This window comes from Pecten maximus, chromosome 15 (genome assembly GCF_902652985.1).
Source record: "Pecten maximus chromosome 15, xPecMax1.1, whole genome shotgun sequence".
Classification (NCBI taxonomy): domain Eukaryota; kingdom Metazoa; phylum Mollusca; class Bivalvia; order Pectinida; family Pectinidae; genus Pecten; species Pecten maximus.
In genome coordinates, this window is record NC_047029.1 from 4,299,544 (window position 1) to 4,426,455 (window position 126,912).

A 126,912-nucleotide genomic window follows, 5' to 3' on the forward strand; every position below is an offset into this window, starting at 1 on the left:
TCTCGCGCTCATGACGTTATCAACTCGTGCTCAAGACATAATCATCTCGCGCTCATGACGTTATCAACTCGTGCTCAAGACATAATCATCTCGCGCTCATGACGTTATCAACTCGTGCTCAAGACATAATCATCTCGCACTCATGACGTTATCAACTCGTTCTCAAGACATAATCATCTCGCATTCATGACGTTATCAACTCGTGCTCAACACATAATCATCTCGCACTCATGGCGTTATCAGCTCGTGCTCAAGGCATAATCATCTCGCACTCATGACGTAATCAACTCGTGCTCAAGACATAATCATCTCGCGCTCATGACGTTATCAACTCGAGCTTAAGACATAATCATCTCGCGCTCATGACGTAATCAACTCGTGCTCAAGACATAATCATCTCGCGCTCATGACGTAATCAACTCGAGCTTAAGACATAATCATCTCGCACTCATGACGTTATCAACTCGTGCTCAAGACATAATCATCTCGCGCTCATGATGTAATCAACTCGTGCTCAAGACATAATCATCTCGCACTCATGACGTTATCAACTCGTGCTCAAGACATAATCATCTCGCACTCATGACGTTATCAACTCGTGCTCAAGACATAATCATCTCGCACTCATGACGTTATCAACTCGGGCTCAAGACAAAATCATCTCGCGCTCAGACACACATATATGTCGGGCTCTAACAAGAAAATGACATACGACATAATAAACTTACGTACACAGAAAAAGTTCTTAAAAAGAAGGCGTACAGTACTTATGACATAATTATTTTTATGAGCTGGTTTATGCATGTCGTTGCATGTAAAATGTTTTTTTGCTCGTTAGGTCGAAAGGACATGAGGTATATGATGCTGATTCAATTGCATGTATAGCCTTATAAATGCAAATCTTCTCCCCTGTAGGTGGGGCATAAGAATTGTGCCTGCAGCCAAATGGCATGATCGTAAAAGGCGACTAAATTTGTAATCGTATCTGTTCTATACTGCCTCATGTTTGGCATTTAGTTGAGCGTCGCCCTGTCAGGGATGCTTTGGGTTCTGTCCCCTGGCAGGGTGCTGCTTAAAGCTCAGCGTTTTACGAGAGGAACGACTGGTTAGCCCGTTTTCAGTATAATGTGACCGGGTGGACAGGGACGACTGGTTCGCCCGTTGTCAGACCGGGTGGACAGGGACGACTGGTTAGCCCGTTTCAGTATATTGTGACCGGGTGGAGTGGGATGACTATCTCACCCGTTGTCAGTATAATGTGACCTGGCGAGGTGTCCTTCTTGACGTCTTCGGCGCGGCCTCCCAAAGCACACACATGCACGTACATGTATCTCGCACACAGAAGAGGTCGTCCTTAAGTGTCCACAGCTGATGATAACACGTCAGCAATGTTAAACCAAACCAGCAAATATACAACAATGTACTGAGATAGCTTTGTGAACAATCGGTTCCCAGATGAAAATGTTGCGTTGTCTCGTGAGCATATTTCTCAGCAGCGAATATCGTGTTACCTTATTTTCTGATAATCACAGTTATCTCCCTTTATCGTATATATCTGGGTAGTGTACAAAATATTTACATGCCATGTGATTATAATACAATTTAATCCATGGTAATATCGATTAAATACAAAATAACTTTCTGGATATTATGCAATTTATTGAATTTTATAAAAAAAAAATATATAATATGTGATATAATCCATGTATATACATCCCATATATCAATGTAAGCAATTTGTCCGTCTCACTATATAATAAAACACACATGTTGCATTAAGATAAAGTATGAATTTACAGTTTACATTTCAGTGTTAATAAGAACACATGTTAAAATCTAAATATTGACAATAAAATACAAAGAACAATCTTTACGATATACATATATATTGTATATAAAAGAATTAGAAATTCTCACTTTTTCATTAAATTGTAGCTCTAATCACTGAACGGAAATGGTATTAACGTAGCCTCTTCTATGCTGTGTCCGAATGTACGAGTTAGTTTCAAACTTATAACGGTCCGTCGTCTACTGATTCTGATTTAATTACCATGTTTATTTATTTATAACATTTCATTATTGAAAAATACAGTTTTTATGCATACATGCAGTGAAATAAATTGTCCCTTCATTAGAATTGAAATGTCACATTTCAAGCTTTATGGAATTAATTGGAAAATCTTAAGCTTGACAGTTATATATGAATAAAGACTTCACAAGAAGTTAAACTATGTAGAACCATCAGCCATGCATCATCACATGGATGAAAGGCGTTGGCATCATCACGTGACCTCGAGTGAGCGAAGGGCAGTAACTCTGGCGGAACAATAACTTGGTCGTGGTCTCCAGTGAATTGTTAAATTTTCTATGACCTTTGTTGGGCACAGATGAGTTGATGGTCACGCTGGACTGGTTTCGAATGACCTACAGATCTATTGACCTTGGAGTGGTCAATGACTACGTTATCTATAAGAGAGAGTAAACGGTCAATGCCCGAAGCGAAGTCTGGTCAAGCGTTAGATGTAAGCTTCTTTTGTCAATTTTTTCGTTGTGCCACAGTTGAACTTTTTACGCCTCCGATACTCCCGTCACGGACCAATTATCATTTGTCAATCACGGGGTCAAGTCCTCAGTACTCTTTGTACAGGAGCCCTGTGAAGAGAAGAACAAAATTAACAGAGACGCACGTGTACATTGTGTATAACATACATGTAATATGACGTCATTTTGGCACCACATCGGCATTACGCGTTGCCTGTCTACCGACATATATTTTGTTGTCTTTATTTGGATCTTCTGTCAACCAAGATTGCACTCATATTGGCTGTTAACACCACTTGAAAACCCATTTAAATGTAGTGTTTCCGACAAGTTAATGTATGTTTCTTAATTGATTTGAATTTAAATCGAAACATGTTTTTTTTATTGTTTTATTGATTCTCTGAGTGATGGTGTGGGTAATTTAACCCACACCAAACTTCATAGGTACATTCAAGTTTCTGGAAGGGAACGGGAAAGATATCTCGCATGCGTCTTTATTCTGAAAACGTTACGACTCGCAGTTGGAAGCATAAGGCGCCGTCACTTTATAAATATTGTCAATTTGTTGATGGCTCGAGCGCGATAAATTATTTTTACAGTAGCATTTTAGGGTATCTTATGGTACGATTTGTGGTAGAAAGAAGGTTATCGCCCCAGTATTGACAGATAACCGAGACATCCTAACCGTCAATATAAGTTGTTGTTTTTTAAGTTAAGCGCTCAACATTAAACTATTAACATCAGTTTAGGATATACCGTCTACATCATAACAAGATAAAATACTGAATTAAATTACACTGACTACGTACAATTAACAAACGATATCGCTAAGCAAGTCTGACAGGTACCTGATTATAAAACGAATTTAAAACTATGGATTATTTGACAAGTTCACGAAAAACTAAATCATTCACCAAATCATATGGACTACCTTCTAATAATTATTACAGTTGGAACACTTCTTATCAGATATCAACGTCCACAGAATCATGTAAATGTTTAGTTACTCGATTATTGTAGACTGAGGAAATTAGGGCAGTTTGAAAACGTAAAACACACCTGTAGACTTATAATTATGAGGGGCCCCGGGGTACAGACTTGTGTACGTAACGACACACCCGGACTGTTGTATAACACACACCAGTAATTATCTTATCCTGTAATCTAATTCAACATTTGTTACATCATCGAATGGACAATTTTATCTTTAAATGAACATCAGCAATAACACACAGGTCTAATTTGATAATATTTGTGTTCAATGACCAACGTGGGGCGAGGTCAAGTGTCAGTGGCCGAAAATGACCATACGCTAGGTGTGAAAACCGTCTGGAGGTATCGAAACCGCAAATGACCCTACCCAGACATCTATTTAGACAAGGCATTGATGTCTTTATATATACACAGACACGTTAGGTTGTCTATTATACAGGCAGATTAAGGTCGTATTTAATTGTATATACTTTAAGGTGAAATAGTCAAGAACCAAATTCAATTTGTTTCCCCCTCGAATTACAATGTAAATTGGAAGGTCACGAGGTCAAATAAATACGGCACATCTTTACTTATATCACGTGTGTTATCGGTATTATTAAATCAGAATTGTGTATTACTGAAGTCATGCCATTGTTCTTGTCTGTTTTGTTTTATCAATACCTTTCTTTATATATTGTACTATTTTGTCAAATACAATAAATTTGAAATCGAAATTGTGCTGTTTATCATCGAAGTTTAGAGAGATAAATTATGAAAGTGTAGAGAGATAAATTATGAAAGTGTAGAGAGATAAATTATGAAATTGTAGAGAGATAAATTATGAAATTGTACAGAGATAAATTATGAAATTGTAGAGAGATAATTGGTGTGCCTGTTTGAATGCTGAGAGATGAACAATACTATTTCCAGCGGCCTAACGGGCGACATTCTATTTATCTGTCACCCAAATTATATTCATATCAACTGTATACTGGTAGCATCTGGTAACAATTCAATGCTTATATTTACATGCAAAAAGGTAATGTTTTGTATTTGACTGAAGCTAAAAATGCGTTCGAATTCCCCGCTTATCATTTATATGGCGCCTGTATCCCATTACAAAATAATAAAGTTCCTCGCGTCATCGTAAACGGCACGCTTATAAAGTGATTTTAATACAAAATTATCTTTATTATATAAATCGTTATTAATGCAAATTTTTTTATTGTTCCAATATTAATTTTTTTTTTGGCATATTGATATACCATTATCATTATTTTAGAATTGATATTGTGTTTAACGGGTATTGCACCATCTTCGCTAGCCAAGGCTTCTGATTACGTTACACTCCACGAACCCTTGGCGGATATAGTCGTCAGTTCTGGCCCTATAGCGGAGATTCGAAATTACCACCCTTTATTCATGAAATTTTCGACCAATCAAAATGAGCGTTACCAATGTACTTCATCGGTGATGTTTACAGACACACATGAAAGCTTGAGTCAATTTCGATGAGATGTGTGATCAATGACTTATATAAACTGATCAAACACTGTGAATGTTTCCCCAATGATTGTACGTATCTGTATATAGGTAAAATGCGATGACATAGTCGACGATGTAGCTCTGTACTGGGTGCTGCAGTTTTTGTTTAATGCGAAACCAAGCCTGAATGTAAAATGCGATTTGATTGGTTGCCCTGGGATTCCAGGGCGCGACGGTTTGAACACGACTATATCCGCCAAGGGTTCGTGGAGTGTAACGTAATCAGAAGCCTTGGCTAGCGAAGATGGTATTGCACCGGATAGATTCGATTGTTTCCGTTTCACCCCTATATTTCTACAGACTGGATTTCAGAAGAATATCAACTCTAGAAGTATAAATGAAAGTCATCCGAATAGTGGTTGACAACGACACCAGGAATAATTCGGTTACAATAGATTCCATGCCTAATCGGCCAGATCAGTGTCGCAAGCTGAATACACATCCGAATCCAAAACCATGTCGATACCCCTAGTTGGAGTTTGGGTTAGGGTTAGGAGGACAGTAACCAATGTTTTCGTACACATACCGGCGATACAGGCGGTGAGAAAGCAAGCCACTGTCCCGGAGATCATGGCGCGGACTACCATTCGGGCCAGGTCTCTTCGCCGCGATGGAGCCAGCGCACCCATAGCTCCTAGGAGGATACCAATCGAACCAAAGTTGGAAAAGCCACACAAGGCGTATGTTGCTATAACTTCAGACTTGTGCTGTGAAATTAGAAAAAAAAACTCAAATTATTCTCAAAATGTTCCATCAAAACAGCATCAAAAATTATTTCTGAGAGATACCAAGATTTTCATTTTTAACAAATTCATATATCGAATCTAAGGCTATGAAGTGTACATAAACTCCAAATTATAAACAATATGATAAAATGAAATACACATATTTTTTGTGCTCTGAAATTTCTACGCTTTATTCAATTTTAACCGATTAGTAAAATGTTGACATGGCCAATCATTGTCCTCTATTACTTACTGTACATATGTACGTACCGAAATGATCCCTCCTTATTATAAAATATCTAATCAGTAACTGAATTGTACCGTACTAGTATCTGATACGTAACGAGATGACCCATTCCCCATATACATATGTGATGATACCTGCCGAGATGACCCCTTCCCACTACATATATATATGTGATGATACCTACCGAGATGACCCCTTCCCACTACATATATATATGTGATGATACCTACTGAGATGGCCCCTTCCCCATATACATATGTAATGATACCTACCGAAATGACCTATTCCCACTACAGATACAATACCTACCGAGATGACCCCTTCCCACTACAGATACAATACCTACCGAGATGACCCCTTCCCACTACAGATACATTACCTACCGAGATTACCACTGCCCACTACATATATATATGTGATGATACCTACCGAGATGGCCCCTTCCCCATAACCATATGTAATGATACCTACCGAGATGACCCCTTCCCACTACAGATACAATACCTACCGAGATGACCCCTTCCCACTACATATATATATGTGATGATACCTACCGAGATGACCCCTTCCCACTACAGATACAATACCTACCGAGATGACCCCTTCCCACTACAGATACAATACCTACCGAGATGACCCCTTCCCCATATACATATATATGTGATGATACCTACCGAGATGACCCCTCCGAGCAACTCCTGGCTGGTGTTGTTAAGGATGACGTTGCCATTGTCCCAGTACCAGTGTGCCGTGTCGTTGTAGAATGAAGTATAATTAGCGAGAGCGTCGCCATTGCTGATGATGGTAGCCAATTTCTGATAGGCGATGAACTCATTGGTAAAGGTTTTAATGCCTATCAGTTCCGCTAACTTACGACAGTCTGAAACATCTGTCCCCATGAAAAAGGCGACCGGGAAAAACAAGTACGAACAGATGAACTGAAACAAAGAAACAGCGGCCATTTTTGAACAATAAAATATTTAAAAAATATATAGATTACAATTGGGTAACCGCCAGAATAAGAACAAGAGTCAAGCTTCAGTACAAAGTCATTCCCTGAAGAAGGGTGCCTGTTTTTAGTATGAAGTAATTTCTATAAGAGTGCCCTTTTCAGTTTGAAGTCAATTTCATTCAGCAAAACCGTCTTAGTTTTAGTTGGGAAAATCCCCTAAGACAGATGCTGCACTACCGCTACCAACTCCACTACCCAGCCAATGCATCGTCAGTCCCAATCTCCGTTTTGCACTATTATTGAAACCAAAAGCTATTTTACAGAATTGTAAGGACCAGAAACCCTCTGATGCATCGACAAGTTATTTAATACACATTCGCACCATTTCCTCTTCCTAAATACTTAAAATGAGAAGTCATATATCCCTTCAAAGAACTATTTTATCTGCTCTAACATTACCATATATCACGCGCAATTCCTGAAACGTCCAGCATTGCGTTATTTTCTCTTACAAAGATATTTCTCACCTCGAGCGTGAAACCCTTCAATCCTGCTCTTTCCCCACACCAAACTAGAGTTGCGTTGACGAAGTTGAGAAGGGACAGAAAGGCGATGATGTTGACGGCGATGGCTGCCACCAGTTTTGTTGACGCTGTCGCCCCGGCAGTGGCTGCCTCTATTATGTTTCGCTCTTTACTGTGAAACGTATGATTACATAGGTCATATAATATTAACACAATAAAAACATATTTTCAAAGACAGAAGTCTGATGTCTAAAACTATAAAAACTAATTTTACAGATACTGACTGCTTCTAAATAATTAGTTAATTAATCTATATAGTTTGTATCATTAAGGCTATCATATATATGTTGGTTATTCAAAGTAAGTATATTTTGTACCTGATAATTCAATTAACAAGTTTGATGAGTACGCATCTTATTTGTAGATGAGCGTCTGTTGGATATCAGCTATTTATATCAGGTAATGCAAGTGATATATATATTGTCTTTTTAAAACAATTAAATTTAATACTGAAAATGTCTCCATTAAAGTGTACCTGGGAACCAGTACGCAAATAAGGTAATCTTAGAAAGTGGATTTTAAAACGATAGATAACATTGAGATGCTTGTAATTCTACGACCTAATATCGTTTTCTGTGGTTAACTACAATGTGATAAGTTTTGCTTACTAAGATAATAGGGCAGCGTAGTTACACCAAAACCAGAACTATTTGTTCTTCCTTCATTCTATTTTAATCGGAACAGAGACGTTGGCGGATTAAAATCATTGTAGTGATACCGTTTGTATCTATTTAATGATTTCGGATTTTTCACTGACATTTCTAACGATTTAATACCTATCGTCACTTTGTATAATTAAAACAACATTCCTTAAATACGACAACTGAGTGCAGCATATTAAAACACATTTGTTGCTGCAAGCAAAGTTTGAACTATTTATAAATAGAGAGGAAGTGACGTCAGCTATGCGTATTTGTGTTTGTTATTATGGAATCTACAATATTGATCTACATCCTGGAATGTTTTGTTTATCATTTTATTATTTGACTTCGTATATGCTATGGGATATTTTGTTCGCCATTGTGAGATAAATGTGCCATTTCATCGTGCAGGCGATTTGACGCACGATCGGCGATCAGAACGAAGTGTGTGCGATAGCTACATGTATAATGGTTAATATAAATTGAGGAATTGAATACAAATAATGTTTAAACGTTCGGAACGGTTTTGATAAAAAAGATAATAAATACACAATTTTTTTGTTATTCCTCATGGAATAACGTTTGCCAGTTTATATATATATATAACATACCAACACAAATGACGAAGGAGACAACTTTTTGACTCGTGCCCTGACCGGGCCTCGAACTCACGATCTACGGCACCCAATCGCCTAGCCAGAAATACCCGCAGCTTATACCGCTGCGCCACATCGGCGTTCTTAAAAAAGAACGTTTCAATGGCGCAGTGATGGTCGGCCCGAGACCCTGACATGATCATTGTGGAAGTCGTCTATAAGATTATATGAATACATTTAATCGCAATGTATTTACATACATGGATACGAATTGTACATATATTATATATCCTGTCATTCTATCGACTAGACGTCAGCGGCTTGTGATGAACCAAGGCTCCGTTCCGTGACCTTGCTTTTATATTATCATTCGCCATCGAGGGATGAAGCGTTGGGTGTCACGTAGAAGAGATACGCTTCTAGTGCTAACGTAATCTGTGTAAGAACACACGAAAACAGCAATATAATTGATAATAATGAACATTACATTAGACCTACCGATGTTGACTATATACCTTATGAAAACGTAGATTCATCAATAAATATTCATGAAATTATATCTATGTAGGTCTATGCAGATAATCAATGCTGTGGGTTTTTTTTCGTTTTTTTTTTCGTTTTTTTTTCATGTGGACTAAGCTTAAATACACAATTAAAACTGCAATTATAATATACATGTACATACTTCCTTGATACGACTAGAGACGTATGTATCACATATACGTCTCCGATACGACTAATTCCGTATTTCCGTCGTTGCACAATATTGATCGACTGATCTTACGAAACCGCAAACATTCTCATCACTTCACACGCATTTTTATCGTAACACACGCATCAACATCTCTACACACCCATCCACATCGCTACACACGCATCAACATCTCTACACACGCATCAACATCTATACACACGCATCCACATCGCTACACACACATCCAAATCTTTACACACCCATCCACATCTCTACACACGCATCCACATCGCTACACACGCATCCACATCTCAACACACGTATCCACATCGCTACACACACATCCACATCTCAACACACGCATCCACATCTCTACACACGCATCCACATCTCTACACACGCATCCACATCGCTACACACGCATCCACATCTCAACACACGTATCCACATCGCTACACACACATCCACATCGCTACACACACATCCACATCTCAACACACGCATCCACATCTCTACACAGGCATCCACATCTCTACACACGCATCCACATCGCTACACACGTATCCACATCTCTACACAGGCATCCACATCTCAACACACGTATCCACATCTCTACACAGGCATCCACATCTCTACACACGAAACCACATCTCAACACACGCATCCACATCGCTACACACGCATCCACATCTCTACACACCTATCCCCATCTCAACACACGCATCCACATCTCTACACAGGCATCCACATCTCAACACACGCATTCACATCGCTACACACGCATCCATATCTCTACACATGCATCCACATCTCTACACACGCATCCATATCTCTACACATGCATCCACATCTCTACACACGCATCCATATCTCTACACATGCATCCATATCTCTACACATGCATCCACATCTCTACACACGCATCCATATCTCTACACATGCATCCACATCTCTACACATGCATCCACATCTCTACACACGCATCCATATCTCTACACATGCATCCACATCTCAACACACGTATCCACATCTCAACACACGCATCCACATCGCTACACACGCATCCACATCTCTACACACCTATCCCCATCTCAACACACGCATCCACATCTCTACACACGCATCCACATCTCAACACACGTATCCACATCGCTACAAACGCATCCACATCGCTACACACGCATCCACATCTCAACACACGTATCCACATCTCTACATACGCATCCACATCTCTACACACGCATCCACATCTCTACATACGCATCCACATCTCTACACACGCATCCACATCTCTACATACGCATCCACATCTCTACACACGCATCCACATCTCTACACACGCATCCACATCTCTACACACGCATCCACATCTCTACACACGCATTCACATCTCTAACAACACGCATCCACATCTCTACACACGCATCCACATCTCTACACACGCATCCACATTTCTTCATATGCATCCACATCTCTACACACCCATCCACATCTCTACACACGCATCCACATTGCTACACACCCATCCACATCTCAACACACGTATCCATATCGCTACACACACATCCACATCGCTACACACACATCCACATCTTAACACACGCATCCACATCTCTACACACACATCCACATCTCAACACACGTATCCACATCTCTACACACGCATCCACATCGCTACACACGCATCCACATCTCAACACACGTATCCACATCGCTACACACACATCCACATCGCTAAACACACATCCACATCTCAACACACGCATCCACATCTCTACACACACATCCACATCTCAACACACGTATCCACATCTCTACACAGGCATCCACATCTCTACACACGAAACCACATCTCAACACACGCATCCACATCGCTACACACGCATCCACATCTCTACACACCTATCCCCATCTCAACACACGCATCCACATCGCTACACACGCATCCACATCGCTACACACACATCCAAATCTCTACACACCCATCCACATCGCTACAAACGCATCCACATCGCTACACACGCATCCACATCTCAACACACATATCCACATCTCTACATACGCATCCACATCTCTACACACGCATCCACATCTCTACTCACGCATCCACATCTCTACACACACATCCACATCGCTACACACACATCCAAATCTCTACACACCCATCAACATCTCTACATACGCATCCACATCTCTACACACGCATCCACATCTCTACATACGCATCCACATCTCTACACACGCATCCACATCGCTACACACGCATCCACATCTCTACACACGCATCCACATCGCTACACACGCATCCACATCGCTACACACACATCCACATCTCTACACACACATCCACATCTCTACATACGCATCCACATCTCTACACACGCATCCACATCGCTACACACGCATCCACATCTCTACATACGCATCCACATCTCTACACACACATCCGCATCTCTTCATATGCATCCACATCTCTACATACGCATTATCATGATTACCGAACTATGTCCTTTCGCATCATTACTCACGAATTCTCATCGCTGCGTCCGCCTTTCCCACATTACTCACGCTTTCTCCATCTTGTTGAAATCCCTGCTTGTGGACTTGCTCACCTCCGTCTCGGGATAGGCCAGTTTGGAGATGGCCAGAGCGGCGGGAGCCGACATGACAGATGCAGAAATAAGGTGGTTAGCTGGGACCTGTAATATTAAATAGAGGAACGCCTATCGTCAGGTAATAAGATGGTTAGCTGGGAGAGGAACGCCTATCGTCAGGTAATAAGGTGGTTAGCTGGGAGAGGAACGCCTATCGTCAGGTAATAAGATGGTTAGCTGGGAGAGGAACGCCTATCGTCAGGTAATAAGGTGGTTAGCTGGGAGAGGAACGCCTATCGTCAGGTAATAAGAAGAACTCACTACATTTGAGTTTCTTACCTGGTTAAAATGGCGTTGTTTGGTAATTAATTATCAATAAATTATCCTATTTATCTTTATTTATTTATTTATTTACATATTTATTTACATATATATATATTCATGCATTCATTTTTATTGCATTATGAGGACAAAATACAAAAATAAAACAGCACGACAATGATGAAAATAACACCAAATATTATATCAGAGATGTATATACTATTTTCTGATTATACATATATCAGGAAAACAGAGTATAAAGAAAACATACACCAAAGCTGACATACGCTCCAAGAACACTTCCGGCTATAGTTGCGAACCCTCCTGTCATGACAGCGTGTAGTTCTGATGACGTCATATCCTTAAGGAACGGACTAATCATCAGAGGCGCTTCTGTCTACATCAGCAAAGGATGGTCAAACATGTACGCAATACAATGATTCATGCTTAAAGAAACAATGCATATGTAATTATTCAATACATAATACATGCCCATAATTTTTTTCCACGAGTTAATATCCTTTTCCATAATCTATTGTTCAAAAGACACACAATCTTTCCAAACCAAGTTAAGAAAAACAGTGGCGTAGACTCAAACACGATCAAACTGCTTTATTACCCTGTTTTGTTCTCCTAGGAATCCTCAGTGATGCCTAAGGGCCTAAATTGTTGATATCGAGGGGTTGACAAAGAAAGTCGCAATACAAGTCGAGAAAATGTCAAAATCTGGATATGGAATCTCGATAACCCGACAATTTATGATCACCACGAACCACTGTTTCTCTAACCGCTTTTTACTCAGTAATTGTGGGTGACTTGGTGGTGAAGGGTATCTTACCATGCCAACAAAGATGTTTCCTGCAGCGTTGAGAGATTCAGCAGGCGTTGTACCCATACTAAAGGCAAGCATGCGCCCTAATACTCGAACAATGAACTGCATGACCCCAAGGTAGTAGAGGATACTGATGATTGTGTAGAAAAATATGACGATGGGTAACACCTGTAGGTAAAGGATAAACACGTGGTAAGTATAAAAGGTCTTTGTCTGAAACTCGTCTCTCGCGCGCTCAAACAGATCCTCTTTACTCGGAAAACCATCTATATAAACATCAGACAATGACTTTAGATTATATGTGTAGCATTCCAGTGATAACAGGTGCTTTTATGAAAATTGTCCTGTATTTTCGACATTCTCTATGATTTGACTGATGCATATGATTGTCTTAATGCCGCTGGTCTACAATGTAAAGACCAAATAGGAGAGGCGTCTCGCTGTTAAGGTAAACATACATTACCGTAAGTAGCAGCAGAGACCTATATAGATTGTTATCACGTTCTCTGGTTGTATTTTTTACTTCTATAAATTCGATATATCTTACTCAAATAGAGTAGTTCCTACTGTAAATTCAATCCTCGTTGTAATACAAATGTTGTTTAAAAACAATATTTTTTATAATTGCGCACTGGACGTTAAAGTTTAAGACAAAGTCACGATTCTTTTCAAAACACTTCGAAAAATAATGGCAATCAATGAAAATCAATCTACATGTATAATGTATATGAAATACATGAAACATGAATTAAAAATAGTTGAGAGCTCTATGCACAACTATATTTTTTCGGTATTAATTCTCAGATTCTAATTTCGTTCAAGGATTTTATGACAGCATTTTTTTTTACAAAGAATGATAAGGGACACATGTCATTACTTCTCATGTTTTTATCTGATTTTTTCTGCGGTCAGAATATTTCTTTTAATATCTTAATATCTTGTACATTTTATGCACAAGAGTCACCCATTATATTTTTTATTTTGAGTCTACTTACAGTAAAAGCAAATATATGTGCGCTGATTAATGGGTCCGAAAACATGAAGATTGCTCCGGCGTCCGAGTGTTGAAGGAACTCTCCGACGCGGTCTCCAATGTACTTGAAGATCTGGAAGCCCCATTCCTGGCGCAGGATGATCAGGGCAAGGATGTACTGTAGAGCAAACCCCCAAAATACGGTGTGCCATTTCACCTGTATAACGACACGTGACGTCAGCAGAGGAATAAATATACTGTATATACAGGTATATATGTTTTAGGAAATTTAATATAACGATTACTACACGACATATCAGTGATAAAAGTTTTGTAGGTAATTAAAGAAACTTAAGACAAAGTCTATATCAACAGGACTCCTACATCAAAGCTCCCTTGTCATATTTCTCTGGAACCGTTTCGAAAATTAGATTTTCTATACAAAGTCTATATCAACAGGACTCCTTCATCAAAGCTCCCTTGTCATATTCCATTGAACTCTACAACCAAGTAAACTTTCTAAAATTCAAATATGTTTTACTAAAGAAGGTTTGAGTTCGGCCCGGTGTTTCTTTATTTAATCATCTGCTGGTTAAGACCGATTACGGTAGAATGAGTCTCACCTTGCCTGGACTTATCGAGAAAATGAAGAAAATGACAATGTAGATGGCCTGCCCAGCAACCGCAATGAGATTTTCCGGGTGGTCGATGGCCACATCAACGATGATATATATAGCAATAACAGCAAAGACGACCAGCTTCAGCAATCTGTAAAAGGCAACGCGGCGTCCCGTATTTATTCAATGACACGTGTTGCTAACAAAGACATGTACAAGTTATAAATTAGTTTGATAGGACGTGACACGACGTAATTTGGATGGCAGATGTCTATACTTAGGCCACAAGGCTGCTGTCAGTGTATCACTAACGTATTGATAGAACCTGCCGGGTCCTGCTATATAACATACCACTATATACAGGGTCGGCTATATAACATACCACTATATACAGGGTCGGCTATATAACATACCACTATATACAAGATCGGCTATAAACATACCACTATATACAGGGTCGGCTATATAACATACCACTATATACAGGGTCGGCTATACAACATACCACTATATACAGGGTCGGCTATATAACATACCACTATATACAGGGTCGGCTATATAACATACCACTATATACATGATCGGCTATATAACATACCGCTATATACATGATCGGCAATATAACATACCACTATATACATGATCGGCAATATAACATACCACTATATACAGGGTCGGCAATATAACATACCACTATATACAGTGTCGGCTATATAACATAACACTATATACATGATCGGCTATATAACATACCACTATATATAGGGTCGGCTATATAACATACCACTATATACAGGGTCGGCTATATAACATACCACTATATACAGGGTCGGCTATAGAACATACCACTATATACAGGGTCGGTTATATAACATAACACTATATACAGGGTCGGCTATATAACATACCACTATATACAGGGTCGGCTATATAACATACCACTATATACAGGGTCGGCTATATAACATACCACTATATACAGGGTCGGTTATATAACATACCACTATATACAGGGTCGGCTATATAACATACCACATTATACAGGGTCGGCTATATAACATAACACTATATACAGGGTCGGCTATATAACATACCACTATATACAGGGTCGGCTATATAACATACCACTATATACAGGGTCGGTTATATAACATACCACTACATACAGGGTCGGTTATATAACATATCACTATATACAGGGTCGGCAATATAACATACCACTATATACAGGGTCGACTATATAACATACCACTATATACAGGGTCGGCTATATAACATACCACTATATACAGGGTCGGCTATATAACATACCACTATATACAGGGTCGGCTATATAACATACCACTATATACAGGGTCGGCTATATAACATACCACAATATACAGGGTCGGCTATATAACATACCACTATATACAGGGTCGGCAATATAACATACCACTATATACAGGGTCGGCAATATAACATACCACAATATACAGGGTCGGCTATATAGCATAACACTATATACAGGGTCAGTTATATAACATACCACTATATACAGGGTCGGCTATATAACATACCACTATATGCAGGGTCGGCTATATAACATAACACTATATACAGGGTCGGCTATATAACATACCACTATATACAGGGTCGGCTATATAACATACCACTATATACAGGGTCGGCTATATAACATACCACTATATAAAGGGTCGGTTATATAACATACCACTATATACAGGGTCGGCTATATAACATACCACTATATACAGTGTCGGCTATATAACATACCACTATATACAGTGTCGGCTATATAACATACCACTATATACAGGGTCGGCTATATAACATACCACTATATACAGGGTCGGCTATATAACATACCACTATATAAAGGGTCGGTTATATAACATACCACTATATACAGGGTCGGCTATATAACATACCACTATATACAGTGTCGGCTATATAACATACCACTATATACAGGGTCGGCAATATAACATACCACTATATACAGGGTCGGCTATATAACATACCACTATATACAGGGTCGGCTATATAACATACCACTATATACAGGGTCGGCTATATAACATACCACTATATACAGGGTCGGCTATATAACATACAACTATATAAAGGATCGGCTATATAACATACCGCTATATACAGGGTCGGCTATATAACATACCACTATATACAGGGTCGGCAATATAACATACCACTATATACAGGGTCGGCTATATAACATACCGCTATATACAGGGTCGGCTATATAACATACCACTACATACAGGGTCGGCTACATAACATAACACTATATACAGGGTCGGCTATATAACATACCACTATATACAGTGTCGGCTATATAACATACCACTATATACAGTGTCGGCTATATAACATACCACTATATACAGGGTCGGCTATATAACATACCACTATATACAGGGTCGGCTATATAACATACCACTATATAAAGGGTCGGTTATATAACATACCACTATATACAGGGTCGGCTATATAACATACCACTATATACAGGGTCGGCTATATAACATACCACTATATACAGTGTCGGCTATATAACATACCACTATATACAGGGTCGGCAATATAACATACCACTATATACAGGGTCGGCTATATAACATACCGCTATATACAGGGTCGGCTATATAACATACCACTACATACAGGGTCGGCTACATAACATAACACTATATACAGGGTCGGCTATATAACGTAACACTATATACAGAATCGGCTATATAACTTACCACTATATACAGGGTCGGCTATATAACATACCACTATATAAAGGGTCGGTTATATAACACACCACTATATACAGGGTCGGCTATATAACATACCACTATATACAGGGTCGGCTATATAACATACCACTATATACAGTGTCGGCTATATAACATACCAATATATACAGGGTCGGCTATATAACATACCACTATATACAGGGTCGGCAATATAACATACCACTATATACAGGGTCGGCTATATAACATACCACATTATACAGGGTCGGCTATATAACATAACACTATATACAGGGTCGGCTATATAACATACCACTATATACAGGGTCGGCTATATAACATACCACTATATACAGGGTCGGTTATATAACATACCACTACATACAGGGTCGGTTATATAACATATCACTATATACAGGGTCGGTTATATAACATACCACTATATACAGGGTCGGCAATATAACATACCACTATATACAGGGTCGACTATATAACATACCACTATATACAGGGTCGGCTATATAACATACCACTATATACAGAATCGGCAATATAACATACCACTACATACAGGGTCGATTATATAACATACCACTACATACAGGGTCGGCTATATAACATACAACTACATACAGGGTTGGCTATATAACATACCACTATATACAGGGTCGGCTATATAACATACCACTATATACATGATCGGCTATATAACATACCACTATATACAGGGTCGGCTATATAACATACCACTATATACAGGGTCGGCTATATAACATAAAACTATATACAGGGTCGGCTATATAACATAAAACTATATACAGGGTCGGCTATATAACATAAAACTATATACAGGGTCGGCTATATAACATACCACTATATACAGGGTCGGCTATATAATATAACACTATATACAGGGTCGGCTATATAACATACCACTATATACAAGATCGGCTATAAACATACCACTATATACAGGGTCGGCTATATAACATACCACTATATACAGGGTCGGCTATATAACATACCACTATATACAGGGTCGGCTATATAACATACCACTATATACAGGGTCGGCTATATAACATACCACAATATACAGGGTCGGCTATATAACATACCACTATATACAGGGTCGGCAATATAACATACCACAATATACAGGGTCGGCTATATAACATACCAATATATACAGGGTCGGCTATATAACATACCACTATATACAGGGTCGGCTATATAACATACCACTATATACAGGGTCGGCTATATAACATAACACTATATACAGGGTCGGCTATATAACATACCACTATATACAGGGTCGGTTATATAACATACCACTATATACAGGGTCGGCTATATAACATACCACTATATACAGGGTCGGCTATATAACATACCACTACATACAGGGTCGGCTATATAACATACCACAATATACAGGGTCGGCTATATAACATACCACTATAAACAGGGTCGGCAATATAACATACCACAATATACAGGGTCGGCTATATAGCATAACACTATATACAGGGTCAGTTATATAACATACCACTATATACAGGGTCGGCTATATAACATACCACTATATACAGGGTCGGCTATATAACATAACACTATATACAGGGTCGGCTATATAACATACCACTATATACAGGGTCGGCTATATAACATACCACTATATACAGGGTCGGCTATATAACATACCACTATATAAAGGGTCGGTTATATAATATACCACTATATACAGGGTCGGCTATATAACATACCACTATATACAGGGTTGGCTATATAACATACCACTATATACAGTGTCGGCTATATAACATACCACTATATACAGGGTCGGCTATATAACATACCACTATATACAGAATCGGCAATATAACAAACCACTATATACAGAATGGGTTATATAACATACCACAATATACATGATTGGCTATATAACATACCACTATATACAGGGTCGGCTATATAACATACCACTATATACAGGGTCGGCTATATAACATACTACTGTATACAGGGTCGGCTATATAACATAACACTATATACAGGGTCGGTTATATAACATACCACTATATACAGAGTCGGCTATATAACACCACTATATACAGGGTCGGCTATATAACATACCACTCTATACAGGGTCGGCTATATAACATACCACTATATACAGGGTCGTCTATATAACATACCACTATATACAGGGTCGGCTATATAACATACCAATATATACAGGGTCGGCTATATAACATACCAATATATACAGGGTCGTCTATATAACATACCACTATATACAGGGTCGGCTATATAACATACCACTATATACAGAATGGGTTATATAACATACCACTATATACAGGGTCGGCTATATAACATACCACTATATACAGGGTCGGCTATATAACATACCACTACATACAGGGTCGGTTATATAACATTCCACTATATACAGGGTCGGCAATATAACATACCACTACATACAGGGTCAGTTATATAACATACCACTATATACAGGGTCGGTTATATAACATACCACTACATATAGGGTCGGTTATATAACTTACCACTATATACAGGGTCGGCAATATAACATACCACTATATACAGGGTCGGCTATATAACATACCACTATATACAGGTTCGGTTATATAGCATACCACTATATACAGGGTCGGTTATATAACATACCACTATATACAGGGTCGGCTATATAACATACCACTATATACAGGGTCGGCTATATAACATACCACTATATACAGGGTCGGCAATATAACATAAAACTCTATACAGCTACGGCTTTAAAACCCTCAGTTTCTACAGGTAAATCGGCAAGGAGAATCAAATGCAATATACTTCCTTCATACATGTGCATGCTTATGCATTTATAAAATGATGTGGAAATTTCAGACAAAACCCAAAGACACTCAGAAAAGCAGCTTGTGAAGTCTAAATATTTATAAAAAAAAAGTAGGCATCATGTTTATAAAGTGCCCACCACATATAGATGCTTATCACGTAAGGCCTACGACATCATGGATCAATTATTATAATTCAACGAAGAGACTGTTACTGGATAAATGATATATCCTTACTGAATGCCCGAAACCATACCTAACACACGTGATCAAGTCTGCATTGTCACCAGTTTACTATTACATCTTGTGTATATAAATTGACTACCAAACGTGTTTTTTTTATTTTGACAGGCATCGGCGAGTACCATAAAATACAAACAAGCAAAAACTAGCCATAATTATAGCTCTTTGTTACGACCACCGTCCTCTAACTATCCATTGTCCTCTTACTTTACACCACCCTCTAAATGTTCAACTTCCTCTAACTATTCACCCTCCTCAAACTTTTACCACCCTCTAACTTTTCACCACCCTCTAACAATTCACCACCCTCTAACAATTCACCACCCTCTAACAATTCATCACTCTCTAACCATTCACCACCCTCTAACCATTCACCCTCCTCTAACTATTCACCCTCCTCTAACTATTCACCACCCTCTTACTATTCACCTTCCTCTTACTATTCACCATACTCTTACTATTCACCCTCCTCTAACTATTCATCACCCTCTAACTATTCACCCTCCTCTAACTATTCATCACCCTCTAACTATTCACCAACCTCTAACTATTCACCACCCTCTAACTATTCATCGTCCTCTAACTATTCATCACCCTCTAACTATTCACCCTCCTCTAACTATTCACCACCCTCTTACTATTCACCTTCCTCTAACTATTCACCAACCTCTAACTATTCACCCTCCTCTAACTATTCACCATCCTCTAACTATTCATCACTCTCTAACCATTCACCACCCTCTAACAATTCACCACCCTCTAACTATTCACCACCCTCTAACAATTCATCACTCTCTAACCATTCACCACCCTCTAACAATTCACCACCCTCTAACTATTCACCACCCTCTAACTATTCATCGTCCTCTAACTATTCATCACCCTCTAACTATTCACCCTCCTCTAACTATTCACCACCCTCTTACTATTCACCTTCCTCTAACTATTCACCAACCTCTAACTATTCACCCTCCTCTAACCATTCACCATCCTCTATCTATTCACCACCCTCTAACAATTCATCACTCTCTAACCATTCACCCCCCTCTAACTATTCATCACCCTCTAACTATTCACCATCCTCTATCTATTCACCACCCTCTAACTATTCACCACCCTCTAACAATTCACCACCCTCTAACAATTCATCACTCTCTAACCATTCACCACCCTCTAACCATTCACCACCCTCTAACTATTCACCACCCTCTAACTATTCATCACTCTCTAACCATTCACCACCCTCTAACTATTCATCGTCCTCTAACTATTCACCACCCTCTAACTATTCACCACCCTCTTACCATTCACCACCCTCTAACTATTCACCATCCTCTATCTATTCACCACCCTCTAACTATTCACCACCCTCTAACAATTCACCACCCTCTAACAATTCATCACTCTCTAACCATTCACCACCCTCTAACTATTCACCACCCTCTAACTATTCACCCTCCTCTAACCATTTACCACCCTCTAACTTTTCACCACCCTCTAACAATTCATCACTCTCTAACCATTCACCACCCTCTAACTATTCACCACCCTCTAACTATTCACCCTCCTCTAACAATTCACCACCCTCTAACTTTTCACCACCCTCTAACAATTCATCACTCTCTAACCATTCACCACCCTCTAACCATTCACCACCCTATAACTATTCACCACCCTCTAACAATTCATCACTCTCTAACCATTCACCACCCTCTAACTATTCATCGTCCTCTAACTATTCACCACCCTCTAACTATTCACCAACCTCTAACTATTCACCAACCTCTAACTATTCACCAACCTCTAACTATTCACCACCCTCTAACTATTCATCGTCCTCTAACTATTCACCACCCTCTAACTATTCACCACCCTCTAACTATTCACCACCCTCTAACTATTCACCACCCTCTAACTATTCACCACCCTCTAACTATTCATCGTCCTCTAACTATTCACCACCCTCTAACTATTCACCACCCTCTAACTATTCACCACCCTCTTACTATTCACCTTCCTCTTACTATTCACCATCCTCTAACTATTCATCACCCTCTAACTATTCACCAACCTCTAACTATTCACCACCCTCTAACTATTCATCGTCCTCTAACTATTCACCATCCTCTAACTATTCACCACCCTCTAACCATTCACCATCCTCTAACTATTCATCACTCTCTAACCATTCACCACCCTCTTACAATTCATCACCCTCTAACAATTCATCACTCTCTAACCATTCACCACCCTCTAACCATTCACCACCCTCTAACTATTCACCACCCTCTAACTATTCACCACCCTCTTACTATTCACCTTCCTCTTACTATTCACCATACTCTTACTATCCACCCTCCTCTAACTATTCATCACCCTCTAACTATTCACCATCCTCTATCTATTCACCACCCTCTAACTATTCACCACCCTCTAACCATTCACCATCCTCTAACTATTCATCACTCTCTAACCATTCACCACCCTCTAACAATTCATCACTCTCTAACCATTCATCATTCTCTAACCATTCACCACCCTCTAACTTTTCACCTTCCTCTAACTATTCATTACCCTCTAACTATTAACCCTCCTCTTACTATTCACCTTCCTCTTACTATTCACCACCCTCTAACTCTTCACCACCCTCTAACTATTCACACTCATCTAACTATTCACCACCCTCTAACTATTCGCCACCCTCTAACTATTCACCATCCTCTTACTATTCACCATCCTCTTACTATTAACCCTCCTCTTACTATTCACCCTCCTCTAACTATTCATTACCCTCTAATTATTCACCATCCTCTAACTATTCACCATCATCTTACTATTCACCATCCTCTTACTATTAACCCTCCTCTTACTATTCACCCTCCTCTAACTATTCATTACCCTCTTACTATTCACCATCCTCTAACTATTCACCATCCGCTTACCATTAACCAACCTCTAAATATTCACCATCCTCTTACTATTCACCATCCTCTTACTATTAACCCTCCTCTTACTATTCATTACCCTCTAACTATTAACCCTCCTCTTACTATTCACCACCCTCTAACTATTCACCATCCTCTTACTATTAACCCTCCTCTTACTATTCACCCTCCTCTAACTATTCATTACCCTCTAACTATTCACCATCCTCTTACTATTCACCCTCCTCTAACTATTCATTACCCTCTAACTATTAACCCTCCTCTTACTATTCACCCTCCTCTAACTATTCATTACCCTCTTACTATTCACCATCCTCTTACTATTCACCCTCCTCTAACTATTCATTACCCTCTAACTATTCACCATCCTCTAACTATTCACCATCCTCTAACTATTCACCATCCGCTTACCATTCACCAACCTCTAAATATTCACCACCCTCTAACTATTCATCGTCCTCTAACTATTCACCACCCTCTAACTATTCACCACCCTCTAACTATTCACCACCCTCTAACTATTCACCATCCTCTAACCATTTTCCACCCTCTAACTATTCACCACCCTCTAACTATTCACCACCCTCTAACTATTCACCATCCTCTAACATTCACCTTCCTCTAACTATTCACCACCCTCTAACTATTCACCACCCTCTAACTATTCACCTTCCTCTAACTATCCACTACTAGTCATCAGGGGCTCTAAATACGACTAGCCTTAAAGCTACCCCCTCCCCACTATTGGCTAGAGCGGATGTTTATTACAAAAATCCCGCTCGCTTACTATCGACTATTGGCTACAAGGTACGTTTACCCACAACTTGTTAGAAAGGATGTTTATTAAAACAATTCACCACACTATCTTTCCACTATTGGTTAGAAGGGATGTTCATTACAACAATTCCCCACACAATCTCTCCACTATTGGCTACAAGGGACATTTACTACATCTATCGCCCAAGCTTACCACCCACTATTGGCTGGCAACGGACGTTTAATACAGCTATCTCCTACGTTAACCACCCACTAATGGGACGTCTAACTAAAAAGGAAATCAAAGTACGACCCTTTCATCAAGCCATTCAGGCCAACAGACAGAGCTCCCTTAGCCAAAACATTGATCTACCTTCTAGCTTTAAGAAACAATATACGTCTATAATATAAGATATATTTTAAGTCATACATGTACCAAATTATTTGAACCTGAATGACTTACACTGATATGATCGCCATAGCACGTTTGCCAGCCTTTGATGTAACGCATGGTTTAAAGAGCCTTTGCCATAAGCTTCTTCTCTGCTTTTTTGTCCATCCTATTACCAACAGAGAGAAGGCGAGTAAAACGCCGAACACAGTACACACCAGCAGCCGAATCGAGCCCTCGTCCCCGAAACGGTAGTACATACAGTATCCAAAGTAGGCGAAATAGAGGCAAAGAATTACGAGTAGCACAGCTCGTTTGATAATGACCCATTGTGACGTCAGACATCCAACGATTCTCTTCTGTACGTTATACACACACAAGGAGCAGTGATCCTTTGGTGGATCGTCATCATAGCCTGGGTCATCATCCACATCTCCGGGGCTGCCATTTTGGATCCTAACTGCTACATCACTTGGACGTCCGCTCTTAAATAGAAAACAGGTTTGTACTCTACACTGGTATTTAACTGATGTTTCATTAAGACATTGCATTATGAAGAATGAACTATTCTTATATGTAGTATTACAAAAACTCTTCTCCGATGATAATTTGATCAATCGTTCGATAGGAATATTTCCATATAATCTAATTCAGGGTTTGTGTGTGTTTCAGATTCATTCATTGACACATTTTAGTTTCGCCTTATGCAAAAACCTCTCGGTGATGTCATTATCGAGTCCACTATTTAGAGTATAGTATCAGTTGTACTCACCTCGCCTTAGTCGTCAGAAGTATAGTATCAGTTGTACTCACCTCGCCTTGGTCGTCCGGAGTATAGTATCAGTTGTACTCACCTCGCCTTAGTCGTCAGAAGTATAGTATCAGTTGTACTCACCTCGCCTTGGTCGTCCGGAGTATAGTATCAGTTGTACTCACCTCACCTTGGTCGTCCGGAGTATAGTATCAGTTGTACTCACCTCACCTTGGTCGTCAGGAGTATAGTATCAGTTGTACTCACCTCACCTTGGTCGTCAGGAGTACAGTATCAGTTGTACTCACCTCGCCTTGGTCGTCAGGAGTATAGTATCAGCTGTACTCACCTCACCTTGGTCGTCAGGAGTACAGTATCATTTGTACTCACTTCGCTTTGGTCGTCCGGAGTATAATATCAGTTGTACTCACCTCGCCTTGGACGTCAGGAGTATAGTATCAGTTGTACTCACTTCGCCTTGGTCGTCAGGAGTATAGTATCAGTTGTACTCACCTCGCCTTGGTCGTCAGGAGTATAGTATCAGCTGTACTCACCTCGCCTTGGTCGTCAGGAGTATAGTATCAGTTGTACTCACTTCGCCTTGGACGTCAGGAGTATAGTATCAGTTGTACTCACCTCGCCTTGGTCGTCAGGAGTATAGTATCAGTTGTACTCACCTCGCCTTGGACGTCAGGAGTATAGTATCAGTTGTACTCACCTCGCCTTGGACGTCAGGAGTATAGTATCAGCTGTACTCACCTCGCCTTGGACGTCAGGAGTATAGTATCAGTTGTACTCACCTCGCCTTGGACGTCAGGAGTATAGTATCAGTTGTACTCACCTCGCCTTGGACGTCAGGAGTATAACCTTTGTTGATATGATCGCCCTTGCTCACTTGGTATGCTTTCAGTTCTACTGGCATGCTGTAACGCGGAAAACAAAACAAAAAACAAAACAAAACAAAAACCAAGCACAAAAAAACAAAACACAAAATCCAAAACACATAAATAAAAAAAACCTGGTATTTAGATATTTTGTTATATAGTCCGCATGTTTACCTGGTTAGCTCCTTAGGTTTATATGATTTTCATCAGCGTAATACTATAGAAGACGATAGGCAAAACTGTGAGAAACGTATGGTAATCAGCATACAAAGAATCCAATAGTATATAGCAAATAGTTTCACTTTATTATTACCATTTCCTTCTGACAAAACGGCTATTGATCACTTGACTCTTACATCTCCTATTTGTAAAGTTAACAAAACTTGCTTTATAACACAGGCAATCATACCTGCAATACTGTTTATCATCAATTATAAAGACAACATACTAAACTACTAGTGATTTTCCATTAACATCAAGGGTTGGTTTCTTTGATGTCTTCTGGACACTGAGTACGACCATAGCAAGGTCTATGTTTCACACTTCAAGGTTCACTCTCTTTGAACAAATGTGTTTCTTCTACATCTACCATAATGTGACATTGAAAATGCCAAACTTCATCGTTTGTCCCATCGCAATGCTTGTTAAAAACTAATTTACTAATTAACCCGATATTTGTTTTTATTTTTGACAACCTTTCCTGATACTGTAAATGATAAAGACACTGACCTACGTTAAATCTGAAGTACAATTTCGGGGAGTTAACCATCTTCGCTCTGATTGTGTTACACACTATTCCACCATGTTTGCTATGCAACGCCAGTTTTGATTGGTTTAAAACCATGTATTATTTTCCAATAACCTACGCTCGTGCCAATAAAACACGGTCGCGAGTCACGGCTGTTACAATTTTATACATGTATATCTAATATTCACCTGTGTTATAAAAGGTTACTCTAGCCGAGTGGGCTAATGGGTTAGTCTAGATCTTTCAGCAATTTTTCATCACGACGCGAGTTCGAATCCTACGGAGGCCCCCCTTTTTTTCTTTTTCTTTTCTTTTTTTTTATCCCTTTTTTAAATTTTCAAAATCAATGCCATATGATAGATGCTCTTGATCGTAGTACTGTATTGCCTGTATATTTCATCAACAAATAATGCAATACTCAAGAAATAAATTACAAGGTTTTCTCGGGGTTTCCTTGCTGTTTTTCTATTAGAAAGAGGTCGATCTCAGAACTAAACCGTACATGGTAGAATAGAAATAATCAACTTTGACTCATGTATTGTTGCAGGATATACAACTCGGACTCGGATATTTTGCAATTTTAATTAATAACTCAGGCCTGCGGCCTTCGTTATTAATTCAATTGCAAAATATCCGAGTCCGAGTTGTATATCCTGCAACAATACACCAATCATCGTTAATTATTTCTTAACTAACCAATGGCAGCTATAGTTTGTGTATTAACCGTCGCGCCTTAGAATCCCAGGGCACCCAATCAAACGCGTTTTACATTCAGGCTTGATTTCTCATTCAGTTAAGAATTGCGGTGCCCAGTACAGAGCTACACTGTCGACTATGTCATGGCATTTTACCTTAAAACGTACAATATATGGGGAAACATTTAGAGCGCTTGATCAATTGACAGAAGTTATTGATCACACATCTCATCAAAATAAAACAAGCCTCCATGTTTGTTTGTATACATGTACATCTTCGATGAAGTACATCTGTAACGTTCGTAGTGATTGGCCGAAACTTTCACGAATAAAGGGCGATAATTTCGAATCTCCGATAGAGATGTCGACTTTATCTGCCAAGGGTTCGTAACCCAATCAGAAGTTTTGGCAAGCGGAGATGGGGAGTTCACACGCTATATGCGAGTTTAAAGCAAGGTTGACTAACTTTCAAGGTCACTAGATTCCTAAATTCTATAAGTGGAAAATGAAAAAAAAAAACAAAAAAAAAACGCCCAGATTGGTCGTATGGCTTACAGTTCATTTATCACACGAGGTATTTTTTCCTGATACACAGTTGAGTACAGGGTACTTAAATGTCTACTAACTCTCTTGACATACTTACATTGTACATGTTTTAGAATATTCGCCGACCTATGCACACTCGATTCCATATGCAATGACCCACAATGTAAGCAGACGCTTCAGGCCATCTTTACCCTATAATGGGTAGTGCCTATTTTACGTCGTCTATCACAAATATACATATATATACCGGTAAGGAATTATCGTTTCAGATGTACAAAACAAAGGATACCTTCGCCTTAGAGTATAAAGTTTGCTAAGTTGCAAATTGTGAACGAGTTTTCAGATATTCATGATTCTCTTTAGGAGTCATCGAGAAACTAAAGGCCTTAAGTACTATGTCAACATTTCTACAATCTGGTTTCATGAAGACTTTAATACCATAACAGTGATATTAGACGGACTCGTAAAAAAGATAAAAACAAAGGTAATATTAGGGCTGATCCGTTACAATTTATTCTAATATCAATTCAATTGACGTGTGATTGGCTAAACATTGCATCAAATATGTTGTGATGAATACATTAAATAAAAATTGGATTAAAACATTATCATATATTTTTTACTGATGTGTAAAATGGCAAATAACAATGCATGACCAACAATTAAAAAACATGTATAAAGATGTCACGTAAGGTGTATATTTCACCACAACTACTAACTTAACTGAGGATTGGCCAACGACGTTAAGAAAGCAATATCGTACACATATACACGCAGATGAATCCAGTCTCAGCATAGGAATTCATCATTCACCGAATAGGAATTCATCACTCTCCCATAGGAATTCATCATTCACCGAATAGAAATTCATCACTCTCCCATAGGAATTCATCATTTACCGAATAGGAATTCATCGGTCTCCCATAGGAATTCATCATTTACCGAATAGAAATTCATCAGTCTCCCATTGGAATTCATCACTCTCCCATAGGAATTCATCCCTCTCCGCAGAGGAATTCATCAGTCTCAGCATATGAATTTATTAATCAATTAAAACAATGGACAATGTTGCTCATTGTAAAACTTCCGTTCAATGCTTATATTTACATTGCCGTCCAATCATCGTAAATTTTGAAAACTTAAAAAATCACCGCATTTTTTAAATGTCACATGACCCGCTTAGTGTTATAACCTGAGGTACTGGTCGTGATAGGCGTATGGTTTTCTCTTGGAATTGTATTAATACGGAAATGCGGAACAAATGTAAATGTTTCGTCATGAGAAATACCATACCAAAGTATGTCATTTTCCTTGTTACTCTCATGCACTTAACATGCAAAGGAGACTTTCCATCGCCTTCTATATTTAACAATGTAATAAGCTGTAAATATTTTACACCGACTTTTGTCACATTGCTTGATTTAAAACGACAAATTTACCTGCTCAGCATTGATAGCTTGATACCTCAATTTGGCAAAGTTTAAATCTCCAATATTTTTAACAATTAATGAAAACCAAAAGAATACATGTACGGGTATATTCCTTTAATAGCAGGTCCTTCTAATCAAGATGTTTACCTAGAAAGTGACATATCCGTCTTCTATATTGGAAATAATACACCTGAGTATTTGACACTAGACTGGTAGTATGACCGACCTAGATCTAGAGCCATCGTAACAACCGTATGGGGCAGGTGTGGGGAGTAGGTCAGCTTGTGACATCACACTGTATATCATACCATTTCACTCCAGTAGACACAGAAAACAGATTCGCCTAATTTAATATTTTTGTTATGTAGAACCCTACCAGCCACAAGTCAATGACACGAGACCACGCCCCCACGAACTAGATTTGTGCACATCCGTGGATGCAGCGAGCCATTTTATAGTTTTGATTAAAATATTACGAAAACCGTTTCTCATTGAAAAATACATATAATACTTATAGATATCCTACTGCGAGTAGACGATCACCGCTTACATTTGTATAAAAAAATCATTAAGTAGAAATAAATGCATGCGGACGAAATGAATGATCAACAGATTAAGTTTGCACAAGACAGTGTCAACACACTAGAGGAATAAACTTCACGAGGCAGTCATGTTCCAAACAATAAACGAAATATATTTCCATTAACCTGATGAGGACACCATACACCACAGGGTCAACACACAGGGACAACATATACCACAGGGTCAACACATAGGGACATTATATACCACAGGGTCAACACACAGTGACAATACATACCACAGGGTCAACACACAGGGACATTATATACCACAGGGTCAACACACAGGGACAATACATACCACAGGGTCAACACATAGGGACATTATATACCACAGGGTCAACAGACAGGGACATTATATACCACAGGGTCAACACACAGGGACATTATATACTACAGGGTCAACACACATGGTCAATATATACCACAGGGTCAACACACAGGGACATTATATACCACAGGGTCAACACACAGGGACATTATATACCACAGGGTCAACACACAGGGACATTATATACCACAGGGTCAACAGACAGGGACAATATATACCACAGGGTCAACACACAGGGACATTATATACCACAGGGTCAACACACAGGGACAATATATACCACAGGGTCAACACACAGGAACAATATATACCACAGGGTCAACACACAGGAACAATATATACCACAGCGTCAACACACAGGGACAATATATATCACAGGGTCAACACACAGGGACAATATATACCACAGTGTCAACAGACAGGGACATTATATACTACAGGGTCAACACACAGGGACAATATATACCACAGGGTCAACACACAGGGACAATATATACCACAGGGTCAACACACATGGACAATATATACCGCAGGGTCAACACACAGGGACAATATATACCACATGGTCAACACACATGGTCAATATATACCACAGGGTCAATACACAGGGACATTATATACCACAGGGTCAACACACAGGGTCAATATATACCACAGGGTCAATACACAGGGACATTATATACCACAGGGTCAACACACAGGGTCAATATATACCACAAGGTCAACACACATGGTCAATATATACCACAGGGTCAACACACAGGGACAATATCAATCTCAGGGTCAACACACAGGGGCAACACATACCACAGGGTCAACAAACAGGGACATTATATACCACAGGGTCAACACACATGGTCAATATATACCACAGGGTCAACACACATGGACAATATATACCACAGGGTCAACACATATGGTCAATATATACCACAGGGTCAACACACAGGGACATTATACCACAGGGTCAACACATAGGGACATTATACCACAGGGTCAACACACATGGACAATATATACCACAGGGTCAACACACATGGACAATATATACCACAGGGTCAACACACAGGGACATTATATACCACAGGGTCAACACACATGGGCAATATATACCACAGGGTCAACACACAGGGACAATATATACCACAGGGTCAACACACAGGGACATTATATACCACAGGGTCAACACACAGGGTCAATATATACCACAGGGTCAACACACAGGGACAAAATATACCACAGGGTCAACACACGGGGACAATATATTACACAGGGTCAACACACGGGGACATTATATACCACAGGGTCAACACACAGGGTCAATATATACCACAGGGTCAATACACAGGGACATTATATACCACAGGGTCAACACACAGGGTCAATATATACCACTGGGTTAACACACAGGGACATTATATACCACAGGGTCAACACACAGGGTCAATATATACCACAGGGTCAATATATACCACAGGGTCAACACACAGGGTCAATATATACCACATGGTCAACACACAGGGACAATATATACCACAGGGTCAACACATAGGGACAGCAATAACCATAGTAACAACACACTTGAACAACATTTATCGAGTCGTCAAGACACAGGAACAGCATTCATTATAGTGGTGACACAATAGGGCAACATATATCACAGCTCTAACTCAAAATGACTATATATACACCACAGCGTCAGTTTATCGCAACATCAAAAACACCGAAAAATAGACAACATGTCGTTATGTATTGATGGCGACCACCTCTCATCGCGAGATTAAAAATCTCTTATCACCAAAGATCGTATTGAATTTAATTTTCACAGACTTGTACATGCTCCTACCAATACATCATACCTGTTTATAAATAAATCCTATTGTGCAAGCTGAAGCTCCAAGGACGAAATATTCCGTCCCTTTTCATCTAAAATGTATTAAGTGTCAGGTAACTGTAGACCTGCTTTTTCAACAAATATTGTACAAACAAGACGAAATACTCAAAATCAGCTTAACAAGGACGAATGTGAACTATAGAAAAAAACGCACAGGAAAGGGACTGTTTTCTCGACCGAGTTTATCAGTGCAGATATTTAAGCGTACCGGGGCTGGTGTTGTATTTCAATACAAAAAGGCAAGTTTAATGGCTATGCCATTGGTGAGGCTTTAAGGGCGTTAAGGAACACACAAGGAAGAAAAATGGAAAGAAAGAGAGAGCATACCACAGAAAAAAAGACCATTCAGATATTAATTGGTGTATTGGAGGCCAGAAACAGAAGATGAAGCAGAAGATGTTATGTCTTATAGAAGACATTAGAACCGACTCCAAGCTTGAAAACAACAATAATTGATGTATATTTAGTTAGGTCTAGCATTGAGTATAACCCGTATCACGACAGTGATCCACTAAACAATTAACAACATATGGTGTTATAATTCTAGAAAGAAACATTAAGCAATTCTTTATTAATCATTCTATAAACTGATTAAGGTATGGGCTTTAAGCACCTCTCTTTCTATATTTCAAAATTTGCTTTCAATAATTTTAGTCCCTAACGCCACTGACGAGTACTAGAAGTTTATTTCTTTATCTTTTTTAATGCATTTATGAGCAAATAAGGACTTAAAGAGAGGAGAATAGATCCATGAAATAAAAAATAATTGTATACAAAGTAAAATTGAAATTACTAAACATACCAATCATAAATTCGATTAAAAAACATTAATGGCAACACAACGCACCTACTTTTCGGTTCCCTCTGTCCAAGTATGATGCGAGTGAATGGGTCCACTGACAATACATTTATATGCCCGTATATAGCAATATATTAAACTAAATCTATCCTAAGTAAATAACTGCAGTATATCATTATACGACCTAGTAGTGTCTTGTGTTATTTGAACTTCCAATCGTAAAAAAATAAATACGACAATACACCCAGTGTAAATATGGATTATTTACAATCTTTGAATATGCATGTGACAGGACACGAGTTTCATACGTAACAGCAGTCGTGATCGGCATTCAAACTCATTAATACCAGTAGGTAGCAGGTCTCGAAACATGTCTGTAGGTAAGACAGTGCATGTATGGCCATAAGCGTTTTTTGTTTTTGTTTTTTTGTTTTTTTTTTGTTTTTGTTTTGTCATATTCTATATAGATAAGACTTCCATTAATCTGATGTACAATTTTCTTCTGGGTATATATTTTCGCAATATCCTGTCATACCAAGTCATTTATTATGCAGAGAACGTTAGATAAAAGAAAGAAAATGTATGGAATAAATAAAGATGCCCAGAGTAATGTGATCGTCTACCTGCTAAAATCAGAATTCAATCAGAAGTCACGTGCTGGTTGCATCAAAGGTAAAACAAAGGATTAACACAGCCTATTTCTCTTCAACGGGCCTGATTAAGTATTTTACAGTGGACTGATTGTTCGAATGTTGGCACACAGTGCGTGAAACACAAAAACTATTTTAAGTATACTTAATCATGGTGGATGATGGGAACCGGTCTGACGACTTTAAAGAGGTCGAGTATCGGTAAAATCAAGTCAAAGTTTTGCGTTGGAACCCCGCCATGTGTAGCAAGCACGTCTCTTCGGTTCTTCCAATGTTAAATTCGTTCCATACGACAAAAGATGTGGGAAATGCATCCCGACATACAATGCTGAAATTCTGACATTAATCGTGAATGGTTTAATCCTAAAGGAAAACATGTCTGATTGGATATGGCCTCTAGCAGTAAAACTTCACACCATTATTGTACATGTATATATACACCTGTGCCAATACGTACACATATTGCATATATTTATTTGGTCAGCGAGCGTGACAATGATACAAACGATGCCTCGGGACAGAGCTCCCATCAGTTAGAGATACTTACCTGTAGTAGAAGATAGGCGAACTCTTTCCCGATGATCAATTTCTCGTTGATCCGATACCATATGTCAATCACAGGTAAAGATTTGCAGACGGTAGCTGGGAAAATGTCTAAGTATAGGTGTCCGATGTACAGGTAATATGGACACCAGAGTCAGTCGCTTCTAAAAATGAAGGTAAACTCTTTACTCAGTTATATACTGTGTAGTAAAGTGACAAAGTCCATTATCATTCTTCACGACACTGTTAAGGCGAGACTACATCTGTCGGTGACTCGTATATAGTAAAACCGCATTCACGTCACGGACGGCTGACTTGAGGATAGCTAGAAACGGCTGAATCATTTTTAATGAATTAGTATATCGGATATATATGAATGTTCGATCAAACTAACACCGTTTACATACTTGTAAGGCTTTCTGTTTAAGGTAAATACTTGTCCAAACTTAGTGACCGACATCGGACAGATTTTATGAGTTGATGAATATTGTTTGAACAACGATATATGCTGAACATATATTTTGAATTAAAAGGACATCAAGCAGATTCTTATAATAACCTTGCTATTTAACCCACTAGCTAATTTTCTTTTCTGTAGAACGTTACATCAACTACATGTATCGATAGCAATACAAACACAGTCAAGAGTTTTAAACTTGCACTTAAGATCAAATATATAATTGGGTTAAATACATACCATAATACGGTGATCGGTTTCTGAGCCGCCTATCACTTCGACCCAGAGAAATTGTAACAGAGTAGCTCCCTTCTAATACTACAAAGCGTCATAATGATTGGTTAATAATAAAGTTTATACACAAACCTTGACACTGTTACTGAATACGTTTACTCTTTGTGACAGTGGATGAAATATCCGTTATAAATTGGTAGAATCCAATATTTAAAGTTGTTATGAAAGATCCCAGTCAGTCAAACACAAATAAAAGCATATAAGCAGCGTTAAGCTTTTGACCTTAAACCCCTTTTTTTGGTTACCAAAATTTGAGAAAAGAATTTAGCAAAACTCGTTATAATACCGGTAGTTAAACAACATGTCATATTAAAGACTGTCAGTTACTATCTATATTAATAGAGAGTAATTTTCTAATGTAAAATATTCACACAACAAGCATAATTTTAAAGTCAAGTTAATAATCAAACATGTAAATATTTAAGAAAAAGTTGGCACTTACCTGAATGCATCACAATTTGCATCCAAAGCCAGATTTTCATCGCCCACTGTAATAATATAAACGTAATAAGCACAAGTTTTTGTATCATATTAAAATTCAAAGAATGTGAAGAAGTCATTGTTTCATAACGGTAACGCAAATGGATACAATTTGAGTTTGAGACGTGAGACTTGGATACGATTTGCCCAGTTCTGATAATGTTTTAGAGACCTGAATTCCTGTTTTTGTCTGATAATTGAATAAGGATTGTTCATAAGATTTATGTCACCACGTAGGTAATAGTAATAAGTACTAGTAGGGTATGTTAGGGATACAGCTGCTTTAAAAGATGTGACAGACATGGATCAGATGGGAGTCTAGAGTATTACATATGTACTTTTATTGCCTGAAGTCTGATGGCTATCCATTTTGTTTATTAAACTGCAGTTTCCGTCCCCTTCTTTTATCCGGAAGTTATTCAAATCCAGTTTTAGTATATAATGATTAAATTGATTTATATCACAAGACGCTATACCAGTAATTTTGCTAGCTGCTTTACGTTGCAACCTCTCTAACGCTTCAAGATTAACGAACATACATATCCATCACAAACCCCACATACATAATCTACATTTAATGATATTTTTCTTATAACTATCGTAAATCTTTTTGTAATGCATCCCGCTTATATTTGGGTTTTTAGATGTTACATTTTTCATCACCGAGTTATTGATTCCATTTGCAATATCTAACCATTTTGCATCTGAATTGAATACAACTCCAAGTTGCCATGCATACTGCATGCAGTTCAAGATCTTCAGCCATATCATCTGAATTTGATATGAAATAATTTCCCTATTTTGATTGAAAGTGTCTAAAGCTTCTATATCCCTATCGATAGTCACAGTGTAAACCATGCTTGATATAAAAATCCAAAAAATGGCTACAAAGGTATGCATGAAGATAAAAGAAAAACACCTTCACTCTAAAATGTATTACTTACTGGGCGACAATTACAAACGAAATGTAGAGACGGAGTAGGATAAACAAGAAATATCTTTAAAAAGATAAACGGCATAGTTTTAATGTTGGTGGTTATAATATAAAACTGCTGGTGAAATAAATGAACGAACTAATGTGTTTCAGCACAGATAACAAAATTATATCAGTTTGAATAATAATGTTTGGTGATAACAGGACTACATTTGAATCAGGAATATAATTTTATTAATGTGTCATTTGAAAAGATACATCCACTTATTTAGCTTGCATTCAATCTTAACTTTGTTTCGTTTTTAACTACATATCTGCAATTTGCATTGACCGCTACATTGACCAATCACATACTTCATCTTGACCAGTAACGCCATCTGTCGCGGCATATCCGGGGCCAAAAGAATATTATACGGCTATGCCAAAAAACAGCATGCAATCAAATATATATTCACTTTTTTATTTGGAAAATAAAATGAGAATTTTGATATTTCATGAATATATGCAACATTCTATTTGCAGAGATATAGCACATTCCAAACCAAAATCTCTGCAAATGAAAATATTCGCGTTGTGTAAGTCACCAATGTTGTAATGTGGTCGTACTACGTATGCTAATCAGTACATTTCCGCCCTACCCTATCGTGTCCGCACGACATCCGTATTACATTACAGCATAACTGAAATGATATTGCGTAAAGCTTGATGTAGGTAACTAGGTCAACTATTCACTGTCCCCATGTATTGTGTCTTTGTCGTTGACGGTGTCGATAGTGAAGAGAGTTCACATATATTTAATATATAACTTTAAACGGAAATGGCGGCTGTGAAGAGTATTATACGAGTATGCCATATAGAAAGGCATTTCAATTATTAAAAATGCTCCAATTGGTTTCCATTCAGATTTATTCATATATGTAAGAATATTTTGTTCAAGACAAGTTAATCTTTTGGGGTTTTTTGTTGCGATCTTTTTTTCAGAAATTAAATTCAGCAGTTGAACTTTTTCTCTTTTTTTTCTGAAAACAATCTTCTTGTCATGTTCATAGTTCTTTATAGTGGCTAATAAGAATTTTGTTATACATTGTATTTGAAATACCTAAGTATGTGCTGTACTTGTGTGATATTTACTATTTGCAAATAAAGGTCGAAGTAGAGTCTAATAAACACCCCTGTTGCGCATGTATATTAAGACTCTTGTGGAGCACGGAATGGTTGTATTCTGCAAGATTTGTGATCCACACGAACTGCAGAGATTCTCCAGAAACATTATTGTTTAGCGTATATTGCCAAATTGACAGATGCCTTGGCAAACAGCTTGTCGACTGCAAGGCCAGTTGTTAGCCAAGATACGTGTTAACAATAGTTCAAGTTACTGCTCTGTTAAATTGCACTAGCACCGTGATTTATAGGTATGTCAAAATGTCATTTGATATGCTTTCTAGCTCTATCTTTTAGGGTGTATGAATAACAAACGCAACACCATATTACTTACAGAATCGCTATTCAAATGCAACACATGCAACACCCAAAACTGAGGTTACATTTGTATAAAACAATCGCATGGATCATTTTGAAAACGATGGAGACTTCCCACGCTTCAAAAGCATGACCTTGGATGACCGGCTGAGATGTTAACACGTGTGCTCACGTGAGTTCCTTTCGTAGTTTGCAAAAGGAAAATATCAGTTACCTCGTTAAACTTGTTATCTGTGTCAATGATATAACACAAAACAATCATATTCCATTATGTTAAAGCATCTTTGCATTGCAGCCCTGAGAGAACCACTGACACAGATATATATATGTAACTACACCATCGCGTCGTTAATACGTCATAATCAAGTTGTGTTTGTTTGTTTTTGTTTAACGTCCTATTAACAGCCAGGGTCATTTAAGGACGTGCCAGGTTTTGGAGGTGGAGGAAAGCCGAAGTACCCGGATAAAAACCACCGGCCTACGGTCAGTACCTGGCAACTGCCCCACGTAGGTTTCGAACTCGCAACCCAGAGGTGGAGGGCTAGTGTTACAGTGTCGGGACACCTTAACCACTCGGCCATCGCGGCCCCAATCAAGTTGTGACCGGAAGCATAATGTATCATGATGTGTGACTAGAGCAGCACAAACCACAAAAATGTGATTGTAACCAAAACTTATCATCATGGTGTAACTGAAGCGAACACAAACCACAGAAATGTGATTGTAACAAATAAATGCCATCATGCTGTGACTAGAGCAACACAAACCATTAAGATGTGATTGTAACCAAAACATATCAGCATGGTGTGAACTAAAGCCAAGCAAAAACCACCAAAATATGATTGTAACCAAAACATATCGGCATGGTGTAACTGAAGCGAATACCAACCACTAAAATGTTATTGTAACCAAAACATGTCATCATTGTTTGACTAGAGCCAACACAAACCACCAAAATGTGATTGTAACTAAATCATCACATCATGATGTAACTAGAGCCAACATTAACCACTAAAATGTGATTGTAACTAAATCATAGCATCATGCTGTAACTAGAGCCAACATTAACCACTAAAATGTGGTACCTACCATGTATATTACTATGTTTACCTAATTATTGATCTAGTAGTTTATATCAACAGACTGAATTGACCGGAACCAAAATATTGCATCACGGCAACACTAAAATCAAGATGTGATTGTAACGAAAAATGAAAGCAATTCAAGTCCAAAACTGTATCATCGATATGTAATTATAGCTGTTTCATCCTTCTAAGACTCATCAGTGATGGTAGAGGAATCCAATAGGGAACCAAGTGAATCATGACAACCAGGTGGCTAAATATAGTGAAAGGGAACTATAGCCACTTGATTGAATGTCATAGACAACATGAAATCCCAATGTATTTAAGCATTAAACTGTCTTTTTATGGATTATATGGTCTATATAGATGCCAGAGCTTTGCAGACAATCTTCATAATGCGCGCTAGCGCATTATGAAATGATTGTCTGCAAAGCTCTGGCATCTATATAGACCATATAATCCATAAAAAGACAGTTTATTGCTTATATTTACGTTTTCTATATTAGTTTCTTTTCGATTTCAACTTTAATTTTCATTATAATTTGAAATCTGACTTTTACCGACGTTTCCATTGTCAGAGGTCAACAAATTGAACAGCCTATTGTGATTCACGTGCTGATTGGCAAAAAAAATAAAAAAAATAGTGCGTGGAAATAATTAAAAAAATACTGAAAACATCATCAGATATTTTAATAACAATATCAATAATATTGGTAGTCAGTATTTCAGAATATACGGATGGATTATTCAGTTTGTTAACGATTTCGGATTTTTTTTTTTAATTTACCATCCGGAACAATTATGCGGATGGAAATTTCACCCGTCACCACGCGAACGCAACGGCTGACAGCATTGACAGAGTTTAGCTATGAAAGTTGAATGTGCAGTGGGAGAAAGTGGAATTCGCCAAAAAACCAGATGTAAGCATGTTCTTTGATTGCATGGAAACCTGATTACAGTTTATAGTAGCTACAACAGCACCGGTGTCAGGGATACGACCAATGAGAGAAGTGACAATGGCCGAGGGAGTTAGACGAGCTTCAGCGACAACGTTGCTTGTGACGGGTACCATGGCTGTTTCAAGTTTAGGATGCGTTAGACACGATAATGCACCACTTGATGCTTTCTTTTGTGAAGAAGAAACTGTTCTATTGTACGACCGGAGAGAAGCCTCGTTCTTATGATTTGACATAAACATGATGTGTCGGGTTTCAAAATTTTTGTCATTCAAACACTGGATGGCGGTGGCGCGCAAACAATGTGGTGTGTAATGATTTTCCACTCTGGCCCCGGAACAAATATCTGTCAACATATGTGTTTATTAAATCTTGTTTTATTTCCATTTTCGTGATTGTTAACCATTCTTACCTTTATTTTCGTTTTACATTTTAAGATTTGTTTTCTGGTCTCGTACTCTATCCGATAGCATGATGAGCAATGATAAGATGCCATTTGTTTACATTGGTTGCAAGTAGTTCCGGGGGATCCCGTCCGTACATCCGGTCGCGTATGAATAACACCCGAATGCACGATTTGGGTGTCAGTTATGCATAGAATGGTGTCACGCTTTGGGTGTCAGTTATACTCTCATAGACTGCAAATTTGTTTAGTTTGTTTATATCATGGCTTTGCCATCCAAATGTAAATATTCTGAAATGGTGACACTTTCCATCAGAATTTATAAATGACAAGCAGAACGACAGCAATCCTCCGGATCCACAAGTCCACCAACGATTAGAATGAGGCGTTAGAAAGAACAACAATACATTATCAAGACTTGATCAGTACTTAATGATGACTTGAGTGGAGATAATGACCCAGTATTGATAGTTGAGTATGTACAACTGTGGGAGTGGTTATTTACTATATAAGCCATGATTTACATGCAGTATACATACAAATATACATACTTGATTTTAATGTCGATAGATTCATTTTGCGCGATGTCTGCGATATCCTGCTAATAATTTTCGCGATTTTTTCCGATACCCCGTCAATTATAATTTTCGCGATTTTTCAAATATCTCGTCAGTAACGTTCTTGATTTTATCCAAAAAAATTGTTTTCGAAAATATGGGCAATAATTTGTGCGATTTATCTATTATTCCGTCAATAATCTCGCGATTTCTCCAGAATATCATCAGCTAGCGGACCAAAATTTTGGTAGTTATTTTTGTTTTCTCCATCATCTCGTTCAATAATTTTTTGTGATTCCTCCGATACCTCGACAGTTATTATGGGATGGATTTGACACCTGTATAGTTATCACAACTAACTATAGAAGGCAGGTCGCAATGGTAGAAGGAGCGATAGTATTGATGAATATTCATGTTTTTCTATACTGAATAATACTGGACTTCCCTATGACGCACGAGTAATGTAAAGGAGGCGATGGTATCGGAGAGCCTCAGGGTAAGGGGCGTAACCCCTACAGTTCTCTCGGTAGATGTAAATAAAATCAAAAGCATATGTGAATCCTTGTTTATCGTGTGTAATTTATATATGTTTGTTAATATATTTGAAATCTTAATTATAATTGTCTCCTGAATGGTCATATATTGTATGTCGTATTTGGATATATATTTGTTAATCATACAACAGGAAAACAGATTTTATTTCACTCACACCAAAGTGCGATACGAGAGGTCACATGCATACACATATACATATGCAAAACAGTCTTTTATAGTGTACATTGTCTTAAAAGCAATATAGAAAAAAAAACTCAATATAGCAAATTCATGTAAATCAGTATATCACTACAAAGGTGAAGTTCATGTGTTTGCTGTTCGAAGACTATTGTTAAATTGGACAAAAATGCAAATTATATTTAGAAGACTGATATTACAGTCATTCACATCAAAGATATGCAAATACAATATTGCCTAAACTGAGAGAATATCCATTTTGAGAATCATAAATTAATACAATGTATATAACATCATTAGTGTTTTTCTCAACATACCATCTGTGGATTTATCATCATATAATCAACATTTTTGACATAACATTATCAGTATTTATGCCATCAAAACATTAGAATCATCAATATTTTATCGTCAATGCACAACATGATTATGTCTTGAGTTACCTTATCATGTCATTGTCAACTTACTGTAAATCACTTATATTTCGTGTAGGGTGTATTTATGCGTTTTCAAATCCTTCGCGCTATCGGTGACCGAAATTGGATTCTTGCAGATTCCAGGACTCTTAAAGCTTATCAGTCGCGAATTTAAAGTCATTCTAGACCAAAGTTAGCGAAATTTTGTATTAGCTAAGAGGTTTGAAGAGGTATTTACGCTAAATAATGAATTAACGAAATCTAATTGATTTACAGTAGTTCAAATTGCTTTGCACTTACCTATGTTGATCGAATTGATTCTTATGAATCTGGTTTGATAAAAGAATAATTACAAGGAGCAGTCGCCTTGGCTATGTAAATTATTTCTAAAAACATGAAACAACAACCAAATGCCCATATATTACACAATATACAATAATATTAGTTCGTTGTCAATATATTAGTTCTCATTTTGTGAATGTGACATCACCCGGATACAAAAGACATTTACGCCCCGACTAATTCACCTATTACTTTTTCAATGATTTTCTTATCTGAACTTACCATCCCTGGTTGGATACTTCATTTAATTTTGCCTACGTATGCTGCAATTCAAGTTATGTATTCGACATCGTCATCGTAATACTTTAGATTGAATCTCCGACTGCAGGTGTTGACAACACATGTACACTCCAATTCATCCTCATCTTCTGAAAATGATCTAAGATACGATTGCACTGGTCGCTAAAATTTGACTTCTTAAAATATGTGCGAAATGAAAAAGTGATAATTTAACCATGAAAATCTACAAACCTAACTTAAAGTAAAGACACATTTATCTCCCAAGCTTCATCATAAAATTACGTTATATCCTGTTCTTTAGATAAATCCCGAAAGAAACTACATGTACCTTTGTACATTTTCACGTAAATTTATGATCATGATGACAAGATTGTATCAAGCTCATAATTTATTTGTAAATTCATTTAATAGTTCCAGTTGAAAAATGTTATAATTGATTGATATTCGGCACGTGGTTCGTTTAACAATATGATCTTTTATTATAATTGTTATACTTTTTAAACGTTGTTATTCAATTTGAGTAAAATTTAAAATACCCCTTTTGCACATGTATCTTAAGACATATTCATAATCATAAAGACAAAATGTGGTTAAATAAGGTTACAATATCAATGTTGATTTCTCTGTTTATGTAAATTGGAAAATGTTAACTAAACAAATGACATAAATTAGATATACAGGTCGAGATCGTCATTGATTATATTCAGTATTTATACTGATAGACTTAATTACGGAACAACAAAATCATCTGAAGTACTCTTATATCACATGTTATGTGAAGGAGTAGTCTTTGATGAATATATAATTAGGTCGGGTAGACACGATTGATGTGTGTAACGGTATGACATTGACACCATATTGCCGTACTACAGCCTGGAGCTGTTTAAACTGCTAAATACAGGAAACCTTATCTATGTTTACTTGTAGATTACAATTTACTTTAAATCAGAAATTGATCAAATCCGCGTAACTGTTAGATTTTATTAGATAAGCCAGGTTTCCTTTAATCAGTCTGTATAATACAATGTATTGTTAAAAGCTCCAACATTTGTTATTTCGTTATCAAACGACTGGACAGTTCTGTAGTTACATCATTGGTAGGGTGGTGATTATATACTCTGAATTATCATCACCCACAGGTATCATCACCATCTCAGGGACAATATATTTACCGTCTGAAAACAGAAAATAGAAACATCTACCGTCTGAAAACATAAAATAGAAACATCTACCGTCTGGAAATAGAAAATGGAAATATATATTATCTGGAAATAGAAACATCTACCGTCTGGAAACAGAAAATAGAAACATCTACCGTCTGGAAATAGAAAATGGAAATATATATTATCTGGAAATAGAAAATAGAAACATCTATCGTCTGAGAATAAAAAATAGAAACATCTACCGTCTGGAAATAGAAAATGAAAACGTCAATCGTCTGGATACAAAATATGGACACATTTATCAGAAACAGAGAATGGAAATCCCTACCGTCAGAAAAGAGAAAATGGAAACTCCAGCCGACTGGAAAACAGAGACCTTCATTAGAGAGGGATTTTGATATGCCGTCTGATGCAGGCCCTGTATGTCTGCTTATGTTCCTAGTTGATGTTTCGTTTTCTGTTCACAATGAGGACAGTTTTATTTTATATTAAATTTGTTTTCTTTGTTGATTTTATAATAATTTATTATTAAACAGCGAGGAGAAACTTGTGAATGGAATAAAACTCTTTTTGTCTTTAAGTAATATACTGAATGAGATGATTAAACTGTAGGGTATGATATCGATTAAAACAAATATCATAAGCTTAATATCAATATAGTCATTTATTTTGTGATGGTAATTGATTGTAACCGTGAAACAACTAAGAACGTACATATTGAAACTGAAATAGTGCATACACATATCAACCACTCTATGACATTGTCGCTATATAACCTTACCAATAGAAAATGAGTTTTATCATCTCATAAAAAACATTGGAGAGCTGTTAACAAGCTCACAGCCGAGAATTTTGATGAAACTTAAATTCCTTTACTAAAGTGATTTTTTATCCAAGGTGGTAAATACAAGCATTGAACTGCTATCAGTTGGAAGTTACGGGTTGAGAAATGAGCTAGCGCGCTTCATTTAAAGTACTGTGTCCAGTCCATAGCTGCTCATCATCGTCACGGCAAGGCTTTGTTCTATGTGTCAGATTGGTTGCAAATCAATCACAGAAAGGAACTTGATTAGACGATGATATTTGTTCAAATCAACAATCATGGAAATGGGTGAAAACAAATCAATTATTGACCTTTAAATAAAACAAATGATTGACAAATCATATTTTTTTGCTGTTCAAATATTTACATGTAGTTGGCAAAACTACCGAGTATTATGTTACATTTATAAGTCTTCCGGTTTAAAAGCATGGCGATAGGCATGTAATTGTGCTGCGTTCTTCATATGTACCTTACGAATGTTGATAGACCAGACAATTCTATAATCATAGGCAATTTCGGGATGATTTAGAACTTTTGTCTGTGAGGGTTGGAAGTCAGATACCGGACGGTCAAGTTTAAGCTTTTCTCACCCTATCTACAGACCGGAAGATGGCTTTGATATATTTTTAACTGCAATGAAATATTTTTTAACCTAACCCCTTACTGGAGTAATATTTATACTATCAATCCGGTCCCTAAACAGCTTAATATACTTATTGACAAGAGTATGGAAGCTTTATTACTCTCATTAATCCGGTACATGAACAAAAATAACACCCATTAATCTGGTCCTGGAACAAGTTTGTATATATTCTGTGGGTATAAGTCGCAATCGGATATATCGTTTTAATTAATTGCACAATTTTGCTATATGTATGTTTCAGAGTTTTTTTTTAGATTTGATATCTATACCATCGGAACAGTAATTATGTTCTGAAAAGTGTCATCCGTCTTCATCTATCAGACACATATCCGGTCTGATGTTTCTTAAAATAGTAACAAAAAATTGGTCCATTAGCGCGTGCATCATCATTGGCTGATGCACTGGTGTGTGATTTTGGCAAAACGTTGTAATGATGATTAAGGAAGAATTATCGCCATACTCAGCTAAAGTAAATAAAGTAGTCCTTTAAATTCACTTGTCAAATAAGCGATTTCCATTCCAAACCTGATCTTTGAGAGTGCTAATAAAAAAGAAAATACAGATGTATAAATTATATGTTCTATCAAGTAAGCTTTAAATTGTATAAGAGCAGGAAAAATATAACGAAAACGAAGTGAATCTTGGAGGATATAATCGACATGGAGGGTTTCTCAAATCTGTCGGTGCAATCTGCATACCAAGGTGACAAGGATGAGGAAGAAGAAGAAGGGTTCGCTGCCATCCATCCAGTTATTATACGTATTAGACGTGCAAGTGAAGGTACGTATCTCTTTTCTGTTACTCGATGGAGGTATGCATCTTTTCCATACTCATTGACGATCTACGGCATGTACACAAGCTTGTATTTATTTACTGTTTTTTTCTATGCTTTCAATGAAAATGTTAGCATTTGTTATGTATTAGATGACTTGTGTATTTTGTTGTATGTCTGTCTGTGTATACAGAAAGCGTAACTTAACATGCTTTTTTTATTCTGGTATGTCAATATATTTGATTATGCATGTACATGTGGATACATTTCAAAATGATAGTACAATAGAGGCAAACAAGTTAATATCACCTTTAAATGGCTTTATTGATGAATACAGTGTAATTACAATGAATGAAAGTAACTTACTATGGAGTTTATTATCACCATTTAGCTTAAATTCGATAGTCTGAATAAATTAACGTATCAAATGATCATAAAAGAATACACTGAAACTCGTTTTGATATTCGTACGAATTAAACCGTGGATTGTAAAGTTGCAAAAGTGGCAAAACCCCAAAAACCACCAAGGCAGCTTATATTAGGCATAAATATCACATCTTCAATGGTATCCATGAAACTGTTCCTCCTTTCCTCGCCGACATTTTTTATGAAAACATGTTATATAGACCTCACAAAGTCCTTAATATCATCTATAGATATATTGAAGATGTGTTATCTGTAAATAGCAAGAACATTAATTATTCTGTCGGTCATTTATATACCATGATAACTTGAACACTACACATTTTTCAGAATGTTTACCAGCAGAAACATCTTAAACCTATTCTGTATGATTTTGCTATGTATTTTCCATTTCTCAATGGTAACATCCCTGCTTTCCCAATCCACGGCGTTTACTTGTCCCTGGTGGTCCGATTCCTGGTATTCCATGGCGTCTTCCTATAATCAAGATTTCCTTGACAAATATCAACTACTGAGGAAAAGGAAAACAAAACGAGCTGTTGAGAGATGAAGGTTGGTGAGAACCTTGGGATGGTATAATGTCGACATCGTGGAATAGTCTTTTTCCTTATGTCGTATGAAGTCAAACGTTTCTTGTACGTAGCTCTCGTGCTAAAAGTTGACTTAAATTGGATTCGATAACACAGAAGCCGCTTACAGTATAGCCTGGTCTTATTCTCTTATTGCAAGGATCTTCACGTAAATCTGGACTTGAATTATTCTATCCTTGTTTCGTTAAGTATTGAGTTTGAATTTTTTTTTTATTCGTTAAAATTTATGTTGTTATCAAAAACTACATGACATAAAAAGACCCTTTTAAAACAAATATATTGTAAACGTGTTTGCATAAATGTTGATTTGAATTTATATAAACCAAATGCAAATGAAGTTAATTAACATAAACTGATTTAAATATATTCAAAAATAGAAATTGACTTCGACAGATCTATATATGAAAAACACTAATGAACTCTTATTGTAATTTCAACTTACAAAGGGAGGTATATCAACCAAGCAAATGAATAATAAAGGAACATTAGGAACAAGAAAAGCCTTTTTACGTGAGGCATCAAGTGGAAGTCAATGAACTTAGAGATTTTAATTTAGATTGTTAAATGGTGTCAAACCGATTTGGCCGTTGGGATATCACAGTTTTAAGAAATAAGCCAAAGAATAACCCGTGGTTCCATTGGTGTACTAACTATCGTCTTTTGAATATTCATTTGCTGGCTGCATTGTCCCTTTGGGCATATTTAAATGCCACAAATCATGACATACTTTTCGATTGAATAATATACACCACTGAATGAAACTAATCTAATTATGAAAACTAATGCCGAACTTTTATCAAAGGATTTGTTGATGTATGTACTTTCCCGATTTTTGAACCTATTGCTGGACAGATATTGACCCTTTGGATATAGATATTTCGTGAAGCGATCATAGACCTCCAGTTTTATGATATCTGTGAAATCTTTTACTATTTATTTTAGGCAGAAGGTCCTAAATGTTCGCTCTATTGACTTTCAATCTGCTCTGGGTCATCTTAGTCACTTTAATAAGGTGGAAATGACGACGTAGTCGTCGGCAAAAGTTGCCATAACCTACACTAAACCCTCTTTGTTTAGAATTCCGTTGATTGGACAGTATTTTAGGCATTCACAGCAGAGCGAATTATAACGCTATATGTTATAATGTTTTAAATCTCTTAGACTTAATTTTAATGGTAAATACACTGATTTATCAAAAGAAATCAACACAGTTTCCAGCGTAAAATGTTCATGAAGCCATCGCCAATATAAATCTGTTGACGTCATGGAATAAACATTCCGCCGGCATTAACGTCACAATTGAAATCGTTCTATTGAAAACGTCATAGAGGATGAGAGCCTTGAGCCAAGAGTATTATCCTAGTGTCAAGGGCATATTCAAGTATTCAAGATTTTGTAGGTGTGTAGTTTGATAAGGTCACCGTTTAGAATTGATGACCCATCACATTACTGGCCCACAAATAAACATGTATTGTGGTGTACTCAATACACATACTCTTAGTACTTAATTATGTATCATCATTGTTTGTTTATGAATAGAAAAATTATTCAACGAGTGAGTTTGAGCGCATACATGAAGTGACAAATATATAGAAAATGAAAAATATTTGATGCAAGAATAAGAAGAAAAAACCAAGACCATCTCCGCTAAAATTGCTGAGACAAAACTGTATGTATCTGGGCTACTCGGAATTCTTCATATAGGTATATTGTAGATGTGTTATATTCAAATAAAAACACGTTTATTGACTATGTCGATATACCATGTAGAAGTTGAAATCACTACATACTTTGCCACAGATGCCGCTTACCTCGATCCTCGAGAAATGAAGATCATAAGAACCTGTTATGGTCACCATCATGATCGCAACTGGATGAAATTATTTTGTGACGTGAAATCAGATTTGCTTGATGTCTATTGTGAGAATGTTTGTGCCAAATTGCATGCCTTTTAACAATCATAGATCCATTAAATAGTTGAAATCATGGGTGGATTAAGGTCAAATGAATGGTGTTTATGTAATTAGCCTACTGAATTAATTACGAAATATTTATTTATACAATTTCAGCAATGAGTTATATTTTTCTTGTAGAATGCAATTGTATAAAATCTAGCATGTAGTCGCCAATAGTGAAAACAGATCATAAATATCTATGTATCTAAATTATGTGGTTTCATCCGGGTGAATGATTGGGTTGGTCAAATTAAAAAACAAAATCCTTCGCAGTTCATTAGATACGTTTCAAGACGTATTTTTAACTAATAACACTCCTATGTCGTAGTTTATATTAAATATTATATTAAAATACATTACAAACAGTAATAGCCATTATAAGCTGTGAAATACATTAAAAGCAAATACAATCATTACGGCGTTTTACATCATTATTAGGATTCTCATTGGTCCAATACACTTTTGTTATACTACATGTACATACAGGTAAATTAAACACTAGTTAATATAACTAATATGTATTCCAAAGGATTTATTACAAACAATACGCATGGATAATTTGATGTGTTACTAGAAACAGTATGATATCGTCTAGAAGAAACACTATATATGTTTACAATCTATGTATGGACACCTCTGACTTGCCTAAGGTATTGCCGTCACACACAGAACTACCAGCGAAGCTTCTCTTGACATTCACCAGGACAAGCATACTCACGCTTCATTAGCTACACGACACGTTCTGTCAAAATTTAAAATTGATTTTTTTTATCAAAAGGAAGTGTAAAATGAGTTTTTTTAAGTTAAAAGTTTAATGGGAATCCATCATATACTTCGTACTATAAATCATTTGAGGTTTTACAATTGTGAAAGTTAATTGGCCTAAATGGTGACTTAGTTTAAGATTAAGCTCAATACGCATGATTTATTAGGATCAGGTGATGCGGACCCGGATCTGTATACCTGACACACTGTAAATACGTATCACACCGAACCACGTGTACTCGCGTGTCCTTTGTATTATTGACCTTCATACTCGACCTCTGTCCATTGTTAGTAATAGTTTACCGCCTACATGACTCCATCTTGCGAAGTTTCATCCCATCGACTACAGCCAGTGTTCTGCTGATGTTGATTGTAAATTGCGACTTCTATAACATGCAAAAAAAAATAAATGATTGTGATATGAAAAGCATCTGCGCGTGAAACCATTTACGGAGACACCAAAGCATCAAACAAATCGGTCAGGACAAGTGTTTTAATACACTTTATCAAATGACACATGATCCAATAAGATGCTTATCTAAAATTCAAATAAACTCTGAATGACATGGACTTTAGTTGCAATACACATTTAAATTCTAAGCGATACGTAATCCATACTGTCGTATGCAGAATTACAATCATAAACATTAAATAGATGTATACATACATGTATATCTGGTAAATATAGAAATGTTCGATGAGCCACTTTCATTTATTTATATTTATTCATTTACATATAGTTATTTTTACATCTACATATATATATTATATAGTAACATTGTGTATAATTAGTAAGGACTCTAGTAACGTGGTGTAAAATAAGTAAGGTTTGTAGTAACATTATGTAAAATAAGTAAGGACTGTAGTAACATTGTGTTAAATAAGTTAGGACTGTAGTTACATTGTATAAAATTAGTAAGGACTGTAGTAACATTGTGTTAAATAAGTTAGCACTGTAGTTACATTGTATAAAATTAGTAAGGACTGTAGTAACATTGTGTTAAATAAGTTAGCACTGTAGTTACATTGTATAAAATTAGTAAGGACTGTAGTAACATTGTGTTAAATAAGTTAGCACTGTAGTAACATTGTGTAAAATAAGTTAGGACTGTAGTAACATTGTGTAAAATTAGTAAGGACTGTAGTAACATTGTGTTAAATAAGTTAGCACTGTAGTTACATTGTGTAAAATAAGTTAGGACTGTAGTAACATTGCGTAAAATAAGTTAGGACTGTAGTAACATTGTGTTAAATAAGTTAGCACTGTAGTAACATTGTGTAAAATAAGTTAGGACTGTAGTAACATTGTGTAAAATAAGTTAGGACTGTAGTAACATTGTGTTAAATAAGTTAGCACTGTAGTTACATTGTGTAAAATAAGTTAGGACTGTAGTAACATTGTGTAAAATAAGTTAGGACTGTAGTAACATTGTGTAAAATTAGTAAGGACTGTAGTTACATTGTGTAAAATTAGTAAGGACTGTAGTAACATTGTGTAAAATTAGTAAGGACTGTAGTAACATTGTGTAAAATTAGTAAGGACTGTAGTTACATTGTGTAAAATTAGTAAGGACTGTAGTTACATTGTGTAAAATTAGTAAGGACTGTAGTAACATTGTGTAAAATAAGTTAGGACTGTAGTTACATTGTGTATAATAAGTTAGGACTGTAGTAACATTGTGTATAATAAGTTAGGACTGTAGTAACATTGCGTAAAATAAGTTAGCACTGTAGTTACATTGTATAAAATTAGTAAGGACTGTAGTAACATTGTGTTAAATAAGTTAGGACTGTAGTTACATTGTATAAAATTAGTAAAGACTGTAGTAACATTGCGTAAAATTAGTAAGGACTGTAGTAACATTGCGTATAATAAGTTAGGACTGTAGTAACATTGTGTATAATAAGTTAGGACTGTAGTAACATTGCGTAAAATTAGTTAAGACTGTAGTTACATTGTATAAAATTAGTAAGGACTGTAGTAACATTGCGTAAAATAAGTAAGGACTGTAGTAACATTGCGTAAAATTAGTAAGGACTGTAGTAACATTGTGTAAAATAAGTTAGGACTGTAGTAACATTGTGTATAATAAGTTAGGACTGTAGTAACATTGTGTATAATAAGTTAGGACTGTAGTAACATTGCGTAAAATTAGTTAAGACTGTAGTTACATTGTATAAAATTAGTAAGGACTGTAGTAACATTGCGTAAAATAAGTAAGGACTGTAGTTACATTGTATAAAATAAGTTAGGACTGTAGTAACATTGTGTATAATAAGTTAGGACTGTAGTAACATTGTGTATAATAAGTTAGGACTGTAGTAACATTGTGTAAAATAAGTTAGGACTGTAGTAACATTGTGTAAAATTAGTAAGGACTGTAGTAACATTGTGTTAAATAAGTTAGCACTGTAGTTACATTGTGTAAAATAAGTTAGGACTGTAGTAACATTGCGTAAAATAAGTTAGGACTGTAGTAACATTGTGTTAAATAAGTTAGCACTGTAGTAACATTGTGTAAAATAAGTTAGGACTGTAGTAACATTGTGTAAAATAAGTTAGGACTGTAGTAACATTGTGTTAAATAAGTTAGCACTGTAGTTACATTGTGTAAAATAAGTTAGGACTGTAGTAACATTGTGTAAAATAAGTTAGGACTGTAGTAACATTGTGTAAAATTAGTAAGGACTGTAGTTACATTGTGTAAAATTAGTAAGGACTGTAGTAACATTGTGTAAAATTAGTAAGGACTGTAGTAACATTGTGTAAAATTAGTAAGGACTGTAGTTACATTGTGTAAAATTAGTAAGGACTGTAGTTACATTGTGTAAAATTAGTAAGGACTGTAGTAACATTGTGTAAAATAAGTTAGGACTGTAGTAACATTGTGTATAATAAGTTAGGACTGTAGTAACATTGTGTATAATAAGTTAGGACTGTAGTAACATTGCGTAAAATAAGTTAGCACTGTAGTTACATTGTATAAAATTAGTAAGGACTGTAGTAACATTGTGTTAAATAAGTTAGGACTGTAGTTACATTGTATAAAATTAGTAAAGACTGTAGTAACATTGCGTAAAATTAGTAAGGACTGTAGTAACATTGCGTATAATAAGTTAGGACTGTAGTAACATTGTGTATAATAAGTTAGGACTGTAGTAACATTGCGTAAAATTAGTTAAGACTGTAGTTACATTGTATAAAATTAGTAAGGACTGTAGTAACATTGCGTAAAATAAGTAAGGACTGTAGTAACATTGCGTAAAATTAGTAAGGACTGTAGTAACATTGTGTAAAATAAGTTAGGACTGTAGTAACATTGTGTATAATAAGTTAGGACTGTAGTAACATTGTGTATAATAAGTTAGGACTGTAGTAACATTGCGTAAAATTAGTTAAGACTGTAGTTACATTGTATAAAATTAGTAAGGACTGTAGTAACATTGCGTAAAATAAGTAAGGACTGTAGTTACATTGTATAAAATAAGTTAGGACTGTAGTAACATTGTGTATAATAAGTTAGGACTGTAGTAACATTGTGTATAATAAGTTAGGACTGTAGTAACATTGTGTAAAATAAGTTAGGACTGTAGTAACATTGTGTATAATTAGTAAAGACTGTAGTAACATTGCGTAAAATTAGTAAGGACTGTAGTAACATTGCGTAAAATTAGTAAGGACTGTAGTAACATTGCGTAAAATTAGTAAGGACTGTAGTAACATTGCGTAAAATTAGTAAGGACTGTAGTAACATTGTGTTAAATAAGTTAGGACTGTAGTTACATTGTATAAAATAAGTATGGTCTGTAGTTACATTGTATAAAATTAGTAAAGACTGTAGTAACATTGCGTAAAATTAGTAAGGACTGTAGTTACATTGCGTAAAATTAGTAAGGACTGTAGTAACATTGCGTAAAATTAGTAAAGACTGTAGTAACATTGCGTAAAATTAGTAAGGACTGTAGTAACATTGCGTAAAATAAGTTAGCACTGTAGTTACATTGTGTAAAATAAGTTAGGACTGTAGTAACATGGCGTAAAATAAGTTAGGACTGTAGTAACATTGTGTATAATAAGTTAGCACTGTAGTTACATTGTATAAAATTAGTAAGGACTGTAGTAACATTGTGTTAAATAAGTTAGGACTGTACTTACATTGTATAAAATTAGTAAAGACTGTAGTAACATTGCGTAAAATAAGTTAGGACTGTAGTTACATTGTATAAAATTAGTATGGTCTGTAGTTACATTGTGTAAAATTAGTAAGGACTGTAGTAACATTGCGTAAAATAAGTTAGGACTGTAGTAACATTGTGTATAATAAGTTAGCACTGTAGTTACATTGTATAAAATTAGTAAGGACTGTAGTAACATTGTGTTAAATAAGTTAGGACTGTAGTTACATTGTATAAAATTAGTAAGGACTGAAGTAACATTGCGTAAAATAAGTTAGGACTGTAGTTACATTGTGTAAAATAAGTTAGGAATGTAGTTACATTGTATAAAATTAGTAAAGACTGTAGTAACATTGCGTAAAATAAGTTAGGAATGTAGTAACATTGTGTAAAATAAGTTAGGACTGTAGTAACATTGTGTTAAATAAGTTAGGAATGTAGTAACATTGTGTAAAATAAGTTAGGGCTGTAGTTACATTGTGTAAAATAAGTTAGGACTGTAGTAACATTGTGTAAAATAAGTTAGGAATGTAGTAACATTGCGTAAAATAAGTTAGGACTGTAGTAACATTGCGTAAAATAAGTTAGCACTGTAGTTACATTGTATAAAATTAGTAAGGACTGTAGTAACATTGCGTAAAATAAGTTAGGACTGTAGTTACATTGTGTAAAATAAGTTAGGAATGTAGTTACATTGTATAAAATTAGTAAAAACTGTAGTAACATTGCGTAAAATAAGTTAGGAATGTAGTAACATTGTGTAAAATAAGTTAGGACTGTAGTAACATTGTGTTAAATAAGTTAGGAATGTAGTAACATTGTGTAAAATAAGTTAGGGCTGTAGTTACATTGTGTAAAATAAGTTAGGACTGTAGTAACATTGTGTAAAATAAGTTAGGACTGTAGTAACATTGTGTAAAATAAGTGAGGACTGTAGTTACATTGTGTTAAATAAGTTAGGACTGTAGTTACATTGTGTTAAATAAGTTAGGACTGTAGTTACATTGTGTAAAATAAGTTAGCACTGTAGTTACATTGTGTAAAATTAGTATGGTCTGTAGTTACATTGTGTTAAGTTAGTTAGGACTAAAGGAACACTGCGTAAAATTGGTGAGGGCTGTAGTTACATTGTGTAAAATTAGTGAGGAATGTAGTTACATTGTGTAAAATAAGTGAGGAATGTAGTAACATTGTGTAAAATTAGTTAGGACTGTAGTAACATTGTGTAAAATAAGTGAGGGCTGTAGTTACATTGTGTTAAATTATTCAGGACTGTAGTTACATTGTGTAAAATAAGTAAGGACTGTAGTTACATTGTGTAAAATAAGTTAGGACTGTAGTTACATTGTGTAAAATAAGTGAGGAATGTAGTAACATTGTGTAAAATAAGTTAGGGCTGTAGTTACATTGTGTAAAATAAGTGAGGAATGTAGTTACATTGTGTAAAATAAGTGAGGAATGTAGTTACATTGTGTCAAATAAGTTAGGGCTGTAGTAACATTGTGTAAAATTAGTGAGGGCTGTAGTAACATTGTGTAAAATAGGTTAGGACTGTAGTTACATTGTGTAAAATTAGTGAGGGAGATATAAACATTGTTAAATATTGCAGTAATATCTTGTATTTAGCAAAGAGAGTTGAAGTAACATTTCGTAACTAAAGAAGGGCTTATCAATATTGTGTAGTATAACTGACAAAAAACCCATGCTTGCATTACCGGCTTATACACACATTTGGGGAAAAGCCAAAACGAAGATGTAACGAATATTCAAAATGGTTCCGGTTACTGAATTGTACAATGTCATTCACCCTACATCTATAACATATTTAGTATTACCAAATTCCTTCTAAAATGTGTCGTCGTTTTAATGGCTCATCTCATCTCCTATGTAAAAATTGTCATTACCAAAGGAATACTCTTTACATTGGGATGAAGCTATTTAGTTTTTAGCTCGGAGATGACAGTAAATATCTAACGTCTAGACTGTGACTATATTTAAGTGTATGTAAAGTTTGCATACCGACGACTGACAATTCAAAATCTACAATGTAGCTGTAAAGTAAGATAGGATAAGCGAAAATACCGCTCATACAAGTAGACACTGCCTCCATGAAAAAAGCACATGGACCATACCTTTTGAATATAATCTAGAAATGACATATACGTCCTCAACTATTTTGTCTTTCTCTGAATCTTCCATCATCTCTATTGACTAGTATGGATGATAATGTACCACGAGAGTTTAATTAGTAGTAAGAACGTCAGGCGGATGAAACGGGGATCATATACATCACTAATAAAATCACACATCGAGTAAAAACTATCTGCAATAATAGGTTTACTGGCGCTGTGGTCAAATTTCATCTATTTATTTTGTTTTGTTCTGTTATTTGTTGTTGTTGTTGTTGGTTTTTTTTATTTTTTTTTTTATTTTTTTGTTTGGTTTGTTTGTTTTTTTTGTTTTTTTGTTTTTTTTGTTTTTGTTTTTTTTGTTTTTGTTAAATACGTCAAGTTTCAAATGACACTGTGGTATATTTTTTAGATTTTAGTTACGCTGTGGTACACTTTTAGTTTTGATTACCGCTGTGGTATACTTTTAGTTTCGATTATCACTGAGGTATATTTTTTGTTTTTATTGGCGTTATGGTAAACTCTAGTTTTAATAAACGCTGTGGTAAACGTTTAGTTTTTATTGCCACTGTGGTATACTTTTATATTTTTCCTGTCGTTATGGAATACTAAGGATTTACCTAAGCGTTGACGCTGTGGTAAATATTTTTGTCACTGTGTCAAGTTCTCCCTTGGTTTGTAAACTTTGCAATATTTTTGTATATTTTTTCACTTTTAAATATTTTACTCTTCATTGTTTCTTATATCTTAAATCGCAAATTAAGTTGCCACACGCAGGTATGTACATGTACATTGTATATATAAATATATCTTTAAAAATAAAGACTCAATGTCAGGCTTATAGTAAACTCTACCATTAGGCAAAATAAAGCAAAAATGTTGAGAGACAAATTAGAATGCAATTGCATACATCGTAGATATCATGCTAGAAATGTCCACCCATTCACCTAGAACTGTTTTAGATCAGTTCCTCAAGGCCACATACTCATGAATATCTTGATTTTACTGATACTTGCGCTCGTATAGATATTTACCCCGAGGAACTGAAATTATGATGATTCGGACAGCAGCCTATTTCCAGAGTGATAATCTAACTAGAGGGGATGCATATATAAGGATACCTGGGACAGGTGATCAACTCTTTTGAGTCCTGACGCCGTGTTGGCCCCTCGGATTCCCCGCCGTAGTGTGGAGCTGGGTTCAAGTCTCACACGACACTTGTGTCTTGTAATCTCATTGCCAAGTAGGATTCGAGTCGTGCCGTGCATAAGGTAGGTACTGAATGTATGTTGCAGTTTGATCTTTATTATTATTATTAATTTCTATTTACAGCAATATTCCCGTCATATTGTGTTTGACACTATTGATACTTTGATCAAGATAGGAAAAGATATTTAAGACGAAAAGGTAAAAAAAAAGTCGAAAAATAAATGTCAATCAACATAACTGGTTCTTTCTATAAATGATATACCAAATTGCAAAATATACAATAATAATTTTTGTAGAATTTATTTTGATACAATGAAACGTTCAAAAATCAGGGGAAAAGCAAAAACACACTCACAAAAAATAGGTAAAAATATTAAAACGACACAAGAAAAGAAAAATAAGGAAAAATATATGAATGAAGTAAACCAAAACAATAACATCATTTCATGTTGCAATACTTCCATAGGTATGCTCACAAACTAAAACCTTTTATCTAACGTTGAACATTGTTCCATATCGTAAACATTTTAGATACGCGATAAAAAAAGCAAAAACAACAAACAAACAAAAAGCCACGTAAAGTGCAGCATGTAACATAGCAGTATCTGAATGCGTAACTAGTTCTCAAGTTATATAATATATTTGTGTGTGACTTTAAAGACAGTTACATTGTATCTAGCCATATATTAATGCTAGTCTACACTCAACGTCCTTTATTTCAGACAGACATACATTTTACCGTTTTTAACATTGTTGATTATTCCTATTAGGTAGAATAGCAACAATTTAGTGTAGTTGATCAAACAATATCACAACGCTTTACTAGTTTACATCCAGATTCGCCCAGTAAAAAGTTAGCCGGCCATGCCCTCTTTAGTCATTCCAATGTTTAACTGGATATAAAGTGACTTCTGCCTCTGATATATCAGGCGACTTGATGTGACTTCACATACCCATGTTTTCATATTAGACTTTGTTTTGTTAGATTAATATATGAATGTATGAAACAACACAATTGTTTAAAACAATAACATAAGTGCTAGCCATTGGCACATTTAAACTAAAAATAAGCACTCGTTCTATAAGAAATCCATAAACCCACGTTATACATGTATCTGTGCACATCGTCCGTGTGCTAATAACAAAATGGTTGATACACATTGGCCTAAGACGTACGAATATTTATGTAAAATCCAAACCTTTAATATCTGCAATTCAGTGACATTTGTCTGGTGTGGTACTTCAGTAGACAGTGACACAGATATTTAAACTACATTTTTGTCGTATAGGTTTAAATATGTTTGTATCTCGCACAACTGTATAATAGTCAAAGAAATAAAAAGTGGCGACCGTAATCTCAGACAGCTAACAGTTCAAAACGTCAGTCATACAGAACTGTCAGAAGATGTAAATCATTTGGTGAGTTGTTCGAATAAATAATGAATAGATACAAACATTTATAATCTTAAATGTTTAATTATCTTGTGTATCACTTTTATAATCATTTTTTATTCTCAATAACAAAACCGAACATAAATCGTTTATCAATTTTACTCAATACTGTACATAGTATAAGGTAATGCTGTAGGCAGAATATGCTAGGAATAAAAAAAAAAAAATCATGCAGTGGACTGGAGTACGGAAGAGCGTTAGGTTCATGTCGAGATTTCTTCTTATACAAATACATCTCGAAATGTTAAAATGTCACGTTGATAAGTCGAAATTTCGAGATTCCAAGACACAAAAAAAACATTGTGTTCCTACACAGTCCTAATGCTCTAGGCATTCTAAAAAAAACAAAGAAAACTTAATTCTTCATCGGTCATATCATATCAATATTTCTTCATGTTAAACTATACGGAACACAGCGGAATGTATAGCTATTCTCTATAAAAACAATTCTCCATTAAACCATGGGAAATATCATCATTATCAACCTGAAGAACGGTTTGTATTAATGAAGGTTATTTTCAAACATCTTATTTTTGTAACCAATCCTATGTTATATAAACACTAAACTGGTTTGCTGGCAGTTCATTTTCCAATGTGCCGACTAATTGATAAATGCTGTAACATTTATTTAGTGTTGGGAGAGTAGTAGTATGTTTCACGTGTGAAAATGAGTTTGTGATCTATCATGTAAAGTTTTAATGAGATTACAGAAAATGGTGAATGTGAAATCAAACTGGAGCAAGTCTGGAATATACATGTATACATTTTGAGTAATGTGAAACACTATTAAGGAAAGACTAAAGATTTTAAATATATGTTTTTCCGACCTATGATGAAAATCTTATTTCTACAGCTTTGATGACGAAAATTCTGTATTTATTATAACTAAGTTGATATATAATTGTAGTCCTCTAAGGGCTGTGTTAGAGTTAACATTATTGGACATTTGTGGGAACTCAATCAGTATTCTGCTTTTTAATTTTGATGTTGTTAGACACAATTGTAAATACAAAAACTGAATGAAACAGTTTTGAGAAACACACACAGGTACTGTACATGAAATCCAACGACATATCTAGATAGGGTGATAACAAATTACAATCTTCATAAGTTATGTATTGTGCTGTTATCTCAGTTTTTGCCAAAGGGTTACATCCTTAAGACAAGACTTTCTTACATTACAACGTTAACCAGTGCAATATTTATAAAATCCACAAACATATACTGGGTGTGATGTACGAAATCCTATCAACCATCCCCCATCTACTTACAACCCTGTTCATCAGATTTAAACCAATGTTCTTCTTAAAATACCAGTATGGTGACCAGAATTGATGTGTTCTCCGATCTATGTATGCTTGTATATGTAAGTTTAGAGATATGATGTTGCAAAATAATTTGTGCCCAAACCATTTACTAACTTTTGCAATAAAAAATGAAACAACAACACATTAAGAAATGAATGTGCGACATATGCACAGAGAAGAATGTGTTAATGATGATTTCTTGTCATGCATTGGTCCGATTTTATTCGTTGACTAACTGATATCATTTGTGGCCATACAATTTCGTTAACCGAATTTCCAAAAAAATTTTTTTTCTACGTGGATGTTAAGTAACCATTTCAACGACAATGGCTTCAGATACTAATAATAAAGAAAATTAATAAAACAAAATGTTTTGTCAGGTTAAGATGAGCCGATTGCTGGGTATTACAGTGTAATATGATCATTTAACCTTAAACAAGTCAAGTACAAATCCCTCACCAGGTATAGTAGTAAAGTACGCAAGGACTGGCACAAACCAGCCAAGCGCTACCCTCGCCAGGTAGAGAGAAGATCTGTATCTAATCGTCATTAGGGAGCCAGGGGCAAATGTTTATCCAGATGACAGGACCTGGAACACGCCACATCCGCTCAGATACAGAGCTCGGAAGTCCAATTCAGTCAGAGCAACAACACGTGTGCAAATTGGTGTGTCCGGGTGACAACCATCGATTACAGACTTACTACGAGGTTGGTACGTGTTTCCATCAACACAGCGAGAACATAGCACGCGTCAAACAATGAAAAGTACAGCAATCTTTCTCAAAACGAGGCTGAATTAATGGTATGCTTCATATCCATACCATGGTGGAGTGATTCATATCCAAAAGCAGCATATCGAGATACTTCAATCCTTCAACAAACCCTTATAATCATAATGTCCATCAGTAACTTATTAAACCCTTAACGCCATTGTCAAGTTAAATTCCAAATATACTTGTCCATTATTCTTCTTGTACAATGTATGTCTCCGATGTCTTCCATGTTGGTATATATAAGTATTCCCAAACCTTGATTATTGTGTTTAGTTATTCAGTAAAACTGAAACTGAAGACACGTGACAAAACATACTCTCGAAAAGACACGATAACCCCATGAGAAGACATGAGACGACTCCCGCAAGAAGATATAAAAAGACACGAAAGAACTCGCGCAACTGGACAGGAAAAGGCACGAGACGGCTCACGCAAGAAGACGCGGGAAAATACGAGACGAGATACGAGAAGACAGAAGTTAACACACACGCAAATATTTGAAAATCCATAAAGAAAAGACACAATAGTACACAACAACTTAATGAGAGACAGCATTGGACCTTGCGAAGGAGTGTAACCTGATACATACCATCATCAACATCTTATTGTTTAGAACATAAGATGTGGACCCACCGAGGCGTTTAACGACAGCGAGATACCCCTAACATATCTCTATAATATACTATTTCCACGCTCGATTAGCGTCTTAATTGAAGGGAAAGTACTTGATACATGTAGTACTATCGCACTTCAAAGCATAAGAATCGTTATTGTTTTCGTCGGAGATTCTTCTCTGGGTATGTCTACTACCTCCGGGGACCCATTTATATCAATTCAAGTTTGAAATACCTACTTAAAATGCTTCAGACATAATGTGAAGCCATTTTAACACTTCAAAAATTCCCTGGGCATTAGGTGAAGTATCTGACTGGCTATGTTACGGAGTTATACTGTGTACGTATCAGAAACAAAGTCAGATCATTATATAAACACAAAATATTTACCATACGACATATCACACGGATAATTACATTACGTGGCGTAATAAATCACGTCGTCATGGTGAACTTACGTCCATATAAGGGCATAATTGTGGAGTTTTATAATAAATCGTCATGCTAATGTAATTTTGTGTTTATTAAACCAATTCTATAAATCCGACTGCCCGACCACGTGGGTTTCCATTTGGTATTCCAGTTTCCTCCCGCAGTAGGACCCTCGCGCACTCCATCCGGGCCAACAAAAGTGATTATATATGATACGAATTATTTCGTAATTTTCGAGAAATCAATATGTTTATATCTACATTTAATTAACCCTGTATTACGTAAACGGGACATTGTTCCATTGTATCTAATTTATATATCATACGGGATATGGTATATTTTGATATAAATAGGATGTTAAATAAAAACAAAGTTACTTTTTATCGCATTACTGAGGAAACTGAGAAATCTATATCTTAAGGCAAAAACCAAACAAAGGGAGCTATTTTGTTGGCCCATTTTCAATTCTATACATCACAGTCGATTTTTGACTCCCATACAAATCGCTGATCTGTGGACGAGGTTAGTAACTTAGTCTAGATGATATTTTAGACTGCGTTGATTAGTTTTGATATTTAGTTGTAGTTTGCATGATATTTTTAGTAATGCACTAGACTTATCTATGTATGAATTCCAAAAATTAATTTCTATCTGAAGTTTTTCACTACATGTATCAGTATTACTGGCAAAAACAGGGGAAATCACTTGTAATCTGATGCTTACTTTTACCTCAGTAAACCGCGAGAACAATTTCAAACAACTCCATATGAATTTCTCATTTAGTCGATTTAAAAAAAGAAAATAAATGTACACCCCATTACATACTTCTAGCGAAATGTTACGTAGGTTGAAATCAGTTTTGAACTAATGAAAATAGCGATATTGGATTTTGTTTCGTCACACTAGCTTACCGAATTTGCTTATAAAGTTTGTTACCACTTAAGATTTTGGAACAATTGAACAAAACACTTTCGCTACCACTATTCCTTCTTCAACAAAACGTCAAGACAATTTATTGGTGTACTAACGGAATTAGTAATTGTATGTTACAATGTTTATATGTCTCGGGATAATGCATTGACATTCGGACGGTAGACAGACAAACTCGACCTGAGAGGGACGGACATAGAATTAGTGCTCTGATGATAATGATTGTAGAATCATAAATGTCGTATCCGTTGTATAAGGAAACAGAGTTTATATCCCCGTGAACGACATACAATGTTCACAGTTACGTCAGCGAGAAAAGGATAAACCCGGCCCAAGACAAAACCCTAATTTAAGCCTATAAACTTACGCGACTCCAATAAACGAAACAAAAGTCAGGATAATATGTGTGTACGCTATGGCCTCAGATCCAGACCTTGATATCGCGATCTTTAAATATACCTCTCGATATTTTTATAGGACAGTGGGCCAGGGCGCGAATATATAATTATAACGCTGACCTGCACGCCCCGTTAGCCTCGGTCCCTGGGGCCGCGGTATGGTCTGTGAATGGACACTGGTGATAGGTATGTGACCAGGCTAATTCAACAATTATCTGTATCGGGATAGCCCTAAGGCATCGCTACGTATCATTTCAAATATCTAGTTTTAAACCGTTGGTAGTGTATATATGTATTAAATGCCCGGATGGATGTTAGTAATCTGTAGCTATAATCACTGTTTGCTCGGTATACGGTGATTTGATAACCCAAAAATAGTTTTTGATACTATATATAGTAACATTTTTGGAATATCGATATGGTTTCACGACCGAGTTTACTTTTAGACAAACATCTCTTAACAAATTACCGACAATATTTCATCCGAAACCAATCCTTTGTCATCTATTGCAAGGTCCGGTGGCAGTATTTTTCCATTCAAAATTATTGGATGATAACCACTCAGTTTTTATCATTTTCATTTGTCAAGAATGGACAATATCACAATTTGGCAAAAGTACATACTATATATCTTGATAAAATGCATTTAATATCCTGCCATTTTTACTACAATCTTGTGCAATTGTATAATCATACCAGCTCTCAGGCGAACGTCTCCGCAGAGGTGCGATGTCGACGATCCTCAATATATAAGGATTTGTTGACAATGTGTCAATTAAACTTTTTACGGTAACCTTCACGATGTTTGACGACAGCGTCAGAGCACTAGATGACATCTGATCCTTGAGCTTTTTTCAAGTGGCATTCATTTTCAACATGAATGAATGCCAAACTAAAATGACAAAGCCCTTGAAATACACCAACGCTTTATTTGGTTTTCGTTTTTATTATATAGCCAACAAATACAATTCAGAAACTATGTTTGTTATTTAATTTGATTAAAAAAATATTAACAAACAAGAAATACTTTTTAGTATGTTTATGTAAAATAGTTGGCGGTATTTATGCATTCAACACTAGAGTTAGAGATGGTCTCGTGTCGTTCTGTTTACCTTGAAGTTTACGTTCCATAGGGGATTGCTTCGCTGGGCAATTCAATATAAAATGTTGAACACGTGTTTCATCAAACTTGCGTCTTGCCTCTCAACAAAACATAAAAACAACTTCCGGTGATGGACGAACACAAATTACGTAATACAGTACACTAAAATACAAAATTGACAGATTCCGGATACTCGTTTGATGGTAAATAATAAAAATATATGATATGTATATAAAACATTAATTGATGATTGACGGGTTGTGTTTTCACCTGGGTTGAAGAATGAAAAGTGCCGTTCTGTTTTCTCTTAGTTTAAAGATGGATTGTTGCCGTTCTGTTTTCGCCTTGGTTGTTATTTTACAATCTGAAACAAATTATGTAAACTAGTTTGGTAATGTGTATTGCGTACCGCTCAGTTTCCTGCACTTAAACGTATATTAACGTCTTTACTTTAACGTACTTCGACAGACTGAAACATTAAAGGATTTAATGTTGCTTTGGTCGATTTCATGGAGTGATAAATTGAGTTGGTCTTGAGACAAATTCAACACAAACTTATACTTCAGTTATTTTTCCTGGTGAATTGAAGAACTTGTGCAAGTCTAATCGTTTGTGTTAAAAAATCCGTCATTAGAGAGTGACCAAAAAGTATTATAAAAAAATAAATAAAAAAAGATTACGTAACACATTGACCATAAAAAATATTAGAAATAATATGATTTAAAACATTATGAGTTAATTTTGACCACATACAAAATCGAACATCTCTCTGGGCGGAAATTTTGGATTTTTATTCGTGTTTTTGTTGAAAATCTGTTTAAAATTCTCATAATCTTATTGCACATGAGGCCAATTGATCTCACAGAACAGTCACATCCATTTCCTCTAAAGCCCTGATAATGTCACATGTATGTTACTTTTGACCGATTACCATTCCTACCTCAGACTAAGCATATTGGAATTTTGGTCACATATGCCCTATAATGTCCGCATAGGTTAAGCCTTACAGTCGGGCAGAAGCGGGCGGTTTGTATTTTATATAATTCTCATACTCACAGATTGTTGTTAATCTGTTCAAATTCGTGGACAAATGAAACAGTTTGAATTTGGTAGTTTGATTGAGTCCAGCATGAGAAGAAACTAAATATATACATACATACATTCATTATTAACTATGGTTTAACCGTCTTTAACTTACCCTAACGTGCTTTAGGGTGAAATTATCATGGTTATTTCTGAGTACGCTAAACTTGAAAAGTATTGTCATTTGGCCGACATTTAAGATTTATTAAAATATACACACATCTTTATAATCTGGGATCGGAAAACAACGTGTATGATAGATTTTCTGGAAAATGACAACCCTGATTCCATAAGACCCGGAAAGCCATGAACCGTTTATCTAGCTTTTATTTTGTTTAATATACTATTCGTGTCGTCTAGATTTCCCATGTCATGGAGAAACAGAACGTCCATTAAAGGCCCGGGGGGAACCTGCGTCTGGGGGTCCAATAATTAAACAATATATATAACGATGGAACTTTTGATGCTTTCTACATAACTTTATATCTTTATTGTGTATCTAAAAGATAGACGTCAATTAGCGTCACAACATAACGGTATAATATTCGGCCATCTTTAAGTGTTTTCAAATATCAAAGGGTGTAGTAACTGTGTACTGGCCTTGCTATGTAAAAACAGAAAATATGCCTTGTAAGACGCCAGACAATGTTAATCACAAATTAAGGTGAAAAAGATTAACTATTTTAAATGTTCTACTGTGAGGACGAGGTCGAGAGGACGAGATGGTACAATACGTCACCTTACCCTTACCTCCGTCCTCTTCTTTAAACAGAAATAAAACTCCACCCACAGTCTGCGTAATATGCAGATATGTATGACGATCATGGTTTATAATGCATTGTAGTAATTGTCTGATCAAAACAAGAAATATCTTTAAAAAAGATAAACGGCATAGTTTTAATGCTGGTGGTTATAATGTAAAACTGATGGTGAAATAAATTAACAAACTAAAGCGTTTTAGCACGAATAACAAAATTAAATCAGTTTGAATCATTTTTGGTAATAATAAGACTGCATTTGAATCAGGAATATGATTTTATTAATGTGTCATTAAAAAAGATAATCTACTTATTCAGCTTGCATTCAATCTTAACTCTGTTTTGTTTTTAACTGCATATCTGCATTTTGCATTTACCTCTACATTGACCAATCACATTCTTCATCTTGACCAGTAACGCCACCTGTCGCGTCATAGCCGGAGCCAAAAGAAAATTAAACGGCTATGCCGAAAAAAATATGCATACATAAATATGGAATAAAATCTTCAAAGACAACTACATCAGTAGAATCTGAACATAACAGCGTAGATAGTGAACAGACACGTGTCAAAAGAGTATTTGCCTCGTGTCACCCAAACTTATACATACCTGTATAAATACGTACCTCCGGGTGTTGTAACGGAGGTGAGAATCACGAGTTTACGAGCAGGAAAGTTAAAATATTTTGTATAATTTGCGTTGTGACATTAGATATGGCGCTTTATTAGTGTTGTGTCAATGGTGCTGAATTTTTGGTGTATTTTGTATAAAGCTGTATTTTGGTGTTGTGTGTGGTGTTGTATTTAGGTGTTGTGTGTATGAAGCTGTCTTTTGGTGTTGTGTGTATGAAGCTGTCTTTTGGTGTTGTGTGTATGAAGCTGTCTTTTGGTGTTGTGTGTGGTGTTGTATTTGTAGTGTTGTGTATGTGGTGTTGTGTGTGGTGCTGTGTTTGTGGTGTTGTGTGTGTGGTGTTGTATTTAGGTGTTGTGTGTATGAAGCTGTCTTTTGGTGTTGTGTGTGGTGTTGTATTTAGGTGTTGTGTGTATGAAGCTGTTTTTTTGGTGTTGTGTGTGGTGTTGTATTTGTGGTGTTGTGTGTGTGGTGTTGTATTTGTAGTGTTGTGTATGTGGTGTTGTGTGTGGTGCTGTGTTTGTGGTGTTGTGTGTATGAACCTTTTTTTTGGTGTTGTGTGTATGAAGCTGTATTTTGGTGTTGTGTGTGGTGTTGTATTTGTGGTGTTGTGTGTGGTGTTGTATTTGTGGTGTTGTGTGTGTGGTGTTGTATTTGTAGTGTTGTGTATGTGGTGTTGTGTGTGGTGCTGTGTTTGTGGTGTTGTGTGTATGAAGCTGTTTTTTGGTGTTGTGTGTATGAAGCTGTATTTTGGTGTTGTGTGTGGTGTTGTATTTTGGTGTTGTGTGTGGTGTTGTATTTGTGGTGTTGTGTGTGTGGTGTTGTATTTGTAGTGTTGTGTATGTGGTGTTGTGTGTGGTGCTGTGTTTGTGGTGTTGTGTGTATGAAGCTGTTTTTTGGTGTTGTGTGTATGAAGCTGTATTTTGGTGTTGTGTGTGGTGTTGTATTTTGGTGTTGTGTGTGGTGTTGTATTTGTAGTGTTGTATATGTGGTGTTGTGTGTATGGTGTTGTGTTTGTGGTGTTGTGTGTGTGGTGTTGTGTGTGGTGCTGTATTTGTGGTGTTGTTTGTGTGGTGCTGTGTGTATGGTGTTGTGTGTATGGTGTTGTGTTTGTATGGTGTTGTGTTTGTAGTGTTGTGTATGTGGTGTTGTGTGTATGGTGTTGTGTTTGTGATGTTGTATTTGTGGTGTTGTGTTTGTGATGTTGTATTTGTGGTGTTGTATGTGTGGTGCTGTGTGTGGTGTTGTGTGTATGGAGCTGTATTTGTGGTGCTGTATATGTGGTGTTGTATTTGTGGTGTTGTGTGTATGGAGCTGTATTTTGATGTAGTGGGTATAGACCTGTAATTTTATGTTTTTTGTATGATGCTGTCCCTCATTAAGTAAATACTCCTGAGACCAGGATTGATGTGATATAAATGTCGTATCATCAATATCCGGGTTAAAATCCGGGTAAGATTCCCGGATGCTGACATAAACATCGATTGATACAGTCTTAATGTTGTATTTTTACACGTACAGTGAATAAAACGCAGGGTTTATGGCATAATACTTAAATAAAATATAACAGTTGATGACCCAAACGTTGTCGTAATAAGGTACATCTCTGTAAAAGTTGTTTGCTACAAAAATGTACTTGAAATTGTTAATCTATCTGGACATTTCTACCATGAGCAACAAATATTTAAGAAATCCAATGGATCTACCACCTTTCTAATCCTTTTTGTTACAACTGTTTTTTTAATGTGTGTCTTTAAGCATCAGCTGTCCTATACAAGCACATGTCTATAACTAACACCTGCCAATAAGTATCATTAGTCTATAACTATCACATGATTATAAATATCACATGACCGTAAATAGACAGGTGGTTGTTATAGACAAGAGATGTATAGACAGGTGGTTGTTATAGACAGGTGATAGTTATAGACAGGTGATAGTTATAGACAGGTGGTAGTTATAGACAGTAGTTATAGATAGGTGGTAGTTATAGACAGGTGGTAGTTATAGACTGGTGATAGTTATAGACAGGTGGTAGTTATAGACATGTGATAGTTATTGACAGGTGGTAGTTATAGACAGGTGGTAGTTATAGACTACTGATAGTTATAGACAGGTGGTAGTTATAGACAGGTGGTAGATATAGACAGGTGGTAGTTATAGACAGGTGATAGCTATAGTCATCTCTTGTCTATGATTATCACCTGTCTATAACTCTCACCTGTCTATAACTAACACATGTCTATAAACACCATCCCTGTCTCTAAATCTCACCTGTCTATAAACACCACCTGTCTATAAACATCACCTGTCTATAAACACCAACTGTCTATAAACATCAGCTGTCTATAAACACCACCTGTCTATAACTCTCACGTGTCTATAAACACCACCTGTCTATAACTCTCACCTGTCTATAAACACCAACTGTCTATAAACATCAGCTGTCTATAAACACCACCTGTCTATAACTCTCACGTGTCTATAAACACCACCTGTCTATAAACATCAGCTGTCTATAAACACCACCTGTCTATAACTCTCACCTGTCTATAAACACCACCTGTCTATAAACACCACCTGTCTATAAACACCACCTGTCTATAACTCTCACCTGTCTATAACTCTCACCTGTCTATAACTCTCACCTGTCTATACACACCACCTGTCTATAACTCTCACCTGTCTATAAACATCACCTGTCTATAACTCTCAACTGTCTATAAACATCACCTGTCTATAAACACCACCTGTCTATAAACATCACCTGTCTATAAACACCACCTGTCTATAAACATCACCTGTCTATAACTCTCACCTGTCTATAACTCTCACCTGTCTATACACACCACCTGTCTATAACTCTCACCTGTCTATAAACATCACCTGTCTATAAACGCCACCTGTCTTTAACTCTCACCTGTCTATAACTCTCACCTGTTTTTAAACATCACCTGTCTATAAACACCACTGTCTATAACTACCACCTGTCTTTAACTCTCACCTGTCTATAAACACCACCTGTCTATAACTCTCACTTGTCTATAAACACCACCTGTCTATAACTCTCACCTGTCTATAAACACCACCTGTCTATGTCTTTTTCTTGTTTATAACTAAAAACCCTCTTTTACTATCGAGTGTCACATCATAAAGTGTCTATATTTTCCTGTGGTTGTTGTTTATTGATTTAGAATTTTGTTTATTGATGTAGATTGTTGTTTATTAATTAATATTATTGTTTGTTTATTTAGATTGTTTATGAACTTAGATCTATTTAATGCCTAACTGATATTGTTTAAATAATATTTACCTAAATTAACGTTATTGAAACATGACATCATCATGATATTGGTCTAAAAATAAATTCATAATATTATTGTTGTTTCTCCTATTGACTCTTGCTTGCCGATTATCACTCAGCCATGACGAGTTTTACCGCGCATGATCAAATTATCTCACAAAAGTAAACTGGTCATTTGACCGATCATGTCATTGTAATTTACAAATCAACGTGTGAACGATTTGTACACCTTTACTGCGGACAGTTTAATCTGATAGATAAGTGGTGTCTGAGACAAGAAAGGCACATTGTACGTAGACATTGTAAATGTTGATGGACGATGTCTGTGAGATATGGGAGCGCTATGGAAACGTACCATGTCTGTAACAACGGGGATTTGGCGTTCACATTCCAAACGTATGATCCAAATATATGTATAAACCTATGATTCAAATATTTGTATTCCTGTATATATTAGAGATGTATTCTGTACCATAGAAATGTGTCATTTCTCCACTCGATTATATGATTTTTCTTCCTTTTTATATATATATATATATATATATATAAACGTAAACATCTTGTTTTCGCATTTTGCTCCTCAGCGATTTCTTACTACTTGTTTCTAATACTCTATATGTATAATTACCCGTAGTTATCACTAAGTTAAAAACTCTTTTCTAATCTCAGACACTGTTCGTGTTATTTTCAATATTATTATTGCTACGAAGTTGTTTGTTGAGTTAATTGGAAAACATTCTGAAATATCTAATTACAAAACCAACTCATTACCAACAAAGGACGACTCTCTAGGTATTTTTTGTAAATGTCCAAATCAGACGACATCAATCTCGAAAAAATAAAATTTTTTTTTGCTCGCAAAGTAAATTAGCATAGAATCCAAAGGGGAGGGAAATACTCTCTGTATTAATCAACACTACAAGAACATTTAGATTGAAACCCTGATGAGGATACCGGGACATATCCATTTGGGACGTAATTAAAATCACAAAGTACATACCTCTGTAGTAGGTGTCTAAAGAAATGTGTTTGTTGGAGTACTATAAGTACTTGGGTAAGGACTCCATAATGGAGATTAGGCTATCGTCAACGCCTGGTCAAACGTCAGATCCATACCTAATTGAAGGGAGATAACTCTTATAGTGATCTTACTAATACAATTATCGAAATAACAGACGGAATCGGCCAACCTTGTCTCGCTCGACGAGCTCAACCGTATGGTATTACGTCACTAAACAGCCCTTATCGAATAGGTGAGGGGCGTCCACCCCTTCACGAGTAGCCAACCTATCCACAGTTACCCGCCCTTGGCGCTTTACACAATTCTATGTGTTAATTCAAATATTACACAATTCTTGTTGCTTAAATTACCTTGTTAAATGTAATTTAGTCAGTCTAGCCTGGACGAGGCATCTTCCAAGTGGCGAGCTCGAGTCAGAAAGTTAGTGTACTGGCTGAAGTAGCGCGCGGATATGATATAGCAGAACAGGGTATCAAGGACACAAGACAACTACAATACGTAAGTCATTTTTAATAGTTCTATTTACATTTTATATTTTGTAGAGTTTTCTGATTTGGAAAAAAAAATCATTGTCCATAACTAACCTTCGTTATTAACACATTTTTAAAAATCATTTGGTTACGTTTTTACTGTTTCCCTGGACTTAGAAATGTAAATCTCCTTTCGTGTAATTACAGTATTTCGAATTAATTTGATTATAAACGAGTGCTTGTCTATATATGATAGTGTACCAGTACTTACCAATAAATCTTCAGTACACTTCCTGCCTGAGGACGAGTCTTCAATTTTAAAATTAAAACAAAAAATGTTCTGATCCATCTTCATATGTAAATTTATGCTTCGATCTTTCAAAAATGAGCTGTGCAAAACTTGGTGACGTGTTTAGGTGTTTTTTTTTTTTTTGTTACTACGTCATCAGCAATGTGATGGATTGTAAAGGACCGGTGATGGAGCCAGATATCAATTACTGTTTTGTCTTTATTAATTTACCCACTCTATTCTATGTCCTGGTAATGTTAGAGGTGAAAGCACCGAATGCCTCCTTCGATTTCCAAATGTATGCATTAAGTAAGATTTTTAGCGTCAGTAGACGAGATAGAAATGCTTAATTAGATTACAATTAAGATGACCGCCGCCCTTTTTAGGCGTTATCGAGGAATTCTCACCTGTAATTATTACTGTACAAACAGGTCCGAAAGTTCTTTTATCAAGCATGCAAATTATCTTTTACCAAAGTATCGTGTTTTCGTCTCAATTCGGTTGTCCAATGGCCTTTCACTTCATGTAGATACCATATGTTCCTAAGTCAGATATGGCAATGAGATTTGAACAGATAGACTCCAGTCGACACCACGCTTGAAGCAATGCACACCATCGGGCGATTGTATGATAATTTTGTCACTCCAATGTGTTAAGTTATTGTCGAGATTTAAATACATGTATACAATACAGGGAGTGGAATGTAATCATCGTCGATTTAGTGACGTCAGAGACAATTTCTTTGGTTTTGCGAGAAGCTCTCCTTGTAAAAATAAGATACAGGTACCGCTCGCACACTGAACAGATATGGATACAGTTTTACACTCTCCACGACGAATTATTTTTTTGTTGAGAAATCAAATAATCAGCTGGCTGATCACAAGATCATAAGTTAACGTTTTCGACATTTATGCTTTCTTCCCTACATACCACTATAATTCGGCCGTATCCCAAATGACATGTATCCTTAGACTTTCTGTATGCTATGACAGGAGCGCATTGTTAATGCCACACGGACGGGACATTTGTACTGTTATGTAGTGGTTTCGGCGTGTTTAAAGCATAACTGTATTGGTCTTAAAATGTAGTTTCAGCGTATTCATGCTTTAAAAATGTTAAAATCTGAATGAAGTTTTCTACCTTACATACAACCAGAGTTGAGACGACCCGTCTATAACGATATGTCCCTATATTTACCAACACCTTGACACGCCGAGTCTCACGTGGTTTGTCGCCGGCATCGGCGGAGTATCTAGTTAGGCAGGTTGATGTAAGCTATTTATAGTTCTCTATTGTACATACGCATGGACGAGAATTGCTTTAATAATGATAGTATGAGAGAGAAAAAAAATCTAGTTAACTAAAGAAAGAGAAAGAATAGTCAACGAAAAATGTATGTGTGACAATAGAATTACTATTATTACCGCGATATATGTGTATATGTGACATCTGTGTACTGATTGTTTGCATTATATGACCAACCCCTTAATATTTCCATAGTACAATGTTAAAATATGTCCATTTCATACTGATTAACTACTGAACACGTCCATTTCATACTAATTAATCATTGAACACGTCCATTTCATACTTCTTAACAACTGAACATGTCCATTTCATGCTTTTTCATACTTATTAATCACTATACTCGTCCATTTAATTAAATATCAACATTAAAATACATGCAGAAAACACCCTCTTAATGGGTTAATTTTAACCTTGTGAAATGTGTAGATGCTGAGAACGTCATAATACCTGCCGAGAACGTTCTTATGCCTGCCGTGATCGCCCCTTCAATTATACCAATCTAAATCGCCAACGTAAAATGTAACCTAATGATACATGCCGAGATCGCCCCTTTAATGGTAAATTGTAACCTGATGATACCTGCCGAGAACGCCCCTTTAATAGTTAAAAGCTGCCTGATAATACCTATCAAAATCGCCATTATAAAATGTAACCTGATGATACATGTCGAGATCGCCCCTTTAATGGTTCAATGTAACCTGATGATACCTGCCGAGAACGCCCCTTTAATAGTTAATTGTAACCTGATGATACCTTCCGAGAACGCCCCTTTAATGGTAAATTGTAACCTCATAATATATGCCGAGATCGCCCCCTTAACACTTATTTATAATTTAATAAGCATATCATATAACGGTCTACTAATTGTTGTTAACGGCGGCAATACATTTAACACGTATTTTACCTTCAGTGTAAAAGGCAAAACTTAAAGCTCATCTACAACGTTACTTTTTGTCATCGGTACAGAGATAGATAGATACCTTTATTTCCTCCTTTACACTACGATTACAAACACGTGTTATATATAGTCTGAATTACCAGAAATTCTGAACTGGAACAGGTAACACTAAAGAAAGAACATTGAACTTTAAACTATGACCGCGTTCACTATGGCTATCTGGAGGCCGCGTAGATGTGTTATGTATATATATTGTATTACGTCAACTACTGAATTACAGATAAAGATTTCTTTTTCTTGGCAGTGATCATCCAACATGCATTATTTTAAAAAAAATGTATGAAATAGGACTCGTTATTTAAAATTAAAAAAAACCGGAAACACTGTGAATCGCTCGAACTATTTTTACAGAAATTTTGAAGGATGAACTGTCCTATCCACAAACATGCCGTTTTACCATAGTCTGCTAGATGTTTGTATGTATAAATCTGTTTGTTTTTCTGCTAATTGACATCATCAATTATCATTCCGGTAAGTAATGACCCTACTGGTGTTGAAGGTATCATTTTAACGAGCTAAACTGATCCTATATAGTCGTACGTATTCAAGATGCTCATGAATAGCGAATCATATATAGACGCATTTTAGATGTATAAAGTGGAATGAATATTTTGTAAAAATATAATTGATGCAGGATTTGGAATTCGTCTGAGAGTGATAGATCACATTTGTTTTTGCATTTTGTTAGAAAAACAATAGTTAGTACTTTAACTTTCTAGACATGCTAAGAAAAGTAATTTAAATAAATATTAACTATCGTTATTGTTTTTCGGCATAGCCGTATAATATTCTTTTGGTTCCGGATATGACGCGACAGGTGGCGTACTGGTCAAGATGAAGTATGTGATTGGTCAATGTAGCGGTAAATGCAAAATGCAGATATGCAGTTAAAAACGAAACAAAGTTAAGATTGAATGCAAGCTGAATAATTAATAAAATTATATTCCTGATTCAAATGCAGTCTTATTATCACCAAAAATGATTCAAAGTGATATAATTTTGTTATCCGTGCTAAAACGCATTAGTTCGTTAATCTATTTCACCAGCAGTTATATATACATGATAACCACCAGCATTAAAACTATGCCATTTATCTTTTTTAAAGATATTTCTTGTTAATAATTTTAATGTTGCAGTGAGGGTGATTGTCAGTTACTTTTATATACTTAATTAAAATTGCACTCGTTACGATGTTTTACAATCTGTCAATCTTCCTTACTCAGGTTGTACAAACGACACAGATGTCAATTTTAAAATGAAATTAGAAACAATATAGTATATCGACCTCGGTTGATATTCTCTTCTACCGGGTTAATAAAACACTACATTGACCTCACCGAAGGTCCATTAGTGAAAATTATCTCACACACATACATATATTACACATAAATATCACAGGAGAGTATTAGATGATATGAAATAATCGGGAGATTTGTTCAAGATTTGCGTTACATTTCTGTTAAATGAATAGAAATGATTTCAAATTAAAACAAATTAAAAATATAATGCAATGGCATGTTTTTGATGATGTCGACACTGGTTTGAATCCTACAGGAATACATCGTAAATTAATTTACCTAGACATGATAAAATAAACTCTTATAGTTTTGAGTAGTAGGCATACACTATGCATTTTTGGAGTTAAAGGTGCATGGGAAAGACGTTCTTCTTATAACTGGAAAAGTGACGAAAAGTAAAATACAAACCTATACAAACAACATTGTGCAAAAGCCGCGCAAGTGAATCTTACCTGTGGCATACAGGTATTTACAGTATACATATAATTCATAAATACTAAGAGACCGTACTCTGTGATCAACAAGGGAAATTGATATAGGCCCCAGCAGTGTAAGCGAAATATGATAAACGGTTAAGCCTTATTTCAACCAGTTTGAACGGTTTAGATGGTGGATAATTCAAAACGAATATAAAATTATTTTGTTTATCCCGAAACAATAGTTCGTGAGAATTTATTTTAATTATTTTAGCAAAGTTATAGACTATGGAGAAGCTAGTTTATGTTTAAAATTTGTAGGTCGATAAAACGTGTAAAATCTGAATATCAGGAATCCACCTACGAGGAAATGCAAATGTGACCCAGAAAACGGTCGTGACGTCATAGCACGTGAGATGATTAATCTCATGTGATTTTGAGAGTGATGAATGAATAAAGACTCCCACCACGTAACCTGTATTTTAATGTACTTAAGTTATTACGTAGTATAGAGGTATGATTGGCCATATTGGCGATGCGACACCTCGTGTGTGTCGACAGCATTTATCTCCCTTTGTATCGTTAAGATAAGGATATATGGTTTTTTATTTCTAAACCTATTTCTTGTTCTATTTCACCTTTTGTGTTTAAGTTTTTATCTTTTTTTTACGTCTGTAAGCAACATTTTACAGCATTACATGGACGACAGCTCTAACAATCACTCACATGGCGAACACACACCGGTCACGTGACATCCCGACCTTTACTTTTGTTAATGCCGATGTAAATAAGGTGATTAGCAGAGCTTGTTACGTAGAAGTACAGGTATCTATCATGCAGGAACATCGCATGCTTCAATGCCATCAAGTTCTTTGAAGCCAGACATATAACAACATACAAAAAATGTTGTATATAAATACCTAACAAAACAAAGATAAACAGTAACTATCGTTAATGATGATGTCTACTTGTGCGCATGCCTCGAGTTATGTTGTCTCTAACAGTACTATCATCACTTTTTACCGAAGTTTTGCTAATGTGTCATTTGATAATTTAAAATCACTTAAAGGTTATGTATTATTTAGCCCACGTTTTAATATCGGGCCGTTACGAGACAGTTATCAAACGAAATAATTGGCTTTCATGTATATAGTTTTACAATTCACGACAGCAAGAATTTATGTTTTTAAGATAGAAATCCAATACAGCACATGATGTAATCGTATTCTGCGTTGTATAAACAAGTAGATGATGACTTATACCAGAAGTGCAGATAAGTTATATCATCCGTTATCAAATCAATATCACCTGTGGGAGAGGGAAATAAATAACAGCTCTCGTTTTTCCTTAAATCCCCTGGGAAATGTCTATGGTATTAAAAGCAAATTATCTAAGTAAGTTCAGATAGTTTGCAAATCCGAATGTTTTTATCATGCAAAGTGAATCTGTAATACGCGAGTGTAGTTGGTATAGATAGAAGGGTGGAGGCCCTGTACTGGTTCATACCTCACTGCCTTCCACCCTAAGCATTTGTAGGTGACGTAACCCTATTATAGCCGTCCCAGGGGGCTCTCAACCAATGACATTGAACGTCGTCTCATATATATTTACCCACTTTAGGCAAAAGACTACCATCCATCATTTGTCTTTACTCATCATTTGATGTAAATCGAGTTCAAACAATGCAACCGAGGAAACTCTTTGTTGAAACAGTCGTCATGAAGTAAAATACAGTTATTTACGGTTCATAATCGAGGCCGTACAATTTGTTGCGTCAATAGCGCCTCCATAAATTATTATTCAGGCTCACACTATCGTTACAAGATTCACGCATCTGACACAACTACAATAAAAGTTGGTTTGATCGGAGGCATCAGAATCAGGTTGACCGATGGGTTTGTCCTCAAAGGGTCATCTACGTGTGGGTGTTACCAGTACACCACGGGTACATCAGAGGATACCTGTAAACAAGCGAGCATAACACATTGATAGGTGCGCAGACTAGTGTCGCTAGCCGGACGTATTGGTCAAGAGTTACTGATGGTTGATGATTCGAACGATGATCGATCATTGTGGGGACAGGCTGTCAACACCATACAGAATTCGGGTGGATGTTTAAAACTGCTAAACATTCTTCAAGACAGCACATTACTAGTTCACGGAAACTGTAACGAAGGCGAATATTGAGGATTAAAATATTTGTTTGAATTTATTTTCATAAAAAACTGTTCGAAATGCCGCGTAAGTATGAACAACATTCACACACACTTTATTATCAAAATGAATTGACAAAGTTTGTGGAATTTTAGTTTTTTCATTCCTATACTGATATTTTTACTTTTTTCTTTTTTTTTGCAGATAGAACAGCTGCTCAGAAAATTGCTCAGAAAAACATGGAGAACGGAAGCGGATACGATAGAGGTACGTGACTTCTTCCAAATTATCTAAAGATATTTTCTGTATCGATAATATTGTAGTTTTGGGTTTGAATGTTTTTAAAGGATATAACCGCTTGCCTGGCATCTACACCATTGCAAATGTCAACGTACTTGCGGAAATCCACATTTGTGTTGGGCAACACATGCTTTTATCAGCACAATTAATAGGAATAGATTGATCCCCTATATAACTGTCATTATCTGATCAATACCAGGTATATAACATAAGGTGTATCATTTTTCATTTTAAGCTGACGTATATTGCACCTAAATCTAACACAATAAATAAACCGATTATGCGCGTGAAACTCATTCACGTGCCGTTGATCAGACATTATCCATAAAGGTGCGTAACATAGGACTGATTCATAACATGGGCCTGGATATTAAGTTCCTTATATCATTGTAGCAGATACCTTAGATTTCTTCTTAATTATGACAATAAGAATGCTCATGACGAGAGTTACACTTACATTAAACCCACGAGTGTCGCTCAAAACAATAATCTTGTTCAGACCGCCAATGTTCATAAAACTGACTCAAGATAAACTTGTTATGAGTGACTGTGTGTTAAAACATCAGGATATTTAACAAGTTCATTTAAAGATGACGAATTTATGGAATTATTTTCACATTTTTTAATTTTGTTGTAGGTGTTTTAACGGGGTTGTTATTAAGTTGACCAAATGTTATGCTAAGTTTGTCCGAGACAAGTTCATAAACAGTTTTTTATGAATATCAGTAATCTGATGACGATTATCCACATCTTGAAGTGTGTAATCCGCAATTTTAACTAATTTTACCAATATTAACTAGATTATCCCCAATTTTATCAAGTTTATCCGAAGTTTCAGGAATTTATTCTGCAATTTAAACAAGGTTTTCGACATTTTCTGTTGGTTCATCAACAGTTTCAACAAGCTTATTAGTAGATTTATTCAAGAGTGTTTAACAAGTTTGTCCGCTGATTTACCCGCTATCTCGTACGTTTTAGAAAATTTATCGGCAGCATTAACAAGTTAAGTTACTGTTGATTGTTTCTAAAGTTTATCAGTAGCAGCGACCATTTTAAGCTTTGAAATAAGAAAAACAAATATCAGCTACGAAAATAAAAGTCAATACTTTGTTCATGCTCGGTACATATCACGTTGAGCCAAAGCTCTTCCTTGTGGAAGACGAAAACAACTTAGGAATAATCAAAATACGATTATGACCATACCATGCGATAATTGATGGTTGTCAAAGGAACTTTAACATCAATATGTAAATTAACAACCATTTTTGTTTTCCTTGTTAATCTGTCACTGGTGTTAAACCTTACAGATATAGCCGCACCTGGTAACCTGTGATACGTATATTAGTTAGACACTTATCCTGTGTCAAACTGTCAGAGTAAATAAAAGAAAAAAAGGGGAAAAAAAGGAAAAACAGGTGATATCCGTCGTAGATAATGTTACAGGACAGGTTTAAATAACAAAATCATTGGCGCATTTGAAATTGTAGTAAACTTTTTTTTAGCAGTATTGTACAATTAGGGTCAGTAGATAGCCTGATTCATGTAACAGAGATTGAACCTTACATAGTATATCAAATGCCATTGTTTAACGATGACATCTGTAAATGAACAAAATACATGTAACAACATCACCACTTTGATATATCCGCCTCTGTAAGTTATTTTATGTAAACATTGAATATCCAGACAGTTACCTATTGTTATAAGGTAATCAGACACACGTGTTTCTTTCGGTAATCACAATTTTATTTCATTACTCGCCAAATCCGTAGTTTTTTCTGCGTTTTTACCACTGAATATTAAGAAATTGTTAATAATGCTAAAGAAATCCCTTACATGATTCAGTAAGAATTGTGTTTCATTCCGCCAGCCTCATTTTTGTGAAACAATTTAATTTTCAGACGATTAAGAAACGGCGTATTGCACAGTTATACGTGGAAAAGAATAAAAAAAATCTATGGAAACGTTAGATGCATGCACACTGTAGGTAAAATTCAAGCAATATCACAACTCGAACAGAGACCCGACCCGGCGGAACAAAGAAATCACGCCAAACTTTGTATCGTACAAGGATATATAACAATGGAATCCTCCCCCAATATCATTCATCATTGTAACTCCCAATTCATATGTAAAGTGTAGATTTTATTTTTGTCATCAGTTCACATCTAATAACGGAATCGATATGAAGGTCTTAAATGTCGAACCAACTGAGATTGAGATTCAATTGGATGTGAAAGGTTTGGGGAAACTGGTGCCTCTTTTCACAATACAAATATGGAAATCTTCACACTTGTACGGCGTAGTGGTATAACCGGGGGATGTATCAAACTTGAATCAGTCGTTATGCCCATGAATCACTCGTTACACGTATTTAGATATACACATTTAGTATGACAATTTATAAGGTAATTCATTTGTGTAAAGCGCGTATGTTTATACAAACATATATAACTTTATATATAATTTTTATATAACCTTATATGTAAGATTATATATAAGTTATATATGATTGGTTTCGTTCAACTTAACGTAAAATATCAATATAGATGCTGATTGTTACCGTGCAGTGCGTGCACTTACATATAGTAACCGGTATGTGTACCAGCATATTTAATTTCAATATGAATCGTAATGCGTTTCGTATGTGCATCGTGTCCCTTAGATTTTTCCCTCTATATTGCAACAAAATATCGTTTAGCATTTGACTGGCCGGTCACACATCTGTATATATTTTAATTCCTCACAGGTAATTTGGAGTCACGCGCAGGTAATATATACTCGCGTGCAACGAATGATAAATATGGCAGCAATGGCGGAATCTCTGCGGTTTGCCTGCCTCTTGGCAGACGACAATTCTGCAAAAGTAGATGTGTTATTTTAATAGATGTGTATTGTACAAAAATAAAGATTAATGACCAATCGCTTATTTCTGGAAATTAAATATGATGAAGTATAAAGAATGGAAACGTATGAAATAGGATTGTTATTTAAAACGTAAAAAGACGAAGACGACTACAACATAATTTAAGGTGTAGCGCAAATGCATCGCCCCCGAATCATGTAATAACGTGTGACGTTTGCATAATATAAATATATGTATAGAACCACTGTTCATTTTGGCGGAGATTGGATATTTCATTCTACATTATATAGCTAGTACAACGTGTGCAGATTAAACAGTAGTAACAACAACGTGTTGACTGCTGTTTGATAAGTTTTTATTTGCATTTAAAGAAGAGTGATATCGAATGGTTTACAGAACCGGTGCTCAATTTCTACCGAGAGAAAAGACTTGAGTTATTACGAACCGGATGTATTAAGAGAAATACACTTTAAAATATAGTAAACTTTATATTGACCAGGAGTTTTTATAGTCAACGAACTTGTTATAACGTCTTATATAAGGCACATGTAAATGACTTCATGTGATGAAGGTTTGAAGAATTGTATTTAGTTTACAAGATATATACAACATTTATAGGAGAGCTACAGGGTCTAGGTTCAGCTCGAGGGAATCACTACCACAAGAGACAAACCAGTACAGTTAGCAGTAAAGCATTAAGTGTAAACTATCATGTAATAAAACCTGCTTGATTCAGTCATTCGAGAATGCACGATACACATGGCGAACAAAGGAAAAGTGACAAAGGTAAAGACAAGTTTTTAAACCAATCAGTAAGGACGATGAAAAAAAACAAAACAGAACGTTAGCAATTTGAAATATTTTTACCAACCTAAACGTCCTCTATTGACACATTTTTTACCAACCTAAGCGTCCCCTATTGACATATTTTTACCAACCTAAACATCCACTATTGAAAATATGTTAACCAACCTAAACGTCCTCCATTGAAAATATTTTTTACCAATCTAAACGTCCTCTATTGACAATGTTTTTAACAACCTAAACGTCCTCTATTGTATCCGGGAGGCAAGCATATATACAAAATTAGGATAACTGCTCACCGCTGTTCTACTAAATTTCCGTGCTAATGCAGTTTACCTGGTGCGATATATTTAAGTTGTGTAATGTTCTCTGTCAGCAGATTTCATTTGATTTATATGTTTATGATAATTACAATAAGTGAAACGAGACAACCCCTCAATACTAAGTTTGTCATATATAGAAATACTGTTACCGGAAGTTGTAATTATCTTTTTGTACGTGTGTTTGTTTTCTCTACAGGACGTAGAGGGAGTACTTACATTCAAGTGCGCATGCCCAATCGCCCGGACAGGCCATATATTGATACAGAGGACTGTAAGTATACGTGATCAGAAGTCTTGATACCTCAAAGATCGAGACAATGTTTGGGTTAATATGAATTAACATACGGCCGTCATACGCTTACGTATTGTTACCATGGCTACCGCAGTAAACATAACGGCCGTGTGTGTGCGCTTATCTCTCAGTTTTCCAGACTGAGAACTCCGGTAATGTTTGTTTTCAGCCATAGATTTTAGATACGCAAATAATAAACTGCTGATACGTCAAAATATCAATTTCGTTTTAGCAATTTTATACGTATTTGAGTAGTGCACTCCCAAATTTAGATGAAATAATGACGTCATTAAAATGTCATATCCACGTGCTAGTTTCGCGCATATTCTGCAAAACGTTAATACTTCAAACCATTACTTGATTTATATTTTACATAAAACACCCTCATGTTATTTCAAAAGAAAATTCAAATAAAGTTGAGGTAAAAATCGCATGAATTCTTTCGATGAATTAAGAAGTGCATCTGAAGACTACTTTACTCCAAATTCTAAATAATCATGATTTTCATTGTCTTCTGCTAGATAATCTGTGGAAGAAACAAGCGCAAAATGTACTGCCTGATTTCTTCGATTTTGTATCCTGTGTTACGGTGTATATAATGATTGTAACAATTGAATTATTAACAATAACAGAATGAAAAAGTTAAGTCACGCGGCATCTAATGATTACGCGGTAACTATGACGATATGTATAAACATGGAATATGAGAGAAGAGAGACGAAGGTATTCCTGTCCACACATTGGTCGTCTCGTCCAATAATGTGTTCAGTTAATTTCCAAAGTTGACATAGACATAAACTTATTTAATTCGATAGACTCATTGTGCGTTTGTTTTACATCGCTCTGGTAACTTTAACCTTCAAATTGGTCATTTTCAACAACTTTTATTGTGTTCGAGTCTTAAAGTGTTTCATTTGACCTTTGGGATGAACTTGTTTGTAAGACGGATGGAATTGGTACTTGATAGATTACAAGTGTAAAGGGTGCACGTTACAGGGTGGTAAAAGACCTTTCTTCTAAGCTGATATCTACATCAAAGACATCAGCTTTTGTTTTAGATATTGCGTGAAACTTAATTGAACTTTTTCTGTTTGATACCTGTAAGATCACTTGATGATCAGGTCAGTCCTTGGTGATAAACACATAGCCTGTGTGTCACCATAAACCAGTGTTAATGATACAAATGGAGTGTTATTCAACCGAACGCATGCCCCACGGTAGCCCTAGTGTTGACACGCGTGACCCTGGTCGCGACAAAGTGATCACGTGACGTTCGACATCAAAGTTAGCAATACTTTCTGTAGCACTTGGAACCCCTCCCTGTTAAATAATTTGATAACTATAAATTGATAAAACTCAATATATAATGTGTTATACATGACATCTAAATCACGGTGTTAAGTAGATTTGGAGACGAGTATAGGGAATAACTTATTTGACCGTAGGCTGGTGGTTTTTCTCCGGATACTCCGGTTTTCCTCCACCTCCAAAACCTGGCACGTCCTTAAATGACCCTGGCTGTTAATAGGACGTTAAACAAGCAAAAAACAAACAAACAAAAGTCTTTCTCTGACATTCAATTACGAAGGTTATTTTTATCCATTGTACAGCCGACTACGTATGTATGATATGTTATGTCTGTTTCAGCGTCTGACAACTCCAAAGAGGACTATGATCCAACTGATCGGATTCAGAACTTACTGAACTCAGTAAAAGACGAGGCTCATAAAACCCACAGCATTTTCAGTGAATTAGATGTACTCCGAAGGTACAACGATGCCTACGAATGGAGAGAAGCAGCAAGGTATATCATCGATCTTATATACATTTGTGTATATATATGTGTTTGCATCGTCAATATCCTACTTGAGTCTGGAAATGAAAATTGTTTGCAAGTATTGACATTCTGTTCCACTTTTCAGATGGGTTAAGTACGAAGAGAATGTTGAAGAGGGCGGTAAACGTTGGTCCAAACCCCACGTAGCCTCGCTCTCCATGAAATCCCTATTTGACCTAAGAGGAGCTATTGCAGAAGGAGCCGTCATTCTTGATTTAGATTCGTACAGCATATCTGAGATCGTAGGTAAGGCGTTAACACACAGTTAGCGAGAGGTATATCAAATATTGAAGCGCAAAATATCCGAAATCGAAGCTGAGGATCATAAAGTCACTTAACGTAGAGATCGTTAGCACAAAGGTATATTGACGATTACGTTACACAATAATGAATATAAAGTATGTATGAAATATACTAATACAGTCAAATGTATAAAACTGTGTTAACATAAGTAAAACAAACCTACTGTGACATAATACCATCTATAACGGACCCTTATCATGCAAGTATATCAAACCTACTGTGAGATAATATCATCTATAACGGACCCTTATCATACAAGTATACCAAACCTACTGTGACATGGTATCATCTATAACGGACCCTTATCATACAAGTATATCAAACTACTGTGAGATAATATCATCTATATTGGACTCTTATACTCGTACATTTAACCTCCATATACATGGAATAATGTGTTAGATGTGGTTAACACATGTTTGTGGCAACATTTATTAGAGATATTGGGTAGGGTGTTGGTTGAAAGCGTTATTGCAAACATATAATTACAAAAGGTACAGTGTCAACACAACAGCGTAATTATCTCTACGAAGCATGTATGAGAGAATACTACCCCTTTAATAGTGTTGAATATTTGACAATATGTTTCATTTCATATTGTTTATTTCTTTTTAGATAACGTCCTTGATTGTTGGATCGATGCCGGACATCTGGACAGTAAGATGCGCGTGCATGTGAGGAACGTGTCCCTGAAGGAACACAAGCATCGCCATACAAAACGGCCTAAAAATAGTCGTTCTGTATCAAAAAATCTTGGAGAGATCGGCGATGATCCAGGTACGAAGTATTGTCTGTTGATATCCATAAATAGGTAAAAAGCAAGCTCATGACACTTTTGCACGACCCTTATCATACAAGTATACCAAACCTACTGTGACACATTATCATATATAACGACCCTTATATAAGTATACCAAACCTACTGTGACATAGTATCATATATAACGACCCTTATACAAGTATATCAAACCTACCGTGACATATATCGGACCCTTGTCTGGTGATATCCATAAATAGGTAAAAAGCAAGCTCATGATTCATTCCAAGCATGTTCCAGTTCTTTCGTCTAAATAGCCAATATCATTACAGAGTATGGAGGAAGTGCTGCCTATCTGAATAGCGGAGCGAGTTTCGCAAGTATAGACAGCGTCAGCGGAATCCCGACCTCAAACAGTGCCGGTGATATCCAAAACGAGGCTGATAACCCATCCTCGTCTTACTACAAGGTATTAACTGAACTGCTGAAATGTTTTTATGTTTTAATAAAAAAAATAACTGTTGTTTATCTTTAAATGTTTAATTGTAGGAAGTGAAAAAATAGTATAATCTTACATTATGGTTATTTCTAACGTGTTTTCAAACAGCCAAACACTAACTTCATGCGCAAGATTCCAAAGGACGCCGAGGTAGCTAGCGTGATGATTGGGGAGATTGATGACCTCGATAGTCGTATAGTGGCCTTTGTACGACTCAAAGAGCCACGAAACCTTGGAGATCTGTGTGAGATCGCCAAGCCTGTCCGCTTTCTTTTCTTCTGCTTCGGACCCAAGGGTAGCGAGACGGACTGCATGGAAATTGGGCGATGTATTTCCACCATGCTTGTTGATGACGTAAGTTGAATACCATGTACTTCCGTCTCTCCAACACAAAGAAACATAATGGCGCGTATTTACAGTACATTGATTGACTAATCAGGAAACATGTCTTGATCGGTCTTTATATTTCTGCTTATTTTGAAATGATTATTTTTAGATTTTCCGAGAGGTGGCATACAAGAGTCGCGATGATGAAGATTTCAAGGCAGGAATTGATGAGTTTATGAATCAGGTCACAGTGCTTCCCCCTGGCGAGTGGGATCCAAAAATCAGGATTGAACCGCCAAACAAGGTCCCTTCACAGGTTAGTTTTATGCACGACAATTATGATTTTTAATTCCACGATAGGGATAGTACATTAAACCAGAGATAACGAACGTTTCGGAGTTAGGGGAGGATAAATATGATGAGCCAAGGCATGTTTATTTCAACAAATACTCTACACTTTCTCAAAACAGGAGTTCCGGCGCGCCTCGGTCCACAATGTAGCTAGTGGCGTCTTAGATCAGAAGAGTGAATCATCAGAGGACGACCATGGCGGACATGATGATCCTGCACTTGAGCTCTCCAAAATGTGAGTGTTTCCAGCTTCTAGATACCGAGTCCCTTTATTCGACAAGTTGCATGTTTGACCCAGATGTAGAGGGATATGATGCATCTCGATGCCTTGTAAAGTGATACTTTATGTTTCCTCTCCATTTTGCTGAACGCTGTGCACGACATAATGCAATGTTCCAGTACAGCGAAGTTGAAATGATTTTTATTCCAGTATATCGATAAGGCAACGTGATATACGGTCTTTAATACTGCAAGAACTTAATTCATATATATTCGGAGCCTCGCGGAACAGGCCGCTATATTGAAGACATTTTGTGAACGAACGATCATTGTCTAATATCAATACAATACATAATGTTTCTGACATTTCTGACGTTCTCTTTGATAATTCTATGATGCATACAATTATCTTCTCCCAGTTACAAAGCCGTTTGTGTAGCTCCATTTCCCATTGCATTTCAGACCGTTTAAGGGTCTGTATGACGACATCAAGAGAAAGATCCCGTGGTACTGGAGCGACTACAAAGACGCGATTCACATCCAGTGTCTAGCCTCCTTTGTCTACGTATTTCTGGGAACTCTCACGCCCAATGTCACCTTTGGGGGTCTCTTAGGGGAGGCCACAGACCAGTATATGGTATGTCACTTAGTTAAAGTACTTAGTACTTTAAACACAACGACATGAAAAACTGGAAGTAAACTTTTACTACACTGTTTAAACACTTTGTGTAGTTAGTAGTAACAGCGGTGTTAAAGATCGAAATGAAAAAATCCCCAATGGTGATGAAATAGAAGAAATTACACGCTGTTCAAAACATTTATAACGTTTGGCTCTGATAAGTTAGTGATTTTGAGGTCTTTAGTATTTGCATTTTTATTTGGTCGACGAATAAAACGGCATCAGTTCAAGACATGTACACCTCGTGCAAATTCAATTAAAATAGACAGATAACACAGTATTACGTTGGATTTTTCAAATTCAGCTTTTTATACCGATCAATAACAAGAAAATGACAAAATGGCATTTTGTAGATTTTATGGTTCAGATTCGTTGATTGACATATGCTACACTACCTTACAGGGAGTGATGGAGTGTATATTCGCCGCTGCGGTGACGGGCATTTTGTTCGCCCTGTTTGGAGGTCAACCTCTCAACATTCTCGGCAGTACCGGACCCATGTTGGTGCTTGAGTCCATCATCTACAACCTCTGCAAGTAAGTTGTAATATTGAATCATGGTATTTATATCGGCTGTAAATACCATACCCAGCCACTTCAATTCTTAAATTAAACGAGATTATTTATCACATTCGATAGAACAACAATTTTGACGGTGTAATGACGTCGTCCCTGATGCTATGGTTGTGATAATGATCACGTTATGAATGTAATTTTGTACACTTATTCCAGTTACTTTATTAGGTGATATGTGTGCCATACGAATGCAAATATGTTGTTTACGTAATATGCGGTTGTGTAATGATGTGACTTACGATGTTTGTTTTGCATGTTAATACTGTTGCCAATATGTATTCAACGGTACATCTATTCTCCAAATAACACTTTAGCATCGTATGGTGTTGTACAGTTATTTAGATATCAGCAAACATGTATTTTTAAAATAAAACAGGATGCCACTATGAATAGATGATCAATTTATCGTTATGCCTGTTTTCCACTAAGAGTAACTTTAAAACAATTGTGGCCAATAAGACGTTTTCCGTCACACCCTTTGCCTCATGCTTGTTTTTCATTAAGAGTAACTGTATAACAAGTGTGATCAATAAGACGTTTTCCGTCTCACCCTTTGCCTCATGCTTGTTTTTCATTAAGAGTAACTGTATAACAATTATGGTCAATAAGACGTTTTCCGTCTCACCCTTTGCCTTTTGTTGGCGACATTCCCTTGGTGTTTGTTGTTAATCAGTTCACTGTATTTGTAGGGACAACGACTGGGAATTCATGCCAGTTCGGTTCTGGGTAGGAATGTGGACAGTGTTTATTATTATGGTGATTGTGACCTTTAACCTCAGTGCTTGGGTGAAATATATAACTCGATTCACGGAAGACAGTTTTGCGACTCTCATTGCGATCATCTTTATAGTGGAGGCTTTCAAAAAGGTGGGAGATATCGGCAAGGAAAACCCGGTAAATCTTAACCCACACGACCCCATTCCAACCGAATGCACGTGTATTCCACGCAACTGCACAGGAATCTGGGACGCAAATAATACAGCAACGAACATGACGACAACAACGTTAGGGTACACTTGCGATGACGTGTCAAATTTTACCGATTCGATGTGGGGTACCATGTCCGTCATGGCTTGTGAATCGTATGGAGGAACTCCAGTCGGACCCGGATGTAACCCACCTCACTACGTATCCGACGTTTTCTTCTTTTCCATCCTGCTCTTTATCGGAACTTTCAGCACCGCGGTCGCCCTGGTGGAGTTTAAGAGTAGCACACTCTTCCCTGCTGTGGTAAGAAGATGATGTAACCCATAATGTCGATTTAACATACAATAATATAAGTCTTGTAGTATCCCGACTCAGTCGAATTATTGTCCGTGTGCCTTATGTCAAATCGGTAACATGACGTCAAGATATGTCCTGTTTCAAGCTTATACTGTAAACCAATTTCATTTCGCGGCGACGTGATTTCGCGTTTTCATCCCTAACAACCTTTTTGCGACGATTTAATTTGGCGATTTAGTCATATAATGTACTCGTGATTGAAACTCCTTCGCGGTGATTAATTTTCGCGAATTTTAATCGCCAACGAAATACCCGAAAATTAATTGCACGCGAAAATAGATTGGTTTACAGTATCTCAATTACTTGAAGTATGAAAATATTACACAGGATTGTTGTCATCATGCATTTCATTGTTAGGTAAACAGAGAAGTTTCATTTTAGTGACCGCCATAGCCGCATGCTATCTGAAATAGTGAACACGGCGTACCACTTGCACTAGTATCTGGTACTTTATCCCTCTGTAGAACTACTTCTGCTTGCGGATTGATTGTTACTGCGTGTTTTACAGGTCCGTCAAAGAATCAGCGACTTCGCCGTACTGATCGCCATCGTTGTCATGGTGTTGATCGACTACTTTATTGGAATTGAAACACCAAAACTGACCGTCCCAGATGAGTTTAAGGTAAGTTCACAACATCGCTCTTCTCTTAACTATCTGAATAACGAGTATGGAAGGTGTTAAATACACAGTAGCCGATACAGACAAAACACGTATTCGTGTATTGGTAGACACCATATCAACCTGTTTAAAAGTCTGTTTGATGGTCAGCCATTGTCCAGCATTAACAGAATACATCAACATTGACTCGTTATCGATACAGACAATGGCTTAATAATAAGATTCATCACCGCTTTGTGTCAATATAGAATAGGAAAACTTGTAAAGAAAGAACACAACAAACTTCGATGTGTTACGTTTGTTTTTATGTTTGACAGCCGACCAAGCCCGGACGAGGCTGGGTGGTGAACCCCTTCAGCGAGAGAAACCCCTGGTGGTTGTATATAGCTACCGTCGTACCTGCTATCCTATCTACCATCCTTATCTTCCTCGACCAGCAAATCACCGCCGTCATTGTCAACAGGAAGGAGAACAAGCTGAAGGTAAATATAGTTTTCATCATCAATAACCAGCTACATCTCGTATGGTACGAAAAGGAAGTTTATACAAACTATATATATATGTAAGGTCGTATTACAGATAGTATCTTATGGAGGACGATGCCTTCAATATGGTTGACGTTGTTTTTATCCGTCCAAATAACATGGCGAACAGTATCCCCCTTATTCAGCCAGATTTTATTAAGAAAATAATACTTTTATACTAGACATGATATCAAAGAATAGCAAATATGATAGCTACAACGTCAACACAAGACGAGTGTCTAAGCAATAGCGTCGTTTCCCTTTACAGAAAGGTGTCGGTTACCATCTGGACATGTTCGTGGTAGCCATTGTCGTGGGTATCCATTCTGTGCTTGGTCTGCCATGGTACGTAGCCGCCACCGTCTCCGCTCTCGCCCACATCAACAGTCTCAAGAAAGAATCCGAATGTACCGCTCCGGGAGAGAAACCTACATTCCTCGGCATCAGGTAGGTAACGTCATCATTTCTAGTGCACTGTATGTGCTGATGGCATCATTTTCGGTGCAGGCTATGGTGACGTGAACATCATTCTATAATACGTGTACACGTTTTCAGCGCTATGCTTTCTCTATGTCGCATGTTTTATACCAGTACGTCAAATCTTTCTGACAGCTTTTAGTATTCCTCATATATATTACCAGAGTTATATTTACGAAGGCCATTTTTTTTTGTTATCTAGGGAACAGAGAGTGACCGCCCTCTTTATCGGCATCCTTAGTGGTCTTGCTGTCCTCATCACCCCCGTCCTCAAGGTAATGTCACAGTTATCTCCCTTTACCTACGAATATTGCTTACATACCCTGATAGAGAGGTACTCCTAAAGAGACAGTTGTTCTAAGAAGGTACAAATGTATATATGTATGTCTGAAAGACCTCACATACCATCCGTACCCGTAATGGACGCTGCCACATTTTCATGAAAATAATAATATTTTTCATTTAATCATTGTCGTTGTTGAAATATCTCATGACAGGGTTAAATAATGTAATACTATTGGGTAAGTGTGTGAAAAAAATCATATTTTGCATTTTTATGTAAGTATATTTTACACAACTAATGCATGTTTAAACGTGACGTTTTGATGACTAGTTCAATATATAGATTGTCACCTTCATCAGATATTGATGTCAATATCGGCTATGCTATTGTGTTAAAATGCTATGTTGCAGAATTGTAATTAAACCGAAATGACTCTGATTCTGCGTCTCATTGTCTAATACCTAGGTTTATTTGAGAGTTTATGTCCGCATTTTTTAACTGGTATCATATGTGACCTAACCGCAGATATGTCTAAATATTATTTATCATGTAACGTGTTTTTATCAGAATAGAGTCGTCGCAATATCATAGATTTAAATATAACTTATAGAAGTATCTCTACCTTGAGAAGCGCATGGTCACCTTGTATTATTTTGTTTGAATTTAACTTATAGAAGTATCTTTGCCTTGAGAAGCGCATGGTCACCTTGTGATATTTTGTTTACAGATGATCCCCATGCCTGTGCTTTATGGTGTGTTCCTGTACATGGGTTTCTCCGCTCTCAGAGGCATGCAGGTAACGTACAATGTGACGATCGAAACTAAACGTATAGCGTTTTATGGGAAACTAGAAACAAAACATAGTACAATTTGACATTCCATTAGAATTGAGTATGTGTAAGTAATAATCTTTCGTTTTATTTGATTTTTGAAATAAAAAAAGCCAATGGAGCACGAGCTATATATATTTTACTTACTAATCAATGGTGTTTTTCTATTTTCAGTTCGTGGACCGATTATTCCTGTTCTTCCAGCCTGTTAAATACCAGCCGGACTTGCCTTACATTCGTCACGTCCCTCTGTGGAGGATCCATATGTTTACCATTATCCAAATCCTGTGTCTCGTCATTCTGTGGGTCGTGAAGACCATCAAAGCTATCTCTATTGGATTCCCTCTCTTGGTGAGTGATTACCTATATCTAATAAAAGTAACCAATCAATGAATGACTTATTTATATATGTTTATCGGATTCCCCTCCTGGGATAAAAGTAACCAATCAATGAATGACTTATTTATATATGTTTATCGGATTCCCCTCCTGGGATATGGTTGACCTATTATCAATGAGATCGCACAATCAAACAGTGATTCAGACTTCATATTTTAATAATTTCCTTTTTATAAATAGTGAAACACTTCAAATTAGTTGGCTTTTACTATTTCACAAAAAAACTTTAAATAAATGTCACGTGAATATTAGTCCCCTGCCGTTTGAAAAACGGGGGGACTATAGGTTTACCCTCCGTCCGTCCGTCTGTCTGTCTGTCTAAAAATGGGAAATGAATAGGTGCACTCCTAGGTCAGGCAGGGGACTTTGTATTGCTGTTGCAATACTATCAATCCTTGTTTTATCTAAATCAACTAAAACGTGTATTTAGGTTGATCCAGTAGGGTAAGTAATGTTATCAATGCACCTCCGCTATCAACTGTTAAATCACATTTAGAAACCTACCAATATCGTTTAATGTACCCGATATAGTACTGACTACCTCTGATGTACTGCTACTGTGGAGACTTTATTGATATTAGACACAATTATATCGTTCATCAATAGCACCAGTGAGACTCTCATGGTTTATTCTTACTTACAACCATGACGTTCGGGTATTTCTTTGTTGCTATAACTTACCTCTTGTGTTCTTATGTGCCGTAAATCAAACAAGAAACAAAGCTAAATCAGAAAAAAAAAATTCCATCTCACCGGCATGACAATATTTTTTGCTTCCTGTTCTAGGTACTTGCGACTGGTGTTGTCAGGAAATTGTTGGAATGCGTGTACACACAGAACGAGCTACGTTACATAGACGATCTGCTCCCTGGCGTCAAAGACAAGGGAAAGGATAAGGTAGTGTAGTATTACCACTGTCAAGATAAGGCCAAGTCAGAATTATAAGATCAAGGCAAATCTAATATATTATCAAGATTTTGTCCAGCACTACCTATTCCCACTTGGAATTTCTAAAACACTTTCAGGTACTTCATCCCCAAACTCAAAATCTACGTCAATTTATGTCAATCATGCCTTAAATCGTCGTTTCATTTCCGATACTAAAATTTTAAATGTAATCTTGAAATGTGACTATGTATTTGATTAGGGACTTGATTGTTTAAAACAAGAGACGGTGTGTCCACGCTACAGTCCCCGTGAAATTGAAGATAAAACTGAGACTTCTATAAAAGACCCTTATAATTTGGCTTGATTTTATTAATTCATTAGTCATGGGAAGCACTGTACAGTATTTATAGGTATATATGAATCGGTATGTACACTGGTCAAGCCCCACTGTCTGGAGATAGAGTAAATGACTGTATGGTCATGGTTGACGCCACGCAGGCGTCCTCTTCATTACAGGATAAAGTAGACATTTTCCTAATTATATCACCATGTTGTAGGCCGGTGGTTTTTCTCCGGGTACTCCGGCTTTCCTCCACCTCCAAAACCTGGCACGTCCTTAAATGACCCTGGCTGTTAATAGGACGTTAAACAAAAACAAACAAACAAACAAACAAACAAACAAACAAGACATATAAATAAACCCGCATATCAATCCAGAATAGTCTAGTTTTCATACTATTTGTTATTTGGATTTAAAAGTCGGTTGGCCAATTTCTAGGTATTGTGTCTGTTGGTTATCTTTTTCCATTTACAGTTACCTTTCCAAACCCATTGTTTACGTCAATCCAGTATGTCGACTCCTTAACTGTCGGCATTGTACTTGAACGATTCATCATTAAAAGTTTTATATTGTATTGTACTTGTCTAATCTATATACCATCCTGATCATTTAATTGGGAATTAAGAGTACAATTCTTCTTACATTTTTGATTTTCCAACAGTATGATTACGGAATGAAATTTTATATAATTATCTTAAAAGGAACAAAACAGTTGTTAACGCTAATATGACGAAGCGAACATATATGTAGACTGTCGCATTAAAGAGCTACTAATTTACATCTCGGAGGAATTCGACAATAATTTTAATGCTTCAGTAAATAGATTTTAAAATGCATATTTAATCTTCCATAGGACTTTATCATTTATTTTTGATCCCCTTTTCATTCAGGAAAAGCACTCCGTGCCATATAAATCCTTCGATGGAAATGGGAGCTCAGGCAAAAATGGTGTGAAAAATGGCGACTCCTTATCCAAACCCTCCTTCTTCCTATCCGAGGAATGTGAACTCAACAAGAGATCTGGTGGGAATTCCAAAAACACCAAACTTTAATTGTGTTTGTGACTACCATGATATCAAACAGAAACTTATTTAGTAATGGCACGGCGAGTGTCGTGATAGTATACGTCATTGTGTTAGCCCAGCCAATCAGACACCGGCTAAGGATCACGTGACAGATTTCTACACCAACATGATGCTTCGCCATTATTTTTTCACTTTCTATATGAAGGAATATGAAAATATGATAATTATATTTTTGAAATCCTATAGAAACACACGTATTATTTTTGATCACGTGAATGTGCATTGGTGTTGATACTTCTATCAGATAACATTTTGTGGTGTTCAGATGAGGAAATCCAGCTTAAGACAAAACACATAGTTATTGTTAAAAAAAACCAGTGCATCATGCCAATGTTGATAGTGGCTTATAACCCCTCTAGTTTACACGTGTTCTAACCTTAAATGTGTGCTTATCAGTCTATATACTTCTATATATATTCTGTGGAAAATATACCCCAATCAAAACTAGGCAAGAACTTGCTCGTGAATTTAGAACAGTTAATCGCGACATGATCTGTGATAGCTTAATTTTGTGTCGGGAAAGCCAAGTAGTCCGCTATTGTTCCAGTGCATCATTGCGTTCTGTACATAATCTATGACCTTCTACACGAAATCCAGCACCGGTCTTGCCTTCCTTCATTATATATGTGGGCGTAGTTTAAATTAACCTTAACTATTTTTTTTATAACTTATAGTTATAGTTATATAGTTTCTAGTGCGTGCATTTTTAATGGTAGCGATTATTAAACTGTATTTCATTACACATTTTTTTCTAAACTACTGCAAATACCATTATTTTTCTTCTAGTTCTGTCCCACTGTTAGGTTATGATTTACATAGTATCGGTATATATACTTCATTTTAAGTCTAAAATAGAAATACCTACCATAGACATTACTGGGAAATTGGATATAATCTGGAGAAAATGAACTGAAAATTAGTTTTAGGTTCCATTGTCACATAATATCTGAGTTGACAATTCCATGGCATGTCTATAGTGTTTGGTGTTTTAAATCATAGTACAATTCGAATTCGTATTTATTTAAAGATATAGATCTAACTTAGAGGATTGGATATTAGATATGACATCGTATCGTATATTGGCAGTTGTTCCGTACCACCTTTGCAAATGAAAGAAGGTAAATTTGTTAGAATAAGTGATTTTATAACAGTTTTTATTTTTTCTCGCGCAAATGACTTTTTTCTTCACTTCTATAGTGCATTTCATATATTTTTATATCATTACTTCTGTTATACATTCGATTGTTAATATATATTAAAATGTTTAAGTGTAATCAAATAAAATGTATGTACAAATTCAAGAAAGTACAATAAAAGAAATGAAACAATGGTGCATTTTATTTGTAATTTCAGCTAATCAATTCGAGTTAGCTCCCTTAGCTCATGCCTTATCTAACTTTGTTGAAGCACCCATTGTTGACGTCCCATTGTCAACAACTCTTTGTGGATTCTTTTTTTGCTAGCTCACACTTCGACGTTCAATTTTAAATACGTTGTCATCAGCACAGCGTTTGTGTGGTGAGCGTTATTCTAATTCTCCCTCTACAACTCCCCCTCTACAACTCCTCCGATTTTCCCTCTGAATATCTGTCATTCCCTATGTGGTGCTCTCACTTTCTTCCCCATTCACGATCTCTCAACCGGTACAATGTACACATTAACATGTATTTTCACACTGGTGTATTTACCAAAGGAGGAACATCCCCTTAACAACTCCCACAACATAATATTGAAACAGAAGAAGATATTGGAGATAGAAATGCAGCATTAATTAACCTGTGAATTTTACATTTGTTAACCTATTTATTTTACATTTGTTAACCTGTTATTTGACATTTGTTAACCTGTAAATTTGACATTTGTTAACCTATAGATTTGACATTTGTTAACCTATAAATTTTACATTTGTTAACCTGTAAATTTGACATGTTGACCTATAGATTTGACATTTGTTGACCTATAGATTTGACATGTGTTAACCTGTAAATTTGACATGTTAACCTATAGATTTGACATTTGTTGACCTATAGATTTGACATTTGTTGACCTGTAAATTTGACATTTCACCAAGACAAGCGTGTGAAGGCAAATCGAGACTGAATACCTTTGTTTACTCGTTGTTACATTAACGCAATTGTATTCGAGATAAACCCCAATTCTATTACTTACCCTCGATAACACTGATTTCGTCTTGTTGATAAAAATAAATGTCTCTGAATACACAGTATACGTTTGCTTACCCGAATCCTGTAGATATATTTCTACATATCTTAACCAGTTATTGAGTTTCTGTGTGACGTCCCTGTGACTAAACTCTGTCATTTTCATCAGATAAATGATCATATTCTGTGCAGTCGAATAAACCTGTCGATTTGATTACAAAAATTCAACTGTGTGAACACCAGTTAAACTTGTGATTTGTGCGATGAGCTTGACAGATTCTAGTCATCGAAACGACACACATAGAATACTTAACTAAATGTGGTATGCGAAAGTCTACCTCCTCTTTTTAGCAAGTGATCACTCCTACAGAAGACTTAATGTACAAGATATATACTATATAAGTATATGTATTGACAATCGCAACAGATGTATCTACCTTTAAGCTGATAAGTGTTAAATGTAACCATAATGACCTTATTCTGACAATACTTCAAACATTTTATTAGCACTAATTCCTATGTTTAAAAAACTATAGAAAACAAATAATTAATTAAATGAAATTCCTGAAAATTAATAATTGATTATTATGCAACCATATCGCTACATTAGCCGTCAGATTCATAGCTTATCTCGACTACACATTGATAATCCATTTATTCTAATCCGTGATCGGTATTACTGATATTTTTCTCAATCCTAAAGCAGAATACCTTTTTATATAAACAATGGAAGTCTTCTAAATGACACTGTCTAATATTTTTGCCATTTATATTATTACATTTACCTTGCTGGTATTTCTACATCAATATTACGATAATATTACAACATTACTACAGAGAAAAGTTGTATTCGTTCCTTATTTCTATCTTATTGCAATACAGTGTTGCAAGTTTCGTCATTCCATGTATCTTCGTATCAAAAACCTCCAATTCCTTCTCATGTCCTTGTCAGGAAGTGCGAAGCCGACATATGTACACCAGTTCTAAGAAAACGAAAACTATATTAAGGAGAATCATCAAATTTGACACACAAATCTCCCCTGACGAGAGAGTGAATCCTTCAAACAGTCAAAGATAAATATCACTTCCAGTCAAAGGTACAGTAGGTATCATTTTGGGTCAAAGGTTAATGTAATTTTGGTCTAACATTTAGGTCAAATGTAGATATCTCTCTGGGTCAAATATATGTCATTTTTATCAGAGATAATCGCCACTAAGGGTAGAAGGTAGTACATGTATCACTTTAATTCAAGGGTAAATGTAAGCTTATGATAGCAAAACATAAGATTTCGGTATTGTTTAGAGAAAATCGCATCAGATGATAATAAAATTAACAGCATACAAGATAAGAATTTTAAAGAACCACATTGTGAAGGGATGCCATGCCGATTTATAACGTTGCAATGAGGCGACTCCCATAAGTACATCGTCTGTCATACCTAATAAACCAAACATATTATAGACATAACTATATCAATTAACAACTCGTCTATAAATAAGGTATTAAAAACCCCTAATATCCATGTAGCTGTGTTCCTAGTCAGTGTTGTTATCATGTTTATCTTGTGATTTGAAATCAATTGCATTGTACAATGTAGTTTGGAATTTAAATAATCGAAGTCTCTAACAAATATGCACTTTGTTCATCTAATACAAAGCTGTATTATTTGCGCTCCTCTAGATTTTCTTTTGATATAAAAAAAATAATTTTATTTTTTAACTATATAATGGATAATTTTATGCTTGCTTGTTAACACATACACATTTCAGTCTATGATCCATATTTTATATTTAAAACATCTGAGTATTGAACGTTTATCCCTTTGTCTCTGACCCCTTATTCGGAAAAGGATTAGTTAACTTCAGAGGCGATAGGATTATCTCGCATAGAATGAACCACAAGTAGATTTGTAAAGTATCGAACCAAAAGATTCAAAATCATAAAGAAACAAATACAGTATGATATTTATTCCTATATTTTCTCTGAAGATGTACGTTTTACCCATCCATCTTAGTGTAGACTGAGATAGATCCGGCAGACAACTTTGACTGAGTAAAACTTTGGTCAAGAGAATGCATCTAACGCAAATCATTAAAACAGGAAGGATCCGTGCAAGATTTATGTAGAGGCGTGCGCAACAGACACACAAGCTATCAAAATAATCAATACATTATAATGTTAATATTATATCATTAGTTAACTTAATCAGATATAAATATGCCAGTAGAAAGAGGGTTAGATAAGGTAGAACCAAACAAAAAACAAAAACAAAAAACAAAAAGCAATCACTGTAAACGTAAGTATTTTGTAGTACTCATTTTAGCAAATTATCAAATTGGCATACCTACATAAGTTTCTACAGAAATGGTACACGTATATGTACACTATAATTAATGCAATCTTATTTCAGCACACCTCCGCCTCGAACAGCACGAAAATATAAATTACCACTAAAGTACGTACCTTTACAGTAATATTGAGTTAAAACAGATTGTACAATTAAAATAAAAAAGCGATCGTCTGTATTATATGTTCTTTTTTAATAGCACTGACGAAATGTGAAGAAAGGGTTAGTAAGCATGATCATGGCCATCACTTGGTTAACCTAGCATCTGAAGATTTCACGTCGTCGATGTAATATGAATAACGTACCTGTCATTTCATCAGAAAGACAGTAACACACAAAAACACGTGATATAAGACAATCAATTTATTCCAAACATTTATAACATTTTATAGATGTACATAGATCTGTCGACATTTGTCTTATCAAAATATATGACTAGAATGACTCGCAATAGTACAAGAATAAATCATGTTTAATCAACATATGTGGGTAGGCACGTGTGATAGTCCATACTATACCAACATCCGGGCATGTTTACTTTGATAATTCACGGCGGGGGTCACTAGGTGTGCAATTCGGACACAAAAAAATAAGGTTATTCAAGGCAAACCGTAGTACATGTTTGTAATTATGCGTAGAAATGAAATATTATATAATAAATATATTACTATATTACATAACTTAGTACTATATGATATAACTTAGTACTATATGATATAACTTAGTACTATATTATATAACTTAGTACTATATGATATAACTTAGTATTATATGGACAAACCAGCCAACGAGGAGCTTCTTACTCATAATACTATTCAGCTGCGAATACTTCTACAGCAGGTCAGTGAAAACACAAAACGTGTTATGTATTATGAAAATGTCTGGCAATGGATTGTTATAAGTGAATAGCACCTTCAAACATGAATATATCAATAGAATAATAATATAAACCTATCTCGTCCTTCTAGGACTCGTCATTGATGTTAGGGGCATCATAAACATATGTTGTCCTTCTAGGACTCGTCATTGATGTTAGGGGCATCATAAACATATGTTGTCCTTCTAGGACTCGTCATTGATGTTAGGGACATCATAAACATATGTTGTCCTTCTAGGACTCGTCATTGATGTTAGGGGCATCATAAACATATGTTGTCCTTCTAGAACTCGTCATTGATGTTAGGGACATCATAAACATATGTTGTCCTTCTAGGACTCGTCATTGATGTTAGGGGCATCATAAACATATGTTGTCCTTCTAGGACTCGTCATTGATGTTAGGGACATCATAAACATATGTTGTCCTTCTAGGACTCGTCATTGATGTTAGGGGCATCATAAACATATGTTGTCCTTCTAGGACTCGTCATTGATGTTAGGGACATCATAAACATATGTTGTCCTTCTAGGACTCGTCAGTGATGTTAGGGACATCATAAACATATGTTGTCCTTCTAGAACTCGTCAGTGATGTTAGGGACATCATAAACATATGTTGTCCTTCTAGGACTCGTCATTGATGTTAGGGACATCATAAACATATGTTGTCCTTCTAGGACTCGTCAGTGATGTTAGGGACATCATAAACATATGTTGTCCTTCTAGGACTCGTCATTGATGTTAGGGACATCATAACATATGTTGTCCTTCTAGGACTCGTCAGTGATGTTAGGGGACATCATAACATATGTTGTCCTTCTAGGACTCGTCAGTGATGTTAGGGACATCATAGGTGCCGTTTCGTCCTTCTATGACTCGTCATTGATGTTAGGGGCATCATAGGCCCGTTTCGTCCTTATACGACTCGTCAGTGATGTTGGGGACATCATAACCCTGTCTCGTTCTTTTAGAACTTGTCATTAGTGTTAGGGACATCATACAACTGTCGTGTCCTTCTAGGACTCGTCAGAGCGTTTTTTATGTCCTAACTTATGTAAAGTTGAGTCGAAGCTCATCGACGGGTAGTTTTATAGACGATTGAAATTCTTGTACCGAATAGCCTTCTTTATTTGTGTTCCGTATGGGTGTTGCCAGTTTAACATCCGTGCACCCTATCACGTGACCCCACCTTCTAACCTTCCTGTTATATTGCGAATGTCCATGTTGAGGAATGACACCGAGTAAACAATAAAGCAGAATTTTCTGCTCATTACAAGGGTAAATAGCTGAACATTTATTGTATAAAGTGTAAATTGCATGAAACATAATACTCTACGCGAGTGTGGAAATATTGCATATTCACCGTGACCTGTTGTGACTTGAAACATAATCTAACATAGAAATCATAGGTGATGTTTAGTATTACAAAGTAAATTGATATCAGTGTGAATTATCTCCCTTATCAATATGCCGCCAATGACTTTTCTTAATAGCACAAAAGGTTAATAATGTTGATTTTCATTAAATGTCATGACATTTTGCAAACACAAGTATAAATTTACTCCCATTCATAAAACGGACCATTGTACTATCCCGTGTATTAGTCTGATCATTCAATAAGGCATAGCATCACAAGTTGAAAAACCAATACTTTCCCGATTTTATCGTCCTTGATAGTGAAATATGCATTTACATGCATCACATTAAAGTGTCAACTACATGTATTTCAAATAACTACTAACTCGTCTAAATTAAATCAGAATTATATCGACAGGACAAATAAAACGTGATCTAGAGAGAGGAAATAATGTCCATAGGCCATCAATGGTGCGAAAAATTATGTAATATATATATATATATCATATTTACCAAAAGGTTATGTAATATATGTAAGTATCATATTTAGAATATGACTTTAGGAAATCATTTATGCCAAACCGAACGCATAACTGGACCAACCAGGTTTTAATTGTGTCGAGTATAAAGCTTATATATAAGAAGTCAACAGGATTGGCTGTCCACAATACAGTAGCATTTAGCTGATCAATGATGTAATATATATTAAACACACTAACATGTTTCTACGGTAGTCTACGTTCTAAGTAAATATATGTAGATATCCATTAATCAATCATAAGTACATTGGGTTTGTATCAAAATATTGTAATAGGCACATTGTTAATGTATAAAAAGCAGTGATTCAGAACATTTTATATGGATGGATTTTGATATGAAATGCTCAAATTGTAAAATATAAACTATTCATAAAAATGTTTTGATATTCAATATGATGAAATCAATTATAGATACAAACATTTGCATATGGATACATATTTTATAAAGCACTTCTATTTGTAATTAAATATTATTTCATCAGTTTATAATTAATTCTGAAAACAATCGAACTAATTAAGAATATTAAGAGGAAGTAATTGTTTATGACATGTAAATTGTTTGTGAGACTGACTAGAAATATCACGTGACAAAAGGCACGTGCGAAACACTCGCCTCGTGGACTGGCAGCCAACAGTGGACCTGGTGATTCACGTTACCCCATCAATATTTTATAACACACGCATCCATTAGCGAGGTTGTGAAGGTGACCAGAACGTGGGAATGCATGTGAGCCAAGTTTTTGTCTAATCAACATTTCCTTATCGTGTAATTACACCTGAACACTGCCAGCTCACAAGACGAACCCATTCAGTATATCCGATAAATAAGGTAACGTTCATGCACAAATCATGATATCTGATCTTCATGATTATTTATTTTATGACCAAGGTAGTCGAATGTTATCCTTTAATTTCGACATGTCTGTTATTAAAAGAAATAGACATCCGAATCCTATACATATTTAATTTGTAAGCCACTTTGGTGTCACGTCACCATGTCAAAATTTATGAATGATGACGTCATATAAAACGTACACATAAAATGCTGACACTATATTAACCAATAACGTACGTATCCTGCAAAATGACGTCACATCACCCTGTCACGTCAAACAAATTTGCCGTTGTGTTCATCATTGCGAGATCTGTATCTACGTGCGCGTCTGTCTGAAATTCCACGAGGTCATCAAGCAACGTATAGGAGCTACAATCCGGAACACTGGGCACAGGTCCGACCATCGCATTAGAATTAGCGTACATACCTGGTGCCATACCGTTACACTGGTAATCCACTGAATTGTCACATCGAAGAAAATTAGAAGATGTCATAGCTTCTATCTGCAGAGACGAGTTAGCTGTCTGTGCTTGTAACGGGCTATTGTTCCGTGGTGTCATATAGGAAAGAGGCTGAGCGGAAGCGTGGATTGGCGACATATTGTTTGGACAGGAAGTGATGGGTTGACGGGATATCGGGACAGAATGAACTGGCATCGGCGTGCTGTTGACAGGCTGGCTATAACTGTTTGCCATTTGCTGCATTGGGTAGGGGGTAGAGTAAGGCACGGTGGAACTACCTGTCGAGCAGAGATCGTAGGAATTGTTGAAGTAGAACTGGTAAGGTTTGGAGAAGGAAGATTCGGGTAGAAGCGTGCGCGGATTAAGGTGAAGACCTCCGGCCACCAAGTTCATTGTATTCTGAGACAAACCTTTAGACAGAGCTTTAGCAAATGACACGCTATCAGGTTTCATTCCCGATTTCAAAATTTCGGCCAAGGCATATATGTAGTTGCGGGCAAGTCGTAACGTTTCTATCTTCGAAAGTTTCTGTGTTTTGGAGTAGCAAGGCACATGTTCACGTAGCTCGTCCAGTGCGTCATTTAGACCATGCATACGATTTCTCTCACGTGTATTCGCCTTCACGCGACGAATTCGAAGTTTCACTACGCGTGCTTTAGTCATTTGTTTCTTTTTCGGTCCGCGTTTCTTGGGCACCTTTGCTTCTTGTTCACCTTTTTCTTTCCCTGATTTTTGGTCTTTGTTTGACGACATGCCATCGTCTGATCCCTTTTGTTCTGAGTCACAATCGTCGCTCATTTCATCGAATTCAGATATATCCTCCTCTCCAAGTTCACTTTCGGTCCCGTCTAACCTCATTACGTCAGTTCCGGTGCTACTTGTCGTGGCGAAATCATCAAGGCTTAAATCGCTGTGTTCCTCGTCTGTAAGTCTGATCGGCATCTTCTCGGTTATGTTATCTGTGAAGTGGAAAACCAATACTTTAGTCGAGAAATGACGAAAATGAATCTATGTCACTTTTTATCAATATTTAGCCAGTGTCAATAAGATTTTCCGCACAAATTAGTGTGTGGAATGCTATCACATACATTGTCATACAAATGTTCCATCAAATAAAACCACTTCGGATATAATCTTTAGATACAAATGTACAAGGAAACGAAATTTTAATGCAATAGGGAAAATGATGATTACTTCAACAGTTGGATTATTGAGTCACAATAGCACTGTTTGTATGATAAAGTTTGGATGGGTTGCATTTCGAGTCATCGAGAGACAGAATACCATCATAATATTTTAAACATATTGTCATGAACATTGAACATGCTTGTATGTAGTCATTCTAATGGTGTTTGTGATCTCTTAGTGATAATAAAAAATCTGTTTCCTCATCAACATACCGTTATTGCCACAATTAAACGTGATGTGTTGTTGATCAGTACTTAACCATTGTTTACAATACCCCTCCCATTATGTACACGCGTTTTATCACTAATAATCAATAATCACTTTCCTCTTCTGATTTAGGACACTGTCGAGTATAAATTGTCAACTTATCTGGGGGTCCGTTACCGACATCAACACACTCCTTCGGAAAAGAAATGTTCACTGTTAGGTAGAAGGACCGATATAAAACCGTGGAGTTAGATAATCTAATCCTGTCGTAAAACTGTACGATATCTTCAACAAGTTTGGAATTTTTGTCTGTAATTTATACTTCGTTACATAACTGTATGCTGACTAAACATTATCACTTGAACATTCAACGCGATAATACTGCCAAGTAGGCCGCTAAATTTTTCCATAATTCTACGGTATCTATACAATCGGAGTGTTCGATGACGCACTACACAAATGGCCAGCTATCGATATGATATATGAAAGGTTTTAGCGACATATCCCCATTACATTGTATTGATTTTCCAATGCCTAATGGTATTACGACAGTTTCCGATTCGGAAGTATTAAGTCTCCTTTACACAAAATGATCAAAATGGCGTCAATAAAAAGCAATGCGGCAGACAGCGTGACAAGCCGAGAGCAGGTCCAATAGATGTGACGTATGCTTGGATAACAAGTTTTAACTACGTGAGTAAAAATCACAGCAAAAAAAAAATGGCGTCACCAAAGGCCATAACGTCAACAATGACGAAGAAACAGCAATGCTTAAGATACAATAGAAATGATAATCAACATCCTAAAACAAAAAATAACCATCACAATTACAAAATATATGCTCTGATAAAGCATAAAGTAATGGACTTATTTTGTCTGTAAGTCAAAAAACTTTACTAGAGAAGATAAATGTAGTTAATAGTTGGTAAACACTAATTTAAACCTAGCATCAGAAATTAATGCAAATTTCAGTGAAGATCATAACAGTAGCAGACCATACCAACAGCTGCAGCAGTCTCAAGTATAGTAAATGAGTTGTGACCAATAATTTCATCAACAAGTTGGGTTGGAATGCTACCATAAGGTAACGGAAAGTTAATGTTTCTGAGTGTAACGCTATCAAGTTCATTTATGTGGTGTTGATGAGATGTATAATCTCAAGACTAATACAGAATTGAGATGTTGATTTTGTATCTTTCAAATGTGCAAAGGTAATTGAAAAAAAAATATAAGGCAAAAAAATATCTTCGGCATTAAATCGAAAACGTCTTTCATATAAGGCATTTTAATACAGGTATTTATAGTACAAATATTTCACTGACTGATGATATTTGGATGGAACCAATCTACATACAGTATCTGATTACATTCCAGAACAATATATTGATGTAGAAATCTGTTTGAATGCATGTATTTTCACGCATTGTAACTACTTCCATCTATGTATTCTACAAAACGTTAAAACTATGGTAAAACTTTTAATAAATATGCTGAGTGTAATACCGCTAACAGTGGCAGATTGACAACATTGATTATTGATTATCTTATCCCTTTCAATCATTGGTCAGTGAATTTGAATGGTTTTATCTCTTCATTACCTCATAAAAATAAATAACAAAAATTAATTTTCTCGTGAGTCTCCAAGCATACTTATATTTTTTGTTTACATTTCGCACCCGTTGATTGGTTTTGAGTTTGAATTATGATTTCATTATTATGTCAGTGTTCATAGCTGTTAATTTCAATTGTTCCAGCCCTGACATTCTGTGAGGACAAGTACAGTCCTATATGTTTTTATTACAAATGATGTCAATTTCACGTGTTCCACCCTGATCAGTATCACAGCATGCAGTCGGGATGGAATGATTGTATTTTATATAAAAACCGACTCCTAACACACTTATTGACCGGGAATCCATTAATTACAATGTTCCGTTAGAGATTATGTTTTATATAAAAATTCACCGGCTTTACGAACACATTAATCACATTTACTTTTTTTCTCGGAGTGATTTCCCCCAAGTCATCGTATCTCGATTGTCTGGCTCCCGACAGCGTTAAGAAGGTACTACCCAATGAAATCAAACATCCATTTATTACGGGCCCATAAGGTGTAAGATAGCGGGTTAGATTTACAGTGCAGTCCTTTGTAGCCGAGTTCTGCCATCTGGCGATATTTGTGAACAAATGTGCTGTCGGAGCATGCGCACTCAGGGCTGGCACCAACGTCTTCCTTTGCGGGTTATTTTACGTTTCGCTCTAATGAACACGGAGAACGCTCCAATCCCGTGTTTATTAGCCATCACTGTCGTAAAAAGCATAAGCTTACATGCGAAGGTTTTGTCTGGTGATACAGTGATGTTTCTCAACCATGTTGGCCTACATATGTATTGCTAAACACAATTTGGTCACACGTAGGTTTTGTTTATTAAATCCGTCTCAGAAATGTTACTTTATTTTTAAGCGTCTTGACCTATAGATATGTTGCTAAGCATAACTAGGACACGAGAAGGATGTGTCGTCAAGTTGTCAGGTACTCATTAGACAATAAAATGTATCGAGTCACGGTCGTCACGAGTATTGCGAACTCTTCAATGTGTAGAGTAGTAAAACTGTCCAGAGCAACAAACGTGCGCGGTATTAAAGAATATTTTAAAACAAACTTTATTCTCTTCATTTGTAAGTATAGTGTAAAACGTACGGCATAGTTCAAAGACTTGGATTTGGAAACAAGTTTTACAGCTCAAATAAAATCCGTCTCCAGAGTAGGAAGGCCTGAAAGCTTATGAAGAATTATTTTGTACACGAATACTGTATGAGGCGATGCCTAGAAAGATTTTTTACGAAATATTTCATCAAATGGTTAACAGTATTTTTTCTGGAACAATGTGGTTACGAATCCTATATACCGAATCCCATGAGACGAAAACCAGGATCATATCAAGCACTTTGTTATATGTATTACATACAGAATATTTATACCACAGCGAGGTTTAATGCTTATGACCATTACCGACAGTTTTTTTTATTAGACAGCCAGCCTCAAAGTGCACTGTCAACAACACGGTTATAATTACATTGTATGGCGCGATGGGTCTAATTTACAGCCATTTAGATATTTAATCTTCTTTCCAGTCAGTTTATATACAAATTGTATTGGTATTTTCATGCAAATTTAAACATGTGAAAAGAGAGTTAAACGTTTCTATTTTGCATGTGTGCTATACATTTGAAGCGCTCATGATATTTAATATTGGAAGGAAGTCGATTGAATCTTTAAAGGACTGTCTTCGATCCTCGTGCGTGATTTGTCCGGATACATCCGGGACCTCAGATCAAAGGAAATGTTTGTGTATTTGATACTGAGATTTTGTTTCCTGTGTTTGGATACAAAGCTGGTGTACACCTTCCGTTAATCACCAGCTAATAGAAAATAACACCACCAATTCACTTCCTTTCCCCACCCAGACCGGGACCTAAATTAGATTACATATTAGCTCCAATTTATACCCAAGGCACGCGACAGGCACGCGACAACCTTCCCTGTGGTGTCACGTGCCATTTGACAAGGGGGATGTATCCGCAACAAATTTCACGCTTCGGCGCAGTTTGATCGACATGTTTAACTTTAAGACCAGTAACGAAATGGCATAGTGTAAAAGATAAAGTTTCTGTCTGGCAGCCGGGAACGGGCATACAAGATCAACGCCATACTAATGTCTAACAAGAAAATCACAAGGCTATTAGACGACAATTCTAACTTCAACTACACCGTTTATGACTTATGACAAATTCTTGTTAAAATCATTCATTGCATATGCTCGTTATTTTTCTCAATAGGTAACAGGAAGGGTGTATTTGATTGGCTGTGGTATATAACAATTGGAATTCCTTAAAAATAGAAATATTGTTTACTGTTTATCCGTATATACCGATCAGGAAATAAATGTATTGAGAAAATTCCACAGCTAATCATTCAAAGTGTTGATAAAATTTCGACATATACATGTGCATTAACGTTACATTTCGCATATTATGACAATATTAAAGGAAATGCATATTTCACGTGATATCACTTGTTGTGTAACGCAGGTGTATACACCTTCGAATACTCATGAAGCATGCTATATTTGCTGTTTTTATATTTCTAGATTAAAGCGTTTTGTCCGTTTCTATATTGTATTTGATCCTGTGTATGGTATATATCCATACTTTACCGCAGGCCACTTGACGGTCTTGGCTTTTAAGGATACCCGACACCGCGGAATTCAGTCCGGGACAATTGTATACGTTCAGAAATTGGTTTTATTACATTTCCAAGCAAATGGCATTTTTTTGTGTTATCCTAAACGATTGGTCACGTGATCGGTCTATCGCTCTGATAATCATTATCTTTGCTAGCTATAGCTATAATATCAATTCCACACATAAATAATTTACCAATTTAACAAATTAGAGAATTAATATAATTACTTACAAGTATGGACGGACAATAGATTTTTTTTTATTTAAATTTACACATCATTTGTATTCTAGATAAATTGCAGAAAGAATATTTAAGTGTCAGTTATTACCGGTCATTTATTGAATAAAAAGGCTCATCTTCATTCAAACTCAACACACAATTCAAACAAATACAACTATGAATGCGCAAATTAACTTTTACATTACCACGAAGTAAATTAAATACTTTGTTGTTATTATTTTCCTAACACCTCGGACTGCCTTTTTCACGGGAAAATATATTCTCGGAATCAAGAACATGAATAAAATCATGGAGATACTATTCTCTCAAACTAATACCTCCATTTGGAATCAGGAAGTGTTAATTACTATCATTTAATCCCTGACGCCCATGGAAAGTGTAAATTGTATTTATTTTATAAAAATTGTGTACATGTTATACTTATGAGCGTATATTAATCATGCGTGTTGGCCCGTATGGAAGCGCGCGAGAGGTGTTACTGTAGGAGGAAACCAGAGTACCCGGGGAGAAATACACATTGTCCAGCGCGTGATCCAATAACATTTCACATCCGATCGGAGAATCGAACCCCGGCCACATATAGGTGAAAGGCAAGTGGGGTAGCACTGTCCTATACCCGACCACTCGGAAATTTCAACTTCTGGGACTATTTACCAAGTGTTCCACCGGGCTGTATATTTTTGACAACCCGGGAGGTTTATTCAGTATACTCCTGGACGTATATTTACGACACCCTCGGGCAGTTTATTCAATATTCCCTGGGACTGTGTATCCCATACACCCTGGGGCCATCTATTCTCATGGTGCCGCCGTTCAATCGCTCGTACTGCTGACAAGCTCCATCAACTAATCACGCGCACACATCAGCTCGCGCAACACATAAAACAACTAGCTGCATATAGCATTTAATTTCAGACGGGTGTATTTTTAAATGCTAATTAGAAAACTCTGATAGTCCAAATTTGCCTACGGCCTCTGCGGAACAATAACACAAATGGCAGGACAATCTTATATCAATTGATATGATTAAATTAGTTTGTTCTCATTCCCCCTACACAGGCTTTAGTCGATGACAATCTAATTCTACTCGTGCCGGCTTCGGTGCCCGTCTTCGTTTTCTAAATTAAACGTGACTCCCACCGCGCGTGAAATTACGTCACATGATTTGCTGTAAACGAGGCTCCAGACTTGTGTGCCATCTGTTCATTTTTTTCCCGGAGAAACATAACGGGACTCTGAGTGAGCGCTACCGAGTTTATCAATACAGTGTTTGCTAGTCAGACAGAAATCGTCATAATACACGACATATGTAGATCAATAAAAACTCTAATCTGTTGTATATCTACCGTACAGAAATTAATGAGGTAACTTGTCTCACTCTTCAACTCCACAAAGGAACGAGGCCCGCACAACTGTCACTGCTCGGCAGTCTACATCAGGTGTATAACTAATTAATTCGTCAACATGGCCCGCGATATAGAGATGGTTGAGTGTTTGGAGAGAAGACAAGTGAAGTTATCAGCGGTATCTCCTCTCCAATCAGCGATATATTTTGATTAAACTTATAAAATATTTACAAAATTTCCTAGAATTGTAAATTACCTTGCTTGTATCCATGTGACTGAGAATAAAACTGGCGTTTTTGAGATACTGACGTGATGACTATTGTCAGGGAGACAATTATAGCCCCCACATCAAAGTTTAATCACAGGTACCAGTCCATAACGGCTTGGCCTGACTCCCATGGGGCTGCGGGTCGATGTCTAGCCCCGTTCTCATGGGGCCATGTACTTTAATGGACGCCATACACGGGTCACACAACACCCTATACCCCTGTCATCTTCTAAGTTCGTAAAGAAATCGATGTTAGATTAATAATTTACAAATAGACAATGTACGACTGACTTAGAGGTTGTAATAATGACAGTCATGGGTACATAGTCATGTATACTTGTCCTCCTGATGCGGACTTGACCGTGGAATACCAGGAGGAGTTCGAGATTTGTAGTTTTGATATGACGTTTAACACTCAATACATATAACTAAATAACAGTATCTTAGAATCTCATGCAACTTTTCATTTATCTAATATGATTCAACGTGATTCAGTACCTACAGCTCGTCATTGTTCAATATACAGACAAAAGAAAGTACATTTCAAAATATGCTGACAATATGAATGATCCGAAAGTGGCATATCCGAGACGTACATTTATATTTTTTATTTCAAAGGCATTATCGGAGGTTTCCGTATCAATACAGAAAGCTAGGAATGATATTCCTTATTGTATGTCGTAAATTTTATAATTAATTATGAAAGTTATTGTTCCATCAGTATCAATGGAAGATTGTTTGATGGCGCAATGGATAGTGCCTCCGTCTTTCACCACAGATGAGACCGCCAGGGTTCGATTCTTGACTGGAATCACTTTCCTTCCTACATATGACCTCTGCGTGCTATCGCACGAACCAACATGATCAACTTCAAAGTCCCGTTTGCAAATGTGTAATACTCATTTTAAAGTAAATATGATATTTAAATCAACAGCTTTTTAATCTAACTAAAAAAAAACCAACATATATGTTGTCGTTGCAAAAATTTAAAAAAATGATATTTTGTGACGTCGTAAATTAAATGAATGTGTAACGATGTTAGCTGTAAGCACGTGGACAGCACGTGCCTATTAAGTATAGGCGCCACAGGACATCTGCTACATGTCCGGAGCAATAATGCATGGTCAAGCGGACACACTGATCCCTGTCCAATCTACGTTTACATGTGTAAAGTTTGTCACCTACAATGTAAAACCTCTTCCTAGAGTCGAAACATACTGCCGAACAGAACTTCACTGTAAAAACTAGCAATGTTCAGAAAATCACTGTAAAAACTAGCAAGGTTCAGAAAATCACTGTAAAAACTAGCAATGTTCAGAAAATCACTGTAAAAACTAGCAATGTTCAGAAAATCACTGTAAAAACTAGCAAGGTTCAGAAAATCACTGTAAAAACTAGCAAGGTTCGGATTGTATCGCTTTTAACTTAATATAATCTGGAATCTAAATGATTGTACTCGAAAATAACAATCTGAAGACTTGTCTAATTGTCAAACAGCACAAAACTGTTTCAAAACCCCGTCACTACACCTCAATTCGTACTCGGACACGTGCCCTAACAATAGGATGAATTGTCTTTTTGTGTTAATTAGACTTTCCCATTTGCCCCTAGATCATGGGCGAATCGCATTAATATTTGTCATGGTTCCTTTTCAAAAGTATGAAAATCGTCATTGTTTGCCAAAAAACCTAATGAAGCGACACTTCAAACGTAGCGGGACACTTCGCCATCATTACCATTGAGAGTACTAGGGACCACAGAACTGCCTCGCACTTGATCGTCAGACCGAATTCCGGATACTTGATTTTACGCCTCTGATTTCAATATTAGTCTTGACCACAGGGAAGACATAAAAGCCGGGCCGGACACTGGTTTGCATGACCGGGCGTATGATTAGGGATCACACCTGCCGCTAATATCGCCACTTGATCAAGTGGTCATTGTGAAGCTGAATGACCATTGACTGGACACCGCTAAGACAGTGACAGAAAGAATCCCTTTTATTGTCTGTTTGTTCTGGAAACTCTATAATTTAGCTATGTTTATTCCGGATTTTTATTGAAACTTGACAGTCAAATGTCCGCGTAAATCATAATAATACACCAGTTCGGCACCCGCAATTAACACGGCTTCACCCTCACGCGTGCCCAACTTGTGATCACAGCGATACGGGCTCGATGAATCCTTAGTCGAACTCTAGCACTCCATAATTATCGTAGTTGTATACATAGTTACAAGATTTTCGGCATGGCTTATCATTAGGAATCTATGGTAATCCATTTGTATACAAATTACACACAAATTACATCCATTTTCGATTTGTGTACCGGCTAAATACGCCTCAATTTGATATGTTTACATTGGTAACGCAGTCCCCTGATACAAACGTATACATATTTGTATATACAACGTAGCTCAGATAACATATTGTAAATGTCATTGCTCGGGGGACTATGATGACGTCATAGACATCTAAAAAGGCTGCTTCATTTTATCGCAATATTTTGTTTAAATCAATTTAATATTAATTAAAAAAAATCTTAAAAAGCTAATGAAAAAATATAGCTGTAGTAATTAACGCCCAGGCGTGAAAACAGTTAATGGGTAAATGAACGCATACTGAGATTACGTAATATTGGCCTGTGATGACGTATGACGTTCTTATCGTGACGTGATAACGTCTTCGCTTACATAAACTTTGTAATATAGTTGTTTAAAACAAAACAAGACAAAGCGCTTATTTTATGAATCGTTAGTTTGATCTAAATAGATAAAAGCAATCGATTGTACACAAGTCTTAATAATTTTCAAAAAAATAATTCTCCACAAATTTTGAAAATGTCAGGTTTTTTCCTAGTGGAGGTCATATTGATGGTATAAATTCACACTAAAACGAGTAAATGATAATATATTTCAAGATCAAATCGTGCTTCCTATTAGATGAATTACGCACATCTTCCGCTCTGTTGGTAATAATTATTGACACATGCCAAATGTTATGATGTCGTAATGATGATATGAAGGACACTGTAATCCTTAATTGGTATTTGGACGACGACGACGACGACGACGACGACGACGACGACGATGGTGATGATGATGATGATGATGATGATGATGATGATGATGATACAATGTATATCATTTGTAAGATATTTGTAATTAATAGGTGTCCAATAAATTATTGCCAGGGCTTTCGTCGCCCAGTTAAGGGCCCATTTTATTCAAAAGGTGATTACCTTAATAACTTGATCAGTTCAAATCTAATTTCTTCTTTTGTTCAAAACCTGAGTGTGAATTTCTTATAATAAGCAGATAGGAAAAGGTTGAAGAGTTCTATAGGGTTATGTAAAAAAGAAATGTCAATTTATAGTTTTACGAGAAATGATTTATCCAGAATTTGAATTGGTGTTAAGCTGTGATTAGTTATACCACAGTTAATATAGTTTGGGATATGTTTACATATATATAAAGATGAAGATGCTGGTTGTATAATCTTGTCGGTAGAATTTATAATCAGTATCAGCTACTTTGTATGATTTACTTGATTTTTGATAGGAAGTGGATTCCGGGAGTAAATAGTATTATTTAGGAATTTGCTTGTTAGAAAATGTAACAAACATAATATTGTAGTGTTGTCAGCAATAACAAATTCTCCACTTATGTGATGAATATCCCTGTCTCTGCACTCAAGACAAATGCCAAATTACCAGCCACACTCATAAAATATAACGGTTATTTCTAAAAACACAATCAGATTATCTCCATGCAGCTATGGCTAATTACCTCAGATTTTAATTAAAGCCTTTAAGACGTCACATTTAAAGATGTTCATAAATACCGACTTTTGAGTTCAAATTCTCTGATTGGTTTTTACAGGCCTCAATTTAATTTTGTAATTTGTTTGAACATGAAAAAGTACTATTTTTCGGTAATGGAATATGCACGTGTATTTCTCAAAGCAGTGATACATTGTTGTTTAACCTACAAATAGGATCGTGTTAGTAAGCGATATTCCACCAGGAAAATATAGGAATATTGATGTTTATTTCCGCTATTAAGCGGATTATATACTATTATATACTATTGAGCGATATTCCACAAATATAGTGTTGTTAAATTCCACTAGATAAATATAATGTTGTTAAGCGATATTCTCCTGGTACAGATACGGTATTTACGTTATTAAGCAATATTCCGTCACTGAAATAGTGATATCCCACCACTAAGATATAGTGTTATTCAGTGATATTCCACCACTAAGATATAGGGATATTAAGTAATACTCCGTCACTAAAATATAGTGATATTAAGCGATATTCCGTCACTAAAACCGTCACTAAGATACAGTGATATAAAACAATAATCCACCACTAGCATATAGTCTTACTAAGCGATATTCGATCAATAAAATAAAGTGATATTAAGCGATATCCCACCCGTAAGATAAAGTGATATTAAGAAATATTCCACAACTTAGATAAAGTGTTGTTATGAAGTAGATATTTTCCTGGTATAGATACAGTGTACACGTTATTAAGTAATATTCCGTCACTAAGATAAAGTGATATTAAGCGACATTCCGTCACTAAGATACAGTGATATAAAAAATATTCCATCACTAGCACATAGTATAATTAAGCGATATTCCATCAATAAAATAAAGTGATATTAAGCGATATTCGACCAATAAGATAGAGTGATATTTAGCGATTTTCCATCACTAACATATAGTCTTATTAAGCGATATTCCACCACTACGATATATTGATATTAAGCGATATTCCACCACTACGATATATTGATATTAAGCGATATTCCACCAATACGATACAGTGATATTAAGCGATTTTCCATCACTAAGATATAATGATATTAAGCGATATTCCAACATTAAGATATAATGATATTAAGCGATATTCCACCAGTAAGATAAAGTGATATTAAGCAATATTCCACAACTTAGATAAAGTGTTGTTAGGAAGTAGAACGAACTCAGCTTCTAACATGGTTATTTCTGTAACTAATCACGTGATCTTTACCGCACGTGCACAAATATTGTGATATTACGTTAAACTGTGTAATATGTACAAATCGTAACTGTGTTAAAATATACTGATTAACTCACAATTCATGGTCATTTACTGTCCGTCATTCAAACACATATTTTGATCATTTTTTTCATATATTTAATCAAATATTTCAAGCATAAATAATATATATGAAAATAAAACCTAGTTGATACAGGTTATTTATAATATAAAATAAATTTAATGCAAAGTTGTTTTTTTTTTTTTTTTTTAATATTTTAGGTAATATGGGTTATGATGACTCCATTTTGACATGACCACTGACTAAGATATTGTATATCTAATTATCGTAACATGACTAATATATGAAGAATCATGCCTGGAAAAGCAATCAAATAGCAAACAAAAGTAAAACCGAATTTGTGTAAGTATTATTCCATCATACTAGTAGTAATCATAAGGAATTAATCGTAAATCCATGACACACATAACATATTAATTACTTCAAAAAAAATATATCTGTACCATGTCCAGTACGTGCACCCCTTCCTTTAATACTGTATGTACTAATAATGTATGTACATACATAGGAAACATGTCTCTAACTGGTTTAACTATGTTTTTTAAAGTAAATAAACATCAAATTAAATAGAACAAATAAACTTGTTTGTTAAAATGAGATAAGATAAAGATAAAAAGATACTATTACCTCGGCTTTGCTTCAGTTAGAGGTACTTCCTTCTATGGCGATGCCTGCTTCAGACTCCTCAACTTGAGTCACGAAGTCTGTTTTTCCATGCAAAATAATTTGTCCCGGGAGAATTTGACGTTCGGAAGATTTTTACACTCTCTTTGACTCACACGCAGAAGAGTTCCAACTTCCGTTTGATCCCATATGTCACTTTTAGCACGTTTATATCACTCCGCGGACGGGACTAATTATTATGCAAATATACATATCACTTGGTGAATGGGATTCTGGGGCCGGAGTTGGGCTACCACATCTGTCGTGGTACTGCCGTGGTGACGTACCCGCCCCGGAGTCCCTGATTGGAGGACATGGATAGCGAGCAGGATGGTCATGATTTGCTAAATAATCGTTAATTATACTATGGTCTTGGATCGCCGCGGATCGTTTCAAGCTTTTGTTTGACGAGTAACCCCCAGGATCAAGGGGGATCGAAATCCTTCAATCTAAAAGGTGTACCGTTATAGGGACACATGGCCAACTCAGGCGTATTTGTTTAACGGTCACTGAAATGTATGCATAATTAAAACTGCTGGCCATTTGGTGATTATAAAGATCCTACAAAGAAATGATGTAGTACCTAGGAGGTCAGGCTAGAACAATCACAGAAAATCACAAAAGTTCAGTGATGATATAGTCACAGAGACTATACAGAAATGTCCATCTCCACGGTCCGGTATCTGTATTGTTGTATATTCAAATGCAATCCGATTCAAACTTTATAAGCTCTATTATGATTAAAAGAGTAGTTTGATGGTTAAATAAGAACAACACGGAAATAATAAAATAATGTATACGTAACACTAAATCAATTAATTGTAATACAATTTATTTTAATCTAATTGATTTTAATTTAATGTATTGGCTGTAGACCTCACGGTCCATGGAATACATACTACATACAATGTATAATAAGGATGTTGAACAGTAAAACAAGAGTGGAATATCTGTCATAAAAAAAAACAAATAAAAAAACATATACGGACCATAGGGTAGGGACTTGGTACCAAATCAATATGGAAACAAGAAAAACCTAGATAATAACAATGACATATTCTCAGTGGGCTTTGTCCGAGATAAATAAGTCTTATCTTTATCTTCAATTCAAAGTTAACATATTCTCGTTGTACATTTTAATCTATTTATTCATTTCGATTTCACTCTAAACTGTAACTTACGTAAGTAACATGACTCTGTTGTTAAACTACAATGATAGTCGCGTTTATGTAATTCTAGCTTGTATTTGATAATAAACATCTGCCACTAGACACAAGTACTAAATTCTACCATGATTAGGATCCGCGAGATTCAAAGGTCGTATTTCCAACAGATCTACCCCTATAGGGTAAGAAGGATTCATAAATTGACAGATTGATGACGCCAAATAATTATCAACTAACGATTGCTTTCATCTCCTATTACCTCTTCTAAAATATTTGTAGAAATTTCTCTTCAGCTAGCGACAAACAACATCGTTGTGAAATGTTAACTTTGAATATGAATTTGATAATACTAGTATATGAAGTATGCTTTAAAAATTCGCCCATCCATGACAATTCAGTGAAGGCAAAGTGGTTAAAATCCCGAAGGGATATTAGAAAAATCAAAATTTGCCTCAACATATTAAGAATGTTAAAGAGGCTTACCCGCAGACGGACCGGTAAACGGCACATCTCCGATCACTAAATAAACTTCAGTACACGTTTCTATGTGACAAAATTAGAGGCTTTCCGACTTTATTTCTAGAAAACAATTATAGAATATGTATTTAAAAGACGTTTTAAAACTCAACCTGAGAGGGAAATGTATGGAATATAACGGCAAATCTTCTTTGTAAATCGCCGCTGCCTTTGAAGTTATCACTGTGCGGCACTGTGCACGTGCTTGTTTCTTTGATGTGTCAATCAAATTAGACTTATTGCGGGTTGCGATTAAATAAATAATATTTAAAAATGAGGTTTTAATATCACTTTTCAGCGTTTTATAAGGAAAATAAAATGAAAAACTCAACAATTCCAACAATCTGTCATGTGTAAAACATCTTTTTCTATTAGCCAATTTTTCTGATCTCTCTGCGGGCAAGCCTCTTTAAGTCAGCGGGATAAAACGTAAACACATCTTTGTTATGTTTTTCGTGTGAAATACGTGTACCGTAGAAACTATCAGGGTCATTTGATTTCCAAAATTTCGAAAATGTCTCAAAAACCTTTATTTGATATCGCATATACTTGTATCATAATAACATCAGCACTGCAGTGCTATTCTTGGGACAACACATACAATTTAACAAGTATCACAGTACACATATGTAATCAAAATGACAAATGACTTTAAGAAACATATTCTTACAAATCGTTCACACCTGTATAAGACGCTTTATCTACCCCAATCAAAGTTACACAGAATTAAGTATACATGTTAGCTGACGTTCGGTTGATTTAGAAATAAGAGATGGCATTACGCTATGCAAAATCAAGTTAAAAAGTATTACCACACAAATAAATCTCGGGTTTGGTGAAGATATTAAAGTGATCCCTAATGCCAGTCAATTATATTGTCTAATCTACAACATGAAGTGAGGCTTCCGGATATTCCGGAATATACTGTTAATTTTAATTTTGAAGTCAAACTGATAGGTAAAATCACCTGGACGATTTGAATCCTTGTAGACTATAGATATGATTTTGTTATCGATCGGTGTCCCAAATCAGGACTGACAATTGAATCCCGTATTATGTTTTTTTTTTATTTAGAACTAAATTAAATTCGAATGGTACTTTACTGGACTGATAAACTAGTTGTGTGTGTCAGTTTTATAACATAAGGTATGTTTATAATTTGAAAATAAATACAAAAATAAATATAAACTCAATCCAACCTGAACTAAAGTCCGGATTTCCAATCGCGTCAAATGATGTGATGTTAGTTACCAAGATATTTATGATATTATCAATAAGTGAACAAAAGCAAACACTTGTTTTCCAGCCCTTGTCAATTTCGGTATCACCTAGAGTGGCACGTGCCGAAGTGTTGTTTCCTGGGTAACAGCCACGCCATTGCGCGGTTACGGCAAATATTGAAGTGGTTCGGATAGACGGGCATGGCGCTTCCGTAACAAATGCAGTTCAGTTCACGTATCAACGTATCTGAATCTTATCACATATACATGTATCAATATCAGACTGGGCGGACAAATTGAATATCCTGACAGGGCCGGGGTCCATTGTCCGGACACACGCCTGATTTGTGTCCATGGTCACCGGGAGTTGGACCGGAGTCTGTCCGGCCAAGTTCTCGTGGGAAGCAAGTCGTTATTACACCATAAAATATATTTACGGAGGAATGGGAACACAAAACACAAACGACAATGACGCAGAATTAAATTAATACAATAGCTGATACAAAGCCGGAACAGCCATTCCGGATCGGTCACCGGCGTCTAGCAATTGCCAGTCTCACTAAACTATCGTTAAAGTGTGCTAGTTCGAATGAAATTACATGCTTTTTTCCAAAAAGACGAAACATTTTACAAAAAAAAAATGGAAAATGTTAAAAAGAATATTCCGAAAGACGGAAGTTGATAAATAGTAAATCTTATGTTCGAATATTCGTTATAGAATTGATGATATAGTGTATAAAATTTGTGAAAATGAATTGAAAATTAGTTGATGAATTTCAAAATGAAAAATGCGTCGCTTTAACTGTCACTAGTCACTTAGTCACTTTACTTAGAAACTGGCTGGAAACCACTCAAACAGAGAGGGGAAGAGCAGAAATGGTGTACTTCTTTTTTATAATTTTCACAATAAACATGTCCAAGTTTGCCTAAAGCACTTAATCCCACTAAGCCTATAGAGGTGATTTAAACTGGGAGTTAAGAACCCGGACAATTTATCAAGTATCTCGTAGCTGTTTTGGCATCACGAGAAAATCTTCTGTTCCGTCGTATAGATATATTAATGGAATAATTAAGATAATTATGTTAAATCTGGCTTATCTTTTGAGGGGTTTAGGAGTTCCTTCACGTATTTGTATGTTGTAAATAGCTATTTCTCAAACTACATGGCCAGATACGGCACCGCTGTTCTGGTCTACGGTCAGATTTATCTAGAACAGGAATTTGCCAATCTCCTAATTGTTTGTTCGATGACAATGTTTGAAATACATTCCATTTGTTTTTATAATTTTGAAATTTCTCTAATCAGATACGAGTTTTGTTTGATACATGTACCTCACACGATTCAAATTCAGACTTTAATTTAGAAGTTAACTAGTGGAGAAATAGGAAATATTGACAGTTATCCATACGAAACTGACATCGAATCCGGGCTTACTCTCTCTTTCTTCCTCCTGTCTATCATATATTTTCTGTTTAAATCGATTTTAAAGCTAATTTAAACAAATTAATCTGCCATATAACTATAATTATTATTTCAGTAAATTTATATTTTGTGTACACGAATTATGTATGTCACGTGATGTAAGGATATTTACGGAGTAGAACTCGAAAGTTGAAAGAACTTGTCTCTCGTTCATTTCTTGTTGTTTTTGTTTATTGTTCAATACAATATGTTTGAGCCAACCCTCATTGTAATTATAGTTTATAAGATTATAAAACTACACGTTTATTTGTAACAATTTAGGTAAGATAAATAAATATGAAAAATGTTTGATATTTGATGATAAGCGTTCTTTGGAAAGCAACATTGGATTAGCACACGTTAGTAGACAATCTATGGAGGTATATATGACGATAGTTATACATATAAAAACAAATTAAAATATACAAATGTACTAGTTATAAGTGGGTGAATTTGTGTGTGCGTGAAATAAGACGAGTAAATATACAGGTACATATGGATGTGACTCATTACTTGTACAATGTTGTAGACGAAATTTATTTATTCATTTTGTTTGGTTTTGGTTTTGTTTTGTTTTGTTTTGTTTTTTTGGCAGAAAAAAAAATATTTTCGTGGAGATTTCGGAATAGAAAATATCCTAAAAACTATATGTTAGAAGCACAAGCATATTAAGATTATCATAAATGTCGCCATCTGGTGATACACTGTTCAAAGGAAATAGTAAACAGATCTTGGTAAAACCAGAGGCAATAAGAAAGAAAAAGTGGGTAGTACCTAATTATACAGGTAAAGCCACACAGGTAATGTGTACAGGTGAGACAAACTACCTTGGCTAGCTAGTGGCCAGTCCCACCTCGCCGTGAAATCTTATCTTAAAATCATTTCGTAAATATCACAGAGTGGACATTTAGGGTGTCAGATTTTGACATTAAATGGTCAAATGTGGTCATTCAATGACATGTTTACCGTATCCTGTTTTACAACTAGATTGTCCCTCCGTACATGGCGGGTACTTCACGATAATCCGCCGGACATTTATGACACAGTCGCGTGCGAGTCACGTGCCAGAAATACCGGTCCTGTTTTTACACCCCGCTTTAGACACGCGTACCTTTAGAACTGAACAGCACCTAAATTGGGGAGAACAAACTCGCCTTTCATTTGTCTATATATAAGTGCATTCGTTTCACAAGTTTATTGCTACAATTGATCATCCGCAATATTGACTTTCCAATTAGGCGTGTGTTTCTTTTTTGATGACTGTCAATTTACAAAATATATTACCCTGTTCCGTTCGATGAGAATGCAACTGAACCTAATGTAGTTCGTTTAATCTGGATAATGTCTCTTGTAAATCTACTTTTATACGATATGGAAATGTTATCACGTGATATTTACACAATACAGCTTTCCCGCCATTGCACGTGCACTATGCAGGGAAACGCACATTTAACAATGGAGAAAATTGCCTATTTTCACTCTATGTTTTTGATTTTTGATTGCTTTGTTCCTTTATTGTTTAATTGTTTTAAAGCATACATTATGACACTGATTACCCCTAATAATACACAGGAATTTAGTCTGACGATTTGACGACTCCTATAAGTTTCATGTAAAGAAAACAAAACCATCGGGAAAGAACAACAGAACATTAATTTAATATGGCACGGAATTCCTATATAATTACACATTTACAAGACTACTGCTAAAGTCATGAGGGTATCTCAGCAACAAGGATCTGAATGATATATTCGCACGTGAGGTTTAATTTGCATGCGCCTGTTTGATAAAGCTACACGTGAAACTGCATAGTGATGCGCTTGCTTGATAAAATTGAATGCGAGGTTGTAAGTGATGTGCCTGTATTTTACAGTTGCACGTTAGGTTGTAAGTGATGCGCCTGTTTGATAAAGTTGCACGTGAGGTTGTAAGTGATGCGCCTGTTTGATAAAGTTGCACGTGAGGTTGTAAGTGATGCGCCTGTTTTATACAGTTGCACGTGAGGTTGTAAGTGATGCGCCTGTTTGATAAAGTTGCACGTGAGGTTGTAAGTGATGCGCCTGTTTGATCAAGTTGCACGTTAGGTTGTAAGTGATGCGCCTGTTTGATAAAGTTGCACGTTAGGTTGTAAGTGATGCGCCTGTTTGATAAAGTTGCACGTTAGGTTGTAAGTGATGCGCCTGTTGATAAAGTTGCACGTGATGTTGTAAGTGATGCGCCTGTTTGATCAAGTTGCACGTGAGGTTGTAAGTGATGCGCCTGTTGATAGAGTTGCACGTGATGTTGTAAGTGATGCACCTGTTTTATACAGTTACACGTGAGGTTGTAAGTGATGCGCCTGTTGATAGAGTTGCACGTTAGGTTGTAAGTGATGCGCCTGTTTGATAAAGTTGCACGTTAGGTTGTAAGTGATGCGCCTGTTTGATAAAGTTGCACGTGAGGTTGTAAGTGATGCGCCTGTTGATAAAGTTGCACGTGATGTTGTAAGTGATGCGCCTGTTTGATCAAGTTGCACGTGAGGTTGTAAGTGATGCGCCTGTTGATAGAGTTGCACGTGATGTTGTAAGTGATGCACCTGTTTTATACAGTTACACGTGAGGTTGTAAGTGATGCGCCTGTTGATAGAGTTGCTCGTGAGGTTGTAAGTGATGCGCCCGTTGATAAAGTTGCACGTGAGGTTGTAAGTGATGCGCCTGTTTGATCAAGTTGCACGTGAGGTTGTAAGTGATGCGCCTGTTTGATCAAGTTGCACGTGAGGCAGCATAGTGATACGCCTGTTTGCTATTTTCTTGGGAAAAAAACAACTTGTTAGTTGTTTGTTAAGATTTGTAATACATTGTAATATTTCCACACATTTACGAAATTATCAGCTTTGCATAATAATAATTAGAGACATTTGAATATATATATACATATATTATGAATTATTTGAAATGTTATATGGGACAAAGAAGTAAAACCAACAGTGTGGACAATGAAAAATGATAAGTTTTCGAGGCAATCCGCCGCTCTATCAAGACACAAATAATACAAATACAATCACATGATATATAAACAGTACTAGAAATACATTAAGATATAGCAAAAGTAATATTTATAGTAGTTAAAAATAACAGCCATGAACCCTTCGGCTGACGTGGGCCGAAGGTGGTGGCTAGCGTGACATGTACAGAGCCATGTTCTATGATGGAACGTTATGCGACCAACGGCAAATTTATTTGAAAATATCCCGCGCGTGAAGATGTCGAAGAGTAAACAGACGTTTCGTCCCAGAATGATTATATATGGCTACAGCGTAGCATCCGCCGAAAGATCTTAAGAATCGGTGAGGACGAGATAACCAAATACTCGATAAAATCTAATACAAAATGATAATATATAATATAATATAACATATATAATATATAATAATATATAGTAATATGTACCTATTTGTGTATATCTGCTTGTGCAACATATAGAGTTTATTTTTCAAAATTCGGGGCATAGTTAAAGTACATGTACAGTTAAATTAATACAACCCTAGCAAATACCATATATCCTACCTCAGGTAAAACTCTCCTTGTATTGATGAACAAACGTATAAAATAGTACATAACGTATTTGTAAAACCTTGATCAGTTAAATATTTATCTTACACAATAAAGTGCTCTCTGTACACACGTTAAAATAATCACTAAACTTTGTTTCACTACAATGACTGTTCACACTACAGTGTGAGAGGCAGTAAGTAATCGATTCGTGTGACGTAGCTAATTGTGTCAGTGATCTTAACCTTTATCTAATAAGATTTATAAAGATTTGTAACTTTGATTTATCATCTACTTACATTTGTATAACGATCGAGATATTTTTAAGATAAATGTATAGCTAAAATGTCTTCCCAATTTGAGTAAAATTACTGAATTTTCACAGTTTAATAACCAAATACACTCATTTATATATGCACATGAATCTACTTAAGTATACCGTCGGACGTGCAATACTGTACACCAGTGCGTGTATACTAGTTTGCGTTAATCAAGTATCGGTATAGTCAATTGTGACGGTATTGCGGACGCCGCCGGTCCATATTCTAGTTGACAATACTTCATATTGACATCAATATATCACTCATCACTCTGAAGAGAAAAACAAACAACGCACATGCGCACTTGCACCTTTCGTCACGTGTTTCTAACGAGTAAGGAATTAGACAAAATTGTCACCGCAATTCATTCTCAATTTTCTGGTGACAAGATGGCGGAAAATAATGATGATAAATGAAGTGTTTGGGTAGACACGGATAGAAAGATTATGTGGACATTTGTCGCTGTATGCTTTTCCCGTGTACCCCGGGTTGTAACAGTCATTTATCAAACTGAATGGAGTAGCGAGGCCACAGACAATGTCACCAGTATTTGCACACCTCTCGCTGACGATAATTTAGTAACTTGCAAAGCCGAGTTTACGATCACAACCTGCGCCAGTTAAAAGAACGTTAATGTCGATACAGTCTTGATAAACATGTTTTCTGGTTTATTGTAGAAAGCGCACACGCATGTCACGCGCCAGCTAATGCGTAGAGGTCAGGATGGTCTTGTAGAAATCATCAATGATTATGAATACCTAGGTCTTCATGAAACAAATACTGAATATACTAAATGGCGGATTCATTCGTACCTACATTGTATTCCAATGTTGTCGCGTTGACAAAGTCTTTTTTCAGGTAAAATGTCGTTTTTTCGTTGTGAAAAGTTTTTTTTTTATTAAAGTAAGCGATCTTATTTCTATCCCTATAACAGATCCAAAAGTGTCGTTTGTTCCACAAGAGGATACCATGTATCAAAAAAGAAAAGAAAAAGAAAAGGACGTTTTTTTTCGCTTTGTAGCTGTATGTATCACATTAACGTGACGTGTATACGGATTTGTAGTGATTTGTGTATTGAGAACGCCGTTTAAACAGTTTTAACTTTCTATGCAGAATCTACATCCAGTTCAAATTCATCTGTCATTTCTCAGCATACAGGGGACTGCGTGTCGACGCGAGAGCGACAATGCGCCATGCGAAGACCGAAGTACTCCGTCAAACCGACATAGAAAAAAACTGTATGTCGCGGGGACACGCACATTTTATCGAGATATCCGAAATCAGTCAATATATAACTTATCGAGATATCCGAAATCAGTCAATATATAACTTATCGAGATATCCGAAACCAGTAAATATATAACTTATCGAGATATCCGAAATCAGTCACTATATAACTTATCGAGATATCCGAAACCAGTAAATATATAACTTATCGAGATATCCAAAATCAGTCAATATATAACTTATCGAGATATTCGAAATCAGTCATTATATAACTTAACGAGATATCCAAAATCAGTCAATATATAACTTATCGAGATATTCGAAATCAGTCATTATATAACTTATCGAGATATCCGAAATCAGTCATTATATAACTTATCGAGA

At 36.1% G+C, this 126,912-nt stretch overlaps 3 protein-coding genes across 6 annotated transcripts; 1 reads left to right on the forward strand and 2 right to left on the reverse strand.

Moving 5' to 3' along the window:
* Nucleotides 1-1,923: 1,923 nt before the first annotated feature.
* Nucleotides 1,924-34,914, reverse strand: LOC117343837 (solute carrier family 28 member 3-like). Of its 2 annotated transcripts, XM_033906367.1 has the most exons (12): nucleotides 34,661-34,914; nucleotides 26,397-26,478; nucleotides 24,877-25,289; nucleotides 14,844-14,988; nucleotides 14,243-14,437; nucleotides 13,254-13,415; nucleotides 12,687-12,812; nucleotides 12,069-12,199; nucleotides 7,513-7,681; nucleotides 6,708-6,971; nucleotides 5,588-5,768; nucleotides 1,924-2,652 (listed from the first exon to the last, which is right to left on the reverse strand). In XM_033906367.1, the coding sequence occupies exons 2-12, from the start codon at nucleotides 26,475-26,477 to the stop codon at nucleotides 2,630-2,632; spliced, it is 1,890 nt and encodes a 629-aa protein (XP_033762258.1). In that variant the 5' UTR covers nucleotide 26,478; nucleotides 34,661-34,914; the 3' UTR covers nucleotides 1,924-2,629. The 2 variants fall into 2 exon arrangements, with proteins under 2 accessions (XP_033762258.1, XP_033762259.1); XM_033906368.1 differs by lacking the exon at nucleotides 34,661-34,914 and having other exon boundaries at nucleotides 26,397-26,566.
* A 22,704-nt stretch (nucleotides 34,915-57,618) lies between these two features.
* LOC117343545 (sodium bicarbonate cotransporter 3-like) lies at nucleotides 57,619-95,942 on the forward strand. Of its 3 annotated transcripts, none has more exons than XM_033905938.1 (21): nucleotides 57,619-57,741; nucleotides 78,581-78,643; nucleotides 82,866-82,940; nucleotides 84,609-84,765; nucleotides 84,884-85,044; nucleotides 85,717-85,878; nucleotides 86,191-86,327; nucleotides 86,466-86,711; nucleotides 86,854-87,000; nucleotides 87,155-87,270; nucleotides 87,717-87,891; nucleotides 88,336-88,469; nucleotides 89,198-89,738; nucleotides 90,301-90,414; nucleotides 90,729-90,893; nucleotides 91,204-91,382; nucleotides 91,615-91,687; nucleotides 92,423-92,491; nucleotides 92,700-92,876; nucleotides 93,711-93,821; nucleotides 95,043-95,942. In XM_033905938.1, exons 2-21 carry the CDS (start codon nucleotides 78,616-78,618, stop codon nucleotides 95,202-95,204), a joined length of 3,129 nt encoding a protein of 1,042 aa, XP_033761829.1. In that variant the 5' UTR covers nucleotides 57,619-57,741; nucleotides 78,581-78,615; the 3' UTR covers nucleotides 95,205-95,942. The 3 variants fall into 3 exon arrangements, with proteins under 3 accessions (XP_033761829.1, XP_033761828.1, XP_033761827.1); XM_033905937.1 differs by lacking the exon at nucleotides 57,619-57,741 and adding an exon at nucleotides 71,852-71,981; XM_033905936.1 differs by lacking the exon at nucleotides 57,619-57,741 and adding an exon at nucleotides 78,332-78,463.
* Nucleotides 95,943-101,426: 5,484 nt separating this feature from the next.
* On the reverse strand, nucleotides 101,427-117,213 carry LOC117343546 (neurogenic differentiation factor 1-like). The gene is made up of 2 exons (XM_033905939.1): nucleotides 117,052-117,213; nucleotides 101,427-104,776 (listed from the first exon to the last, which is right to left on the reverse strand). Exon 2 carries the CDS (start codon nucleotides 104,757-104,759, stop codon nucleotides 103,617-103,619), a length of 1,143 nt encoding a protein of 380 aa, XP_033761830.1. The 5' UTR covers nucleotides 104,760-104,776; nucleotides 117,052-117,213; the 3' UTR covers nucleotides 101,427-103,616.
* Between the last annotated feature and the right edge of the window lie 9,699 nt (nucleotides 117,214-126,912).

What these genes read in the sequence shown, in the direction of transcription:
- LOC117343546 (XM_033905939.1), bottom strand. Translation starts at nt 104,759, where the DNA reads ATGCCGATCAGACTTACAGACGAGGAACACAGCGATTTAAGCCTTGAT.
- LOC117343837 (XM_033906367.1), bottom strand. Translation starts at nt 26,477, where the DNA reads ATGCCAGTAGAACTGAAAGCATACCAAGTGAGCAAGGGCGATCATATC. An exon ending in GCTATGGCGATCATATCAGT is followed by an intron (nt 14,989 to 24,876) that starts GTAAGTCATTCA and finishes TGCCTTTTACAG; the next exon opens with ATTGCTGAAGCTGGTCGTCT. An exon ending in TTCAACAAGATGGAGAAAGC is followed by an intron (nt 7,682 to 12,068) that starts GTGAGTAATGTG and finishes TACGTTTCACAG; the next exon opens with TAAAGAGCGAAACATAATAG.
- LOC117343545 (XM_033905936.1), top strand. An exon ending in GAATGGAGAGAAGCAGCAAG is followed by an intron (nt 84,766 to 84,883) that starts GTATATCATCGA and finishes TCCACTTTTCAG; the next exon opens with ATGGGTTAAGTACGAAGAGA. An exon ending in AGGCCACAGACCAGTATATG is followed by an intron (nt 87,892 to 88,335) that starts GTATGTCACTTA and finishes ACTACCTTACAG; the next exon opens with GGAGTGATGGAGTGTATATT.